This window comes from Chelonia mydas, chromosome 4 (assembly GCF_015237465.2).
Source record: "Chelonia mydas isolate rCheMyd1 chromosome 4, rCheMyd1.pri.v2, whole genome shotgun sequence".
In the NCBI taxonomy this organism is placed as follows: domain Eukaryota; kingdom Metazoa; phylum Chordata; order Testudines; family Cheloniidae; genus Chelonia; species Chelonia mydas.
Window position 1 is genome coordinate 89,778,996 of NC_057852.1, and position 144,179 is coordinate 89,923,174.

Below are 144,179 nucleotides of genomic sequence, written 5' to 3' on the forward strand. Positions count from 1 at the left end.
ACTTCCCCATGGCCTCCTCCCAACACCTTCTTTATTCTCACCACAGGACCTTCCTCCTGATGTCTGATAATGCTTGTAAACTTCTCAGTCTTCCAGTAGTACGCCTTCTCATGCTCAGCTTCTTGCACCTCTTGCTCCCAGCCCCTCGCACACACCACAAACTGAAGTGAGCTCCTTTTTAAACCCAGGTGCCCAGATTAGCCTGCTGATTCTAGCAGCTTCTTGATTGGCTGCAGGTGTTCTAATCAGCCTGTCTGCCCTAATTGTTTCCAGAAAGTTCCTGATTGTTCTGGAGCCTTCCCTGTTACCGTACCCAGGGAAAAGGGACTTACTCAACCTTGGGCTAATATATCTGCCTTCTATCACTCTCCTGTAGCCATCTGGCCCGACCCTGTCACAAGTGTTAATACTGTACAAGGATATTCGTTGCTAGGCTGTACAGCCTGTGTCCAAACAAAGGGAGAAGGAAATTTCACAGCTATTTACCTGTCTCCTATGTAAATTAAGCATGGTGGAATCACAACAATGGAAGCCCCATTGACATACAATGGGATGGGAAGACCTTAGGAATGAAAAAACAACATGAGGACATCCTGCCTCTTGAAACAGGGTCATTGAACTTTGGAAGGTACAAGCAAAGACAGAAGCCATATTTGGCATCCATCACTAGACACACACAAGGGAACAGAGCTCTTGCAAGCTGAAAAAGATGGGTCCTTCAACCAAGAGGCAGATATTGAAGTTGCATATAGATGCTTGTGAGTCACAGCAGCAGGGCATTTCAGAAACCCATGGTTGCAAGGCAAGTGGTGACACAACCCCTTACTGGTCTGGATTGCACCCCAGAGTGTGACACATTCAGATAGTTTTTCTTTCCATACCACAAGTAAGCGGAAGGGTGGTCTTGTGATGAAGGCAGTGGACTGGGAGATCTGTGCTCAATTCTGCTTTGGCACAGACTTCCTGCGTGATCTTTGACAAATCCCCTAAATTCTCTGTACCTCAGTTCAACCACCCGTTGTCTATTTAGATTGTAAGCTCTTTGGGGCAGGAACCGTCTCATCTGATAGGCAGTGTTGCCAACTCGCAATTTTATCACGTCTCATGCAATTTGATGTTGGCTTAAAACCCCAGCTCCTGGAATTGTGCAATTACCTGAGAATCTCAGCACTCATTAAGAAACAAGTAAGTTTCCAGCCCTCATGGTTGCGGATAGAAGTTTGAAAGCATCACATGAGCGTATCCTAAAGATCAGAGGCCAGAAGGAAAATTACAAGGACCCAACATTTTTTAAAACCTCAGGGTTCTTTTGCACCCAATTCATGATTTTTGAACACTTGGAGTTGGCACTACTGTATATGTATGTGCAGCACCTAGCACAATAGGGCCCTGATCTCAGCGGGGGCCTAAGCACAACTGTAATATTCCTAGTAAGCCCTATTCTGTGGGATATGTCTTATGCTCCAATTCTGCATTTGGCTCTGCTAATACAGTGCCTTCCTCCTGTGTGGTGCCCTATAGAAGTCACTGAAGCGCCACAGGGCTCCACACCAGTAGATCCATTAGCAGGCCTGGGGCCTCAAAGAATAATTATCCTCAGACCACCTGAAAAGGGAGGGTGTTTATCCTTCAAGCATTCTTTAATTCACATGTATTACAGGTCATATTTCATTGCTTGTCTGGTCCAGGAGAGACAGCACTAGACTCTTGTCCACTTTTTTCCCACCTCAGTGAAGTTTCTCTCTCTCTCTCTCTCTCTGTGGGTGTGGATTTTTTGAGATAAAATTTGGCACTATCCATGGCAGCTCACCACAAGCACCTACTCCTGCTGCTGGCCCAACCCTACCAACTGAGTGGTGTCTCAGCTGATAGGAGAGTCCTTTTGCTCTTCCATTTTACCACCAAGGCTGCACAGAAGAGTTGCTGTGCTGTGGGGCACTTGTAAAATTTCAGTCATGCTCTTGGTGGGAAAGTAGCTCCTTGCAATGACTCTTTCTGTTCTGTGGCACCATTCTCATCTGGTACCAGCCTGCTTGCAATAAGCTACCTCTCCCTTTTTCCAGGTTAGATTTTCAAGACGAACTACTCCACTGTCATTTCTCTAGAGTTAGTTGAAACATTTTCACTGACATTTCATTTAAGTGAAAAACCGGGAGAGGAGGGATAGTGAACACTTTCCTGGCAAGTGTTGTCCATTTTCTGACCAGCTGGTCACAACATTTTCATCTAAACAAAATGTTGATCCAAGGGTGCAAAATCCCTCACTCCCACCCCCAAAACTCCTCACATTTCTTTTGGTTTCTGAGCAGTTCCGCATTGTTCCCAGTAGCCTCCTTCTCCCTCTCTATATCACAAGAACAGGTCTGTCATTTGGACCCTTTTGGAGCAGTATCTAATATTTTTCAGTACATGTTTCCCCTGAGTCATGCTCAATTTACTAGAATGCATCATTGGCATGTTTTTCTTAAATGTAGCTCTTCATTCCTATTCACTGCTACCTATCCTGCAACACAAGTATCAAAGCAAGGTAGCTGCTGCATCCTGAAGATCTCCTTTTTTAGACTATGGTGCAATGATTGGCTGTAATCTTTTCAGGGGAGTGGTTTCTTTTTGTGTGATTTATGCTGGGCTAAGCATAACCTTATCTTTTCAGATAAGTGTTGTGGCAGGTGTGCACCATCACAAATCACCAGACGGTTTAAGTGAGAGATATGCTCCTACTTCTGTCACCTGCTTCAGCCCTTCTTATTCAGCTTTTACCCATGCAACACAGAATTTGGCCACCTAGTTTGAAAATACTGGCCTCAAACCTTTTTGTGCCTCAGTTTCTGCATCTGTAAAAATAGAATAACACCACATACCTCACTGAGGGGTTCTGAGGCTTAATTCAGTAATGTTTGTAAAGTACTTTGAGATCCTTCAATGGAAAGGGCTATGTAAGTGCTAAGTACAATATAAGTAAAATATGGTTGATCCTATTTGATTTGAGTCAGTCCCAGTTAGGGTGACCAGACATCCCAATATTATCGGGACCATCCCGATATTAGGGGCTTTGTCTTATATATGCACCTATTAACCCCCCGCCCTGTGCCCCCTGAAAGAAAGTGTCCCGATTTTTCTCTCTTGCTATCTGGTCACCCTAGTATCAATTCTCTTTTACTTCCATATCCTGGCCCTGGGGTCTATTTTGTTGCTCCAAAATAATGTTTAGTCCATTAACGGGTATGGGTGGAGGGCATGTGGGAGGTAGCAGTGTGCTTTTCAATTAGGTTATGATAGAAAACAGTTTGGAGGACATCGAGGTCCTAGCAGGGACCATGCTACAGAAACAGAGGGATCCTGTACTCTTTTTTTTTTTAATATGGTAAATGCCCATGAAAAATGCTGGACTGATAGCACAGGAGACTATTTGCAGAACAGGAATATTGCAGGCTCCTCAAACTGCTCTGCAAAAATGACTCCGCTCTCACTTGGAGGCTAGTCCAGCTCCCATGCTCTGCCCTTTCCATCCTTGGACTCTTTGCACAGACTCCAACAAATGTGCCAGTCACTGCAAATCCGGTTGTTGGTTTTGGAGTTCTACACTCCAGGCCTGTCTTTCTATTGACGGCAGTGGCTACTGGATTGGGCTTTCTGAGTCTCTCTGTGAAATAGCAGTCCCAGATGCAAGTTTGGATATCATCCAAAGTACGGTAACTGTCTTCTTAACAAATAAGAACCAGAACCTCTTGTCATATAGAAACACAGTAGCATGGGTATCAGCAACGAAAAGTGATAACAAGAAATCTTCTCAAACATGCTTTAACTACTTAATATCTAGCACTTGCACATCCAGCCGCAATGCTAAAGGATTTAAACAAGAGCAGCATGGAGCCCCTGCCTGTATAATAAAAACAAAGTCTGAAATTTTAAAGAATCAATTCTTAGTCTTTGGGGGCAATTGTATTAATTGGCCAGTTTGAGACCTTACCTGTCCCAGTAATCTCTCCTCTCCATCCCCATTCTTCCTTGAATGTAGTGAGCAGCTTTTTCTCTGAAGTCAAAGACTTTGGCCCTTCCTGGAGGCCCAATCCAATTCCTACTGGAGGAAATTGAAAGAATTGACACATTAGGGCCTGTCCCTGAAAGGTACTGACTCAATCCTATTTCCTTTATAGCTCCAAGTGTCAGTTGTTCCATGTATGTCACGAGAACAGAATAAAATACCACCTGGTGAAGGAGCTGCATTTTGAGCATGTGGGCTGCCAGTTTGTTCACCCTCCAGTCTGCTTTAAGTTTGTAATACTGTTCTGCTGGGGTTCGGGGGAAAGCTCATTGATGCTGGTGGGTGTAACAGCTGCCCTTCATTCAGGATAGATGTAAGATGCAATTGAGTGCCTTTTGGAGTAAGACAGCTGAAACATAAGAACATAAGAATGGCTATACTGGGTCAGACCAAAGGTCCATCCAGCCCAGTATCCTGTCTACCGACAGTGGCCAATACAAGGTGCCCCAGAGGGAGTGAACCTAACAGGTAATGGTCCAGTGATCTGTCTTCTGCCATCCATCTCCACCCTCTAACAAACAGAGGCTAAGGGCACCATTCCTTACCCATCCTGGCTAAATACCCATGAATTTATCCAGTTCTCTTTTAAACCCTGTTATAGTCCTAGCCTTCACAACCTCCTCAGGCAAGGAGTTCCACAGGTTGACCGTGCGCTGAGTGAAGAAGAACTTCCTTTTATTTGTTTTAAACCTGCTGCCTATTAATTTCATTTGGTGGCCCCTAGTTCTTATATTATGGGAACAAGTAAATAACTTTTCCTTATTCCCTTTCTCCACACCACTGCTGATTTTATATACCTCTACCATATTCCCCCTTAGTCTCCTCTTTTCCAAGCTGAAAAGTCCTAGCCTCTTTAATCTCTCCTCATTTGGGACCCCTTCCAAACCCCTAATAATTTTAGTTGCCCTTTTCCGAACCTTTTCAAATGCCAGTATATCTTTTTTGAGATGAGGGGACAACATCTGTACACAGTATTCAAGATGTGGGCATACCATGCATTTATATAAGGGCAATAAGATATTCTCCATCTTATTCTCTATCCCTTTTTTAATGATTCCTAACATCCTGTTTGCTTTTTTGACTGCTGCTGCACACTGCGTGGGCGTCTTCAGAGGACTATCCACGATGACTCCAAGATCTCTTTCCTGATTAGTTGTAGCTAAATTAGCCCCCATCATATTGTATGTATAATTGGGGTTCTTTTTTCAAATGTGCATTACTTTACATTTATCCACATTACATTTCATTTGCCACTTTTGTTGCCCAATCACTTAGTTGTGTGAGATCAAAACAGAAATTAAAAGGTACAGTGACTAGAGTGAAATCCCTGCAAGCTGCGTGGACACTTTTCAAAGACACCATAATAGAGGCTCAACTTAAATGTATACCCCAAATTAAAAAACACAGCAAAAGAACTAAAAAAGAGCCACCGTGGCTTAACAACCATGTAAAAGAAGCAGTGAGAGATAAAAAGGCATCTTTTAAAAAGTGGAAGTCAAATCATAGTGAAGTAAGTAGAAAGGAGCATAAACACTGCCAAATTAAATGTAAAAATGTAATAAGAAAAGCCAAAAAGGAGTTTGAAGAACAGCTAGCCAAAAACTCAAAAGGTAATAACAAAATGTTTTTTAAGTACATCAGAAGCAGGAAGCCTTCTAAACAACAAGTGGGGCCCCTGGATGATCGAGATACAAAAGGAGCAGTTAAAGACGATAAAGTCATCGCAGAGAAACTAAATAAATTCTTTGCTTCCGTCTTCAAGGCTGAGGATGTTAGGGAGATTCCCAAACCTGAGCCATCTTTTGTAGGTGACAAATCTGAGGAATTGTCGCAGATTGAAGCGTCACTAGAGGAGGTTTTGGAATTAATTGAGAAACTTAACAGTAACAAGTCACCAGGACCAGATGGCATTCACCCAAGAGTTCTGAAAGAACTCAAATGTGAAATTGTGGAACTATTAACTATGGTTTGTAACCTGTCCTTTAAATGAGCTACTGTACCCAATGACTGGAAGATAGCTAACGTAACGCCAATATTTAAGAAGGGCTCTAGAGATGATCCTGGCAATTACAGACCGGTAAGTCTAACGTCAGTACCGGGCAAATTAGTTGAACAATAGTAAAGAACAGAATTGTCAGACACACAGAAGAACATATATTGTTGCGTAAAAGTCAACATGGTTTCTGTAAAGGGAGATGTCTTACTAATCTATCAGAGTTCTTTGAAGGGGTCAAACAAACATGTGGACAAGGAGGATCCAGTGGACATAGTGTACTTAGATTTCCAGAAAGCCTTTGACAAGGTCCCTCACCAAAGGCTCTTACATAAATTAAGTTGTCATGGGATAACACGGAAGATCCTTTCATGGATTGAGAACTGGTTAAAAGACAGGGAACAAAGGGTAGGAATAAATGGTAAATTTTCAGAATGGAGAGGGGTAACTAGTGGTGTTCCCCAAGGGTCAGTCCTAGGACCAATGCTATTCAATTATTCATAAATGATTTGGAGAAAGGGGTAAACAGTGAGGTGGCAAAGTTTGCAGAAACAATAGGAGCCAGTGCCCAAAATGCAGGCCACATACAAGGCTGGTCAGGAGCCAAGCTATGTGGGCAGAGGGGTTCCACTGGGGCTGACAGGAAATGCATAGGGCTGGGTATTGTTCTGGTAGAGCTGTGTGTGCATGTGTGGACAGAAGCAGCCAGAAACACTACAGAAGCAAGCAGAGAAGGCAGTAAAACCACAACCAGAGAAGCACTTATTGTGTGACCCTAAGATAAAACTAAAAGCTAAATATTTTTTGGGCAGAGTGTTGGCTCGAATGAGGGTTGGCACATTAAGCAAGGAAACTACCTTGTGTCTGATTTCTACTGTGTTTGGGGAGATGGGTTGTGATAAATGAAGGGGGGAGGTAGCTCCGTTTTATGGATACCCAGCCAGCTAGTTAGCTATAAAATTCCTGTTAGTAGCTGTTCTCTACTTGCTTTACCTGAAAAGGGTTAAAAAGTCCATAGGTAAAAGGAAGGGAGTGGGCATCTGACCAAAAGAGCCAGTGGGAAGGCTAGAACTTTTAAAATTGGGGAAAAACGTCCCCTTTGTCTGTCTGTGTTGTTCTCCCAGAGAGCAGAGACAGGGCTGGAACTATGCTGCTAAAAGGCTTTGGGCCAGGTATGAAAATCATCAGATCATACCTAGAAACTATTCATTTGAAACCCCAGATATGTAAGTAGATCAGGAAATGTCTAGGAAGACGTGATTAGGTTTATCTTTTTTCTTTCTTATGGCTTGTGGACTCCTCTGTGCTAACCCCGGGTGCTTTTGTTTTGCTTGTAACCTTTAAGCTGGACCTCAAGAAGCTATCTTGATGCTTAATCCTTGTAATTGTTTTTTTTTTAAACCTAAATTCCAGATGTATTTTCTTTCTTTTTGTTTTTAATAAAATTTACCTTTTTTAAGAACAGGAATGGATTTGTGTGTCCCTAAGATGTTTCTGCATATGTTGTTTAGTTAGCTGGTAGCAACGGCTGATTTCCTTTTTTTTTCTTTCTCAGCTATTCCTCCAGAGGAGGGGTGGAAGGGCTTGAGGATACCCCACAGGAAGGAATTCCCAAATGCGCCTTCTTGGGTTCTCAAAGGGGGTTTTTTGCACTTGGGTGGTGGCAGCTTCTAGCCATCCAAGGTCAGAGAAAATCTGTAACCTTGGGAGTTTAATACAAGCCTAGAGTGGCCAGTATTAATTTTTAGAATCCTTGTGGGCCCCCACCTTCTGCACTCGAAGTGCCAGAGTGGGGAATCAGCCTTGACATGGGTCTTTATCATGGGCAGCGCATCAACCCACCTGTTCAGGGATGTTAGTTCCTGCCCCGCCCATTCTGCTCGAGACCCTGCCCCCACTCCATCTCCCACCTTGCCCATCGGGGCCAGAGGAGCCCTGGTTGGCAAACCCAAGCCATCCCGGCCCCAGCCTGCCCACCTGAGTAGCCCCAAGCCATGGCCGGCTGGAGAAGCCTTGAGCCCTGGCCCCCCAGGGAACTCTGAGCCACACCACGGCCCAGCCCCGGGGCTTTGGAGGGGAGCATTAGTGGAGATTCGGGGAGGCTTAGTCTCCCCCAGCCTCCATTATGTGCTGCCCCTGGTCTTTATTCTTTGTAAATAAATAGATTGCATCAAAGAAACACCTGACTACCATCAGTTTCTCCTCCTAACAGAAAAACCTGGAAGACCCTGAATATTGGCTAAACACTCAGGTCACAAGGAAGTGGGGAATCAGCTTAACAATATAGTATCTGAAAGCATACTGTAGGTTTTTCTCTCAAACCATCTATGGCAGTCTGGCCAACAGCATCAGTTACTGGCCACACCAAAATCTCTATGTTTAGGTTCCATGACAGGAGACAACTTGCAGTTCTAGCTTGAGTTTGCCCTTCAAAAAGGGAACAAAAAAGCAGGGGAAACCCCAACATTTTGGTCCCCATTGTCAATGAGTAAACAGAACAGCTGTTGCTAAGACCATAGTCACCTTCATTGATGTTGAAAACCCTTAAGAATAGACACCCCTCTTCATCTCCACCCCCAGAGCTTTATTATTATCCACGTGAGTATCATTTATGAACAGCCTGAGAGCACACACTTCATTTCTGCCTGCTCCATCCAGATAATCTTCCCCATTTGTAAAATGTGCAAGAAAAGAAACCATGCGACTCTATTAATGACAGGGGCAAGTCTAGTACATGAAGGGGTGCTCTTTGTTCATTCATCCTGTTCCAGGGTTGAACTATTTGGCCTCATTGAAGTCAGTGGGAGTTTTGTCATTGACTTAAATGGGGCCAGGCTTTCACCCAATGTGCGTATTGTGTCTCTGTGGATGCACACACACACAAAGTTCATATGTTCTCTTAGGATCCATATTTTGGAGAACGATACACAAGCCTGATGAGCAGCCCATATCATGGCTGGCTATGTATGCTGTAAAAATTAGCCAACCTTTGAAAACAAAAGAGATGGCAATAAATCGGGTTAGCAAATGACTCAGAGAACTTTTTATATTCAGGTGCATTTAGAAGAAACTACGTCTTCTCTTGACAGTGTTTCTTTAATTTCATTGCAAAATAATAAAATATTGAACAAACTGGAATTGTTCTCAGAGGATTTTTCCTTGTTGCTCTTCGTTATTGTTTCTTATTTCTCCTTCAAATGTTCTGCCTGTTCTTTGCAGTTATTTCTTTCCCCTCCATTCCCTTCACCTAGTTTCAATTAGATGTCCCTAGAAAGAGGAAAATATAAATGAAAACACCTGCCAGTTCAGATGAGTATAAATAGAGTAAAGCCTGTTTTCAACTAGAAATTCTTTGAGATTTGGCCTCTTTCTTTAAAGACATTTCTGATTCACTTATCTGTGGTTATGCAAATTACTTGCTGATGACTGTGAGCAAGGATTACTTCACTGAATAAAATTAGCAGGATCCTAACAACAACAAGAAGATATGTTTTACATTTGCACAGCACCTTTTATTCTGGTGGATCCCAACGCACTTTATACAATGCCATTGAAATGGAGTAGGACTTGCAAATAAAAAAAATCACTAAAGTAGGACTTGCAAATAAAAAAAATCAATTCTCCTCTCACACTGATTTTACACCAGAATACCTCCATTGACTTGATTGGAGTCACTCCTATTTTATGCCACTGGAAATGAGGGGAGAATAAACACCAAAACTTTTTAGTCATTTGCTCCAGCGAAAGTCAATTCATCCTGGTCTCTCCTCTCTCCTTCATGAAAGATCTGAGCATGTTACTCACTGCTCTGTGGTTGTCTTGTTCCACCCTTACCTGAGAAGACATGGGATCAAACAAGCATCCCATTTAGACTCTGAAACCACTGTTGCTCTGCATTAGTTGGCAGGATATACCTGCCCACTCTGGCCTTAGTTTGCAGTCTCCCTAAAATTTGTCCTTAGAAAACCCTAATATCTCTTGTGCCTCCCTGGGCTTTGAAGCTCTCTTCCTCATGCTTCTTTAGGTTTTGTAGGTATTTGCCATCTGTGTCTCAATTCCTGAGAAGCAACTTCCTTCTTTACTCAAGTGTAATCCCGGACGTATTTAATCCTGGACCTATTCCCTCAGCAGGTTTTCTGATTGATTGTTTTGTTTTTTTAAAACAGGAACTCCTTTTCATTACCCGGGCAAGAAAGAGTGTCTCTATAGGTTAAGGTACTTCCCTGGAAAGGTGGGGACACCCAGATTCCAGTCCCTGCTCCAATGACAATTTAATTATATATACAAAGTCGAACAGCTTCAACAGGAGAGATTGAGAGAGACCTACCCCTAGATCTCCTATAGCATGGTGGTTAGGGAGTCTGGAGCAGGCCTGTAGCTAGGATGTGGAAAACCTACGTTCATGCTTTAGCCACGGGACTATAGGGAATAAGGGTACTGCCGCCTCTATTTTGTGAATGGTGCCTACGTCTTTGTGAACCTAGCTTGAAAAAAAAAATCAAAACTTTTTTTCAAAGATGTTGAAATGATTCATTTTAGTCATTTAAAAAAAATTAACCAAAATAATTTGAATCTGCATTTTTTGGTGAAAAAGATGTTGGCTGAAACATTTCACCCAGCTGCAATTAGAATTTGCTGTGTTGCCTATTCTATTACAAGGGCTCTCCTTGGATTAAAAAAACAGAAGTATGTTAATAGTAACATTCTTTTCACAGGTTTCAGAGTAGCAGCCGTGTTAGTCTGTATTCGCAAAAAGAAAAGGAGGACTTGTGGCACCTTAGAGACTAACACATTTATTTGAGCATAAGCTTTCGTGAGCTATGTACCCAGGGCATTAGGCTAGTGACCCGGCAGACTGCTAAGCGCTCTGATAAGGTAGGACTTGATCAGAAATCAGTGGGAGTCTTTTGACTGACTTCAATGGGTATTGGATCACATCCTGAGGCATGAAAGGTAAAATATCATGCCACAAGTTTGGAATTTTTGTTTTGGGACCCTTGAAGAGAAAAATCAAACACTTTTTGTACTGTACATGCAATTATAGTTCCAGATTGGTGGCTCTAGGGAAGCAGTCAGTATTTATCTGACAGGCACTTAATTAGATTAGGATGGCTTTAAATAAGACAGCAGTAATCAGCTCAGACTCCTCCTACACAGACCTGTGGGTCTGTAAAGAAAAGTATCTTTGCTTGCTGTTAACAAGACTACAAAGAGCTTTAGCACTTAAAAAGGAAGAAATAGAAACCAAAGTACATAGTTTAAATTTAAAATGGGATTCCATGCCTTGGAGGACCACATAGGCAGAAAATATCACCCCTAAAACAGCTCTTTTCAAGTGGTTTCAGAATGGTTAATTTCTCCTTCAAGTCCTCATTCACTGCTAAAATATTTCTTGCTATTTCAAAGCCTGGACTTCAGAAAAGAAAGACAACACATTCCCCCCCCAGAGCAGGAAAGCGTTTTTTTTCCAGAAAGGAAGAAGAAAAACCACCCAAGATACACATTCTTGATACATTAGGCCAGATTTTCCCTTGCCCATCCCCTTATGTATTCATTTGCACCAGCGCAGAACAGCTATGACATGATACAATTAGGATGTGGTAGTGTTTTACCCACACTTGGCATCGACATAAATGACTACCCCAGGTGCAGGGCTCTGGAGAACAACAAGTCTTTAGAACAGGACAACTAGGAGTGAAGAAGACTGGGTTCTGTTCCCAGCTCTGCTACTAATGTGCTCTAAAACCTTGGACAAGTTATATAACCTCTCTGTACAATTGACCCAACTGGAAAAAGAGTATAATAATATCTACTTCATGGTGTTAGTAAAGCACTTTGTGATCCTCAGATGAAAGGTGCTATAAACAGACATTAATGGGAACAGCTTACAATAAGGATTTCACCAGCACCACTGCCATCCTTACATAGTTGCTCAGAGGGCTACCTGAAGCTTAGTGATGGCTGCTGTGGGGAGCATGGGGGTTGCATGTGAGCCAGATGCTCCATCGCTGGATGCAAATGGGAAGGGAGAGAGTAGGTGGAGCCAGGGCTAATTACCAGATCATTTACTATTAATACTCACAGAATTTATCACAATCTGTTTTAAATGAGAGAGGAAATACTGGGCATGAGGTAGGAAGGGATTTTCTTCTCTCTCTCTCTTCAGACTAATCTTAAAACAAAATTGTGTGCACCTTGACTAGCAGGAACTTAATGAGAAATCTATGTAGTAACTTGGATTAGATGTTAAAAGTAGTTGAGCAAAGGATATACTAAAGGAAGAATTAAGACATTGAAGATGTTAAGATAGGCTGAGTTCCACAATAGCCTCTGAAGAGTAGTTACCTAACAGATGCGAGTACATCACTACGTACAGGGTCAGTGAAACCTCACTTGAATTCAAAGAAGTCCTTGTATTAGGCCAAAAGAACATAGTAAAGCATCTAAGTACTGCATTATTGCAATATTTGTCACAGGAAATGTGCCTTTAGAGCAAACACTGAGTTACTTTCCCCAATGCCAGTAATGCAACATTTGAAAGAAAAAAACTAACATAGGCTCCTCTTGTTAACATATTGTATAAAACTGTTATTTTAACATATACACAAGCAGTATTGTAGAAACTGCCCCAGTAACAATGGCAGTAAGTGAAAACCACTTTCCACTGAATGCATCCGATGAAGTGAGCTGTAGCTCACGAAAGCTTTTGCTCAAATAAATTTGTTAGTCTCTAAGGTGCCACAAGTACTCCTTTTCTTTTTTCTATTAACTAAGGCTAAGATTTTGCCATGGAAGTCATGGAATCCGTGACTTCTAGAGACCTCCGTGACATTTTCCGCTTCAGCCCCGGGGCAGATGGCTGGAGGTGTCAGCTGGTGGGGGCCCAGCAGGTCTCTGCTGACATGCAGTGGGGTACCCTGCAACTCCTAGCCGCTGTGGGTGGCAGAGAGACCACCCAGCTCCGAGCCACGACAGGCGCCCGGGGGGGTGGGGGGAGAGAACCTGGCAGCTCCCAGCTGGCAATTGCAGCAGGAGGACACCATGCTGTCAGCCACCATGGGCAGCCGAGGGGAGGGGACCTTGGAGCCCTAGCAGCCATGGGTGCTGGACCCTTCCCATTTTGTCATAGTTATTTTTAGTAAAAGTCAGGGATAAATCATGGGCTTCCGTGAATTTTTGGTTATTGCCTGTGACCTGTCCGTGACTTTTACTAAAAATAACTGTGATGAAATCTTAGCCTTAATTATAACTAGGGCTCTCAAGCTATTAAAAAAACAATCATGATTAATTGCACTGTTAAACAAAAATAGAATACCATTTAAATATTTTTGGATGTTTTCTACATTTTAAAATATATTGATTTCAATTACAACACATAATATAAAGTGTACAGTGCTCACTTTATATTTATTTTTGATTACAAGTATTTGTACTGTAAAAAAAAGAAATTGTATTTTTCAATTCACCTAATACAAGTAGTGTACTGCAATCTCTTTATCATGAAAGTTGAATTTACAAATGTAGAATTATGTACAAAAAACCTGCACTGAAAAATAAAACAATGTAAAATTTTAGAGCCTGCAAGTCCACTCAGTCCTACTTCTTGTTCAGCCAATTGATCAGATAAACAAGTTTGTTTACATTTGCAGGAGATAATGCTTCCTGCTTCTTGTTTACAATGTTACCTGAAAGTGAGAACAGGCATTCTCATGGCACTGTTGTAGGCGTCATCGTAATATATTCACATGCCAGATGCGCTAAAGATTCATATGTCCCTTCATACTTCAACCACCATTCCAGAGGACATGCATCCATGCTAATGACGGGTTCTGCTCAATAACAATCCAAAGCAATGCAAACTGATGCATGTTCATTTTCATTATCTGGGTCAGATGCCACCAGCAGAAGTTTGATTTTCTTTTTTGGTGGTTCGGGTTCTGTAGTTTCCACATTGGAGTGTTGCTCTTTTAAGACTTCCGAAAGCATGCTCCACACCTCATCCCTCTCAGATTTTGGAAGGCACTTCAGATTCTTAAACCTTGGGTCAAGTGCTGTAGCTATCTTTAAAAATCTCACATTGGTATCTTGTTTGCATTTTGTCAGATCTGCAGTGAAACGGTTCTTAAAATGAACATGTGCTGGATCATCATCTGAGACTGCTATAACATGAAATATGTGGTAGAATGAGGGTAAAACAGAGCAGGAGACATACAATTCTCCCCCAGGGAGTTCAGTCACGAATTTAATTAACACATTATTTTTTTAATGAGCGTCATCAGCATGGAAGCATGTCCTCTGGAATGGTGGCCGAAGCATGAAGGGCCATACAAATGTTTAGCGTATCTGGCATGTAAATACCTACAAAAGTGCCATGCAAATGCCTGTTTTCACTTTCTGGTGACATTGTAAATAAGACGAGAACAGCATTATCTCCTGTAAATGTAAACAAACCTGTTTGTCTTAGCAATTGGCTGAACAAGAAGTAGGACTGAGTGGATTTGTAGACTCTGAAGTTTTACGTTGTTTTGTTTTTGAGTATAGTTATGTAACCAAAAAAAATCTACATTTGTAAGTTGCACTTTTACGACAAAGAGATTGCACTACATTACTTGTATGAGGTGAACTGAAAAAATATTATTTCTTTTATCATTTTTACAGTGCAAATATTTATAATAAAATACACTTTGATTTCAATTACAACACAGAATATATATGAAAATGTAGACAAACATCCAAAATATTTAATAAATTTCAATTGGTATTGTTTAACAGAGCGATTAAAACTGTGATTAATCGCGATTAATTTTTTGGAGTTAATTGCGTGAGTTAACTGCGATTAATCGACAGCCCTAATTATAACCCCTATTTTCACACGCCCAGAACATTCCAGAACAGTCACTTACAGTACTGGAATGTTCCTTGCTTGGTCTCTGCACAGTGACGAATATTGTGGAAAAGACTGGGCTGTAGGGGCTGAGCAGTACTTCCCCTGCACCTGCTTGTCCTGGCAACTGGGCTGTGGTTCCAAGCATCAGGTCTGAAAGCAAGGAAACTATTTCCACCATGCTGTCATGGCTCCTGCTAGTGCCCAGGTAACATGGAAAGGGAAATAGCCTGACTGAAATGCGGAGGGGTGAGGAGGCGCCAATGGGAGACTGAGGCTATGTCTACACTTAAAACACCACAGTGGCACAGCTGCAGCAGTGCTTCAGGGTAGACACCCACTTCAGTGATGGGAGAGGTTCTGCTGTTTCTGTAGTTAATTCACCTCCCCCAGAGGTGGTGGTTAGGTTGATGGAAGAATTCTTCCATTGACCTAGCTCTGTCTACACCAGGAGCCAGTTTAACTACAGCACTCAGGGGTGTGTTTTTTTCATGCTCCTGAGTGACGTAGTTTTGCCAATACAAGTTTTCAGTCAAGACCACCCCTCAGGCAGGATCCAGAAGATTGGGGGAGGGGAGAAGGAGATAGACAGGAACCCAGGAGGAGTAGGAAGAAGACTGAGACAAGAACCAGCAGGGTGTGGGGGAGAGGGAAGACTGGGACAGGAGCCAGCTGGGTGATGAGTGGAACAGGAACAGGCTGGAGAGGACAAGTGTAAGTGGGATCAGACTTGGGGGAGGGGTACAGGTGCAGAAGGGTCTGTAATCACTAGATTGTACTGCTCTTCAGAACCTGGAACTGAAACCAGAATTTCCAAATCCCAATATTTCTCTGCTGTCATCAGTAGATGTGAGACCCATTGGAAAAATCTGTGTTTCTTTGCCTTTACAATGAAGATAACAGCCTACTCAGTTAGTTTAAGTGACAGAGATCTGTGCTGTGGATCTGAAGGTCTCAACTCTGCTATTGAGCCCTGTGGGGGTCAGTATGGTTCTACATGATGGAATCTGCTGGGTTTTTTTGTTTGTTTGTTTTGATTTGTTGTTAGGAAATTACTTTAAAAATACTATGTTAAAAGAATGCCAAAGTTGCAAAGTCAAGCACTCAAAAGTTAGAAAATGCCAATATTAAGGCTGTCCATGCACGGCTATATAGAGTTTGCTTATTATAGAAGCTTCTATTACCTTTTGAAGCTTAAGATTGGAACTCATTTGTGTGTATATGTTTACCTGCTTTAACCTTGTATATAACTCGCTTATTTCCTTTTCCTACTCAATAAATCTTTAGATAGCCAATTTGGGGGTTGTGCCCTGCTTCTTTATAGTCTGCCCGGAGGTTGGTATTCATGCTCTTGAGCCACTGTAGGACAGCTTGACACTCCTGACTGCAAATGACATCAATGAGATCTGGGCTTTGAACATATAAACTGCTATAAAAATGCTACAAGCAATGAAAAAAATCAAGCTCTAGATCAGGGAACATGGGGGAAGGGGTGAAGTGGGAGCGGGGCCTGGGCCGGAGGGGTGGGGTGGGGGGTTGTCCCGGGGCCCCGTACCCCCCTAAGGACGGCCCCGATCACCACATTGGTAACTGAACAGCCATTGCTGATAAACAGGCATCTCCAACTTGCTTTCGGTCTCCCCAAGTCACACTCCACCTTCTCTAGACCAGGGGTTCTAGCAACAAATGTTTTGGTGGCCTCAGAGTGCAGCCACCAACTCTTGCTGGTGGCCGCTCTGACACTTTTCCCTAAAATACTTCATTACCTTTAGGAAAAACCATTAAATATGCACAGACACACAGCAAAATCATTGTAATTGACATATGGAGGGTTTTGGGGGGAATTTATCATTAAAAAAATCCTGTGAAAATTATATTTGTGAGACTAGGGGAGGCAGCGGGGGTCTGTGGTGATGGGGGGGATGGATGCAGGGCCAGGAAGGCGGTGTTTGCTGCCTTGCGGCCAGGGCCGGGGCCCAGAGCCCGGAGCCAGGGACAGGAACTGCGTGGCCGGAGCCAGGGATTGGAGCCTTTGGGTCAGCGCCCAAGGCCACTGCCTGCTGCCGTACAGCCAGAGCCCAGAGCTGGGTGCTGGAGCCCGGGACTGTATGGCTGGAGCCAGCGCTCACTGCTACACAGCCAGGACTAGGGGTTGGCACCTGGGGTCAGCTCCTGCCGCCACATGGCCGGAGCCTGGGACCAGAGCTGTGGGTTGGCGTCTGCCGCCACGTGGCTGGGGTAGGGGATCAGCATCAGGGGCCGCGCGGCGGAGGTGGGGGTCGGCACTCGAAGCCACGCAGTCAGAGCCCACTGCTGCATGGCTAGAACTGGGGGTCAGCGCCTGGGGCCAGCACCTGCCATTGGGCAGCCAGAATTTGGGGCCAGAGTCCAAAGCCCCACAGCTGGAGCCGGGGGTTGGCACCCGAAGCCCCATGGTTGGAACCCACTGCTGTGCATCTGGGGGTCGATGCCTGGGGCCAGAGCCCGCCACTGCGCAGCCGGAGCCCGGGACAGCTGGAACCAGGGGCTGGAGGCCAGGTGGCGTGGCTGGAGCTGGGGGAGTCTGTACCTTCTGCCCTGCGGTTGGAGCCCCAGGCCGCATGGCCAGGCTCCCAAAGTCCCATTGCTGGAGCCTACCGCCCAACCCCCCTGCCCCCAAGGTGGGTCAAGAACTCACCTTGCTCCTGCAGCATTGTGCCCCCCTTGTCCCCAGAGGCCGTGCAAGACGGCGTATCCTGGAGCAATGGGGAGGATGAGAGAGGGGCCAATGCTTCCCCCCCAACCCCATCACTGCCCAGGAGGCTGTCATGGCCGCACGTAAAGCCCCTGGTGGCTGCATGCGGCCTCAGTGGCCACATTTGAGAAATGCTGCTCTAGACACTGCTCCAAGTGGCAGCATGTGCCACTCCCCTAATATAACTGCTGCTATTACAGTAACAGATAGACCACCATTAGAGTATTCCACCTTTACCATCCATGTCAGAATGCTGCAATCTGTGTAAGAGTTTAACTCTACACACACTCTCAACAGATCACTCTAGAAAAATGGAGATCTCGGAAAACTTTTGTAAAACAGCAATTAATGTACCTTTGGGCTGATTGATGACAATAAAAGATATTTCCAGAAGTAAGTTCCCAACATAGAACCCAATTCAATGCACAATAAAGTCTATGGATAGACTTTGTTAATTTCAATGGGTACTAAATCAGGACCTAATCTTTTCAGACTATTTGGAATGGTTACTTGAAATTTAGCCATGCTGATCAGAAACTTTGAACATTAGAAATCAATCTGAAAATCTTGTGTGTGCAGACTTTATTTATTGATCTGCATTTCTGTACTTCCTGGTTTGTCTTAAGAAAAAATACCAGATGAACCACTTCTCTTACCTTTTAGTGTATCCATTCCAGTCCTAGCCCAAACCAGGAAGTACAAGCCTGAGAAAACTGCATTGGAGGGAAATGTTAAGTACATTTTTTAGAACCTCAAAATTTTCTTCTGATTGTGTTTTGATCAAAGGTTCAGGTGTATTCATATTTTACCCATACTAGTTTACATGTCCTTTTTGTAAATCATTCACCAGTTTATAGAATCCTCTCTTTGGTAAAACTTGTAAGTGGAAAACCAGTGTTAAGCTCTCTCTGTGAAACTGATCCTGAATCTAATGTCTGTTAAATAAGCATGTTAACATCAAACAAGTGTATTTGGGCCTTTCCCCATCTGTTACTAAACATTTTATACTCTGAAAACATAATTCTTTATAATTTCTGACTTCCGTAAGGTTTTGCTAGTGTTGATCACAAAATGTTTTATTATAGATAAATTTTGATTATGGGTTTGTGACTTAGCTAGTGACAATGAGTCTCATGATACCTCCAGTAGCTAGCTAGATAAAGGAATACACGCAAGCTTATATCTACAGAAAGATAAAATGTTTAGGAAATGTTTGTTGGTGCAGACTGGGCCATAGATGTGGAGATGAGTGGCAATAGCCTCTCAATAGATAAACTGGAAACTAGCCTAATTATAATCCCAGTGGTCAACCTCTGCAAGTTTTTCCCCAAAAGAAACAGCTCTTCCTAAACTTTGTATACTAACATCATTCCAGAGTAAAAACTTTCCGGGAAGTTTTGCAAAAATCAGAAAAGGAGTTTTAAAGTTTTGGGGATTTTAAGAATTTAACTGACATTCAATTTTGAACGGTTTTCTAATGGGGGTGTGTGTGCATAAAAGCGGGCTCATGAAATGTGCAAAATGGTCTGGTCTAGAAACTCCAAATGTTTTGTTTTGTACACCTTGCTGAAAAGTGCCTTTTAGCATTTGGGGTGGAGGAGTTTGATGGGGAAATTATGCAGATACATCAAAACAGCCTGCAATACTCTGCACGAGTTAAGCATGGAAGAGATTAATTAGGGGCTGATTAAAGCAAGGTTATAAAAAGGGGAAATCTGAGGAAAAAAGGAAGAGACAATGCTTACCTAGCTATGCTGCAGCGTAAGGAAGCAATGGAATTGGAAGGGCAATATACAGTTATTTGCAGTGGTATTGTAGTCATGCTGGTGCCAGCATATGAGAGAGACCAGGTGGGTGAGGCAATCTCTTTTACTGGACCAACTTCTGTTGGCGGATGAGAAAAACTTACAAAGTTGTGCAGCTTGTAAGCTTGTCTCTGCCACCAACAGAAGTTGGTCCAGTAAAATATCCTCACCCACCTGGTCTCTCTAATATATTGTTATGACAAAGGGTGTTAATTACTTGCCTATTAGGGGACATTAAGTTACAAGCAGTCAGGAAAAGAGCCAAAGACGCTGTGCAGTAACCCCTCACAAACAGTTATTAAGGATTTTGTGTGGGCTAAAGCACTCTCCTTTCTTTTGCAGTTGAAGTTCTGTGCTGAAGAGCAGCTATACAAAACGGGGACAGATACCCAGGCTCCATGTATGGACAAACCCTGAGCTTTGGAGAATAGCCTTGAGGTAGGTGTTTCCCAGGTGTCAAATGGAGGGACTGTGGCAGGAAGGAAAAATAGCGAGGACAGCTGTAGACTAAGTGGGCTATGAACTAGAGGACTGGATGGCATGTAGTTGTGCCACTTAACATTTAAAATAACACAGTCACACTGAAAGGATAGCCATAAAAATCTTAACTGTACAGTGATTATGCAAATCTCTTCTCTCTGATTGGCTAACAATGGCTGTCAGCCTTTAAGAGTATAGGGATTTGCATACTTCATGGTTGCTGCACAATAATAATGGACTTATTATGCAAATCAGAGACCCTGAGGCAGAGTGTGTGGCATTGCAGTTGCTGAGCAAAAAACTGTATTATAAGTCAATAAACATACAGCATCCCTGCACTCCAGCCCAGACGATGCTATTTCATCACAATGCTAGATTACAGTATTTCCTGAAGATAGGAACACGTACATTAAAAGAGCACCAAATGACTACTTGATCAACTATATAAACTTGAAGAGGCTGTCCCGGAGTTTGAAGTAGTTCTACTACAGCCTGTAGTAAAATCATCAGAGAATCATTAGAGAATTGAATTGTGTGCGCAGTGATACTCTTTTAAAATGTCTTTTCTTGGGGCTATATAGTTAAAGTATTAGAGTCAGAAAAGGACAGTTGGCAGATAAAGCATGTTACCTACTGCAACATCATCCCCTTTTCAGTAACTGTGGAAGAGAAGTCCCCCTATGAGCTAAAGGAATAGTAAGAGCAGCTGGGTCCACTTTTATAAGGGATATTGTTGTGGATGGGGGTGGATAATAAGAGGGCTTTGTTCCCCTATGGGCTCTTGGGGGGTTCTGCTTTCAATGATAAAGCCTTGCTTTGGACTCTCAGTGAGATACGTGGCTAGCAAGGTTTTTTTGGTTTGGTTTTTTATCTAGAGATGTACTCTCCAGAGGCGCTTTTCCTAGTAGAGGAACTGTTGGTATAACATTTGTGATGAGTTTTAAAGGCATATTCTATTTTTGTATGATTTCTCTCTCTCTCTCTCTCTGACACACACACACACACACACAGAAAAAACCCTTCAGTACAGAATGGTCCTAGCCTTTGGGGCTGCCAACTTACCCCAGGCCACAATCAGAGAATGTGATTTTGTTTGCCTTTGTTTGTATTCCAGTGCTGCCCACAGTGCACTAGGCACTGTCCACATACAACCAAAGTTGCAGGCCTGAATGCACAAAAGGAGTTAGGTGTTGTGATGCTGAGCGTTGCAATGCCTAACTTCTAGGCACCTAGAAAAATCACTGTGATTCTCAAAGCCTGAGTTAGGTGCCTGAGCTCCTGTACAATGCATGGGGAGAGATAGGCACCTTAGACTGTAATTCACAAAAGCCAGCATGCAAGGCAGGGAGCCGCCTAAGCTAGCCAATGGGAGATGCCAGCAAGAGTGGCAGGTGCCTGAGTCTGGAGGGGAGGGGCCTCTGCTTGGGATTATCAGCTGTGAACCTTTTCTTGGTGGTAGGTGTCTATGCTGTTAGCAAGAAGCAGGAAGGTGGCTACGGAGGAGGAGGAGGACCTCCATCATAACTTTGAGCCCAGCGGTTAGTGGTCTCTTTCTCTGGCCCAAATGTCAGGGGAGAGAGCGCAAGAATGACTCTGTAGTCTAGAGGTTAGAGCACTTACTTTGAAGAACCTGGATCCAGTTCCCCAGCTTCATTGACCAATTAGTTATCCAGTGTGTAACAGTTTCAACAGGAGGGATTGAGGAAGCCCCACACCAGAATATTCCATAGCCCAGTGGTTAGAGGACTCACTTGAGAGATGGCAGAGGTTGATTCAAATCCCTTTTCCCCTCTCAGGGGGAATTGAACTGGAGGTCTCCCACAGCCCAGGTGAGTACCCTAACGACTAGGCTAAAAGTCAGGAGGGAAGTTGTTCTTCTCCTCCTCCCCATGCAACACAGGTGGAGGAATGCGTATCTTCCCCTGGTTTGTGAATCACTCTGGGGCTTAGCCAAGACTTAGGCACCTGGATGCTTAGAGTGAGGCAGCAGGGTGCATGCTCGGAGGCAGAAACATAGGCCCCTGGGGAACTTTTATTGCAAAAACAGCCACCGAGGTAGTTCAGGCACCTACAGGGTGCAGCGGGTGCCTTGTGCATCTCAATGGTCCCAAAATTGGAACTTAGGTGCCTAACTCCTTTTGTGCATTCAGCCACTGTCCCTTGCCCTGAAATGCTCACAAGCTAGCTTGCAGAATTGTTTACCTATGTGAGGAAAGTCAAAAGTCAGATGAAATCAGTGAAAAAAATGTATACTCTGTATTTTTCTGACAGTAATTTGCTTCCCACCCACAAGATGGAGCCAACTAATTGAGGTTAATTTTGGTTCTTTCCCATGTTGTGTTTATATAAGGAATGCTGAAAGGCTTGGGGCATGGTATTCAACATACTATGACTTGGAAGTTGTTCAGAGGGACTCTTAATAAGATTTACTTTTTTTTGTTAGCAACAATAGCCTTATACAGCAAGACTGGCTTCATCCTAACTTAACATGAATCAGAATTAGGCTAGACAGCTTAATTGTGTAGTTTGTATTTGGGATTAACGGTTAAAATAAATAGTTCTTTTCTTCCTTTGGGAGCTGATGAGCAAGCCTTACTTCTAAATGACCGACGACTTCTTAATTGGAGTACTGTGTTTGTCGAAAAGTACAGAATAGTAAATAGGATTAGACACACTGAAAAGGCTCTTTATCATTAGAAAGTTTGTATATGGGAAGTGGGATCTGCATTAAGTATTCATTGTTATACAGATTTAGTGATTTTTCAAATCCAGAGGTGAGTGTTTTGAAAGGGAAAAGCTCCTTAAAAGCAGGCACCTATCTATATATAATTTTAAATGAAGTTTTTAAGACTCCAGACTTAGACTTACTTTGAGCCACATGAACAAATAAGTGCCATTTATTCCTCATTAATTAGTGGTTTCTATTAAGTATAGTTGATGTATAGATCTTTTCTCTCTTTTTTTTTAAAAAAAGACCCCTATGTTTTTTATTCCACTGAGAATTAAAAACCCAAAAGGTATGGTTTGTTTAAAAATGCTATGGCTGAAACACAAACAGATGAAAGCCAAAACATTCAAGGCTGAGTCGGACACATTATGTTTGTAACTGTAGCAGGGCTGGGGGCCAAAGAATCAGAAAGCAAGTTTGTTGGGGCTCAGTGAGTTCATCAAACTCTCTGTCTGAATACAACTCACCATCTCTGAGTAGAGGTCTATTGCAAGGGTTCAGAGTTAGCCCAAATTGACACGAATTTGGCCAAAGTTTCCAACTGCAGCTCCTTCCATCCAGTATCACAAGCGGTAAGCTCACAATTATAAGAACAGAGAAGTACAAAGTATGCTTCTGTGATTCTGTTATCCTATACTTAGCTGGTTCCCTCACAGTGCCCTGCCCTGGATTTTCATCAACATGGCCCTTTGGGCTTTCTGTCCTGTAGGAGAAACACCATTCATTAAAGCTGTTTAGGTGAAATAGGCTCTGCTACACCAAAATTAGTTCCCAGTTGGTAGTGTCTCAGTGAACAGCCTCTGCACCCTGCCTGGGAAGTAACCCCCAAAGCCCGGTATTGTCCAACTCATTTGGAACTATTCCTAACGATGCCATTGGACCAGGGTATAGCAGGGGCTTAGAGTCACCTCAGGGGTGCACCCCGTCACAGTTACAAAAATAAAGAAATAATTAAAGGAAAAGCATAGTGATCCATTTGTATTTTGACATCTTAATGCACGTAACCATCTGGAATGATTGTTTTCATAACAGCTCTCCCCTGTGTTTGGGAACCAGCGGGACAACAAAAGTTCCCTGAACTGCCCCTGAAATTTTCCAGCCTGCCCCGGCATGCTTTGTTAACCTGCCTGCCTACCCCATTTCTTGCCCAACATGGATCCAACTCCTAAGTCGTCAGCAGAATGGAAGAGATCCTGCTTTCCAAGGTCCAAGCAGGAGACCAATACGATACATGCTAATTTGAGATGGATGTTCAGAAAAATCAGGGGATTTTTTCAGTGGGAAAAGTGTTTCAGATGAACAGGTCTAACAAACTACCGGAAATTTAATATCTGAAGGATGTTAAAAAGGCAAAGAAAATTCTTGTATACTGTAGGATCTCTCAAGTTAACATTTCTTTCTCCACAGCAAAACAATTTAGATTCTTCTCTCACTGTTGAATGCATTTTTAGTTACAGAGATCAATGGTTTGTTTGAATGGAGAGGGAAAATGAGAGGACATATTAATGGCTCAAGTTGGCAGGGACTCATAGCTAAGTGCAAATGATACATAAATAACTGCCTTACCAGCTCAGCCCACTGGTCCACCAGATACTTCAGAGAAGGTTCAAGAATTCCAATGCAGGACAGTTACAAAAATAATCTGTTTCAGTCTAACCCCTCCATTAGTGAGTGGCTTATGCTCTAAGCATGAGCGCTTATATCCCATGTAATGTGACTTGGATGTTCACATTAGCTGTATAATTATCTAATCTTTTTTTGACCATGATTAAACTCTTGAAGGGTGTACCACTGATTTATATAATATTTCAGTACATTATAATCTATTCCTTATGAATATCAACATCCCTTGCTTGTTTGACTTCAGATGTACATTGAGCAGAGGTTTGCATCGAAGCACGCACATATTACAATGATGAATGCCATGTCTTTCTCACAAGTTGTTACAGTTAATACTTGCTGTGGTTTATGCTCCTTTCTATTGGTTTCATTAGGGATGGATTCCCATGTTTTTTTAAGAACACCTGTGTGGCTCAAATAATATCTTGAACTTTACCATTTAGCCACATTTTTTCCCCAGTTCTGGTTTTGTTTAGGGCCATGCATGCCTTTGTGATGCTGTTCTCATATGCCCTAGGTAGCCTCCATACTGAGTTTAAGGATTTTAATTTCCTTACTTTTGACTTAGAGGGTGATTTTTGATTAGCTGCCTCATTTTTAGAGTGCCTTTGGTCTTGTGGAAATTGAGGGAAAATGGCAGCTCCTCATCTGTACCTTAAAACTTGATGTTGAGAAGGCCTGTCTGCGTCCCTCCATTTCTCCTTTTAGATATTCTGAACCACTAGAGACCATCCCTAGAGATTATGGACCTACACAGAGATACAAAAATGACAAATGGGAAGTATCCAAACAAGAAGGAAAATCAAATCCATGGAGCTATCACCTTTCCTGTTTAATCTGGTGTCTATACCTTGCCCCCATCTCTTCTCTGGACCACTGAATACTACAGAGAGATAGCAGAGAAAGATGCTCTGTTATATGTACTCTAACCACTAACCTCATGCTTGGGAATGCATCAACATGGAACAAAGTATTTGCACATACTTTATAGGAGATTTTGTTACACTTTTACTTTACATTTCCCAAATTGTTTGTAGATTAAATGAGGCCTCTTTCTTAGATAAAAGAGAACAGAGGAAGGAAGTGGAGTGGAGTTGATCTTAGTGTGGAGCAAGGGATTTTGCAGCTGCATTTGTTGATAGTAAACTAAAAAAAATAATCCTGGCTTGATGCCCCTGTTTGGCTATTTTCGTGGTGTCCAGCATAGTTTCACCCATTTCCCAGCAATCCATCTGTGTAAGACAGAATTGCAGTAACAATGCTCAATACACAAGCATCAGTAAAGACAGACAGAGGAAGAGCTTTACTCTCAATGGCTGAGCACAGTAAGAGATTGAGAAATTCATTCAAATCAGTTGACACATGCTGCAAAGCAAAAAGACATTTAGGAGTAAAAGCTAAACACTCCATAAAACACACATCTGCAAGTTCCCGTCATTGAGAATGTGCAGCTTGATGAATAAAGATGCGTGGGTAATAAAGTATTTTGAAAGGGAGATAGAAAACTATTTTGATGGCTGACTGCAAAGGAAAAAGCTTTTGTTTACACATATCAAATGATTATGCTACGACGATAGCACTGGAAGATAGAGAAATTGTCTTGAAACATTGGAAGGACAATGCTGCCTTGATGGAAACTGAGCAGTTAACAAGCACGTCCTACACAGCTTTCGGTGGGAAGATTTCAAATTTTATCCCGGTATCTTGGATAAGATTACTATTCTCCATATGGAAAAAGATACAGATTCTGATTCATAAAATGTAGAATGCTGTTCTTAAATATCTACAATATAAGGGATGTTTGGTTAGGATAACATGCTCGCCTTGCTAGTAGATGAAATAAATCTTTAAAGTAACTGACCACTAATTAGTTCCCACAGTACTTTTTAATGAAGATGAACTTAAAATTTTCTGGGCCGTTACACAGTCCCACCACAAATCTTCCCCTAATCACACACTAATTTCCATCCATCTCTGTACATCCTGGTAACAGATGTGAGTGGAAATGGAAAGACAGCAAGAAAATTGTAACCATGGTATTTGCAAGCCATGTAGAAGCAGGAAGTACTGGAAATCTCACCGGAGACATGCTCAAAATGTGCAGCTCAGTGGTGAAGACCGAGGAGGTTTCAGTCGGTCAGGTAAAGTTCTGACAGGCCTGCAGATTTTTACTAGTTTTTATGATTATGACATGGTGCTAATGGAGACATGATATGTCATAAGAGTGATATTTCAGCACAAACATTTTCAAAAAGGAGTTGCCACAGAAATCTGCTTTGACCATTTTATTTCTTCTAAAACACTATCCACACTGAGATCAGAACGGTGTAGCCACATGTTTAAACTGAGCTGGAGTTCAGCTAACAGAGTTCTGATCCCTTTGTAGACAAAGCCTAATATTCCCTTCCTACAGAAAGTCCAGACTAAAAGCATGATAGGAGATCTCAATTATCATAAATAAAAAGTCATAGTGTAGTATGCATTTTACTGTTACCTGGAAGTGACAGGGTCTTGGCAAGATACTTGCAACCTGATAAGGGAGAATCATGAAAGAGTACTGCATATTAGTGTATTAGCTCCCGTGGCCATTAAAAACGTATAAAGTCTCTCTCTAAAAAAACGTATAAAGAAGAAAAGCAACAGAAAGGGTTTTCTTCACAGTAAAGTCTCTGCATGATATCAGAATGCTCAGACTGATATGGATATTGTCGATAAGAGCTAATCAGATAAAGAGGACTGGGGCTTGATCAGAAAATGCCTGTCACAATCTCTGAAGCTACCATATCCCTTGTAACCTTGATAGCACTTTTTCCCTCTGGGTTTTTTCTACCTTTTCAATTTCTTTCCTCCTTTAGGTCATTCCATCCTTCAAGCAATTAAAACTAATACTTCCTAAAGATATTTTTACCAATATAGCATTAATGATGTAATATGGGTTTTATGATCATACCATAAATTGTTACTCAGTTCATGTTGACCTCACCCCTTTTCCAGTGCAGTTTGCCTGTATAGGTGACATCCCTGCTCCCTGACTTATGTCTAAGGGCTTGTCTACATGGATCAGTAATACAACTATCGGGGTGTGATTTCTAAAGTGCACCAATGTGTTGTGAGGTAATTGGTCCCTGTAGTCCCTGCCGATTTATGTATGCTTTGTTGTCAATTTTTGTTGTTGTTAAAAAAGAAGCTATAAAATATTCACCTTTACAATTTTGATTTATTGAAATGTCCATTTGTCACTCTTTGCATGCCTGGAAATTCTCCAGAGACTTAGAGGAAAAGAGATCCTCCTTTTTGTTTTAAATTTTATTTACCTGTATTTAAAGTATTTAAACAAGACCATATGAATGTATTACAGTTTTCCCATTGCAGGACTTCAAGGCAGTTAGTGTTCCACAGGACTACTACTAATGCTTCAAAGGACAAAACTGGTTTAAATTAGAGCTGTTGACAGTTGACAGTACTTCCTTGTATGCATCAGACAGGCAGTGAGTGCAGGTACAAATCTCTCATCAAAACTGCCAAGAACATTAAAAGCACACTGCATTGAAAGTAATTTGACTGGAAATACTGAACAAAGTATTGTACAGTATCATATGGCCTCTGTCTATTTACCTTTTCTTAAGCCCCCCATACGATCACATCAAGCTATCATTAGAGACATGTTTGCCAATGAAGAGGTCACAGCAGAATGTCAATATAATGACAAATAGCATGTAGGCAACACTATCATTAGACTGAGCGTTTGCTGTGATTTCTTCACTGACAAACATGTCTGTAGGGATAAGCACTAGGCAGAGGTGAGGAGGTGGAGACAATGTACACTGCATGCTATTTATCACCTCAACCGACTGCTTCTGAAAACTAATACAACCCATTAAAATGACACCTGTGAGCAAATATATAGCATCCTCTTTTTGATTGAGTCAATTAGCTTACCACTTCCTTTTCACTTATTTCTTAATATAGAAATCTTCATATTCTAAGCATACCATTCTAGAATCTCTCTAAATAAAGCCTTGTTCTTCACAGTCTACAAGACTCTCTCTTCTGCTTTCTTTTCTCATGCACTGATTGAATCTGTAAGGCATAATCCTTATGATACCATAATTTAGCACAAAGCAAACTTTGGAGACAGAATAAAGAAAACTGACTGGGGCTGGCAGTAATTCAATAAATAGTGAGAAAGATATATTCTGAAAACAAAGATTGACAGATTTGAGACACAATGAAATAAAACCACAGGAAGAAAAGCAATGACTAGAAGGAGCATGTCCAAAATGTTTCACTCAGCTCATATTGCACATCAGAACAGCAATAACAACATCTTTGCCCAAAGCCTCACATAATCCAGTGGTATTTGGATAAGACCCTAAAGTCAATGGAATGACTCACCTCAACTACAGTGGCATTGGATCAGGCCTTTAAGCCTCAGTGAACCTATTCAGGATTAGTTGACTAGAGAATGGTTAACATCAGTAGACAAATATTAGGATGGTTAGAAGCTAAGCTAAACTCTGCATTAATAGTAGAATGGTAATGGATGTGACATTCTGCACCTCCATGTTCATCCTTATAATATGATTGTGTGGTAACCAATGGAAAGTTTGTCATGTCAGGTGTCTTCGGAAGGCTCATGATACACTGAGCATTATTGTTATAGTGATGTTATAGTAATTGTTGTTACAGTAATGTTATAGGTTGTAATTTCATGTATATAGTTACGAGGCTGAAAATGTGTCCTCATGGCTTAAAACAAGCCCAGACAAAAACTCTCCAAGAGCAGAGGGGCAGTTCATACCTCATCAGGGCATGTATGGGATAAACCCAGCCCAGCCTCACAGGAACAAAGGACACTGGGCTAGGCAGCAGCAAAGGATCAATTGGACTCTCGAGCGAGTCACCCCCCTTCCTTTGGTCAGTTTGGGACTCGATGAGGTAATGCTCACCTGACTCTGAAGGGAGTTGCAAAGGCAAGAGGGAAGAAAGAACATGATAAAAGGGAGAGACATTTGCCATGCTCTTCCTCTCTCTTCCACCTCCATCTACAGACATCACCACCAAGCGACTGAAGCACTGATCAAAGGGGAGAGCCTAGCTGAAGGGCAACCAGCCAGCCTGTGGTGAGAAGCATCTAAGTTTGTAAGGGCACTGAAAGTGTTAAGATCAGCTTAGAATGTGTTTTGCTTTTATTTCATTTGACCAAATCCGACTTGTTGTGCTTCAACTTATAATCACTTAAAATCTATCTGTTGTAGTTAATAAATTTATTTGTTTATTCTACCTGAAGCAGTGTGCTTGGTTTGAAGCATGTCAGAGACTCCCCTTGGGATAACAAGCCTGGTACATATCAATTTCTTTGTTAAATTGATGAACTCATATAAGCTTGCAGTGTCCAGTGGGCATAACTGGACACTGCAAGACGGAGGTTCTTAGGGTTGTGTCTGGGACTGGAGATATTGGCTAGTGTTGTTCAATAGCACAATTCAAGGAGCAGCTTACATGCTAGAGGCTGTGCGGGAACAACCCGGGAGTGGGGGTTCTCACAGCAGAGCAGGGTAAGGCTGGCTCCCAGAATCGAGGATTGGAGTGACCTAGCAGATCACTGGTCCAGATAACACCAGACGAACGTCACAGTAAGCCTCAGTGAACCTATTCAGGATTAGTTGACTAAAGAATAGTTAACACCAGTAGACAAATATTAGGATGGTTAGAAGCTACGCTAAACTTTGCATTAATAGTAGAATGTTGATGGATGATGGTTTTATACCGTAAAGCTACACTTGTTATAGAATGAAACAGTGTAATAAAAAAGACACTCAAAAACCTATTGTTTTCACAAGGAAAGTACTTTGATTTGCATTAACTCAACGGATGAGACTGCTGTGGAAGACAAGGATAGCAAATCAATAACTATGCTTCTCTACAAGTAGTTTTCAATGGTGTAGCATTTAATGCATAAATATTATGTAAACAGACATTAAATTATTGCAGAAAACAAAAATGAGCAAATGCAAGAAAAAATCCTATATTTTGCACTATAATTCTACTTTTATATTGTTGCAACTGAATTGCAAGAATAAAGTAACAAACATTTCCCTTTAAGAGAGAGAATATGAAGCAAGAGCTAGAATTACAAGAATTTGTGGACTCATCCAAAGAATATATTCCTTTGTGGGTAAACAGCAGGGCTTGTTGAAAGTTTTCTGTTGAAACTTATTTATGATGGAAAGTTGGATTTTTGACTGAACAAAATTTCCAATCAAGACCCCGTCCAGCTAAAGAAACATCCCTAGCTCCTTTATATTCTGTAGGTAATTGGACCCAACAGTCAGCATGACTCAACAATAAGTATTCTGAATCATAATGCAGCATTTCAATGCCTGAAATTAGCATAACTTAACAGAAGAGCCCTTTATTCCCATACAGTGTCTTACGGCATGTCTGTGCTATGGAGATTATACTGGCATAGATATGCGCACCACCAGAAGGAGCTTTTCTGCTGGTGTAGGAATATCACCTCCCCAAAAGTGGCAAAGAGTCCTGTGGCACTTTATAGACCAACAGACGTATTGGAGCATAAGCTTTCATGGATGGATGCCGACGAAGTGGGTATTCACCCACGAAAGCTTATGCTCCAATATGTCTGTTGGTCTATACGGTGCCACAAGACTCTTTGCCGCTTTTACAGATCCGAACTAACACGGCTACCCCTCTGATACTTGACACCTCCCCAAAGTTAGCTATGTCGACAGAAGCACGTTTCCACTGACATAGCTGTGGCTACACTAGGGGTTTTGTCAGGTTAGTTGCATCAGTGGGGTTTTGCATGAATGGTTCACACCCCTGACTGGTATAGCAATGCTGATGTAACTTCTCAGGGTAGACCAAGCATTGCACTGGCATATCTACACTGATATAGCCACCCCGGGGCAAACTCCCAATGCAGATGTGCTACACCAGTACAAAATGGACCTGTAGGACTTTCTCTGGAAATTTAGCCCCATTTTACACCCATGTGCTACATCTATAGTACAGTTACATCAGTACAAATTTCACTAGTGTGCACAGGCCTGTAGTCTGCCATCCCACAAAAAACTCTCTCTTTCTGCTTGTTCTTTTAGTTCAGAAATATTGGATCTGATTTTGATCTCCGTCACCTTCACCAGCTCTACAATGGTCTAACACAACTGATGTCACTGGAGTCATTCCTGATTAATACCACTGTGAGATCCAAACCAAGCCCATCATGCCCTTTCTTTCTGGAGAGGTGGCAGAATCCTAACCCTATAGTGCAGGGAGGGAGAATTACAGCTTAAGTTCCATTCTCATTTGATATCGCTATTCAGGTCCTCCAAAGGTTATGCTGAGGTCCTTCAGTAAGGAGGGAGAGAGAGGAAGAGCTTCCAAAGCTTCCCCTGACATTTCTAGTGTAAGAAAAACTTAAAAAGAAAAAGGAAAGTCAATGAGATCATCCATCATTTACATAAAACAGAGCAGTAAAAGGCAAAACCAAATTTTGGGGTTTTCCTTTGCACTTTCCCTTTAACAAAGGTCTGGTACTTAATGACCAAACGACATTGCAAATTTATGGAAAACACATTTTGATTATTTTGATGGCAACATACAACTTACTGCAAGATATCACTGTCATTGTGGTTGCCTTTGAAAAAGGCCTCTTCTTTTGCTTGCACATAAAATGTAAAATCTAAGTATTCAAACTGACATCCCACAGGAACCTTTATGAAAATGTGGCTCAGTCTGCAGATGGGCAAAAGCACATCAGATAATCATTTGCAAGATAAGGGCCTGATCCTGTCCTGCTGAGTGCAGTGCTTGTTACCAGGAGTGGTCCCACCGACTTCCGTGAATACTGGACTTGTCTATGCAGTGCCACTGTGCAGCAAGCTGGGGTGAAGATCTATAGCACGCTAGCATGCCATATGCTGCCTGGCTGTGTACATCCTTCTACTGCATGCTAATGTTCCAAATAGGAGTACGTCAAAGCTCACTAGAGAACCTTTAGTGCACACTGGCAGGGTCCACATGGCCAGTCAGTGCATGGCAGGCTTGCACTGTAGATTTCACCCCAGCTGGCTGCGTGCTAACTTTCCATCTAGACAAGCATTATTCACATCAGTTAGCACTATGCTTGATAGAGTTTTCGGGATCTGGTCCCTATACTGCTCCCATTGCTATTATTATTTGTTGTGAGCAGCCTACTATACTAAGGCTGGGATTAACCATGCATACTAAAAGAAAAACTTGCTGTTTTGCGTCATGGCTTTTAGGCCCAATCTCAGCCCCATTGATATCAGTGAGAGTTTCAATATTCATGTAAATGGGAACAGAAGCAGAGTTTTTATAAGGCAAGAGGCAGTGGATATGGCTTGCAAAGTTTTGGCTCATTTGGGTTTATTCCCTTAAAACCTCATTCTCCTCACCAGGGGCTTGATTCAAAGCTCATTGAAGTCACAGAAATACTTCAGTTGACCATGAAGTCTTTTGATCAAGTCCTTGGATATTTTTCCTGACTTTGAAACAATGAGGGCATGATCCTCAGGTGAATCTTCTCAGCCTCCCTGTTTCCTTTTGCCTTTGTAATTATTTGGGCACACTGATTATTTGCATCCACTATTATTTGTGGGTGTGGTTGTTGTAATGTAGCCATCTAATCACCTGATTGTATTCACATATCAAATGATGTAATAGATAAATTTATCCCCACAGGTAATTGTGGGCATAACACCTATGCCTGCTACCATGTTACCCAAAAAATGTGTGTGCAGAATAGGAGACCACCCTTTAAAAATGTGGCCTTGAAGCATTCCTGTTTGCTCATTGTTTCCTATTATACTTTCAACTTTCCGTTTTTTACTTTCTGACTCAGTTTTTGCTTACATGATGGCCTGATTGTAATCTTCCCCCAATCCTGCAGTCTGTATTCACGTGAGCAGGCACCATAAAGTGGAAGGGTTACTCATAGGTGTAAGGTTTTGCAAGTTTGGGCTCTTTAACAGCAAATGAGAACCAGTCAGCTAGCTGTAATGTTTCCCTGTGCCCAAAGAGCTTTCAAGATGAATTAATTTATTTTAGATGAAAGAGGACACATTTTGATTATTTTGATGGCAACATACAACAAGAACGAACAAAAGTAAAGTCTCCATGAGACTACAGTACATGAATTCTCTGTAACATGCTCTGTTGAACTGGCAGACTCTTGAAAAATGTAAAGCAGAGGTACAGAGAAAAACAAAATCAGACCTCAATGCTCCACATTGTCTTGTCAGCCATGTATAGTTTGCTCACAAGAAACTGTACTTCTCCAACACTTCAGTCAACACCAGACCTTATCTGCACCTTACTGAGTCACCAGTAATATTCTTTTCCTACAACAGTACTGTGTATTATAAATGTTTACTAGAAAAAGCAAAAAAAAAAAAAAAAATTGCTCTGAAGGGAAATTGTGACCATAGATAAAATAAATGTGTCCCTGCTCACACCATTTCAATTATTCGCTTTTTTTACTATGTAAATTTAAACATTGTTTAAATTTGTGGTTGGGAGTGAATGTAAATCATCATCCCTGCAAATCAGGATAGTTTGAGTTCTATCGTTAGTCGACATAGGTAACCCTGGAGTTCATGGGGCTCCCAAATTTGGGGTGTTGATTTTTTTTAAATCTTTCACCCACGTGGCACCACAAGAGTCAACATTTCCTCCTTTGCTACCCTGACAAGCACACCAGTGTCTTGGGGTTCTTAAAGCTAGCTACAGTCATAGACTGTTTTTCCCCTCCATGTGTACTGGCTCAAAGTCACTCTGATAATGTAACTTTGGCTATCTTATGTCAGAGCAGTGTCACTCCAATAATGTTGTAGAAAATAACTGAAATTGCCAGGGGGAAGATCAGCAACATGCAAACTTTTATTGAACAAACTTACCCCAATTACTATAAGTGGTCAAATATATATTATAGCTTCAATTATAGTCCTAGAAAGGCTCAGTCCAACCCTGCAGTCTTTATTCAGGCAAATCTATCCACTCTCTAGTGATGACTGAACTCTTTGGTGCAAGTAATACTTGTTACAAGCGCCCCATTCATTAAATGAATGAATAGTTTTCACTACTGGAGTGAGTCTTGGGCGCCACTGCTCGAGGGTGCCCCCAGGGGGCCGCTGCCCTGCGGGGAGGGCCGGCAGCACTAGCTGCCAGGGGCCTCTGAGCAGTGGCTGCTCTGGCCACCCCCAGGGCTGCTCCCTTGCTGCTGCTCTCGCCACCCCCGGGACCACTGCCGGGAGCCACCGCCCCCGGGACCACTACTCAGGCAATCCCCAGGGCCAGCTGCACCGGCTGCTGCTCAAGCCGTCTCTGGGGTCAGCCACACTAGTTGCTGCAGAAATCATGGATGTCACGGAAAATCATAGAATCTGTGACTTCTGTGACCTCCATGACAGACAAAGAACTCTAATCATAATGCAGAAAACTATGCCATGTCTATCCACGGCAAATATTCAGAAATCACGGTTTATAGTATTGACCAGCTCTGCTAATTCCTCCAGGCTTTTCCCGGGGGGGCAATAACTGGTTGGTTGAGCAAGTGAAACTACATGAGAGAACAGTCTCAGTTTGGCTGGGTTAGTGGTGGTGGAGAGACAGGAGCATTTGATCCACGCTGCAGTTGTTTGGCCTGGCCTACGCTAGGAATTTGCTTCAGTAGAGCTATGTCTGAACATCTCCCAAGGGTAAGAAAAATCCACACCCCTGAGACACGTAGCTATACGGACCTAACCCCCAGGATAGACCAGTGGTAGGTTGACAGAATAATTCCGGGGAGGTGGATTACCCTGTCCTGATGGGAGAAGCCCTCCCATTGGCATACACAGCATCTACACTGAAGCGATACATCGGCGCAGCTGCAGCATTTTAAGCATAGACAAGCCCGTTACCTTTTTACATGTGCCTCAAACAACGTATAGACAACAAGTGATAAAAAAAAATCCCGTTTAAATCAGCGTTGCTTGAGGTATCCATTGAACTTTAAATGATACACTGTAGAAAAAACAAAGCCCAATGAGATTCTTCTCTGAATATTATTTCCAAATTTAAAGGTCTTGCAGGTCCTCTGCCTTTTTACATGCACTGTAAATCATTTAGGTTTTGGTAGGCACTCTTATTTTTATTAAACTGATATTTTGCATTCCACAGCTTCCCCTTTCCTGTAAAGGGCAATGATCTTAAAATACATGCCTAAACCACTAAGCCACAAGCTGAAAAGTAAATAAGATAATACACAAAGTCGCCAACTATATTGGTGAGAAAAAACAATTAAAAAGATACAAAGCTTTAGTTAAAATAAGAAAGAGCCTGCTTGCTTAAATTTCTTATATTTTCTAATTCCAAGTGTCAAAAGGTGCAAGATTTGTACATTTCTGGGCTGCTCAGACTTGTTAGAAATACTCTTGTTCCTCACATAAGTTTCCCACTCAAGCACCAAAAGAATTGCTATGGAATAGCTGTGTTCTTTACTGAGTAGGTGCTTTCCCCTCTGCCCTCACACACTTGCTCTAATCGGAGAACATTTACCCGTAATGGTGGCTCAAATGGAGGAATGTGACTCTTCCCTATTCCAGGCCTGCTTACCATAATTTCTTCATTTGTAGACATATGGTGCAAGTGCTTCACTGCTTCATAATTCGTAATTCAGAGGGAAGTAAAATATTCAGATTGTTAAAAGTTTAACTATAAAAGACAAAGTAGGCAGGGAGATAGATGGACGTCCTGGAGCTTTTATGCAAAAAGGGTTCCCTGACAAAACAATGTGGCACACAGAGAAGATGCAAATGGCACACTACCAGCTTATAGCTCTTAGCAAGCTATGTGCAAAATCCTGTGAGAGTACACTGGGACTGGCAGGGAAAAGAAGAGCACAGAGAGGGATCCTCTTTGCCCTCAGCCCATCTGTGAGCCAGGAGTTCAGTGCAACCTTCTTTGGAATGCTAGACTAGATGTACACCCAGCCAGTGCACCGCAGCTGCAGGGGGCTTTGCTCCAATAGATTCTAGTTAGGCCCTTAGTGCTTATACTGCTTTTTGAAGCAGGCTTGTTACAGGGCTACATCTTGCTCCTTTTTACCAGGACGGGGGCAGTAAAGTCAACCTCAGAGCGTATTCCCCATCCCAGCGCCTCAAACCAAATGTCTTGTATCTTCACTCGCCAAAACAAGTATGTCTTTACCACAGAAGAACTAGCTACCCTGCTGTAAAAGCACAGTGGAGACAAGGCAAAGAGAAACTAAGTGAGGTCAACCACAGGTCGGGGAACAGGGCTAACCTTGCCTAGCTAGTTCTCAGTAAACCCTACAGTGCTTTCTCTCTGTTAAATTGTAAGTGGAGACAACTGTTGTGCATTAGCTTGCTGTAAAACTATCTTTGTGTCAGTGAGAACAAAGCCTGAGTCATCCTCCTGCTCTGTGTTGGCAAGACGGCTCAGAGCCCTCTGTGTGACAGACCTGGTTCTGCTGCCACCCCACCTGCATGGCTCAGTATTGTATATTGTTGTATCAGTTTTAAGACTTATACAAGCATCTGGATACAGTGATGCCTGTAATAAAGCCTCTACCTAATGGCATTCAGATGGGAACAACAGCAGTCTATGTTCTTTTTGTGGATACAGACTAACACGGCTGCTACTCTGAAACCTCTCATACAAGTTGTCAGTAATGGCATGGCCCTGAGTATTAGAAGAAAGTGTGTAGTGTAAGAAGACAGACAGACACTTTGCTCTTGGGAAAACTGGTGAAAAATCATGTTTTCAGCCATGTGTGGAAAAATAAAATGTTTGTGCCTTGCCTACAGTGAGGCACATGGCTTACATACCATAGAGTTACTTCAGAGTATGGAGCGTAAGCTTTATCTATCGCTGGGTTAGGCCATATACAATGTAATCCCTACCTGTGTCAATAATCTGGCTAAAATCATGACTTTACATCTCAGTTCAGTGTACCACTTCCAGATATCACTGGCCTGCTCTATGAACAGCTATTAGGGCTACACGACTAGTTACAGCAGTGAAAATCCCTGGTGTAAACATACGGCACTGATGTAAAACAGGGTTTGCCCGATACGATGTATGTATGTTGCACAGTGCAAGCCTTGTATTCTACCAGTGCAGCGGAGGATTTGCACCAGTGTAGCTACATCAATAAAAAAAAAAAAGAGAGAGAGAAAACAGACTAGATAAGACCATAATGTTACTGAAAAGGGATAGATTGAGCACATTGCAAACTGAAGACCTCGAAGACTGAAGAGGCACCGAACCTGAATAGCACAGACAATGGCAATGTAATCTCTTCATTCACCCTACCTACCCATAGAATCAAAGGGTTGCAAGGGACCGCAAGGGTCATCTAGTCTAACCCTCTGCCAGGATGCAGGATTTTTTGCAGAGCCAGCCCAAAACATTTTGGCACCTGAGGCGGGGAGCGCAAATGATGCCCCCATGCCCCCTCGCTTGCACGAAAACTTTGAAAGGTCTCAATTCTGCCTTCTTCCTCTTCTACTCTTCTCATGGTACTGCTCTGCTACCTACCCCAATAAAGGAGAGCTAACAACTTAAAATGCCTTGTTCAAAAATTTTAAGTAACATTTAACTTTCAAACGCCTGAACAGCAAATGTAACTTTTCTTGTCTGCATAGTAAACACTGGCATTTCTATCTGTTTGAATAATCAAAGTGGTGCTTTCCATGCCTTCTTGGTTGCAAAGATTTGAACTGCTTCCTGCTGAAGGTCCACAGTCTGGGCCAGCTATTGAGATGGTTGCAAGGCCGACCAGCCTCTCCTGTGTCATTGTGGAGCATAGATGTGTTTTTATTAACTTCAGCTTGGAGAATTCTCTATGGGCAACTGTTACAGGAAGTGTTAGAAGTATGCGCAGAACAATAAAAGCATTTGGAAAGAGGGTGGTCATCTTATTTGTGCACATATATTCCAGAACAGCCTTTGGAGTTTATCCTGCTGAAATGTATCTTGAAAGAGCTTTCAGTTCATCACCTAAATCACTGGCATCAATATCGCGCATGTCATTATGTGTCAACACTGTCTCTAGTGCCCTGCATTGCTGGTGTAGGTCTTCTTCAGGTATAGTGAGGAGCTTTGGAATATCATACAACATCCCAAATATACTGCTGTGTTCCTTGAGCTGCATGAAACGTTCTTCAACCGACTGTATTGCACAGTCTAGCACCTGGTTAAAGAATTCAACTTTGAATTGTTGTTTGGGGTCTCTTATGGGATTATCCCGTACCTCGTAATCAAAATGTCTTCTTCGATGACTCTTGCATTCTTGAATGGGTGGGAAAATAGCTTCAGTGTGAAGTTCCTCTGCCAACTTCTGTGCACTCTGCAGAACCAGTAAGACTGTAGATATGACTTTGCTTTGTCCAGTAGTTCCATCGCTCCAGATATATCAAGGTCAACATCTTGGAGTCTCTTGCTTCCAACATTTATTTCAAACAGTATGTCATGCCACAACACTAAGCCACACAGAAATATGAAGTTATGTATGTTTCTGGGGATTCCACTTCCCTCTGCCACTGTTCTCCCATGAACAGTTCCTGTCATAGCATTATCCTCCATAATGGCAACTATGGCATCATCTATCTTCCCAATTTGGTGTTTGATAGGCTTTATCACCTCCACTCAACTTTCCCATCATGTGGCGCTCAGTGGTTTCAGTGTCAGAGAGGATGTTCCCAAATGTTGCTTCAAAATTTGCCATTGATGAGTTGATACAGAGAAAAATATACAGATGCTTTGAATTAAATTAAAAAATTCAGCAGCCTCACTAGAAGCTGATGCTGCATCACTGACCACCAAGTTCAATGATGAGAACTGCATGGGACAAAAAAAGCTTGAGGGTTTAACTCTCGGATCCGTGTCTGCACTCCTCCATTCTTTCCTCTCATGTTGGCACCATTATCATAGCCCTGACCTCTCATGTCAGCTATCACAATTCCCATATCTTCCAGCGTTTTAAGAAGCACATTTGTCATACCAGCTCCTGTAGTATCATCAATGTCAATAAATTCTAGAAAATGCTCTCTGCCCGTCAACCATTGCAGGGACATTTTCACTAGGTTCTGTTATTGTTACAAAATGCACCATTAAAGTTATTTGTTCCGTATGGCTGATGTCAGGTGTGCAGTCCAGAATAATGGAGTAATATCTTGTGGACTTCAGTTCTGCCACAATCTTCTGTTTGACTTTTGTTGCCAGTAACTGTATGATCTCATTGTGAATTGTTTTTCCAATATGGTGGTGTGTGTACATTTCTTGGGTGGTGACTCTTAGATGCTCCTGGAGTACAGCATCAAACTCAGCCATCAGCTCCACAATTTTAAGGAAGTTTCCACTGTTTGGCACATACAGCTGATCTGAAGTACCATGCAGTGCTAGGTTTTGGGTAGCAAGCAGTCTCACAATGGCAATGAGCCTTTTCAGAACATTTTGCCAATAAACAGACTCTGATGCAATCTTCTCTTGATACTGATCATCTATGGTAGCCTTTAACCTTAGTCTCATCTCAAGCTCTTTCCACCTATGGAATGCTCTCTGGTGATTTGCTGCCTTCTCATGGCATGCCAGATTTCTAGCCAGATTTTTCCAGTCTTTTGTCCTTATAACCCAATGTGGCTGGAACATTAGACTGGCAGAGTTTGCAACAAATACAGTATGCAGCATTCTGGGTTTTTGAGTACATAAGCCATTGCCTCTCCACTTTGTCACCATTGGGGATTTCACGCCAGTAATGCATTGGATGAAAACTTCTATTTTCATTGTCTTTGGGGAACATGAAGTTTTTCACTTGCTGTGGCCCAGGCAGTACAAGGAAGTCCCTCAGGCTACTGCTCAAGTGGGTCCACAGTCCTGGATCATGTAGGCGTAAGGAACTAAACTCAGCAGCAGCTGTTTCTTGTGCCTCCACCACACTCTTCTCTGATCTACACTTTTCTTCAGGAATGTGCATGGTTACATCCATTTCAGATGGAGATATGGATGCTGCAGTAGCTGCTAGGTCACCTGTATTCTGACTAACTGGAAGATCAGGCATCTCCTTACCACTCACATCCTCATTGGAGCCGGAAGGCTCAACATGAACATTTGTGTCTATGTTTCTCAGGAGAGCTCCTTCCTGCTTAGATAGAAACGCTTCCTTTGCTTTCTTTTTCTGAATGCTGCCCCAGAGGGGAGTTTTCTTCTTTCACTCATGACTCCTGTTCTGTGCCAGCTAGAGTGGCTCTCAACACTCAGTTGAAGGAGACAAATAAGCAGGCTGGTAGCAGGGCCTGAGTGAGGGAAGATATCAGCGTCTTAAGGGCCTAACTGGCTCCTACTACTTCAGTTGACTGCCTGTTCTCCTCAAGTGGGTTCAGGGAAGCAGCAGGAAACAGGAAGCTCCCTGGGAAGCTGGGGTTAATCAGTCCAGGCTCCTGGGGGTGCTAGAGAGGTACATAAGAGGCTCCTCCTCTCTCTCCGTGCAGCTCCTGCTGTTTTCTGTTATTCCCTCTCACCTTTTCTCCTGCCTGTCTGTTATGTCTCTTGTGCCCTCCTTCCTCCAGCACAGCACTCCACTATCTCTGTGCATCTAGAGCCGAGAGAATACATATGCATCAGCAGCAGACACAATTTTCTACACTCTGGGTCCTAGTGGCGCCCCCCCACAGTCTGGCACTTGAGGCGGCCACCTCAGTTCGCCTCATGGTAAGGCCAGCCCTGATTTGTTGGGTCTAAACCATCCAAGACTGGTGGCTATCCAGCCCCCTTTTGAAAATCTCCAGTGAAGGAGCTTAACAACCTCCCTAGGCAGTCTGTTCCATTGACCTACTGTTCTTACAGTTAGGAAGTTTTTCCTGAGATTTAATCTAAACCTGCTATGCTATAGTTTGAACCACTGCTTCTGTGGCAAAAGAGAAGAACTTTTCTCCATCATATCTCTCTTTAACCTCCTCTTTCCAATCTAAACATACCCATTTCCTTCATCCTTTGCTCATAGATCTTGTATTCCATCTCTTTGTCTCTGGCCTCTGGATCCTTTCCAGTTTTGCTACATCCTTTTTATACATTGGTGTCCAAAATTGGACACAATACTCCAGCTGAAGCCTAACCAGCGCTGAGTAGAGCAGTACTATCGCCTCCCATGACTTGCATGCTATGCCTCTGCTAATGCAACCTAGAATTGCATTTTTTTTTTGCAACAGCATCACATTTGTGACTCATGTTGAGGTTGTGATTCACCACAACTCCCAGATCCTTCTCAGCAGTGCTGCTGCCAAGCCAGTTTCCCCCCATTCTGTATTTGTGCATTTGTTTTTTCTTCCATAAGTGTAGCACCTTGTTCCAAAGTGCCTGAAGCCTGACCAACAGGGAGTACTTGGGTGAGGGTGAGAGTATTCAGTGTCTTTGGGCTCTCTGTTGATACTACCATTTTTGATGGTAGATTTTGTCCACTAGGAACTAAATGCATTTAACAAAGCCACCAAATATTCATCATATGATAATGACTTGACTACCAATCCCGGTTGAAACCAAAGTTATATTCAAAGACTCATACTTTTCAGCCTTCTGCAGAACTCTAGTAACTGTTTGTGCATGATTGACCTTTGAAATATTTCTTCTGACTCTGCTTGTGTTCTGGGTTTAATAATCTTGGATTTAGAAAGTCCGTACAATGTTGGGTCTAGATACCTCCTCTCCCTTTGTGGCTGTCCATGATAACTGTGCTCATTTGCAACATGGTAACTAGCAGTACCCAGGTATATAGATGCTGTCAATAGCCATGATGACGTATGGTATTATGAGTGCTAGGTTCTAAACTATAGAACCCTATGACTGGAGATCAGAGACTATGTGGTAGGGGGTGGGAATCCAAGAACAAGCAAGTGAATCCTAGGAAAAAAAAGAGTAAAGTCTGGTTTTGTTTGTTGTGTTTTGTTTAGTGTTATGCCTCCTATCTATGTTATTTGGCTTTCTATAAACACTTGAGAGACATATTCATATCTATCTTCTGTATATTCATATTTGCCCTGTCCGTTGATTCGTCAGAAGAATACCAATGAAATGTTTTCCTTCCTTTTGGTTTTTTCCAGCAATTTTTTTGTCCAGGATTATCACTGTTCTTCCAGATCTCCCCTCTTGTCATCTTTGTTCTTTTCATGATGCATACATTTATTCATGTGGTCTCAGATTCTCCATAGCCCTTCACCCTACGTAATCATTTGTACCATTGCACGGTAGATAGAAAACATTACCATTCTGAGTAGCATTTTACACTCATTGTGCACTCACTTTTCTCTGGTGTAAGTGACTATACAAGGTGCAGGTAGCAAAAAATCCAGTCCTTGACATCAGTCAGAGCTTTGCTTTGACTTCACTGGTAGCAAGATTAATCCCTTCATGTTTCTGCATGTAGTTCTTGCTTTCTCTTCCTTCCCAGTCTTTTTCTCAATCACTCCTTAAACTTCTTGAGTTTTAACCTTGAATATGTCAGGTTGAGGTAACCTAGAAACTTTTTCTGCATGACTGATGATTCTTTCATTCTGGGTTTCTTTGCTTCTTAGCTTCTTATAGACCTTTGAGCTGGTTTTGGATCTGTGAAATATTCTTATTTCCTCAGCAAAATGTCCAGATCCATTCAAATTCAAAGTGAATTTATCCATTTCTTTCTTATAACTCAGTGCAGGATGGGCTCTCCCCACACTGTAACAATGTCTTCTCTGCTTCATAACAGCAGTGTGACAAAACCAGAGTGTCAGTATGTGATAAAGCAGTGGAATATAACAATAAAGCTTTCGCATCAACTGGACATACACCTAGGTGTTGTTGGTAGGGTCCCTTTGTACCTTGATATTGTGGCAGGCATCTGTTTTACACCCTTCACAGGATTACAGATTGTGTGAAGGAGCAGGAGAATGGCAAACTAGTTTATATGAAACTTGAAGCATTACTGCTCCGCTGAGAATTTTACACCTCAATTCATCCAATGCCCGCCAAAGTCAATGGAAAAACTAACTGACTTCAGCGGGCTTTGGCTCAGACTCTATATTGGCTGCCTGCTTGTTAAGTATTTGTGAGAAACAAGCAGTGCAAAGCGTCAATGCACAAGCCATAGTTCATTTTGTAGTCTGCATACAAAAAATGGTGTGATGCAATTTTTTTTATGTAAAAAATTCTGCCATGGGAACAGTTCACTTAAACTGTCTTTAACAGACATTTTTTCCAACTTCAAATATTTATATGAACAGGAATACTGTACTATATCAAACACTTTAGTAGCCCGAAGACATGTGTAAAGATCTATGTATCTGCTCTCTTAAAGGATTTGATGAGCTGTTGTGGAACTAGTTTATATGAAAAATAGCTAACCGGAATGACAGACCAGCATTTGTTAGTTTTGAGTTTACAGTGCATGACCTTAACTTACCAAAATGACAGAAGAGGATGTATATTTCGCATAACACAATCTGGTTTATATCTTTTAGATTTTTTTATTTTAATCCTATTACTCTCTTAGCCAAGCAAGTGAATGTCACCTTTAACCATTGCTGTGAAAGAGAAAAAAATATCCGGCTTATCTTTCAAAAGAGGTATAGATTTACTCTTTATAATTTCTTATATTTAATAATTCTACCTAGAAACTACAAGTCATATTTCAACTCATAGTGAAACACAATGAACAAAAACTAAGTTAACTTTTCTAAGTTTTGTACTCTATTGCATATTATCGGTTAATTCTAAAAGTCCCGTTCTGCTCTAAAAATGGAGTTCCTCATGCATTCTCTCTCTCAATGATTTTCATACCATTTCAGGTAAAACAAAGGGTTTTTTTTCTGCCTGCCATGTAAACTCAACCTGTGACCTGAGAGTCAAGTTGGATTCTTTCCTTCTCACACAGCACCAGTAATAAAAACTCTGTAGTCCCAATGCCAGTGACTCCTGAGCAGTCCAGTTGTGTTAAGGGAAAGGAAGAGTGTGTAAACGGAGCTCCAGAGGTACTGAAGGACCTTATGCAAAACAAGTTGTGCAGGATCCCATTCAATGTCTTCCTCACTTCTCATGATGACCTTTCAAACTATTGAGAAATACCCTTCTAATCTATTTGTGAAGTTTTGGGGGCTTGAAGGGGCCACCGTACCTGAACCGGGAGTTAGAGCTGAAACATACTTTCCAAGTAATGGAGAGCAGTTAGAGTTAATTCTTTGCTGCAACCCATTGGCACCAAAGCTGGACATGATTGATATGGAGGAAACAGTGATACCACTGACTAGAAAAGCTGCATAGGTTGCATCATCCTAAAGTTGCCACTGCATCACAGATGACCAAGCTGAGGTTCTAGGGAAATGGGTTCCTTCCCCCCACCCTCAAAAATTACTTCCAAAATCTTAAAGCAGGCCCTGGGTGTCCAGTTTGTATGAACCATTCCTCCCTGTTGTATCATTAGCTATTGTGGTGCAAACTGAGAAGGGGCCATACTCCTACTCTGGGAGAAGTAAGGATTTAAGGGGGTTGCTGCTCTATCATATATACAGGCCAGGATATTGTAGAAGTCCATTTCCACCAAGAGACACTCATCTCCTCCACTAACATATCCCCCTGTTTTCATTCTGTGCTCATGGAAGAAAAGCCAGGAAGCACAGAGGACAAGGACATGAAGAATGCATGGTGAACAGGTCTGTGCAAGATGTGAAGCATCTGCTGAGCTACCTTAAATTGTGTTTTGACTCTGAAATGGGGATCTGTAAAACTGGCAACCTGAGCTGCCATTATGATGGAATCCCACTGATATGATCTACTTGTGACAATGTACTCAGCTTCCTTTTACAAGTCACAGAGCATGGACAATGAAACTGAACTGAAATATAGTCAGTTTTACTTCCTGGTTCTCTGGCACCTGCACAAGGTTGGAATATTTGAGTTGAGATTTAAAGAAAAGAAAATAATGAAAAAATTAATATGGTTTGTAAAACTTTTTTTTTAAGAGCCTGACTTTTTATCCTAAACTACTTGATACTATCCCTTAGACCTTGTCTACACTGGTGGCGGCATGTAGAGTACATGTAGTTACATGCCGCAGTGAAAGGCAGAATCCCTGAAACCCATTCAGGCTCAGTCTCTGGATTTGAATTAAGAGAGAAAGAGAGAGTCTGTCCACCCACCCGACTCTGAGTGTCTGAATCAGCAGTCCTCACTCAGGCAAAGCTCTGGATGAAGTTGCTGGGAGCTGAGCATCAGTAAGGATTCACAGGTCAAACCTTTAACAGAAGCCAACTTAAGTAATATAAACTTGATTCAGAACCCAGCTAGAGATTTTAAAAATGTTGAACAATACTCCTGATGCTATTGACCTAAGAAAAATTTGATATTTAGAGTGCTGCCAGCAAAAACATTTAATTCCTGTCGCGGGCTTTGTTGAGTGAGTTTCCTAGGTTGTTTGTAGCAGCAAATAAGGCAACTCGGTTCAATAAGCTAATAAATATATTGAGAATTAGGTCTTATTTTGTATTAAAATATAGAGGCAAAATAAAATAGAGAAAATTCATAGAATTTGGTCACACTTTATATGAAGGGAGTATTTATAAATAGTTAGTAACTTACAAACAGATGGTGAATAAATGGTTAATCAGTGTCTGTAGACTCCAAGAGGTCAATAGGTTGTTTTATTAACTGTGGCATATACCATCTATAACACTTTCTGTTGATGTGCTTATAGCCTTTTGTACCACAGACTACTCATCTTTGTAAAATGCTCATAACATTTTTAATTGTCTAAACTCCTTTATAAACTAAGTGTGCCCTTTTTATAAAGTGTGACTTTTGGTTACCTCTCCAGCAAATATCTGAAAATACAGGCATGTCTCCCCAATTATTTCTTTTTATCCATTCTGGTTCATGACAGTTTATTTGTGAGTTCATTTTCATGTTACTTTACACACAACATAGTCAAGTGTTTATAAAGGAAGACTTTTGAATTTTTCCCTCTCTTTATTCTCACTCCTTGACTCTCTGATGCTCCCAGCTCTATTCGGTGCTTTGTGATCCCTGATACTTGTGGTATATGTACTAGCAGTACTTGAAGAACTGATAAGCAGTACAGGAAGCTTTGAAGGAGATTGAATTTATATTGATTATAAGACTTCTGGCCATTTAAGATAGAGTTTCATAATCTTACAGGAAGTCTGAACTGACTTTTTTCTCTGTTGTTAGAAATACTTTCCAGTCCACAATACTGTGCTGTTTTCAGTCTTATTTCATCTTTAGGATGATTTATGATCTTTGTTGTATTCAACATGATGAGCTCAACTGATATGAGTACCCACGGGAAGGGTCTTTTAAAGAGATAGATGATTACAGTTGGTGACTTGTGACAAAAATCTGAAGCCAATTATTCTCTTGAGAGCAACTTCTCTTTTAAATGACACATGTGGAACATTTTATGAAAAGTAATAGACTAGATGAAAATGCAGTCTGAGGAATTTATCATCCTAGTCACTCTAAGACATATTGGTGATGATATGAATAGATGGTAGTAATGAATTTTTCATAGTTCTATAAATGCTGTTTGTTAGAATATTATGCATACATATTGAAAGTAAAACTGGAAATCCAGTGTCATTTGTTTTTTATTCTCCTGCCACCACAGACGTGCTTTATAAATATTTAGAATGAGTGGATCAACTGCTACATTAATTCTACCATGACTCATATTTCTCTGGATATTATTGTGGATATTTTGGCAGAGCCTCAAAATCCCCTATATACATTATATGTCTCTGACATCTCAGTCTGATAAGTCAAGGGTAAGATGCAAGTCGGAGATGCTAAAGGTCCAATCATATATTCCTAGAGCACTCAACTTCCCTAGGCTGTGTGTACATGAGCGTTTATCTTTAAATCGCTCACTGGTGCACTAGCACCAGTGCTGCTTGACTGGTGGGAGCTACAGGTGTTTTTACCATGGTGTTATCTAACCCTTTTCAGAGTAGGTCAAGATGTGTAGACAAGGCCTTTGCAAAGTCAGTGGCAGGTTTGAAAGCCCAGAGATTGCAGCTGGAGACCAGGCTATTGAAGTCAATGGCTAAACTTCCATTACTGAACACCTGCAAATCTCATTGACTTCAGGGGGAATGGCAGTCCTAACAGATGGTCACCTCCAAGGATTTAGCCCAGTTGCCTTAAATAAAGAAGTATGGGCTGGATGAATGCACTATAAGGTGGGTAGAAAATTGGCTAGATTGTCGGGCTCAACGGGTAGTGATCAATGGCTCCATGTCTAGTTGGCAGCCGGTATCAAGTGGAGTGCCCCAAGGGTCGGTCCTGGGGCTGATTTTGTTCAATATCTTCATTAATGATCTGGAGGATGGTGTGGATTGCACCCTCAGCAAGTTTGCAGACGACACTAAACTGGGAGGAGTGGTAGATATGCTGGAGCATAGGGATAGGATACAGAGGGACCTAGACAAATTGGAGGATTGGGCCAAAAGAAATCTGATGAGGTTCAACAAGGACAAGTGCAGAGTCCTGCACTTATGACGGAAGAATCCAATGCACCGCTACAGACTAGGGACCGAATGGCTCAGCAGCAGTTCTGCAGAAAAGGACCTAGGGGTTACAGTGGACGAGAAGCTGGATATGAGTCAACAGTGTGCCCTTGTAGCCAAGAAGGCCAATGGCATTTTGGGATGTATAAGTAGGGGCATTGCCCTATCCAACCTATCCAACTATACTCTTAACCCAGCAGAAGCAGCTATCCTATCTCGGGGCCTCTCCTTCTGCCCCTCCACCCCCACGAACATGATACAGTTCTGTGGTGACCTAGAATCCTATTTTCAACATCTCCAACTCAAGGAATATTTCCCACACACCTCTGAACAACACACTAATCCACAGAGACCTCCCTACCAACACTACAAAAAGAAGGATTCTAGGTGGACTCCTCCTGAAGATCGAGACAGCAGACTGGACTTCTACATAGAGTGCTTCCGCCAACGTGCACGGGCTGAAATTGTGGAAAAGCAGCATCACTTGCCCCACAACCTCAGCCGTGCAGAACACAATGCCATCCACAGCCTCAGAAAAAACTCTGACATCATAATCAAAAAAGCTGACAAAGGAGGTGCTGTTGTCATCCTGAATAGGTCGGAATATGAACAAGAGGCTGCTCGGCAGCTCTCCAACACCACTTTCTACAAGCCATTACCCTCTGATCCCCACTGAGAGTTACCAAAAGAAACTACAGCATTTGCTCAAGAAATTCCCTGAAAAAGCACAAGATCAAATCCGCACAGACACACCCCTGGAACCCCGACCTGGGATATTCTATCTGCTACCCAAGATCCATAAACCTGGAAATCCTGGGCGCCCTATCATCTCAGGCATTGGCACCCTGACAGCAGGATTGTCTGGCTATGTAGACTCCCTCCTCAGGCCCTACGCTACCAGCACTCCCAGCTACCTTCGAGACACCACTGACTTCCTGAGGAAACTACAATCCATCGGTGATCTTCCTGATAACACCATCCTGGCCACTATGGATGTAGAAGCCCTCTACACCAACATTCCACACAAAGATGGACTACAAGCCATCAAGAACACTATCCCCGATAATGTCACGGCTAACCTGGTGGCTGAACTTTGTGACTTTGTCCTTACCCGTAACTATTTTATATTTGGGGACAATGTATACCTTCAAATCAGCGGCATTGCTATGGGTACCCGCATGGCCCCACAGTATGCCAACATTTTTATGGCTGACTTAGAACAACGCTTCCTCAGCTCTCGTCCCCTAATGCCCCTACTCTACTTGCGCTATATTGATGACATCTTCATCATCTGGACCCATGGAAAAGAAGCCCTTGAGGAATTCCACCATGATTTCAACAATTTCCATCCCACCATCAACCTCAGCCTGGTCCAGTCCACACAAGAGATCCACTTCCTGGACACTACAGTGCTAATGAACGATGGTCACATAAACACCACCCTATACCGGAAACCTACTGACTGCTATTCCTACCTACATGCCTCCAGCTTTCACCCTGACCACACCACACGATCCATTGTCTACAGCCAAGCTCTGCGATACAACCACATTTGCTCCAACCCCTCAGACAGAGACAAACACCTACAAGATCTCTATCAAGCATTCTTACAACTACAATACCCCCCTGCGGAAGTGAAGAAAAAGATTGATAGAGCCAGAAGAGTTCCCAGAAGTCACCTACTACAGGACAGGCCTAACAAAGAAAATAACAGAACACCACTAGCCGTCACCTTCAGCCCCCAACTAAAACCCCTCCAACGCATTATTAAGGATCTACAACCTATCCTGAAGGATGACCCAACACTCTCACAAATCTTGGGAGACAGGCCAGTCCTTGCCTACAGACAGCCCCCCAACCTGAAGCAAATACTCACCAGCAACCACATACCACACAACAGAACCACTCACCCAGGAACCTATCCTTGCAACAAAGCCCGTTGCCAACTGTGCCCACATATCTATTCAGGGGACACCATCACAGGGCCTAGTAACATCAGCCACACTATCAGAGGCTCATTCACCTGCACATCCACCAATGTGATATATGCCATCATGTGCCAGCAATGCCCCTCTGCCATGTACATTGGTCAAACTGGAGAGTCTCTACGTAAAAGAATAAATGGACACAAATCAGATGTCAAGAATTATAACATTCATAAACCAGTCGGAGAACACTTCAATCTCTCTGGTCACGTGATTACAGATATGAAAGTTGCGATATTACAACAAAAAAAACTTCAAATCCAGACTCCAGCGAGAAACTGTTGAATTGGAATTCATTTGCAAATTGGATACAATTAACTTAGGTTACCTTGCATAATAACTTAGCCACTCCCAGTCTCTATTCAAGCCTATTTCCCCTTGTTTTTTCCTACCCCCCCCCCCCCCAGACGTTCTTGTTAAACCCTGGATTTGTGCTGGAAATGGCCCACCTTGATTATCATACACATTGTAAGGAGAGTGATCACTTTAGATAAGCTATTACCAGCAGAAGAGTGGGGTGGGAAGAGGTATTTTTTCATGCTTTGTGTGTATATAAAAAGATCTTCTACACTTTCCAGAGTATGCATCCGATGAAGTGAGCTGTAGCTCACGAAAGCTTATGCTCAAATAAATTGGTTAGTTTCTAAGGTGCCACAAGTACTCCTTTTCTTTTTGTCCCATCTAGTGGCACTGAGACCACTTAGAGAGATAAAATGAGTCTGCTCTACAGCCTTAGCTAACAGCCAGTTGTCTTTTAGCTCATGCAGTAGGACAGGGGTGGCCAACCTGAGCCTGAGAAGGAGCCAGAATTTACCAATGTACACTACCAAAGAACCATAGTAATATGTCAGCAGCCCCGCATCAGCTCCACCACCCCACTCCCAGCACCTGCCACCCACCGGCCTTGCTGATCAGTGCCTCTCGCTCCCTCCCTGCACTTCCCAATCAGCTGTTTTGTGGCGTGCAGGAGGCTCTGGAGGGGAGGAGCGAGGGCATGGCAGGCTCAGGGGAAGGGGTGGAGTGGAGGCAGGGCCTGCGGCAGAGCCAGGGGTTGAGCAGTGAGCATCCTCCGGCACATTGGAAAATTGGTGCCTGTAACTCCAGCCCTGGAGTTGGTGCCAAAACAAAGAGCTGCATGTGGCTCCGGAGCCACAGGTTGGCCACCACTGCAGTATTAGGCTCATGCACTAAGCTCCAGAGGTCACCAGTTCAGTCCTGCCCGCCGATGGCCAGGGTCTGTCAGCATTACACCTCTACATAGAATATCAGGGTTGGAAGGGACCTCAGGAGGTCATCTAGTCCAACCCCCTGCTCAAAGCAGGACCAATCCCCAATTTTTGCCCCACATCCCTAAATGGCCCCCTCAAGGATTGAACTCACAACCCTGGGTTTAGCAGGCCAAAGCTCAAACCACTGCGCTATTCCTCCCCCCCAACGCAAGAAGCCTGGGAAACAAGCAGGAGGAATTGGAAGTTCTGGCATAGTAAAGGAACTAATGATGTGACTGGAATAACAGACTTGGTGGGAGCACTGTCATGGATGGGTATAAACTGTTCAGAAAGGAGAGGCGGGGGACAAAAGGTGAAGGAGTTGTACTGAATGTAAGAGAACAATATGATTGCTCAGAGCTCCAATATGAAACTGGAGAAAAGCCTGTTGAGAGTCTTTGGGTTAAGTTTAAAGGCGAGAGCAACAAGGGTGATGTCGTTGTGGGCGTCTGCTATAGACCACCTGACCAGGAGGATAAGGTAGACAAGGTTTTCTTTGGACAAGTAACAGAAGTTTCCAGATCACAGGTCCCGGTTCTCATGGGGGACTTCAATCACCCTGACACCTGCTGGGAGAGCAATACAGCAATGCACAGATAATCCAGGAAGTTTTTTGCAGAGTGTTGGGGACAACTTCCTGATGCAAGTGCTGGAGGAACCAACTAGAGGCCATGCTCCTCTTAATCTGCTGCTCACAAACAGGGAAGAATTGGTAGGGGAAGTAGAAGTGGGTGGCAACCTGGCCAGCAGTGATCATGTCATGGTTGAGTTCAGGATCCTGGCAAAAGGAAGAAAGGAAAGCACCAGAATACAGACCCTGGACTTCAGAAAACCAGACTTAGACTCCCTTAGGGAACTGACGGGCAGGATCCCCTGGGAGGCTAATATGAGGGGGAAAGGAAAGCTGGCTGTATTTTAAAGAAGCCTTATGGAGGGCACAGGAACAGACCATCCCAATGTACAGAAAGAATAGCAAATATAGCCGGCGACCAGTTTGGCTTAACAGAGAAATCTTCGGTGAGCTTAAATACAAAAAGGAAGCTTACAAGAAGTGGAAACTTAGACAGATGACTAGGAAGGAGTATAAAAATATTGCTCGAGCATGCAGTGGTGTAATCAGGAAGGCCGAAGCACAATTGGAGTTGTATCTAGCAAGGGATGTGAAGGGTAACAAGAAGGATTTCTACAGGTATGTTAGCAACAAGAAGGTGGTCAGGGAAAGTGTGGGACCCTTACTGAATGGAGGAGGCACCGTAGAGACAGATGTGGAAAAAGCTGAAGTACTCAATGCTTTTTTTTGCCTAGGTCTTCACGGACAATGTCAGCTCCCTGGGCAGCACAGTATGGGGAGGAGGTGAGCAGCCCTCAGTGGTGAAAGAACAGGTTAAGGACTATTTAGAAAAGTTGGACATGCACAAGTCCATGGGTCCAGATCTAATGCACCTGAGGGAGTTGGCTGATGTGATTGCAGAGCCTTTGGCCATTATCTTTGAAAACTTGTGGCGATTGGGGGAGGTCCCGGATGACTGGAAAAAGGCAAATATAGGGTCCATTTTTTAAAAAGGGAAGAAGGAGAATCTGGGGAACTACAGACTGTTCCGCCTCACCTCAGTCCCTCGAAAAATCATGGAGCAGGTCCTCAAGGAATCCATTTTGAAGCACTTGTAGGACAGGAAGGTGATCTGGATCAGTCAACATAGATTCACCAAGGGCAAGTCATGCCTGACCAACCTGATTGCCTTCTATGATGAGATAACTGGCTCTGTGGTTACGGGAAAAGTGGTGGACATGCTATATCTTGACTTTAGCAAAGCTTTTGATATGGTCTCCCACAGTATTCTTGCCAGCAAGTTAAAGTATGTATTGGATGAATGGACTATAAGGTGGCTAGAAAGCTGGCTAGATTGTCAGGCTCAATGGGTAGTGATCAACAGCTTACTGTTTAGTTGGCAGCCGGTATCAAGCGGAGTGCCCCAGGGGTCTGTCCTGGGGCCAGTTTTGTTCCACATCTTCATTAATGATCTGGATGATGGGATGGATTGCACCTTTAGCAAGTTTGCGGATGACACTAAGCTGTGGGGAGAGGTAGATATGGTAGATGGTAGGGATAGGGTCCAGAGTGACTTAAACAAATTGGAAGATTGGACTAAAATAAATCTGAGGTTCAACAAGGACAAGTGCAGAGTCCTGTACTTAGGACAGAAGAATCCCATGCACTGCTACAGGCTGGGGACTGACTGGCTAAGCGGCGGTTCTTGCAGAAAAGGACCTGGGGATTACAGTGGACGAGAAGCTGGATATGAGTCAACAGTATTGCCTTCTTGGCAAGAAGGGAACAGCATATTGGGCTGCAGTAGTAGGAGCACTGCCAGCAGGTTGAGGGAACTGACTATTCCCCTCTATTCGGCACTGGTGAGGACACATCTAGAGTACTGCATCCAGTTTTGGGCCCCCCACTGCATGAAGGATGTGGACAAATTGAAGAGAGTCCAGCGGAGGGCAACAAAAATGATTAGGGGACTGGGGCACATGACTTATGAGGAGAGGCAGAGGGAACTGGGCTTATTTAGTTTGCAGAAGAGTAAGAGGGAATTTGATAGCAGCCTTCAACAACCTGAAGGGCGGGGTTCCAAAGTGGATAGAGCTAGGCTGTTGTCAGTAGTAACAGATGACCGAACAAGGAGCAATGGTCTCAAGTGGCAGTGGGGGAGATCTAGGTTGGATATTAAGGAAAAACTATTTCACTAGGAGGATGGGTGAAGCACTGGAATGGGTTACCTAGGGAGGTGGTGGAATCTCCATCCTTAGAGGTTTTTAAGGCCCAGCTTGACAAAGCCCTGGCTGGGATGATTTAGTTGGGGTTGGTCCTGCTTTGAGCAGGGTGTTGGACTAGATGACCTCCTGAGGCCTCTTGCAACCCAAATCTTCTATGATTCTATTTGGTTGCACCATAGCTTGACTGTGCAGAACTGCTGGGCTGTTAGGAACAGCATGCTGTACCCTGCTCAGATACTTGAGCACTGTAAAGGTACGTTTATACTGCAATTAAACTCCCAGGGCTAGCCCATGGCAGCTGACTTGGGTTGTGGGGCTGTTCAATTGTGGAAGGTGTGTGGTTTTGTTAGTGTGTAAACTCCCCCTCGCCCCCCACCCTCATGGGGTCCCAGAGCCCAGACTAAGCCTGAGTTCCAATGTCTACTCGGCAATTTTTACAGCCTCGCAAGCCTGAGTCAGCTGACACGGGCCAGCCCTAGGAGTTTAATTGCAGTGTGGACATACTTGAGGGTCACTTAGGGTATTATTCCTAGGTTCAGTTTATTTTCCACAAGATGAATGAAATCTCCAAGTCTATATATCTTTCAATAAAGGCATACTGGTAACAGCTCTGCAGAAAAACTGTCATCACTAGCAAATATATAGGGGCGGGTGTTTGTGTATGTGGTGTGTATATATAACTACTTTCTTGTTACTTTGCAAAAAAGCATGACTATTTTTTATTCTCATTATTTTACACACACAATGAATTTCCATTTTAGGTTAAAGTCTGTTTTCACTGTAAAAATGGTGACACTTCAGATTCCAAGACCAGAAGGGACCATTGTGATCGTCTAGTTTGACATCCTGTATAACACAGGCCATAGGCCTTCTCTGAATTAATTCCTATTAAAAGATGTGCTCTTCAAAACAAAACCTACCCCACCCACATTCTTGGCTTAGATCTGTAAATATCAGCTTTTGCAACTACTTACATGTGGAGAAAATATTGTTTGTTCTACACACTAGTCATGCCCATTTCTCTCAATGTATGCTTAAAAGGACTTGGAGAGCCATGGGCCATTATTTCTAGGCTGATCAGCTGGGTGAGTGGGACAGCAGTTGGATTTCATCACCATATTTCAACCAGTTTCGGTTAAACCAAAACAGATATGAGAATTTACCAGCATACAATATTCTGATGCTCTGCTGTGCACATTTCTCACTCGGAGCTAGTATGCATGATGAGATGACAGACACTTTAAGTGACCATCAGTGCAAGTACTAGGGTTATAGCCTGGAAGAAAAGAAGTGAATTAAATTTAAATATTCACTCTTCTCTCAATCTCCTGAGAGAATTCCTTAAGTGCTTCTCAGCCATAGCTCTGCTTCTCCAATTGTCTTTCTATTCCCCATTTCAGATGATGTTTACTCTCCAAGAACCTATTTCTGCCTGAAAGCATAGCCTTGTGTGTGGGCTAGTATATAGTCTGAGCGCCAGGGGACTTTTTTTTTTTTTTTAAGGCCCCAAGGAACCATCATCTTTTAGTCTGACATCCTGCATAACAAAGGCCATAGACTTTCACCCAGTGGTTCCTATTGTAAGTCCATAACTTTTGCTTGAGCTAGAGCATATAAGCACAGAGCATTTTGTATCAGGTAGCTAGAATGCCTCCTAGAGCTTCCTGTCATGTAAAAGGAGCATACCCAATCCTGCATCCTTTTATGGAGAGTAGACTACTTTTGCTCTATGATTCCTCCACTCCTGCTTCATGTGCCAGTGCAGAGGGAGGGTGGAGCTATGTCTTCTCTGCCTCTATTCCTGGGGGGAAGTGTTTCTCTCTCTTTTTCCCCCCCTAGAGTATGGAGAGAGCAGCTGTTCCTGTGCTCTCCTGACTACAGAGAATGCAATTGTGCCTGGCTATTATTTGGGCCGCGCAAAGGGAGGAGAAGACCAGTCCAGACCACTGTGCAGCCATGTCTGGGCCAGGCACAACTGGGTCCCAGAGTGGCCTTATAGCCATTGCCTCTGGCTGCAATCAGCAGTGAGGCGCACAATACAAAGAGCTCGTTTTTATTGTATTTCCACAACTTTCCACACCACAGCAAGGTTACTGTGCTAAGTTATTATGCATTGCATTGTTATGTTTCCTACTCACTCTAGCCAAGGGCTGGAGAATGTCTGAGGAGAAAACTTCATAACATGAACTATGTTTAGAATAAAAAATACAGTACATAGCACACATTTGTATTGTGAGAAAGCTAGTTCAGGTTGTCTCTCTAACGGCAGTGGGGTATTTATTAATGTTGTAACAATTTGTGTTGGACGTAGGGGCAGGTTCCAAGAAATTGTGACGGAGTCTGAAGATGCCTTTCTTCCTGTGCTACAGCTACTAAGACCACCTGCACAAAAACAAACAGAGGAGAGAGGGGGAAATGTTCAGCAGGTGGGATCATGAAAGATCCCACACTATTCCTCCTATACCCTTGAGCATTCGATGGCAGGGGGATTGTATGAGTGACAGCTGCAGGCAGACATCTGTAACACAATAAATCACAAGCATTGAACACAGCATCCTCTCTGCACATAGACGCTACCATATGCTCATGAGGCTCTTTGAGTCAGACCCCAGGAATAACAAATGAATAACTTGCTGCCTTGCTACTAAGATGTAGGTCCTAAAGGCTGATACTGATTTACAGGAGAAAGCAAAAGAGGAGCCTAATGGGGAAGATGGGAGTTCAGAGCACATGCTAATTCATAATTTTATGGAGCTATAAGGGCTCAACATTTTCCTCAAATATATTTGAGTGCATGCAGGGCTGTGAAAGGTTTTGAAATAGCAGCCCTGAAGAATGTTCTAGAAGTACCTGTGGGACTAGTACAACATGGTTCGTCACCCTGCCTTCCACTCCCAAGGTGTCCCAACCCTGGGCTTGCAGGGACTCGCTCTAGGAGCGAGGGCAGTTCAGTCACCATATTAAACTTATTTTTTCCATGATGCCAGCAGAGATTGTTGGGTGCCATTAGTGAGTTCCATGACATGGACACCTGTCCATGAGAAATTAGGCTGGGATACAGATACTACTGTCTAGAAACTATAGTGGGTGCTCTAAAAATATGAGTAGTCACTGACTCACTTCACACAAAGCCAAACAGCTGTCAGATGGTAAAGACTTTCCATTGCTATTGTTTTCGTTAGCAACCTGGGCTGGATTTGAGCAGCTGACAAGTTATATGTCCTCTTATCAACCCCTAAAGCCATCCACTTCTCAGTTTAGTTACTCTTTTATTTCAACATGCCACACAAATGCTAAAATACTGACAAATTATGAATTCACAATATTTTAATACATTATTCAAACTGATGTGATGCGAGATGAAAGTTGCCTAAAATACATGGATTTGGATGATTTGCCCTTCTTCAGAACAATTGGACTCAAGTGAGAAGCAGAGAATCTGTTTAAGTAGGCTTAACAATAACAACATGGGATTTTAGAGAATGCGATCCAGTGAAATGCTTGGTTGGCCCAAGTCTGCATCTTCTGTTCTCTTTGAATTTCCATCTACCTTAAGTAGAGCTGGATGAAAGATGCTACCGTATATACTCGTTTATAAGCCAAATATTTTTGGTAAAAAAGTGATGCATCAAAGAGTGGGGGTCAGCTTATAAATGGGTCTACACCAAAATTTGATGATTTTAAACTCTATGGAATCATTGAATTGAATATCTAGTACCTTTTTGTTTTGTTTACCTGGAGCGTTCACGGGCATGGAGCCCCTCAGCTCCCTGTGGCTGCGGTTTGCCGTTCCCAGCCAATGGGAGCTGCGGGAAGTGGCACCACTTCCCGCAGCTCCCATTGGCTGGGAACGGCAAACCGAGGCCGCTGGTAGCTGAGGGGCTCCGTGCCTGTGAACACTCCAGATAAACAAAACATCCCACCCTGCCAGTGGCTTATCCTGACGGGCCGGGAGCCAAAGTTTGCCAACTCCTGAAATATAGGGTCGGCTTATGAAAGGGTCATGCAGTTTTTACTATTTCTACCTATCCATCTTGGGGGGGGTCAGCTTATAAATGAATGGGCTAATGAACAAGTATATACTTTTTGTGGAAAACTTTTAAATGACATGAAGAAAAACAGATAGCGTTAACTTGTGGTGAGTTTTTTGTTTTTAATGGTTGGGTCTCTTCCCCCTTACAGCTATTCCTCGCTCCCCAGGAAAAGTTAGGGTGAGGAGATGGGGGTGGGGAAACACGACGGGTAACCTGAAGCTTCTTTGGTATTAGAAAACTGAAGACTGGAAAATTCTGACCAAAATGAAAGTGTTAATTTTCAGTTCAAAAGCCATGGGGTGTGAAAATGTTTCAGCAACAAAATTTCAGCATTTAAGTCAAGATGAAGTAAAAAATATGTACAACCAGATATCTGTATGTGAATCTGCAATCTAACTGCAGAATTTACACTGATTTCAGTAGTAGTTCTGTACATGGAAAGACTATAGGATTGGACAAGGTAGGTAATGTATCAACTCATAAGAAAGATATTAGTTTACTGCAAATGTATACTTATCCCAAACTCTTTAGGCTTTCACATGACTACATCAGAACACTTTACGTGCAGTCTAAAAACCTAAGTCTCTGATCTTGCGAACACTTAAGCATTTACATAACTTCACACATGTAAATGCCATTTAAGTAAATAGAAATGCTTGTGTGTGTAACTGTGCACGTTTAAGTCCTTGCAGAACTGGGGCCTAAGTTAAATAACTGTAGACTTAAAGAATCTTGCAAAAACATTAATGTCTAAGGCAGTGGTTCTCAAACTTTTGTAGTGGTGACCCCTTTCACATAGCAAGCACTTTTAAATATATTTAATACTATTATAAATGCTGGAGGCAAAGCTGAGTTTGGGGTGGAGGCTGACAGCTCATGACTCCCCATGTAATAACCTCACAACCCCCAGTTTAAACCCCTGGTTTAAGTAAATTTTTTTGAAAACCTTGATATGAATATTTCAGAAAGTACTGCCTTATACCACATGCAGTGATGAACAGTAAGAGAGCTTACCTAACTCTTTACCTGAGGAGACCTTGATTCAAGATGGGATAGATCACAAGTGCAGTGGTCTTGCCCTAGTGGATATCTGTCTATTATTCCACTATGCAATCTGGCACAGATATTCTCCACTTCATGCGCTCAGGGCTGGCATAGTGAAGATATTGCAGGTCGGAAGTCAGGTACATTGGCAGACCTCCTGCAGGAGGCAAGGGCTGTATCTACATGCAGGCTCTATGACTTGCACTGCCTCCAGGGTCTCTGGCCCCATAGGAACTAAAACCCTTTAGTTTAACATCCAGTAAGCTATAATCTTTTTAAGTGACTGGCAGAAGATTGGTCCCTTTAAACTGAAGTAGCCAGAAAGTGGCAGCTGACGACTGTATGCTCTTCCTAATTTTGTAAATGCCTGTCATTAGGGGAGGCACAAAAAAGGAATGCAGTCCTCCTTCCTTGTCTTTGCCCCTGCCCAAGGGCCATCTCTTCCCCTTTTTCTTCTGTCTGTGGTCAGGACTATGGAAAATTGGTTTGACTCACCCTTCCCTCCCTGCAGGTGCAATGACTCACTCTCCTAAATGCTGCTCTGAAGGACACAGCTGCTCTGAGTCCCAGTTTGCCCTCACGTTTAACTCCCATTGATTTCAATGGCAGTTTGTTTTATGTGAATATCCAGGGGCATAATGTTGCTTTTAAAACAAAAACAAACCCCCAAAACTGTCTTGGTTTAAGGGACTGTCCATTAGAATTGGGATATGCCTCAGGCAAAAACTGCATATTACCTCTAAATCCTCCTAATCAATATACACCTGATGCAAGGCCAAAACTTTTTCAAACCCAAAGCTGTGAGGCCCAAGGAAAGTTAAAAGAACAAGAAAATAACTTAAATCTGGTGTCTTGTGCCATCTCCAGATTGAACATGTTCTCCAGGTAGCTACCCTATCCCTGGCTGATTAGCAGGGTCCATTCAGTGATGTGATTTTTAGCAAGTGAGTCTAACAGCCCCCCCACCTGCACTTGTGATTAAATCCCCTGTTGCAGGGCCTGGTCCAAAATTCACCAAAGCCACTGGAAAGATTCCCATTGACTTAAATGGGCTATGGAGCAGGTGGCTGGGGTTTACGCGCTTGCATGACATGCTTGCCGTGTGTGTGTGTGTGTGTCTGTGTGTCCCTCAAAGTGGATAGTTCATTTGGGTAATTATCATTGGGGATGATGGCCTTGTAGAGGGCAAAGGGGTTTCCCCCCCTCAGAAAATATGTGACAGAACCTGCTATTTGCAGGACTGACAAAAATACATTGTGGGTTTTATTTGCCTGCTGGTTTCTGAGACTGTTGCGAGCACTCGCTTCACGTTATCAAGTTTTCTGCTGCAACCAGGAGCACTTGAAACTTTTTTTTAAATCAGAAAGCTGAGATGCTCATGCAATCTCTTGATTCCACAAGCTGGAGCTTTAAGAAGAACACTGAATATTGCAAAAAGTCATGATCAAATCACAAGAGTTGAAAACACTGCATTTGGTGGAATCCAGCCAATTCCAAATACAAAAAACCTAGTTCTTCAGAAGCATGCTTCCTGCCCAGGGATAAGTCGTCTCTGGCAGAGACGACTTAGCAATAGCCAGAGAAGGCTGTATTCCATCAGTGGCAAGAAAACTATCCCTTCACGTGGTGGCAAGGCTTTTTAACATGGGACCCCCAGGAGCATTTGCCGAACACAAAAAGTATTACACTGTATGTCACCCAGGCAGTGGCGAGTAATTAAAGGTTCAGCAGTCTTATTTTTTTCTGTATCCTAACTTTGTTTATTTCAGTTTTGTCTCCCCCCCTCCTACAACCCCAAACACACACGTTTGAGGGATTTCTTCATACCACATGACGACTATTGGAATACTGTGTCCAATCCTGGTGCCCACAGCCCAAGAAGGATGTTGATAAATTGGAGAGCGTTCAGCGAAGAGCCATGAGAATGCATAAAGGATTAGAAAACATGCCTTATAGTGACAGACTCAAAAACTCAATCGAGGTAGTTTAACAAAGGGAAGGTTAGGGACTTGATTACAGGCTATGAGAACCTACATGGGGAATATTCAATAATGGGCTCTCAATCTAGCAGAGATATTTATAACACATTCCAGTGTCTGGAAGCTGAAGCTAGACAAAAATTCAAACTGGATATAAGGCATACATTTTTAACAATGAGTAATCAAGCACTGGAACAATTGACCCAGGGTCATGGTGGATTCTCCATCACTGATCATTTTTAAAATCAAGATTGGATGTTGTCTTAAAAATATGCTCTAGGACTTATTTTGGGGAAGTTGTATGGCCTGTGTTATATAGGTGGTCAGACTAGATGATCATAATGGTTCTTTCTTGGACTCTATGAATCTATGTTGCACATCATGCTGAATAAGACTCTATACAATTTACTTTGAGCTTCTCGTTGTATTCTATCTCACTGACTTGAATACAGGTTTAGAGTAGATGGGCATGAAAACAGAGGGAATGTTCAGATTGCTAACATAGGGCCTGTTGCAGGTCTGATTTCATAGAATATCAGGGCTGGAAGGAACCCCAGGAGGCCATCCAGTCCAACCCCCTGCCCAAAGCAGGACCGATCCCCAATTAAATCATCCCAGCCAGGGCTTTGTCAAGCCTGACCTTAAAAACTTCTAAGGAAGAATTCAAAGTAACAGCCGTGTTAGTCTGTATTCGCAAAAAGAAAAGGAGTACTTGTGGCACCTTAGAGACTAACCAATTTATTTGAGCATAAGCTTTCATGAGCTACAGCACACTTCATCGGATGCATACTGTGGAAAGTGTAGAAGATCTTTTTATACACACAAAGCATGAAAAAATGGGTGTTTACCACTACAAAAGGTTCTCTCTCTCCCCACCCCACTCTCCTGCTGGTAATAGCTTATGTAAAAGTGATCACTCTCCTTACAATGTGTATGATGATCAAGATGGGCCATTTCCAGCACAAATTCAGGGTTTAACAAGAACGTCTGAGGAGGGGGCAGGGGGTAGGAAAAAACAAGGGGAAAATAGGTTACCTTGCATAATGACTTAGGCTTGAATAGAAACTGGGAGTGGCTAAGTTAATTGTATCCAATTCGCAAATGAATTCCAATTCAGTCTCTCGCTGGAGTCCGGTTTTGAAGTTTTTTTTGTTGTAATATCGCAACTTTCATGTCTGTAATCGCGTGACCAGAGAGATTGAAGTGTTCTCTGACTGGTTTATGAATGTTATAATTCTTGACATCTGATTTGTGTCCATTTATTCTTTTACGTAGAGACTGTCCAGTTTGACCAATGTACATGGCAGAGGGGCATTGCTGGCACATGATGGCATATATCACATTGGTAGATGTGCAGGTGAACGAGCCTCTGATAGTGTGGCTGATGTTATTAGGCCCTGTGATGGTGTCCCCTGAATAGATATGTTGCAAGGATAGGTTCCTGGGTGAGTGGTTCTGTTGTGTGGTATGTGGTTGCTGGTGAGTATTTGCTTCAGGTTGGGGGGCTGTCTGTAGGCAAGGACTGGCCTGTCTCCCAAGATTTGAGAGAGTGTTGGGTCATCCTTCAGGATAGGTTGTAGATCCTTAATAATGCGTTGGAGGGGTTTTAGTTGGGGGCTGAAGGTGATGGCTAGTGGCGTTCTGTTGTTTTCTTTGTTAGGCCTGTCCTGTAGTAGGTGACTTCTGGGAACTCTTCTGGCTCTATCAATCTGTTTCTTCACTTCCGCAGGGGGGTATTGTAGTTGTAAGAATGCTCGATAGAGATCTTGTAGGTGTTTGTCTCTGTCTGAGGGGTTGGAGCAAATGCGGTTGTATCGCAGAGCTTGGCTGTAGACAATGGATCGTGTGGTGTGGTCAGGGTGAAAGCTGGAGGCATGTAGGTAGGAATAGCGGTCAGTAGGTTTCCGGTATAGGGTGGTGTTTATGTGACCATCGTTCATTAGCACTGTAGTGTCCAGGAAGTGGATCTCTTGTGTGGACTGGACTGGCTGAGGTTGATGGTGGGATGGAAATTGTTGAAATCATGGTGGAATTCCTCAAGGGCTTCTTTTCCATGGGTCCAGACGATGAAGATGTCATCAATATAGCGTGAGTAGGGGCGTTAGGGGACGAGAGCTGAGGAAGCATTGTTCTAAGTCAGCCATAAAAATGTTGGCATACTGTGGGGCCATGCGGGTACCCATAGCAATGCCGCTGATTTGAAGGTATACATTGTCCCCAAATGTAAAATAGTTATGGGTAAGGACAAAGTCACAAAGTTCAGCCACCAGGTTAGCCGTGACATTATCAGGGATAGTGTTCTTGATGGCTTGTAGTCCATCTTTGTGTGGAATGTTGGTGTAGAGGGCTTCTACATCCATAGTGGCCAGGATGGCGTTATCAGGAAGATCACCGATGGATTGTAGTTTCTTCAGGAAGTCAGTGGTGTCTCGAAGGTAGCTGGGAGTGCTGGTAGTGTAGGGCCTGAGGAGGGAGTCTACATAGCCAGACAATCCTGCTGTCAGGGTGCCAATGCCTGAGATGATAGGGCGCCCAGGATTTCCAGGTTTATGGATCTTGGGTAGCAGATAGAATATTCCAGGTCGGGGTTCCAGGGGTGTGTCTGTGCAGATTTGACCTTGTGCTTTTTCAGGGAGTTTCTTGAGCAAATGCTGTAGTTTCTTTTGGTAACTCTCAGTGGGATCAGAGGGTAATAGCTTGTAGAAAGTGGTGTTGGAGAGCTGCCGAGCAGCCTCTTGTTCATATTCCGACCTATTCATGATGACAGATGGGACAGAGCACTACACCCAGAAGGTGTGTAGGTTATACAGGCACCTCAGATAACTAGCCAATTGCTAACATGATAGGAGAATAATGTTGGTAACTATTACAAATTTTCTTAGATGCAATGGAAACTAATCTCAGCTGAGTTTGAGATTAGGCCCCAAGCCCCAGAGAGACTTAAGTGCTTAATTCTAAATTCCATTCACTTCAGAGGGACTACTCAGATGCTTACTACACAGACTTTAGGTTATCAGAGCTTTATATTTCAACATGAATTGCAATAACTAAAAATATTGCACCAGACTCTGGTGTAACTATTAAGTGACTCCATTGACTTTGGTGGAGTTACTCCAGTTTCCTCTCAGTTAAGAGCAGAATTTGGTCATTTGTTTTACCTCTTTCAGAAGAGTACCCACCATAGTTTGAGTTGTATGGAAAATCATGGGAAGTATTTTGAATCTGTACATGGTATCCAACAAAGCATTTGGACATGAAGGACAATCTCTTGTCACCTACCTCCAAAATTTGTGAAGGCTCTCAGCGGCTTCAGAAGAATTCACTGTCTGAGGTGGTGCTGTGAACAAAACAAAGGAAAATAGTGTTATCGTATTGATTTTTGTGTGATGCTTCCATCTTGTGGCCAGATGGGAGAAGCTTCTCTTTTAGCATGGATTAAGAAATGCCTTAAAGATGAGGGATTTTTGTAAAGTTACACTACTGAACCAAATACAATATACTTGTGCTAGTGACTAAAATTACTAATAAATTTAAGAAATCATTAGAACATTGAGAGTTTGTAAGTAGAGTAGTGTAGAAGAGTGGACTCACCACTGGAGTGCCCCACTGAGGCTGGGTATGGTGTAGCAGCTCTTTTCCCTGCTAGTACCCCCTGCCAACTGTCACTCCAGTCCTGTGGTGGTCTCTCTTCCAATGACTCAGTCCTCCAACCAGGTCACACTCTGTTACCCCAATAGGGGTGGAACTAGAGTCCAACAAATACACACTCCAATGTCTTTACAACATGTCTTCAGGCTTGACTGAGCCCTAAGGTCCTCACACCCTTTTGGCTCCGGGCTGTGAGTGTCCTTATCCCTTTATATCTGGGGAGAGGGCCAGAAGGGGCTTTGCACACTACCTTTTTCCAGCAGTGGATGGAGGAACCCATTGCTGCTCTCAACTCTGGGTTCCAGTCCAGGGATCCTGTAGCAAGCAGGCAAGGTCTGTCTAGTCAAACCAAGCCCTGCTGCCTCTCTAGGCTTCTTTCCACCATAGCCTTTTACTAGGCAGTCTCCCCACTACCTCTCTAGGTTCACCCTGCTGTCAGAGCTCCCAAGGTTCTCCCAAATCCCCCAGTAAATCTCAAACCCCAAAGGTACAACTTAACCCAAATTCAGCCTTCCTCAAGCAAGACCTGTCAGTATCCCTTTGGCTCTCTCCCTGAAATGCCTCATCCTACACTCAGGGCTCACCACCTGTGGCTCTATATCACTCCTGACAGACTTGGCCACTCCTGAGAGGATTTCAGAGCCAACTCTCTCACTAGCCTTCCTCCTTTACCCTGCTTGCTGTTCTACCCTCAAGTACCAAGACAGGTATTGCAGCATTCATTCTTTGCAGCACACTTCTGGTCCACACTTACTGTATTTAAACTAATCACACAGTTTCTCTCCCACCTGGGACTCATCTTTAATTAAGCCTAGCTGGCCGGCTCACTCTCCAGGTGCAGTCAGGTAGCATAATTGGCCTCACAGAGCCACATTAACCCTTTTAGAGTCTGTGTGGAGTACACATACCATCACAAAAATTTTCATTTAAAACTTGTTTTTGTGGGGGGAGTGGAAAGTTATATTTTTAACTAAATGAAAATTTTCACTTTCCTTGAAATTTTTAAATTTTTTGTCAGAAAAAAGTGTTTGTTTCAGTTTTTAGCAATATTTAGGGGTTTCAAATTTGTGGGTGTTTTCTCCCCAGTAAAAAGCCACATCTCTGTTGCGGAAACCCTCCATTTTCCAATTCCACATGGGGAAGAAGGATTTCTGGTGGATCCCATTCAGGGGTTGGACCTATGTAAGTTGTAACAGCCAGCTGTATGGGCATATGGAAGGAGCTGGGAACAGAGATAAGGTAATGTGGTGGGAGTGGGAGGTGAGATAGGGCCAATGAATCTGCAGCCAATGACTCCCACAGAGGCAAGGGGTACATAAGCATCAAGGATAACTGCAGCTTCCAGGCTCTATTTCCAGTTGCCAATTCCAGGAGCCATCCAGTTCCCCAAAGGACCTTTATTGTTCAAAAAGTATACACAAGCCAAGCAGCTTTTTTCATTTTTTCCCTGATCAGTGGGTTGATGTTGCTTCTGGCTAGGTCAGCCCAGCACATAGCTTCCATAGGCAAACAATTTCACCAGCATAAGGCCATTAGAAGAGTCATCTCACCCATCCTGTCACCAGGGTGCCAGGTCTCAGTTTCCCTCAGTCTCTCTGGCAGGTTGGACGAGTTAAGTGCTTTGGCCCTCTGGCTAATGCTGGTGGGATAAACTTTGATGGTACCATGTTCCATTGAAATACGTGGTTCTGTCAAAAATCAAAATGCTTTGAAAAATCAGATTGATTGTGCCAGAATTTTGTTCAAAAAAAAGTTCCAACAATGTAAAAGCCTCCTGTTTGACATTATCAGAACAAATTGTTTCAATTCTGCATTTTTGAAGTTATATTTTTGTATCAATGTTTTTCTTGTGTATTATATTTTATATAGCATAATATCCTAAACAATTTTAAAAGTTGAAATCAAAATGAAACATTGGATTTTAATGGAACAAAATGTTTTGAATGAACAAAATGAAATTTGGGACTTTTCAGAATTTTTAAGTGTCTGGTTTTCACTTCAATTGTGAATGAAGCCAAATTTTAAAATCTCAAAATCATTCACGAAACAGAACTTCCTTCCTCCACATACAGTTCTACCTCTGGCTCACCCTTCCAGGGCAAATAAAAGTCCAGCTACATAGCCACAAACCTTTTCGCCTTCCTGTGCCATCACCCACTGCATATGGTACATATGATCATCAAGTCCTTCACCCCAGATTGTAGGGGGTTCCTTCTCTCCATGTTCAGGGGCTGACCACAGTCCCTGTTGTTGAACTCAGAGCCAGTAGACCTTTGTCCTCCTCAAGATGTACAATTCCTTTGATGATCCCTAGGCTATGTCTTTGTCCCTGGATCACAAGGGCATTTCATTAACACCTCCAGGCTGCACGATAGAGGAACCCCGGCCCTGAGATCCTATACTAAAAAACAGCAGACTGACTTCAGGTCTAAACTGTCCCAGTTCCCATAAGCACCTCATACTTCTGCTCAGTTCCTGCCTCAGTTGGTTGCGTTCATTCCCTGGCTCCATCTCCACAGAGTACCACAGCTGGTCACTCAGAAGCCTCTTCAGCAAGCTTCTGTCCTTCCATAGGTTTCGCTCCCAGCAGGGACCCACCATGTAGCCTTCCCCAGTCACTGGAGAGTCTCCCAGCGCACTGCTGTGCCTGCCATCTCTCTTCCTTACTGAAAATAGGTTGCCTCCTATGTCTCAGCAGACCTAGTTCTCAGTCACCTAGAGCCAGACTTGTTTTGAATTATTTAGGTCCTAAAGATGCATAACGGCCCCTAGTAGGATTTTCAAAAGTCCCTAGGTTCCTTACTGCCTCTGGAATCATTAAGCACCTAAATAGCTTTTAAAGTCTGGCCAAAATCCCTGTCCCATGATTTAGGAGGAAAACCAGACACAGGTAGAAGTGGGCTTGTCCTCCCCTTAAAGACCCAATTCACCCTGTGTCAGCTGATAAAATATGACCAGCAGAAATGAATGTCAAAATTCCCACTCAGATGATGTAGATTCTGACCCTATATTTCAAAGTGAGCATAGAGGGCCTTGCACAGTGTTAGAAGTAGCATGAGTCAAAGACCAAAGAACTTTATCCCCCTCAGAAGCACAATGAACCCTTAATAATATACTGCTCTGTTTGGATTTTTGTCATGAATCAAATGTATAATTCTATAGAAATCCGACTCGTGAATGTATAGCAGACAATATTCATGTAGGTATGAGTTTTCTCTTGTCTTTTGTTGGGTACAGTTTGAACGTTCAATTATTTAAAGAAGATGTTGAACATACTCCTTTTGCAGGGCCTCATAGGTAGATTGCATGCACCTGGAACACCACTATGCACAAGTTCCTGCTTATCTTGCTATGAAGAGTTGCGGTCACATCATGTTGTGACCAGAACATGAGGTTGCTGTAGCTGGGCAGTCCTTGCATGTCAGCATCTTTGTTATGCAAGTGTTCCGAGCACATTTTCAGGCTGGCTTGAGAAGGAATGAAGGAGCTTGAACTGGCCTACAGCAGACTGAACACGAAGATGATCTCGCCACACCCAGTGGCGAGGATGAGAAAAGACTGACAGCTGGAAAAGCTACGTTTAAAGGTATCTCTTTGGGTGCTTACTGGACAGAGGGGAGAGCGATGAGGCGAGTTCTGGCTAGCCCTAGTGAGGGCAGTCTCTGGGTGGCCAGAGCAGGATAGTTCAAGTTTGTCTAGGTGAAAAGAAAGTCAAAGAGACTGTGGCGAAAGAAAAATCAAGGAATCTGTGTGTGCTAGGAGCAAGAGTCTCAAAAAGGAGAAAGTGGTGCTGAGCTAAAGAAGGAAGGAATGTCTGTTGAAAGGGAATCACTGGGAGATGGTATATTTGGGGCTCCTAATTTTGGTGGATATGGGTTATAGTTATAGTTAGCTGTAGCCCACCCCCACATGCTGCAGAGGGGAATTATTAAGTCAATGATATAGTAAAGTAGCACTTCTCATAACAGGTTAAAGCGTTAGTAAATAAATATCAATGACCACATGCTAACCAGAGCAGGGAACAAGCTTGTATCCCACAACATGGAATATAATCACATATCTTTGATACATTTATCATTATGTATTTAAACACCAAACTGAAGAGAGTACCACACATTACATACCTGGTATGAATACACTTTTCAGAAGTGATATAATTTATTAATTACTAGGGCTGTCGATTAATCACAGTAAACTCGTGATTAATTTTTTAAATCACGATTAATCAGTTTGAGTCACACTATTAAACAATAGAATCCCAATTGAAATTTATTAAATATTTGTGCATGTTTTTCTACATTTTCAAATATATTTATTTCAATTACAACACAGAATACAAAGTGTACAGTGCTCACTTTTATTATTTTTTATTACAAATATTTGCACTGCAAAAATGATAAACAAAAGAAATAATATTTTTCAATTCACCTCATACAAGTACTGAAGTGCAATCTCTTTATTGTGACAGGGCAACTTACAAATGTTTTTTTTTGTTACATAACTGTACTCAAAAACAAAATAGCGTAAAACTTCAGCGCCTACAAGTCCACTCAGTCTTACTTCTTGTTCAGCCAATCACTAAGAGAAACAAGTTTGTTTACATTTACAGGAGATAATGCTGCCTGCCTCTTATTTACAATGTCACCTGAAAGTGAGAACAGGCATTTGCATGGCACTTTTGTAACCAGCACTGTAAGGTATTTACGTGCCAGATATGCTAAACATTCGTATGCCCCTTCATTCTTCGGCCACCATTCCAGAGGACATGCTTCCATGCTGATGACGCTCGTTGAGGGGAGAATTGTATGCCTTCTGCTCTGTTTTACCTGCATTCTGCAGTATATTTCATGTTACAGCAGTCTCGGATGATGACCCAGCACATGTTATTCATTTTAAGAACACTTTCACTACAGATTTGACAAAATGCAAAGAAGGTACCAATGTGAGATTTCTAAGGATAGATACAGCATGCGACCCAAGGTTTAAGAATCTGAAGTGCCTTCTAAAATCTGAGAGGGATGAGGCATGGAGCATGCTTTCAGATGTCTTAAAAGACCAATACTCCAATACATAAACTGCAGAACCCGAACCACCAAAAAAGAAAATCAATCTTCTCCTGGTGGTATCTGACTCAGATGATGAAAATGAACATAGGTCGGTCCGCACTATTTTGAATCATTATCGAGCAGAACCTGTCATCAGCATGGACGCATGTACTCTGGAATGGTGGTTGAAGCATGAAGGGACATATGAATCTGGCACGTAAATATCTTGCGACGCTGGCTATGACAGTATCATGAGAACACCTGTTCTCACTTTCAGGTGACATTGTAAACAAGAAGTGAGCAGCATTATCTCCTGCAAATGTAAATAAATTTGTTTGGCTGAACAAGAAGTAGGACTGAGTGGACTGTTGGCTCTAAAGTTTTACATTGTTTTATTTTTGAATGCAGGGTTTTTTTGTACATAATTCTACATTTGTAAGTTCAACTTTCATGATAAAGAGATTGCACTATGGTACTTGTAATTGGGGAATTGAAAAATACTATTTCTTTTGTTTTTTTACAGTGCAAATATTTGTAATCAAAAATAAATTGAGCACTGTACATTTTGTATTCTGTGTTGTAATTAAAATCAATATATTTGAAAATGTAGAAAACATCCAAAAATATTTAAATAAATGGTATTCTCTTATTGTTTAACAGCACAATTAATCTCACGATTAATCATGATTAATGCTTTTAATCACTTGACAACCTTAATAATTACTGAAGGAAAAGTCTATGGTACATATATATCAATCATCAAATCATAATGCTTATGAGTGTATGAAGTTGATTAATGCTGCAAGGTGTGGTCTGATTTTAAGCTTTAAATTTATGGGCTAGTGGCAACAGATGTGTGTACCGCACTTATTAAATCCAGAGCAAATAGTCTCTTACACTTATTTCTTTTTGGCAGTTGAGATGATTTTACTCTGATTAAGCATCAGTTTATACTCTTTAAAGCATAATTCCCTGCTACAAACAGAGGGCCTGACCTTGCAAAGCTTAACTCAAGTGAGTCAGGAAACGCCTCACATAAGTAAGGATTCAAGCTATGGTGCAGATCACTTTCTGCCAACCGACTTACTGTTCAGTTCTAGCCAACTTTTACCGAATATCAGGAGGGAAGAAAATTCTGATTTTGAATGTGTATTTGCTGACTTTCCAGAAAGGTGAAAATAGAACTGGGAGGGGTAGCAGCAAAGGCATAAATTGCAGGATGAATACATAGTGAACCCGTCTTCCTTACAGTTGGGCCTAAGCAGCATTCTGTTTAAGACAAGCTCCCTTGTGACAAGAGCAAAGTAAGTGAGGCCCATTGCTGTGGCTTGTACCATGAATTTAGGACCTAGGGGGTGCCTGAAACATTTTCGGGGATGTCTATGTGCTGTTCTGTTTGTAGCGAAATAAAGTGTTCTCTTGCTCTATGAGAATCTGATTCAATAGATAGTTGATATGGTACTCAGAGTTCATCTAATATGGGCAGAAGCAACAAACAGGAGGTTGCAAGTCTGAATTCCTGTAACTGATATTTTTCCACACCTGGGCCCTAGCTAGCTTCCATTGAAATGTATGGCAAACTGCAACAGACTTCACTGAGCGAAGGAGCGAATCTGACAGCTGTAATGCTGGAGTCTGGGGATTCCTCTAAAGAAACAGACACAATTATATCAGTTGTACTAAGTTACGTCGTGTGGGACTATAGGCCCATGTGAGGCATTTGTTTGGTTCTAAATGAAACCGAACTCGGGACAAGCTCAAAAAGTTAGCCATCATCAGAGAAAGTGCCACTGCAGACTTCTAAACGTAGTATCATCTCAACCCCCATATTCATCAAGAATGCTAGTGGGAAACCTCCGCCCTACAGTTTTCAGTATTTTATTTTTGTTGGTTTTTAAACTTGAGGTAAAATCTTTTCCTGTGTTGTGCAGCTGCCCTTGTGGAGAGGAAGAGGAGAGCACAGGAAGCATCTTACCTTTTTCAGCAGCACACTCACAGATGAGCAGGCCAGGATCCCAATCAAGCATTCGCTTGGGAGCTAAACTGGATGAGCGGCTGCCATACTGGCCAGTGCTCCACACCCCCCCCTCCCCCCACCCCGGTGGAGATGTTTTGCTGTCTTGGAAGAACAGCTGGGCCTCCACGTTTTTGTCTGTATTCTGCAGTTGGCAGCAGGTGCTGGAATAGCGCTCTTGCTACATTTTAAAGGGGGAGCACAGCGTACTTCAAATGTCATGTGACATTCAAGCCCCTTGCCCTACGCTCACCTGTGGGGCTCAAAATACTTTTTATCCCTGGTGTTTCATGGCATGCAGAAAACTCAATTAAGGAAATGTCATTGACAAATGGAGCAAGCCTGATTCATTATCAAGTGATCATCTTTAAATGAGTATAGACCCCTACATAGCCTTAAATTATATATCATTTATTGAAATATAGAGATCTTAATTTACAGGATTTAAGACAAAATATGAACAGGGGCACATGTAATACGTGTTGTACCTTCAGTCACTCATATCAGTTAGCCCTTCTTCAAACACTTCACACCACTACCACTTTGGAAACACATACTTTTTTTTTTATTATTCTAAAATATAATTTTTGGACATTCAAAAGTGCAACAGTTAACGTGCCTGTGGATTATATCACAGTTAAAAAAAATATAAAGAAAGGCAGTGATACAGCTTGTCATAAATGTTTTGGCAGTATCCTAGAAGTCTATATAAAAATACATATATACATATTGATGTATAACATCACCATATCTTACGTCCTTCATCATATAATAGGACCATTTTGTACAAGTTGCAGCCCAAATTTTAAGGATTTGATTGGCCATTCAAAATAAGAAGTTATGTTTCATAGGAAAGTTTTGATTGTCATTATACAGAAGGAATTGGGAATTTCTCTTCTGGTGGCTTCTCAAAATTAAGCCATAAAAGAAAAAAAATCTGCAATGCTGAAAACATAAAACAAAACAACTCCCCATTATACTACAATCCAAATAATTTTTTCTAGGCGAGTATCTCTGACCCCAATCCTGCAATGAGCTGTGGTCGGACAGACCCCTTCACCTGCACTGAGCCCCGCTTTCTTCAATGGGGTTCTGCACAACAGGTTTCCATCTGCATGTAACTCTTCGCAAGACTGAGGGGCTTACGTTTGCAATGGGACTGGATAGCCAGTAAATATTTTGGTGCCAATCTAAAGCATATGTCCAGTCCCAAGATGTGTTGTGAGATTCAGAATGAAACCAACAAGAGGAAGGGAGACAATATAAGAATGTTACATGACCTATCTTTTGGTATCACTGAACCTACAAGGCCTGATTTCAAACACGATGAAATGTGGGTCATATGCAGAAATGCTTGCCTAATTTGAACATGAAGTTATGTGACTGTACACACAAATTTGTAGTCTCAATTGGCCAGTCCTTAATTTGTAATGAAAGAGGTGCTGGGGCTCCGGCAATTAGGTACTAGGGCTCAAGCATTTTTTTTTTTTAACTTTCATAACTGACATAGCAAGCCCAGAGGTGCCAGGGCTCAGCTTTGTCACAAAATAAGAAGTGCAAATGACCCTTCAACTATCTAACAGGCCATTTGTGTTTCATAGATTCATAGAGTTTAAGGCCAGATGGGAAAATTAGGTCATCTAGTTTGACTTCTGGTATGTCCCAGGCTCTTAAATTTCATCCAGTTACCCCTGTGTTGAGCCCACTCACTTGTGTTTGACTAAAGCATAGTTTGAGTTTACCTCAAGCCTATTGTCCACAAAGGCATCCAGTCTTGATCTGAAGCCATCAAGTGCTTGAGAATCCATCACTTCCCTTGGAAGTTTTTTCCAGTGGTTAATTACCCTCCTTGGTAAAAATCTGTGCCTTACTTCCAATTTGAATTTGTCCGGCTTTTGTTTGCAAATGCCTCATTTGCATCCATAACTGCATGTGGCCTTAGCCATGTGACATTCTGAAATTCAAACCCATGCTGATTTGTCTGTAATAATGGCAGTACTACATTTGGGACCAAATTTTGCTCTCCTCTGCTCACCCACAACTGTCCGTAATAAGTGAAGTCAAGAGGAAGTGCACAGCGTTTCTGAGGGCCTAACTGGTCCTTCAAGTTTAGTTTTAGTTTGTTATTCAGAATCCAGTCACTTTGTTCTGTTTAGTCACTCACTGATGGTCCAATTTCCACATGTAATAGGAAAAAAAATTCCCTCACAAGCTTGAGTCTGGATCTCATTTGTGTTGACTGTGACATTTCAGGTACTGAGAACTTCCTGTTAGGTGCTCAGTGCACTCAACTCCTACTGAGTTTAAAAGCTGGGCACCAAACAGGATTTGGCTCATCACTGGCATGTATCTTATTTTCATCTGTAAGACTTCCAAAGCATCCTGTATCAATAACACATCGTATAGTGACAGCAGCAGTCATAGCACATTCTACATACGTATGATGTCAACAAACAAACGTTGCAGAACCAAGAGTGGATTAAATTTTGTACTCCCTCTTTTCTAAGCGAAGGAGTCAGACCAAAATAACCAACACACTTGAAAGCAATTACCTGTCTTATAGTTAGGGCTGGTAAAAATAACAGAGCCAGCTTCCTCTGCTTCTATTGAAACCTGAAAACTAAGATAAGAACATGTGTTGCAAAATGATGACTGCACATTTAATCTGGAGTCTCAGGCTAAGAAACAAGGCTTCCTTATTTGCTTCCAGAACAGTTCAAATATCAAATCAGTTTTTCACATATGACCCCAAAGTAAGCTCTCTTTTGAATAGATGTGCAAAATATTATTTAAATACTAACAATGATGTCGCTATTGATTAGTCATACTTTCCTTTTACAGTAACTTGGGAAACATGGTGTAAATTAATGAAAGGTTTAAAAATAGCTTTAAATTTAAAAAACCTCAGTAAATCAAAGGGTGATTAATTGCTTTTAGAACATCTGATTAGGAAAGCCACTCATCTGATGCTGGAAATCTAACTCTTCACGTCTTAGAAGACACAAAGTTCTTTTCTACAGTGAAACTAGTTTTAGCTCACCAGAGCCATTATTATATCGTATACAGTCAAATACAATAATTGTTTCATATAAACATTTTGAATCCTAAATCTCTTTACCTACTTAAAGTTTTAAAAACTGTGCTTTTGCTGAAGGACAATGAGTTATAAACTATACAGTTAGTGTTACTGACAGTAGTATTATGAAAACAGCTATCTTCTATAGTTAAAGATTCACTAGGCTTCTAACACATGTTATAGAAGGCTTTTAAATTAATTAATTATTATTATTATTCCCTTTTATTTGCATTAACTGTAAAAAGTAAAATGTTATGTAGTTCCAGTACCTTTAAGTTTCAAAAGTGGTTTTTGCATGTACTTCATTCACATGATAGCTCAGCAGCAGCTGAGATTGAGGGGCAAAGTACACAGAAATCTTGAGTGATCTCTTCTAAATCCAGAGAATATATTCAATGCACACCTCAAAAGATCCTTGAGCAGACAGTTATTTACATAATTACAATGGTGATGTTTTGCTGCAGTGGAAATTCTATCCATCGGAGTCAGGAATGCCCTTGAAACACAAAACTGGTCTGTTTACGGCCTTTGTCCTTCTACCTATTCAAACTGCAAATACCACTGAGATGCTACTGAAGTACTACAAAAAGCAACACTGAAAAGCTGACTTCAGCATGTCCCACTCTTTCATATTCAGGATGATCTCTGTGCGCTGGGAACAAATTTCTACTTTCCTTACATCCTTTGTATTGCAATAAAGTGGTTTTCTCTACAGAGTAAAAAGTCCTTAGAGCACATGGCGAGCTTTCTCTTGTGACATAGCTCAAAGATATCCATTAATTCCATGTGAATTACAGGAAGCTGTCTTCAACCAGGTCTGAGGAATCTATTCCAATGTCATCCATCATGTCAATGTCCTCAATGGTCTCATCCTCTCGCTTGATAAAGGTAGAGCTGCTAGAACCAGTCTCAATGGCACTTTCTTCAGATGTCTGGGAACTGTAAGAGGCAAAGAAACTAGGAGCTATAATAGTGAAATAATAATAATGAAATAAACATGATATTTGAATTTCTAACAGTTGACTCATTGACCTGGAAGTGGATCTATGCACCAACCTTCTGCACCTTGGGTTATCTTAGGTGATCTCTAACTACCTTTTTCTTAGGGTGATTGATATCTGGTATGAGGAAGTCACCAGAGGATAATGAATCATTTTGGAATTCAAGGGAGCAAGTTGACCACACTTTCCTGAAAATGCCTCCTGCCAACTCATCCATACAGTATTCATGAGTGAAATATTAGACTTGAAAGAAGTCCCCACCAACCAATATCAGACACTGCTGTGGCAAATGGATAATTAGAAAAACTTGGGAAAGAAAGGGAATGAGATGCTTAAGGAAAAGATGGTACAACAGAGACCAAAGGTGCTTAGATCAGGCCTGGAAACTCTTGCCCCATGGTCAAAAATGACCTCATTCCAGTTTCTCTTGATAATAGTCTAAAGGTACAAAAACTTGGCTCCTAGGATCTTAACTTTATAATTAACAGAGTATAAAATGAATGTAGCTGAAAATACTGCTAGCCACATTGTGCTACATTCAGCTACCCTCATTCACATTAGGTATTTTATTTATGTATCTATTTATATTGATAAGAATCCACTGATAAGAATCCCATCCAAAAGCTCTGTCACCAATTAAAAATCACAGAAAACCCCTCTGAAATAGCCTAACCCTATTACAAGAACCAGCCGTTCTGAAATAAAATCAATCAATCCCTCACATACCTCAAACCCTGTTCCAACTCACTCATTCCCAGATGAACAAATGGGGCTTACTATGTGCCCCAAAGGCCAGTCAATTTTGTTATGTTGAACCAAGCTGGAAAATTAATCCCAAAGGCGAGGGGCCTCCTGGGTAACATCCTGCCAGATTCCTTCTCTATGGCAGTACAGTACAAGAGAGCAGGTCTCTTGCGTAGGCAGGTCCCAGGCTATAACGAGTACCTGGCTTCATGGGCTGCCCATTGAAATCACTGGGGCTAGTTACAGAGAGCTGCACTCTATACCAGAGGTGGGCAAACTACGGCCCTTGAGCCTGCCCGGCCCTTGAGCTCCTGGCCTGGGAGCCTTGCCCCTGGCCCCTCCCCTGCAGCCTCAGCGTGCCGCCCCACCAGCGCAGGACAGGGCTGCACTGCAGGGGCAGGGGAGAGCAGGAAGGGAGGTTCACCTGCAGCCTCAGGGGAGCAGGTGGGCGGTGCGGGTGGCGGGAGCGCGGCGAACGCAGGCGGACGGCTCAGGGGGGCGGCTGCGTAGCCGCCTTTGGAGAGAAGCGGCGCTTTGAAGGGGAAACTGCTGCTTCTCTCCAGCTGTGCGTCTGCCCTTGCTCCTCCTGAGTCCTCCACCCATGTTCGCAGGGCCACATTCTGAAAGGGGGTTTAGAGGGGGGGTTGGATGGGGGTGGGGTTCCAGGGGACCTGTCAGGGGGTGGGGGTGTGGACAGGGCTGGCTCCAGGCACCAGCGTTCCAAGTGTTTCCGCGGCGGCAGCCCCTCTGTCCCGCCAGCCACAGTGGCAGCTTCTCTGTCCCGCCAGCCGGCGCGGCAAATCGGTGGCAGCTTCTCCCCTTTGCCATCCACGGCGGCAGTTTTTTTCACTGCTTGGGGTGGCAAAAACTGTAGAGCTGGACCTGGGTGTGGATAGGGGTCGGGGCAATCAGGGAGCGGGTGGGGGGTTGGATAGGGGGTGGAGTCCTGGGGGGCCTGTCAGGGGGCGGGGGTGTAGATAGGGGTTGGGGCAGTCAGGGAGCAGGGGGGGTTGGATAGGGGGGTGGGATCCCGGGGGGGGGCAGTTAGGGGCAAGGGTTCCCAGGAGAGGGTGGTCACGGGACAAGGAGTAGGGGGGGTTGGATGGTTTGGGGGTTCTGAGGGGGGCAGTCAGGGGGTGGGAAGTGGGAGGGCACATAGGGTTAGGGTTTGGGGAGGCACAGTCTTCCCTACCCGGCCCTCCATACAGTTTTGGAACCTTGATGTGGCCCTCAGGCCAAAAAGTTTGCCCACCCCTGCTCTATACCCTGACTCATAATGAATAGTACCTAATTCTACAAGTAGCCCCACTGAAGTCAGTGGGCTATCTTTCTAGTAAGGTGCTACTCAAGAAGAGTAAGAATATCAGAATCTGGACCAGTCTAGTAGAAGGGTGAGTGAGGATGACAGAATCTGGCCCATAATGTACTGTAAGCAGCAACTACCTGTGCCTGTTCCTTTTGCCGAGTTCATCCTCGGAGACGGGATCAATGTCAGGCAGGGGGATGATGTAGCCACTGTCAGCACTCAACCTCTGCTCATCAAATCCACTCTCCCTGTCCTTTAGCTTGTCTTCATTCTTGTAAGTGACACCGATGTAGGTGTTGTCACAGTCCACTCTCATGCGTGTGACCGCTGGGTGGTCGCTTTTCAGGAAGTCCAGATGAATCCTTTCATAGCTCTGAAAAGATTCATTTTAAAATGGTCTTTGAGGCTGTACAAGAAGGCGTCCGCTCCTCAGCAACCTGCTGCGACTAGCTGTGCTGCGTAACTAAACCAGAACGGGAGGCACTCTGCTTTGGTGTGAGCAGGGGCAGCTCTGTTGCTGAGCTGTGCAGGCTTATTTGAGGTGTTTTACAAGGCTTCTTTGGACCAGTGCCTCTGGCCTGATAATACACATAGGCTACTAATATTTAAAAGATGGCTGGGTGGGTTTCATTTTAAAATAGTGTTTGTACACCTCTACATGCACACCTTGGTGCACTAACATCTCTGCAGGCAAGTGATAGCATCTTTCAGAGGCAACTCTGGATCCAAACAGGGAGTTGTTAGTTTAATTATTCAGAGGTGCATGTATGCCATGAGACTGGTTACCATGTGACTGTTACTCAGTATTAGTGCTGGGGATCAGTGGGGATCAGGGAGTACTGGCACTGCATGATCTCTCTCCCTTCTATTTTCTGTGTGCAGAGCTCTTCCACCTGCTCTCCTTCCTCTAAGCTAATGAGGAGTGACAATGAAGATCCCCATTGGTTCTCTCCCCTTCCCTAAGTAGGGAGCAGGAGTAAATTCCTCTGGCTCCTGGCAGCTACCCTTCCCTTGAGTCTACTGACCAGATCTGGCACCTTCTCCAAAGAAGAAATGAGAAGATATTCCTGCTGGCGAGATGATGAATTCCTTTCCTCTCTCACTCCATTGGGTGAGGCCCAGGAAGTATGCAAATGGCTGTATGCAAATGGCGCCAAAGATGGTGGGCAAGTGAGGAGTGTGTGTGTGTTGAGGAGGGGCAGAAATAATTAATAGGTCTGTGAAGAGGAAGAAGAGGGATTCAGACATCTGTGAGTTTGCAGGGGCTCAGGAATGAGGGGCTGGGAAGTATACAGAGAAGCATGGATGATGTATGGGGTGGTAGAGGCCCAGCAATAAGGGATGAATATTGTGGGGTAAGAGGCCCATCAGTGAAAAATGAATGGGTAGTTGTGGGGTGAAGAAGTGAGGAGCAGGTTTATGGAGGCACAGGAGTGAGGGTGAACAGCAGAAGCGAATGGAGTAGGGTGACTAGATGTCCTGATATTATAGGGACAGTCCCAATATTCAGGGCTTTGTCTTATATAAACTCCAATTACCCGCACCACTATCCCGTCCTGATTTTTCACACTGGCTATCTGGTCACCCTAGAATGGAGGGGCAAGAGTGAGTGAGGGCTGGAGGAAAGCAGAAGTATGTACATGTGGGGGAACCCACTAATAAATGCTCGGTGCATGGGAAGCAGGAGTGAGTGATAGGAGTGTGTGTGTGTGTGAACTAGAGTCATTAGTGCCTAGGCATCAGGGTTCAAGCTGGGGAGAAGGGGTTGATGGAGGCTGGGGGAGATTATACACACAGGGGAATTGGTGCCTTTCTTAGGATTTTTACATTTTCTGAAAAAATCCTATGCAAATGTGTAGGGCCAGCTCTGTGGTTAACAGAAGGATTAAGATGATAATGGGCCTACAGGAAATGGAGAGTGCTGACCCTTATGTAATAGCGTAAATTGGTTACCACCAGCAACCTTAGTTTTATAGCCTTATAGTCTCTTATATACTGCAACAGCGTATCTGAAGCATTTCATTCACATGGTTTAATGACATGCTTACTGCACAGATGACCTGAGCAGCTAAATTACAACTCCTCTGGGAACAGATACAAAATGCAATGGAAATTCCAGAGAACAAACCTTCTTGTACTCGCCAGGCAACAGATTCTCCACAATTTCACTCAAATGGTAAAAAGAAGGTCTTTTCTCCGGCTCGCTGTTCCAACATTTCACCATAATCTCATACCTGCAAATAAGACGGAAACCAGTTTCATCAGCTGGAAGTTGAAAATCAACAGCCAGAGAAACAAAAACAAAATCAACTGGAGGTAGGTTTTGGTATCGGAGAAACAAAAAAGAGCATACGTACACTTCACTGGTAGCATGGTCAGGTTTTGCCATTCGGTAGCCACTTTTTATCTTGTTGTAGAAAGAAGAATCAACCATCATGCCAGGGTATGGTGTGCCACCTTAATGGTAAAAGGCAACAAAAGTGGCTCTTTTACATTATTTGAATACTTCCAATGTTATAATAAGCCACGACTAAATATATGAAAAACCAAACAGCCAGCAGACCTTCATTAAACCACAAATTTCTTCCGCTGGGTATTTGATGAGCTGGACATGGAGATTGGAGTGGGGGTTTATGATGATGCTCAATTCATGTGTCTGATTAATATTTTCTGCATTAGTTGCTATCTGAAATTTTGGAAAGTGCTGAGTGTGAGCTAGATTTGGGGAGGTGGGAGTTGAGGTGGCTTTTCTAAGGCTCTTTAATCAATGTACTGGATTTCTGAACTGCATGCTGTTCTTTTTAAATCTTCTGATATGTCAGGAGTTAGGGATTGATGCTCTAAATCTGAAAATTAAATAAAAAATAATTCATAATCTCTGTTGTCTCTCCATCTCTCAACAGAGATGTAATAGCAGGACACTGTAGTGAGATTTCATTATTCCTATTATAATTGGTTGCTTGTAATGCCCCAAGGCCCCAATTGAGATTAGAGTCCAATTTTGCCAGGTGCTGTAAAAACGTGTATTAACGTACTGGGAAGGTTTTGTTATTTATACAGCATATGCTACAGTATATTTACTAGTACAATATCTGTTCTTTTTATTGGCTTTTACTTGTCAGCAGATGTTTTATATGTTTTTTATTCTAAATGTATCTGCCTGGATGAAAGCTCTGCCTGTGAAAAAAATTGGATTAGTGTTGTTATGCTAGAAGTTGTCAATATCAAGTGGGTGTTGGCCCTGAATATTGGCTAAGAGCTCAGGCCCAAAAGGGGTAACACTATATTATGAAGTGTTATCAGAATTAATTAAAGCCAAACTACAGTTGACAAAATTAATGAACAAAGTACATTTCATGATGCATTATCCTTGATTATTTTTATTGCATTTTTTCACTTTGGGCAATGTTCTGCCACTTTTACGGACATTGAACAGCACATTACTCCACGTGGCATCCCATTGGAATTGATGGGCGAGTCAACAGCTCAGCACTCAATAGAAAGCACTCAACATGCGTTACTCCGGCAGAATCTAGCCCTTTACAAAATTCAGTTATTCATAATGGCTCTCCCCAGGACTAGCGTGAGTTGTTGAGGTTCTGATGTACATCTTTGGAAACTGTTCTTCTATAGAACCAGAGCATGACTTTAATGCCCTGTGTTTGTACAGCTCCTAACACAAAGGGGCCCATGACTGAGGTTCCAAGGTGCTTCAGTAATACAAATAAATAAATAAATAAATAAATACACATGCCAGAGCTCACATTAATGTCCTGCAGAAAGAGAGCTTAATATGGTCAACAGTTTTATGTGAAATGTCTTTTAGGAACAATTGTAACAGGCCCTACTTACAGAAAAATCAATCTGCAATATTTGTGAAGTTTATTATGCTAGGAGAGAGAAAGGAAAGACAGTGCAGTGGTCCAGGTACTAGCCTGGGGTTGGGTGGCCCAGGTTCACTTCCCTGTTCTGCCACAGACTTTCTGGGTGACTTTCAGCAAGTCTCTTAGGGCTTCTCTACAATGTCCTGCAGTTCAGACTTTGGGGGTGTGAATAGCCGTGCACCCCAAAGTGCTGTGCTGTAACTCCCATGTGTGGATGCTGCAGGTGCAAACTAAAAAGTTCCTAGTTCGTATTAATGATTAATGTAAGCACATATAGTGATGGTGCTTGGACACTATAGGCATGGATGAGTTAGGACTACCTGAGAGAGAGATATTATATTGCAATGATCTGATTGTGTTTGAACATCACTACCCTCAGAACTGCCCCACTGTGTGTCATAGGCCCTCCGCTGCAGGATTACATTAACGCAGCCTAGGAACCTTTTAGTTTGCACCTGCAGCATTCATGTAGGGGGTTACAGTGCAGCACTTTGGTACATTGCAGGGCAGTGTAGACATAGCATTAGTCTCTCTGGCCCAGCTCAAAGTATTTAGGGGCCTAACTCCCACTGATTTAAAAAGAATTTAGGCACCTAAATACATTTGAGGATCAGGGCCTCAGTTGCCCATCTGAAAAATGGGGGTTATAATACAGCCCTACCTCACAGCAGTGCTGGGAAATCTTAAAAGATTGTGAGAAACTCAGGTACTAAGGTGCTGGGGACCGTATAAACACAGTTGATAGACGTGCATCTGTTGCTGTTTTAAGAAGTATTTATGTGACAAGCCATTCTAGAGCTTAACAGTCTCTGCTCATTTTAAGGGATATTGTCATGTGGTGAGCCTGGGGCTGTTTAATAGGGATTACACAGTTGTAGTCTGCTCTCATCATTGTAATTTCAGGCAGACTCATGTAATCCGGTCTCTTCCTACCAGACCTGAAGTGAGTCACTGGAATGCCTGGTGCAGCTGTGCTTTGGAGACTGCTGCTGCTTGGAACTGCCAGTGCAAACAGCCAGCTCCAGTAGCCCTGCTGCCCAGAGCATGTTTGCTTTAAGCCTCCTTCAGCCTAAGAAAGTTTCCCAGAGCCCAGCATGCAGTCTGCCCCTCTCCTTTGGTCCAGTAAATGGAAGTAAATGAGACGAGGATGGCTTTCAGCTCACTAGCAGCCAACTCAAAGTCAGCAGCAATCAACAGCACCAGCCTTCAACCTGCCCACCTTGTCATAAACCAATATGGTCAGTTCTTTGGGACAGGGATTGTCTTTTTACTTCATGTCTGCATAGCACCTTACACAATGGGACTCTGATCCCAGTAATATCCAATAGAAATAATAACGACAATTCACCCCTGTAGTTTGTTGTCACAATAGTATTTACAGTTCTTATTTTAATGTAGCATGAACTCAACCAACTTAATTACTGCATGTAAAGAAGTGCTCATAGTACATACCAAGAGAAAATATCTCCCACAGCAGAATGCCATAAGACCAGACATCACTTAATGTTGTGTACAGATTGTCAAAAATGCTTTCAGGTGCCATCCATTTCACTGGGAGAAAAGTCTGCAACAAAATAAACATATTAATTATTACAGAAATCCTGCTCAGTACAGCAGATGTATCATTTGACAGTAGGAAGAAGGTTTGCCTTAATAAATGCACATTTGCTAAAGTAGTTAGTAATATTTTTTATTCAAGGAAATATGAAGAGGTTACAGGACTATGAGCAAAGCTTCTACTTACTCCTCAGACTAACTAATCCAGGAATATCTGAATTGCTAAATTATTAGCAAGCGACTCAGTTGATTTGTGGACATGATATGGGAGGTACACTGGTGATTTGCTTATGCAAATATGTCACTGACTGCTATGTTATGCTACATCACAATGACATTCCCTTAGTAATTCATCCAGTCACAAAACTTGCCAGTTAAAATCTCACCCTGCAAAATACTAGTTCTGGCCAAGGACTCTTCATCTTTCAAACAGACTTTGTGAAGTCATGTGAATTAACTGAAAAAAAAAATTGTTTCTCTTGTTTTCATCCAACTGTCCATTAGTGTAACCAAACACTGACCAGAAGAACCTTAACAAGAGTATTATACTGACACTTATCTCAATTAAATACTGAAATAAAAAGATTAAACAAGTACATACGCTGCCTTTGGAGACATAGTTGGAATCATGCATGATGTCCCTAGCCAGACCAAAGTCACAGATCTTCACAATTTTTCCTTGAGCCAGAAGGACATTACGAGCTGCCAAGTCACGGTGCACACACTACATGGAGAGATAATAAGTCATTTACAGAGATACCAATTCCCATGAAGGCCCATTTCTTTTGGAATGCACTGTCCCCTCCCTGAAGGAAAAAAACAAACAAAATTTGTTGACTTTGCACAGTTTAAATTGGACGACCTATTGAGCCAGCATTCACGAAGGGCAGTTGTGGGAGGGGATGGGCCTTGTCAGCTGGGAAAGTGTGAGGTGAGAAAGCTCTGCTTTACAGTGGCTATTCTGAATGGTGGCTGACATGGGGTAGGGGAAGAAAAATGCTGCTGTTTTGGTTTTGTAATCACTTTTGTCTTGTGTTTCTAGTGAATGGAGAGGGTGCCTAGAACCCTAAAAGGGCACTCTTCCATGTTGTGGTTTTTAAATCCAAAAAAGACTAGGCCATTTCTATTTGGTTCCTCATGGCACTTACATTTTTAGAAGCCAAGAACTCCATCCCCCGTGCAACTTGGTACATGAAGCTTAGTAAATCCAGCAAACTGAGGCTGTCAGAATTGTCATCAGAAAGCAGGTTTTTGACTTCTGGTTCTGTTGAAAAAGGCGGAGGGAAAATATGCTCATGTTATAAAAGTGTATTCAGGCCATGAAACCAGTGCCCAGTTCTTTCTACCTTCTATGCTTCTGAGGTGATGACTTTAGCAGAGTATCATGGCCCAAAACCATCTTTTCGGAATAAATAATCCCATTGCATGTTTGCATCAGTCACTAATACAGACTGCATTCCTTAAAAAAAGAAAAAACATCTAATACTAAATATAGTTTTTGTTTGTCTTCTGTATATAGACTTTTTTTTACAGGGGATTGTAGAAAACGGCTAAGTTAGAAAGGGCCACCTACATTACGTGAGTTGTTCTTACTATTTGACATGTGGTTAGAAACAAGACATTGATTTAGAGACGGTAATGCCATTAAAACTTTTGTACATTTTTGACCATTTCAGTTTTGCTGAGCGCTGTTATGTTTCTCAGCAAGTATGCATTGGGACATGTCCAGTACTGTCACTGGAGGATCAGGAATTCTATGGCAATCATTCTTTTTTTAACAAAAAAAAATGACAGCAAAGAGCAGACTAGGCTATTCATTTACCCCTCCTGGCCCTGAGCAAAGCAGCAGTGCACTGGTCTGCCAACTAACTCTGGATCTGCAAATGATTCAGGACCTCAGGCCTAGAGCCAGCAGTGAGCAAGCCTCTTTTGGAAGCAATGCTTTGAGTTTCTGAGAAAAGGGGAAAGGAAAGGGATGTGTTGCCCTTCATCACCCTGTTACATAATCCAGAAAAGCATCTGGAATTTTTTTCCTTTTCATAAGTGTCAGTTAATGAAAGTGGAAACAGAGAAAGAAAAATTATTCATTATTATTATTAATTATTACTGTCACATTGATCAGAATCTTGCAAAACATACAAAAGTAACAATACCTTTGCCACTTAAGACTCTGAGGCTATGTCTACACTACTGCGGTAAGTCGACTTATGCTATGCAACTCCAGCTACGTCAGTAAGGCCCGGCTTGATAAAGCCCTGGCTGGGATGATTTCATTGGTGTTGGTCCTACCTTGAATAGAGGGTTGGACTAGATGACTTCCTGAGGTCCCTTCCAACCCTAATATTCTATGATTCTATGAATAACGTAGCTGGAGTCAATGTACCTTAGGTTGCGTTACCGCAGGGTCGACGGGAGAAATTCTCCCGTCGACTTACCTTACTCTTCTTGTCAGGGGTAGAGTACAGGAGTAGATTGGAAAGCGATCTGCTGTCGATTTGGCGGGCTTCACTAGAACCGCTAAATCAACCGCCGGTGGATGGATCTCAGAGCGGTCAATCCTGGCTGTAGGTAGACCTGCCCTAAGTGTCACCATGCTACACACCAGGGCTGCTGAGAACTTCACAGCAGAAGCAGCAAAGATAAAACTCCATTATTCTTGCTCCACAAGCATAGGCGCTTATCACTTGAGCTAAAGGAGAATCTTTCTCCCTGGTAAGCCATAGGAAGCTTGCCACAGATATTGGAATAGTTCTAATTCCTTCCACTGGAGGGCAGAGGTAACACGCATTTCTGAAGGAATGGTTTTTAACAACAATGAATGCAGTTACCTGACACAGATTTTTTCTTATATGAAGCAGGCCGATCATACATTGATCTCTGGATATCCGAATACTTAGAACCCTCCTTCCGTTCCAACATTGGCACATACTGAGTCGTATCAGCTTGTTTCATGTCCATGTATTCTCCATTGTTTTCAAAGGATAAAATGACATAACTGAAATAATAAACAAAGGCAATATTGCCCAGTGATTTGGTTCATATTTCACATGGCATCTTCATGGTTCTGCTTCTGGGTCATAGTTCATTGTGGCGTTGTTCATGTCACTCTGATGTATAGAAGTATAAAAAATTACTTCTCATGGTAATAAATAAAAAACATGCCCAATATTTTCAAAGCGGAGTGCCGAAATTACATGTCTAAATATGGATAGAGGAGTCTAAATATAAGTTACCTGATTTCCACAAATGCTGAGCACTCACACATCCCACTGAACTCAATGGGAGTTGCAGGAACTCAGCTAATATTATTGCCTGTGGCATTTATTTTAAATATTAAAAAATATTATTTTAAATATTAAGTTGATCAAAGTACACCATTCATTCAGACAATTTTCATAGGGCCCAGTCCTGCCAAGAAAACCCATATAGCCAAGTCAATGGGGCTATTTGCCTAAATGAAGATTTGCATTGTAACATCATGCCCTTAATGGACAAACTATAATCCTTTTTGTCCTTTCCCACCTTCTTGTGCTTTCATCAGCTGGGTTCATCCCAAAAATGTCCAAGTCCTTCTTTGGCTTTTCTGGATGTCGGCTCAGGAAATTATCCCTGTTTTTATGCAGGTAGTTTACCAAATCCCCATAAAAGCAGTATTCAGTAATGATGTAAATTGGACCTAATGAAAGAAGGCAAAATAATACCTTGATGATAAAAAATATATGTCAATGAAAAGATAATGGAAAACTAAATATACAGGGGACAGAGTGTTAAGGATTCTGCATGTCAGTTTGTTGAGCAGTGAATATAATTACTAGTATGTATAGGCAGTTTTAATAGGCATCCATTTACTCACATTTATTTTTAAAAGTACATGCTCAACATATAGGCTACGTTAAATGCTAAATTTTAGTTGCCTGGCACATTCTAATTTGGGGTGGTTACAGGCTCAATTTTAGTTGCTTGGCAAACATTGATATTGTGTTAGACAAACCTACCTGATTTAGTGCAAGCTCCTAAGAGATTCACAATGTTCAAATGGGGCCCAAGATGTGTCATTATCTTCAGTTCAGACATTAGTGCCTGTTTTTCACTGGATCTAGCTGTGGCTGTCAGAAAAATAAATAGTTCAGTTAATGGTCAATGATCCTTGTTCTTGAAAAATGTTAATATCATTCAGTTAATACAACTATTGAATATGATACATTGCTTGCTTGGTTTAAACATTTATACGGAGGCCACTTAAGGAGGGCTTTGCACTTTATCTGGTGATGGCATTTCTGAAGGTCTAATAAGAAGTACTAGTCACTAATAAAGACTCGATTGATCCAATTCACTAGTGGCCCCAATCTGTTTGCCCTTCTTTGTGGTACGAAGCAGTCATAATCCCAGGTTAGCTGACCCTATGGGGATTCATCCATGGGTGGGCGAACCTCCAAGTGGCACAGAGAACAGTGCTTAATTTGTAATGAAGGAGGTGTCAGGCTCAAGCAGTTAGGTGCTGGGGCTCAAGAGATGTTTTATTTTCATAACTGGCATGGCAAACCCAGGGGCTATGGACTGCCAAGCCCAGAGGTGCTGGGGCTCAGCCCTGGCAAGCCCTGGCACAAATTAAGCCCTGACAGAGCCTCTTTAGAAGCTCCCTACTGAGCATCCCTACTCCCTGACAGCACCTGCTGGCTGAAATGGCCCTTGGGGGCCACTGGAAGCTGGAATAAAGTAGGGCAGCCCTGCGGCAAGTCTCTTTTATGCAGGTTCAGACTGGCAGCCAGACAGCCCTAGGATCAGGGGCCCACAATCCTTCTGACCAATCCCTCCAATCTTGCACCAACCAATCGGTCTTGTAAGATTTATATACGCAAGTGCTAACCACCAGACCTCTATGCTCATGTCAGAGCACCACTATGAGAAATACTTACAAAAACAGAGATATTAGATTCCAAATGTTTATTACTCTTTTTACCGCTAATGTAGCTCTTTCCTGTGTGAAGGATGAACATTATCACATTTATGCTGTAGACATTAATTTTAAATTTCTTTTAAAGTCATTGGGTCAGCTCCTCAGATAGCATAAGCTGATTTAGTTTTAGTGGAACTCAAGTGATCTACTCTCGCTGAGAACCTGACTGATTCTACTTAGTTGCACCATGGTATCATTTTAATCTGTTCAGAAAGGTTATGATTATTTATCCTTTTCCAAACTTTCTGAGTTATCATGATGTTAAGCCAATGCAATTAAGATAGAATCTTCTAATATGTAGGGATAAATTATAAATACAAATTAAGACAATGCTAATAACCCTGCATCAGCTTGAAGCACCTGGCTTGGATACTGACACCATAAGGATCACTTACGTTTCAGCATTTTCACAGCTACCTTCATCACTGGCTGAGAGCGACTTAATCCATATGCAGTTCCTTCAACAACTTTCCCAAACGCGCCTGAACCAAGGATTCGACCTACAGACAATAGAGTTTGTTGTTCAATGAACAGTTGCACAATAGCTTATCTCAGTTTCTGCTGCCATTGCACTTTATGTAATGCTGCTGGTATGTTTTGTTATTTATGCAGACTGAGCATACTTATTCATCCAAAACTATTATTATTATTACTGTCTGCTCCTATCACCAATAAAAATCAATTAAGCAGAAAAGGACAAGAAATTAAAAAGAATTGCTTGGATTTAATAATATTCCTAAAGAAAGCCAAGTAAACAAGAGGACAAGAGCACATTATTAATCAGCTTGTAGGGCAGGAGGTGACATCACTGAAACTCCCTGTTTCAGTCAGGCTTGTCCACTACCCTAATCCTTTGGCTGAACACTTTTAACTATAGAACATTGATTTCCTAATGTCTAATCTAAATTCTCTGATCCAAACTCTGCTGTGGTGTAACTGACTTCAGCTGAGTTGTGCCTGCTTACCCCAGAGCTGAATTTGACTCTCCATCATCAGTTTGATGCCATTACTGTCATTAGATACCATGTCATACAGAGCTATCAACCTAAAGGATACCCAGCAGAGTGCCTTAGATCATTATGTCCACACTCTAACAATAGGATAGATTTGATGGTGGTACCAGCTCAGTTTAAGCATACAAAAGCAGGGACTATCAACAATCTGAGAGAAGTTAAAATATATGTGGATTACACATGAGGGAAAAGTCCTCTGAAGTTTAATATACAAATGTGTTTCATATGCAGGAATAGATTTTATGGCAGTTTCCAAGTGCTGTATTAACATAGCCCATGTTTAACCCACTTTATTCTTGCCACAAATCAGTTCAGAAAAAAATTGTGGATTAGCGTATTCTGTCTTCTGTTGTGGATTCAGTACGGGGAAGAATTGTGTATGGAACGGATATGAAGGCTTGAGGCAGACTTTTAATAAAATATGCAACATGTAAAAACACACCCAAATTAGTAAATTCCATGGATTTCATAAATTCCAGATGTCAGTATGTGATCACATTCCTGATCACATTTTTTTTTTTTTACTAACAGTACAAATAAAAGGTCAGATGGTTTCCATTCTTATCAGGAAATACAACATTGCAACATTTAATGTTCATGTGATTTATACATATCTGCCATATATTGCACCTGCCCTCTCCTGCGCTTCTGGAGATGATGCTTCCGGAGAAGCTACTGTTTATCTTAACCACAGTACATGGCCTATCTGTAATTAATAGACCAACTCCTATATGAAAATTCCAGCCAAAAAATGCATGTATCACCAAAATAGACAGGAAAGATGGGATTTTCAAAACTGGTCAGTGCTGGCCTAACTATAATCCTTCCTAAGGTCTCTCACAACTTGGTTACAAAACAATATGAGAATTTTTTCTCTCAGCTTCCTATGCACCAATAAGTTCCCTTACCAGTCAGGATGTGAGAAGCTTCCTACAAAGTTTCCGCCATCCTGAGTGTGTAATTTAGCAATGGCACATTTTCAGATTGCAGATCTGTGAACCACATGGCAGGATGCAGCCCCTTAAAACATGTTGCTGGTGCGGTTTCATCTTGTCATCTGCACTCTCCAATTCCGCCCACAATCATATAGTAAAGTGAGCATGCATAGGGCTTCCCCTCATTGGCATCTCCGCTAAATCTGGGGGCTTGTGGAGAACGGTGGGAGCACTTCCTGAATGTCAGGGAATTATTATTTCTCCTTTTCATCCCCTCTTCACGTATTTTGTTAAGTCCTGCTCCCCATTCTTTTACACTTGCATTTTGATATCAGGTGGGAGTTAACTGCTTAGAGTTGGATGTTGCATCTGCCACAGAGCAAAGCTCCTTATGCTATTGGTACAGAGACCTTGACTGGCAGCCCCCAATTAGACTATACATTTTCTTTTATTTTTACTATAAAGGTGCCAGAGTAACAGCCCTGGAGAATGAATTCTTCTATTTCTCTACATCAGGGGCGGGAAAACTTTTTGGCCTGAGGGGCGGGAAAACTTTTTGGCGGGAAAACTTTTCGGGTTTCGGAAATTGTATGGAGGGCCTGTGAGGGGAGGCTGTGCCTCCCCAAACAGCCAGACGTGGCCCAGCCACAAAGTCTTGTGACACCAGCTACAACAATGCCACATGAACGGCTATTCTCTCTTTCAGGGGACATTGTAAACAAGAAGCAGGCAGCAGTATCAGTCAGACTTGTCTGTCTGAGCGATTGGCTGAACAAGAAGTAGGACTCAGTGGACATGTAGTCTCTAAAGTTTTACATTTTTTATTTTTGAGTGTAGTTATTTTTTGTACATAATTCTACATTTGCAAGTTCAACTTTCATGATAAAGAGATTGCACTACAGTACTTGTATGAGGTGAATTGAAAAATACTATTTCTTTTGTTTTTTAGAGTGCAAATATTTGTAATAAAAATAAATATAAATGAGCACTATACACTCGTATTCTGTGTTGTAACTGAATTAATATATTTTAAAATGTAGGAAAATATCCAAAAATATTTAAATAAATGGCATTCTATTATTGTTTAACAGCACGATTACTTTTTTTTAATCTCTTGACAGCCATATTTTTAAATCTTGTTGGTAGTCTGGGAATGAGAGCAAAGCCATTAATAATGTGTCTGTCTGGCTTCAGCAGTCAAAGTGGCACTGGATTTTTAATAAGACTATTGTGGCAAATCAGTGGCCATCTAGGAGATCATGGGTGTCACTATGTCACACACCATGGCCCTTCAGAAATCCACAGGACCAGCAGGGATAGAATTCAAATCTTGGTACTCAAAAACACTATTCCCTACCACTTCAGGGAAAGAAGAATGTCAGTTAGCTATTAGCAGTGGAAGGCCTATGACACATAGCAGGGCAGTTCCGATTATGTCCAGCAGAGGGTAGTGGTGTTCAAACACATTAATCAGATCATTGCAATATAATTTAATCTCTCTCAGGTAGTCCTAGCTCATCATGTCTATAGTATCTAAGCACCATCATTATACGTTATTTTCACAGAACAGGGTTCCCTCCCCTGGGATTTTTATTGCAAACAGTCCTCACACACACGAGTGGCAAATTCATCACCCAGTGCTTTATTTACAATGTGCTCTATAAATGTTTGTTCCCCATAGCATAACTTCTCCCCAAGTCTTCATCTACTACCAAGGCACAGGGCAAAGAAGAGCTCTCACTTCTCTGAAATCTTGGGCTTCTTTGGCCTGAAGGCACAGCCTTCTACCCTGGGCTCTTCTTGCCTTTCCTTTTTAAGGGTAAATTTCAGCTGAAGAGCTGAATCACCCAGCTAATTAGTTAATCACTGAGAACTTAAATTATTACCTCCTCAATTTACCCCAGGTGGGGATGCTTCCAAAGAGCAAGGAGTGGTGAGTCAGCCTTGGGCGACTCACACTCTGGCACTGTAATACATTGCGGGAACAAGAACAAAGCAAAATTATCAATGCAACCTCAGTTTATTGAATTCTAGTCAACTGATAGTCCTGTAACCCAAAAGCTGATTATGGTTACCTAGCATGGTATTGCACTCCAGATACCACAGGCCTGTAAAGCAAGTAGAAGGATGCTGGCTGGCTCACACAGCTAGAAGAGGAAGTATACACATTAAAGGAACACCACCAGCTAAGCCACATCCCCAAATTTTCCTAAAGGCTTTGGATAACCTTTTCAGTAAGTTACTGCATTGCTATCTAACTGATAGAATAGCGGAAATTCCATTTGAAAAAAAAAAAAAGATCCCATCATACCAGTAAAGTAAATGGGGTTCACTGGCATAAATGAGGGCAGAATATGGCCTATATGATGAAACTGCCTCATAAGAAAGACATATATGATGAATGTATATTCAGCATGTCAAGAAAAATACTTGTGCTATCCAGATTGCTATAAGAACATGCAGTGCCATTTTCTAAAGTTAACCTTCCTAAATTTACTCATAAACAAGAATGCACTGAAGTAAACTGATGCTGATGAGTCAAAGAGAGACAGAAATTACTGTGGTGGACTGTTCACAATCCAGTTCCAATATTTGTTTTATACACATAATTAAAGCCAGGAATGTAGTCAAATAATTCCCATAAGTATCCACCATGGTTTGGTCTGCAGTTAGCAGAGCAAATTTAATTAACTGAATTTATTTCTGAATCAGATACATTCACTTGAGAATCAACAGAAATCCTCTCTCCGGCAAGAACTGCTTTTGATTATATTGACTCACACAACAGGAAATAGAAATAGAACATATTTTGTAAAGTGTATCAAACAAAAATGCCTTTCATGATTTTCTTCACTTGTGTTTGTGTATTATTTGGTGCATAGATACCTGCATAATGGGGATGTTAGAAATGCTTAAGATGCTATAGATAAACAGGAGAGAGAGAGAGAAAGAGGCAGGCAGGCAGACAATTATTTATCATACCATGCTACCCAGAATTGTGCTGGGTATTTACAGGTCACCTATAATGGTACAAGAGCCCTGCCCTGAAGAGCTTATAATTGAATTCCACATGAGACGTGACAAACAGACAACAAAACAGCAAAGCAGGGTGGAAAGAAGAAAGGCAGGGTTCACAGAAATAAGTTTATGTGGCAATGGCATTTGACATCATGGATTTATCATTTTAAAATATTTTAATAAAACTGCATAACTACTTCCATATTACATTGGTCCTCTACACATAGAACTAATAAATGTCTTATAAAATAAAAATGCCATTGCTGACTCACTTCTTGTGGGCATCTCAGCAGAATTGAATCGTAAGGCAGGAATTTAGGGAGGGAAGGAGAGGCTAATGGACTGACAAACCTTTTGGGGAAGGCACTATGTGTGAAGCAGGGTGGAAGAGGGATATAGGAGACACTAAAGTATGGGGCTCAAGGCAGACATCTCTGGTAGAGAAGAGTGGTCAGTGGGTAGCATGAGGAGAGATACAGGCAGATAAGTAGGCAGGGACAGTTCCACAGACCCTTGAAAGCAAGGACAATGAGCTTGAACTTGAGGCAGTAAAGCAGGGATAGCCAAAGGAAAGACTGAAAGAGACAGTGACAGTTTTGTAGGGTCTTGAGGGGAGCCCTGTGGAGAGAAGGAAGGCCAGAGACAAAGAGGTTACAGCAATCAAGACAGGAGAGAGCTTTGCTGTCTGGAAAGAGAAAAATGTGGATCTCAGAAATATTATGGAATAAGCTTGGATGTGAGAGGTGAAGGAGAGGTAGAAGTCAAACATGGCCCCAAGTTTCAAGCCTGGGTGTCAGGGAGGATGGTGATGTGACAAAAATAGGAGAGAGAAGAGGATTTCGGAGGAAAGTCAAGGAGCTAAAATAGGTAGGTAGATAGATGTATTTTTGTTGTATTCAGAATAATTTTCCATGAAAAATGAGTTTGTTTGTTTGTTTGTTAATAATTTTGTGAAGATTCTGCGTCAGCACAGAACATAATGGTTATCAGCTGTATTGCCAGCCATGGCCACAGAGATTCACAGTTGTCCTGTCACTTTCTGTTCCCAAATCCAAAGCTCCTACCAATGCCACTAAAGGAGAATTTCCATGAACTTTAATAGTATTAGGGTTTATATGGTCTATGGTCCAGACACTAGAGGGTGACATGATCAAGCACACTTGGGCATGGCTGAGCTTCTGTCCAGTACAGGGCAGTGGTACTTATATAGTTGCCAGGACATTCTGATTTCTAGATGTTTTGCAAGACTTTTCTGGTTTTGTTTATATACCAGGTAAAGAATTCTATTAATACTGGATGGCATAGAATTGCCATGGTCTGATCATTCCATTTAGCAACATAGAAAGTTCTTTCTATATAAACAGACTTTATCTGCAACAGTTTGGCTCTTCACAGAGCTCACCCAATGAGTGCAGATCAAGAGCTCTGATTCCCCACATGCATTAAATCAACGTCTTATCTCTACAAAAGAAGAGGATCTCAAAGTTCTTACCAAGTACTAATCCATCTCTAGGAAACTCCCATCTTGAGTCATAGGGCAGTTGCATTGGGTCCACATAAATGTACTCATGGCCATCAGGGCTGATGGACTCAATGACTCTCCATCTTATCTCATACCTTGGTTTCTGCCGTGCACAATAAATGAAACATAAATTGTCAGGCTCATGCCTGATTTAAGAATGGGTCAGATCACTAATTCAATTCAGTATAGAAATTACATATTTTAAGTTACCTGTTTCCATATGATGACCAGGACAATCAGTGAAATAATCACAATCACTATTAACACTAGGACTGCTGCAGCCACAGTTAATTCTGATCGCAATGCTGAAGTAAAAGAAAAGGCCTCAGTTTAGATTTGCCTCCATGCAGAGGGTTATGACAGAGGCCCGAGTTTGTAGGTGACAGTAAGACTCCCACCTCCTTTGCCATCAAAGTTCTTGTGCACTGCAGATGTGAAAAGTGCAGTCTCCAGAGGCAGGGGGCATTAAGTCATTCACTGCCTATAATAACCCTGCCTTCCTATTTCAGGAACAACAACAGTGATTGCCTGGAAGAGACTTCCATGGCCATTAGTAACTAAAATGAAGAGATGGATCATGGAACCACATAATATGGGAAAGATGGATTCAGAATTAAGACCTGGAGAATGGCTCTTGTTCAAACTTCTGGGGAAGAGCTGCCAAATCTGTTTTCATCATTATTTACTTTCAAAGAGCTGGTGTTTTACCTATTAGACATTCACACTGCATAATTATTTCCAGATTTGATTGGGTTTATTTGAGGGGGATTTTGAAATGGCTATTTAAATCTCTCAGGAGTGACAAAGTTAACTCACTAGGCGCCACAAGCTTCAGTTCCCGAGTAACGGCACCAAGAGTGTTCCTCGCCATGCACCGTACTACCAGGGTTTCTTCTACCTTTTGGAAGGTCACCTGGCTTTCCACCTGGTCCTTATCAACCCGATGAGCCTCCATGTGTATATCTGAGATGTTGTTAGTCAGAAGCATCCATGAGGTATCATTACTGCATCTGCAGAAATCGAATAACCATGAACATAGACATCAGATTTATGTATGGATGAGCAAGCGTAAACAAAGTGAGGATCACCCTAAGCACCCTTTCCCTACTCCCTTTCCCTGGCAAGAATTATTTTAAGGACCAAAAAGAAAAGGACCAAAGATGTTTAAGTCTGTACCCACTTCCTGACAATCCTCTGGCTCCCCTCCTCCTAGATCCAATGAGTTTCTGATCCCTACCAGCACTACCACCTTTGAAGCACCAGTAATGGAGCCCAGCAGCCCACTGTTGCTTAGTCCAAACTTTGCATTGCTCTGGGGCTTTCTCACTAGACCCCAGAATTCATGGCTGGCCTCTGAAGCCCCAGTGCTCCACAAATTTCTTTGGGAGAGAAGAGAGGGGGAAATCCCAGACAGTAGCGTGAAATGTGGGTATAATGACAACAGAAAGCATCTCTGAGGTTACCAGGGCTGCTGGGCCCCACCAAGCTTGTTGTCTCTCTGTGTGATTGTCTCCAGAGGAGGGGGAGAAGGGGTGACCCCGGAACTAGATCAACAAATGTGAGGGGATGAATTAGTTAACATTTCTAACGCACTTTGAATGTAAAAAATATTATCTGTGGTGGGCTCAGTTGCAGGAAGAAGGGCGGATGGGGGAGTGTGTGAAAGAGTAATGGGATAGATGAGTCTGTTCAGGAGATGGCAGGAAAGCCTCAAAAGATATGTGGATAAGCATCTGACTTGCTCATCTGAACTTCCCTGAGGCTCACTCATCACTAATTAGGTACCAGATCTTAGAGAAACCTGTTAAATAGATACAGTGTATGTGTTCTACAGGACAAAATCAGTAGGAATGATATTAACCCCCACCCCATCCATATGCTGATGAAGCATAAACAACTTGTCACTTTGGCAAGACAAACCAGAATCATAGTTTCCAGAGGGCTGATAAGGAATGTGTGTCACGAGCTTAAATTATGTTGGTCAAGGAAAAACGTTCACATTTGGAGATAAAGGCACATCTGTTTTTCTTACTTTTTAATGTCCTTGCATATCAGCCATTCCACGTCAGGGAAAGGCGTCCCTTTTGCCAAGCATTGGACCGTCTGTCCCCCTCCAGAGCCGTGGTGATCATCCACCAGGTCTAGAATTGAAGCTGACACTAGAAATGAATTGAAAAGAGCATGTTAGAATTTCCCCCCCTTTATTTGGGTTAGAATTACAAATGGAACAGGACAGATGTTTAAAATTGCTGTCATTTGTCTGGCCAACAGCCTTGCAACAGCACATTGCTCTGCTCCTCAGGGAATCCAAGTCTGGGCCCTAAGCTCTTTGCTTGCTCTCCAGAGCCTGATTTTCCCCTGAAGGATATGACTAACTCAGATTGACTTTGATGAAAGTTACTTATATCCTGCAGGGGAGAACAGGTCCCAGGCTACAGCACAGTCACAGAAGGGGGCGCTGTGGAAGGGGTATGCTTGGTCCTGGGGCATAGAGAGAGCTTGAGAGCCTCACATTGCTCCTGAGAGACACCAGCTCAGTGGCAATTTGGATGTCTCTGTCTGGATGCAGAGGGAGCCTTATCCTTCCCTACTCGGCCTCATTTGAGAGCACAGGGAGAGTGAAGATGAAAAATACAGAGAAAACCAGAGGAGCCCCCTCCCACCTACCTCCCAGAACTCAGCCATTTAGCAATATCCCTATTACTATTACTTATTTGTAACATGGGCGTGCCTGCAGGAAGCAGCCAGAGCTCTCCAGCCTCCCCTCAGGAGCCAAGAGGACTTTTCAGGTAGGGGAGGGAAGAGAGGGAGAATCTGATACCATTTTCGCAGGAGGAGAGAGCAGAAAGCACCCAGCACCTCAGGGTGTCTCTGCTCCTTTCTCCCTTCCCTCCTTGTGCAAATTGGGTCAGGCTACTCTCTGCTCCTTCCCCCTTCTCCTTGCCATCCATGCAACACTCAGCCTGGACATGGGAAGAGGGTGGGGGTGGGGTAAAAAACCTCTGGAGCTGTAAAAGGAGCAGAGGTGAGGCTGGGGGAACAGCAGGTGTTGGATTGAGGGAGACAGAATTGATGTGGGAGCTGGGTAAGGGGCAGAACTGATGCAGTGGCTGGGAGGTAATTAATTGCCTGACTGACGGATGGGCAGATGTGGGGCTGATGTAATTAGTTAGAATTTTGGGTCTGGGGAGAAGCTGGAAGCTCCACACCATCAGGCAGCCAGTGAGAACTCCTGCAGAGGGGACCAAAGTCACTTCACTTTATAAATTTGGGAGAGTTGGCGACACTGTAACTGCCACACACACACTGGCATGGAAGGGCGAGTTCAAGAATCAAAAGTTAGACCAAAAAAGTTGCAAATAAACTCATGATTTTGGTGGATCTGACTCATTATTTTGAACTTTGGGGACCGGCAGTACTGGAAATATTGTTTCCACAATTTGCTTCTTCTGCAGAGGATGATAAACTGTATAAGTGTGGAGTGGCAAAAGGTGAACTGTTGTTCCTAAGGGTCTTACCTGAGTGACCAGTCAGTATAATTGACATACCCGGTAGGAACTACTCTTGGAAAACACCAATCCAGCTCCAGCCAATCAGCTAGTCTTGTGTTAGTAAGCAACGTGGCAGGGAAGCAGCCAAACTAATTTGCTGCTGAAATCATAACACTTAGCACTCTTTGTCTTCAAAGCAATCCCTTGTGAGGTAGCTTAATAAATGTTATCCCCATTTTGTAGATGGAGTAACTCAAGCTAGGCAGGGAGATGAAACTACTCGCACAAGGCCACTGAAGAAGTCAAAGTCAGGATTAGAACACAGCCATTCCTGGCTTCCAGGCCTTTCATTCTAGTATACCTGTAGGTTAGCAGGACACCCGTTGTTTAAATGGAGTTAAGTCTTTGCTGTCTATGGCTACCTCTGCCCAGTCCAATAGGGTTCTTGATATGCTTACCTTGTATTAGCAATGAGAAAGTGTAGCTTTTAGTCTCTTCTCCATTTTCAGCAACCAAAGTATAATCTCCACTGTCTTCTTCCTTGGCCCGAATCAGTTTTAATATACTTTGGACCCTACAGAAACAAGAGATTTTGTACACATTATTTTACAGAACATAAGAATAAATTAATCCAAAAAATCAAACAATTTTTAGTAGAAAATCTATTTATTTAATGTAGGTATATGGTGGCTATAATGTAGTGATACTTTGCATTTCTATAGTGTCTTCCTGTCAAAGTTCTGTTCACATGTTAATTAATTCTGTCGTATGAGAAGCAAGCAAGCATTATTATACCCGGCAGGGATTTAGAAAGGGCATTGGTGTGAACAAAATGATGACCAAGAGATTATTTTGGGAGCAGCATTTTGGAAAGACTGGTGAGGGGCCAGGTTAGTATCCAGAAGACAGGACTGTAGTAAGATTGGAGGAGGTTGCAGTAGTCAAGGTGGCAGATGATTACAAGTTGGACAAGTGAATTAGCTGATAGGATGGAAAATGAGGGAGTTTTTTATATATATTTGGCTGCTGCTGGAATAAAGTGTCTAGTTCTGGTACAAACAATTCAAGCAGGATGTTGATAAGTTGCAGAGAGTTCATAGAAAAGCTTCAAGAATGATTAAAAGATTAGAAACACACCTTATAGTGATAGACTCAAAGAGTTCAATCTATTGAGCTTAACAAAGAGAAAGTAAAGGAGTGACTTTATTATACTCTATAAATATCTACATGTGGAACAAATATTTAATAATGGGCTCTTTAATCTAGCAGAGAAACGTATAACATGATCCAATGGTTGGAAGTTAAAGCTAGACAAATTCAGACCAGAAATAAGGTGTAAATGTTCAACTATGAGAGTAATTAACCACTGGGACAATTTACCAAGGGTCACGGTCGATTCTCCATCACTGACAATTTTTAAATTAAGATTGGATGTTTTTCTAAAAGATCTGCTCTAGGAATTATTTTGGGGGAGTTCTATGGCTTGTGTTATACAGGAGGTCAGACAAGATGAACTCAATGGTCCTTTCTGGCTTTTGAATCTATGAACGCTGTGTAGAAAGCAGCAGTAGAATACGGAGGGAAAGAGGAAGAAGGAATCAAAGATGCTTCCCAGGTTACATTTCTAGGTGACAGAAAAATGATAACATTGTCAACAGCAGTGGAAAATGAAATAAGGGCACAATGTGTGAAGGAAAAATTATGAGCTTGGTTTGGTTTGATAAGCTTGAGTTGATTGCAAGCCATCCAAGGTGAGCTATCAGAGACACAGTGAGAGATATGAGAATGAACCATAATAGGAGAAGTATATCTGAGAATTGCCACCAGAGAAATTATAGTTAAAATTATGTAAGAGAGTGAGGCTACCCAAGTATAGGGCATAAAGGAGAAGAGGATGGGTGGAAAGAAAGAGCCTTGACAGACTCCAATGAAGAGGAGGAGTGGGAATGCAATGCCCCCAAAGGAGACATTTAAAGAACAGTAGGAAAGGCAGGAAGAGAATCAAGAGGGGACAGTGACACGGAAGTCCATGGAGGACAGGATGTCAAAGAGAAGGGGATGATGAAAGGCTATAGCAAGGCAAGGAAGATGAGGTTGTATATATTATGTCTTGATTTTTCTCACCAAATTCTAGTCATAGATTTGATAAAATGAAATCACAAGGTTTCTGGAAGAGAAATTCAGATTGTCATCTTGGCAAGACCTTTCTTTACCTTGTCTCATTGATCTTGTTTGAGCTGGTAACAATCTCTGTAAGATTCTCAGTCAGAGTCACATTGTCCTTCAGCCAGAACATTTTTGGAGCTGGGTACGCCTGCACATCCACTACAAAATTTTTGACCTCATGTAAATTGACAGCTTCCAAAGGGCTAAATTGGGGATCCAGATGAATGAATCCTTTATCTGTAAATGATACAGATTCACATAAATAATGCTACTCACTTTATTTCAAACATGGTATTTGCCAGCATGCTAACAATTTTTGGATACTAGAATTGGACTGTACCATGAACTGTAATGACTACTCTCTTATTTTCTTTAACCTCCTTGGTTGCATGTCGGGCCGTACATTCATAATCCCCAGTATCTTTCACTGAAGCCTCAGGAATAGTCAAAGTGTAAACCAGCTTCTGGGATGGAACTTTAATGTCATCAACTTTTATCACACCTTTTTCTTTCTGTGTTTTGGAGAGAGGAAAAAAAATCTTATTTAAACAACCCAGCTGCAGGAAATAAATACAGTATAAAAGAATTACGATACCATTTAAAGGAGAGCAATGAAAGAGTTACTGTTATATGGTCCAAATTCCATATTCAAAAAGAATGGCTTAATCCGTTAGGGACAAATTTTCAGACATGGATGCAGCAGGTGTGCCCATAAGAATACACAATTTTGGAGCCAACTACCAAAGGGTGGGTAGGTTAAAAACTGCATATGTTGTGCACTTGGAGTAAAGTGCCATCTAAAAATTAGGTGGAGAGCTTGAAAGAGCATTTTAGTGCTAAAGCAAGCTAAGGGAGTGTATCCTTTGGCTTTGGTGGTGATGCTGTTGATTTTGGTTCTGAATATTCTTTGATCAGTTCCCACAAGGTGAGGTGAATTCTTTATACCTTTTTCCTGACAGATTATGCCCATTTCCTAGTTCCTACATTCGGTGTGCGGTAATTCGAAGAATAATTCATTGGCAAGGGTGGGTAGTGAGGGGGGTGTTCAGCTGAGAATAAAAATGTTCAAAAGGGAATACAGCACCTGCATGTTGAGGGATGGGAACCAAAAATATGTTGGGGATTGTGTGAAACTAGAATGATTGGTAGGAGACTGAGGTTATGAATATGTAAAACTGAAAATAAAATGAAACCTTCCTATAGGAAGTAGGGTTTTTTTTTCAGGCTCTTAAATTTTTTAAATGAAAGCTGCATTTCTGAGTCACAATTATTCTGCAACTTTACAATAACCCACAATTATCAGACCTTTTACACAGCAGCACAATCACACTATATGTGGAGCACTGACTATAAATGGGATTTCACTGAAGAGAAACCTTCACTTCAGAACACATGTTATGAGAATTTAGGACTGATTCTCCTCTCACAACAGGTTTTCATTAGTGTAATTCCACTGACTTTAACTGAGTTACTCCTCATTTACACCAGTGTAACTGAGAAAAATCAGCCCGTCTGAGACTACGTCTTGAAGAGAGTCATTTTTAGAGTCAGATTCACTTCACCACCAGTGTTATATGCAGACATTTGGACACATTTCCAGAACATTCCATTTTTTTTCCACCAGGCTTTCTAGAGCATAAATTCACAGAGCTTTATACCTTCAATGCTACAGTCCCACTCCCTGATAACTTCTTATGTTCTAAGTCACCCCTCATCTCCCTCAAATGCTTTGCATACTTACTAACATGAATTCTAACACCTGATACTAATTTTCTATAGCGATAACCTGAAAATAAAAGAAACGGTTCTGTTTTCTCTCTTCCTCTGTCCTCGTTCTAACAGTGAAGAGCTGACCCCTTCACATCCCCATATTCCTCACCAACTGATAATTATAATTATGCAGAAACAAAACAAGATATTTACCGCTTTCCCTGGATAATTCCACTGTAAATTAACCACCTCGTTGTCAAAGACCACACAAGTTACAACAATCGTTTCGCCTGTTTTATATACCGTTTGAAGAGCCTCAATCTCAACTGGCAGCTCTGAAGTAGCTGAGGGAAAAAGAAAGAGAGTGCACCAAGTTTGAAAACCATGTGCAGTATACGAATGGTGGACTTATAGGGCTAGATTCCAATTTCGTTTACGCAATTATGGTGTAAGCAAGAAGAGAATCGGGCTCAATATTTTTACCTTCCTTTAAAAAATTAGAAAGAGTACCTTTCCAAATGTAGATGAAAAACTGATCTGATTTGAACTCCATTCCTTTAACAGTTGTTTGGCACGTGTATGAGCCTGCAGGAAAATTTCCTAGGAAGCCTTGTTTGCTGTCATAATAGGCATATACAACCTTTGCTTCACTGTCAATTAAAGCTACTTGAGCATTAGGGTCACTTGTACGACAAGGGATAATGGTGGAATCACCATCTTCTACTAGGATGAATTGATCCTCTGGTAGCAGAGGAACGAAGGGCATATCTGGATCTGTAAAAAAGATAAGTATTTTTACATTATATCATTTTTAATGTGTCCATAGTACAAGAATGGAGACACCAGCAGATAATTATGCACCTTGATAGAAATGAATATATTTTGTTTCTTTACTTTTCCAGCAATTTCCTTTATCATATGTAAAACCACAACTATGTTAAAGTCACACACAGAGTTGACACACTCTCACCATAATGACATTTGCCATCTGATAAGACATGTAAGAAGACATCCCAGTAGTCCAACTGGTAGTCAGGATCCTATGTAACAGAAATGTACCAGACTGGGAAGTTTAAGACCTCCAGGAAAAAGGGAAGTGTTATTATTTCCTTTAGACACTGATCTAGTGGAGTTTTCCTACAATGCTATTCACAGGCAAAAGGCAAAAAGCCAGAAAATCACTAATGTTTAGGTGTGAAAATTGTTGCCCATACCCCACTGACAACAATTTCCAGCAAAACCTTCAGGATAGAATTTGGACCTAAAAGTCCCATTTTCCAGCTCATGGGTCTTGATTTGTATTTTAAATCTACATTAACTGGTGCACAGAAAAAGGAGATGTACAAATCACTGTACTAGAGCATGAATAGCCTAAGGACATGACTACACTACCTCTTTTGTTGCTATAACTTAATTTGTTCAGGGGTGTGAAAAAACACCTCCATGAACAACATAAGTTACCCCGATGGAAGCACCAGCATGGACAAGCTCTCCCATCCGCATAGAGTGGCTACACAAGCTCACGAAAGCTTATGCTCAAATAAATTTGTTAGTCTCTAAGGTGCCACAAGTCCTCCTTTTCTTTTTGCGGATACAGACTAACACGGCTGCTACTCTGAAACTTGATTGTAGAGAGGAATCCAAGGTGAGGGAACCCCAGTCTCCCCATTACAGTCACCCATCACTTCCTTCTTTTATTCTAATTCTTTTTCAACTTTAATCTTTGAGCCCCTGTAATCAATGGCAAGAGTTCCTGAAACATTCATTTTATAAAATGTTCCTCTCCCTCCTCTCTTCTGCCCCACCATAAAATAAAAAGTATTAGAAACCAAAGACATTGATTGGATTGGTTTTCAGCTAAATTAGATTATTTAAAAATATTTCTAGCTACATATCTATGTATCCATCACCATGTTACTTAGGTGTCATTAACTACGGTTGCACATGGTTTAGAATCATAGAACATCAGGGTTGAAAGGGACCTCAGGAGGTCATCTAGTCCAACCCCCTGCTCAAAGCAGGACCAATCCCCAATTTTTGCCCTATATCCCTAAATGGCCCCCTCAAGGATTGAACTCACAACCCTGGGTTTAGCAGGCCAAAGCTCAAACCACTGATCTATTCCCCCCCGCCCCAATATACCTTGAATTATGAGGCACAACCATAAAAAAGCAAACAAATCCCCAATATTTTTTAAAACCAACACAATGTACCCCAGTTCCAATAGTCATCCAATCCACATTCAGTTTAAAATCTAAATTGCAAAACATACCCAACTTTAAAACAGTGGCTCTGAAAATGATCATAATCTGGCATTTCTAAACACACATATAACTGCTGCAAACCTAAGAGCTTGTGAGCCAAGTTTCATCATCAATTTTAATAATGGAAATATAAACCCCTCCAACAATGGGATTTATAACACACTGGCAGCCTCCTTGTAACAACAATCCAAACACAGCACTATAGAACTCATCCACTCAACTCGGTACATTTGCTTTCCAAATGTAATTAAAAACAGAAAGAGGCTTCACCTAGGTTTTTTTCCGGCTTGTATGGCTATTACATCTTTATGTAAAAGTCATAAAGCATCCTGATTTTAATAAATAAATTTCCTTTCCCCCACAGCCTTCATAATTTATTGTAGGGAGAGGAATTGCTTTGCCCAAAACAAAAACAAACAAAAAAAAAAAAGTTCATGGTGGAAACAGAAATTTTCCTGAAAATTCTAAAATTAGGTGAAAAAAGATTAACTTTTGCAACAGTGTCAGCTGGCCCTTTAGTGAGGGGAAAGAACTACAAGATGCCTATATCTTGCAGATCTGGTAGGCTCAGGTCTGGGGGACTGTGACAGAATGTATGCTTGTGTCCACACCCTACTCACTGTTGTAATAATCTTTATACAAAGAATGCCTTGTGAGGTATCATCTGTAAACTCATTTGCTAGTCAATATTGTCCTGATAAAATATGTGTGACAACATTGTAGGTGAAGTTATAAGATTCCACTATATGGTGATCTTAACACATGTTCCAAACTGAGGTTGGCAAACATGTCTGTCTCAAACAAAGGAATGTGCACTCTGCTTACTTTGCATTTAATCAATAAACAAAGTCATCAAGTGGGAAGAGTAGACAAAGAAACCTCAAACAGGTAAGGAAAAGCAGCAGGGAACATCCTTCTCCATAGATTTTTTGTCTCCAGAATCTCAGCTGGAAATGTTTTCCGCGAGGGGAACTGACACCATAAAAAGAAGAGACAAACACCCCAAAGAACCCCTCCTCTCTTCCTCTCTTTCTCTGTTCATTGCTTACCTGCACAAGAAGGGACACAGGTAGCACCCATTGAACTGGAGAAGGAGTCCTGGCCTAAGAAGTTTGGTCAGTAAGACTTCTGAGAGCATGTGGTGAGAAAAACTTTGCTTTGAATTTAACATAGTTTAAGTTAGGCACCAGTTGCATCTTATCTTTTCCTTGTAACCGTTTCTGATTTGCATTCACTTAAAATTTATCTCTTTGTAGTTAATAAACTTGTTTTATCTAACCCAGTGTGTTTAAATTGAAGTGTCTGTGAAATTCCATTTGAGGGGAGGGATAGCTCAGTGGTTTGAGCATTGGCCTGCTAAACCCAGTGTTGTGAGTTCAATCCTTGAGGGGGCCATTTGGGATCTGGAGCAAAAATTGGGGATTGGTCCTGCTTTGAGCAGGGGTTTGGACTAGATGACCTCCTGAGGTCCCTTCCAACCCTGATATTCTATGAGGTCACAAAGCGTGTGCATATTATTTCTATTAAAGGAATACAGACTTTGTATGAATTTGTAGGAGTCTTCTGATATCTGTCTTCATCTTCCTTGTCCTTGAGCTAATAGTGAGCAACAGCATCAGTTTTGTAGTGGACTGCTTAGAGCTGACTTGATATTGAGGTATAAGGCCCACAGGCTCTGCCCAAGCTTCAATAACTGTCTTAAGAACACATGTTGGTGCTACAAGTTTTTCATGGTAAATGTAGAGGGAAATCGTGGAAGAGTGATGCTAATACGGCACGTTATAGTCTATAGAAAACCCAAATAACAGACGTCAAAGTTTTAGGGCACTTCACAAAATCTCTGGTGCTGCCTCTTTCCCTTACATAATCTTTTTGTAGTCCAGGCGTCTTGTTTTCCTTCACAAACATGTTAAAGTTTTACAGGGTGACTTGCAACCTCTTTCCTTTTCCCTTGTTTTCCTGTCCTGCACTTGTAGGCTAACGCTCAGAATGCTCACTGCCAGTCTACCAGTCTGGTACCTTGTGTCCCTGCAGTGCTGTCTCTAATCCCCTGTTTCCCAACAGAGCCCCAGGCAGTCCTATATAATGCTTTACAAAGGCTCTCAATAAAGTTTGTAAAGCCATTTATCTTTACATCCACCCACTTGCTCCCCCATCCACCCACTCACCCTCCCCTGCCCCACACCAAAATCCCCAGATGTCAAATGTTATAGTCTCTTCCTTTTTAAAGACTTTGATGCTCATAGATTCATGTGACAGTCAGTCATGACTCAACCAGTGACTCCTATTACAGCCATGACAAATAGGTTTAATAGACTTCTGACTCCAACCTCAGAGGATTGGCAGACAGATGGACATTCTGCGACATCCCTACCCCGCAGAGTGTGTGGAGGAGGAGAGGGTGGAAGTGGGCACTTCTAAAGGGAATGGGAAGATTACCAAGTGGGGTGATGTTCCCTGAGATCTCTGTTGGGTGGTGTTCTTATTAATAATAATATAATACCTAGCTTGATAGATTCAGAGTGCTTTATGAAGGAAGTCAGTATCATTATCCCATTTTACAGGTGGGGGAAACTGAGACACAGAAGGGACATGGCTTGCCCAGGGTCACCCAGAGGACAAAATGCAGAGCTGGGAACAAAACCAAGATCTCCTGGGTCACAGTCATGTGCTTTATCCACAAGACTACACAGCCTCACTGTTTTTGCCATTGTCGTTTCTTTGGGTCCAATAGATTTTTCCACTGTTCATGAGAGGCAGTTTGGGGGCAGGAAAAGCAAGTCTTGCTGTGAAAATTGTGACAAACGATTTACGAAAACACCACATTATTTGCTTTTTTCCAGACTGGCCCTCACTGCCCTTTCTTGTTTCCACCTCTCTCGTGACAGGTGTTCCAATACAGCTACATCTTACTAATCACCTTTGATTCCTACGCCCTGTAAATATGTGAGCATCTTCCTGCACTGCAGTTCAAGTTTTCTATCAATTAATACATTTCCACACTTCGGATATTTGAAAGTAGCAATATATGACCTCTGAGCTATCAGTTCAAACCCAATTTAGGTCAATGGAGACCAAGAACCATTACTATCCACTGAAGTGAGCTGTAGCTCACGAAAGCTTATGCTCAAATAAATTTGTTAGTCTCTAAGGTGCCACAAGTACTCCTTTTCTTTTTGCGAATACAGACTAACACGGCTGCTACTCTGAAACCTATTTAGTGGTATGCATGAAGTTAGCTGGTCTCAGTACAAGTCCCAAAGGACACATTACACAAGCCACCACCAAATAGTTGGCATTTGTGTTCCCCTAGTTGGAAGCCTTAGCAGAGAAGTCAATGGGCATGGAGACTGAACCACGTGCAATGTGCACCCACAGAGCTTGTCCCCATGTCTGAGTCAAGGTATCCACTGGGGGAGCACTGCCCTTTTCCTGCGCTTTGTGGAGAGAAAGCTTCAGCCTCCAAGGCTGTCAATTTGTTACCTTTCATGAGAACTAATTCATACCAAACAAAATCAATGTGAAGAGGAGCATGCCCAGCTCAGATCAAGAGGTTGCTCTCCATTTAAATGCTTAATAGGGTCCTTGATATTCCTACACCGCAACCCAGGCAAACCTTTCAGGTGTAACACAGCATAACCCACTCACCAGGCACATAGATGTAGATATCCTTCCCCTCCACCTCCCCGTCCTCCTCTTGAGTATGATTGTAGTAACAAGTGTATAATCCGGTATGAGCAGCTGAGGCATTCCCCACTTCCAGCAAAGTCACAAAGAGACCACTGTTGTTCTCTTCATTTTTAATGTCTATCCTGTGGCTTCCTTCAGCCAGTGGGTATTGCCAGGTCACTTCGCTGTCTCCAGAGCATTTCAGGGTAAACGAGGCATTCAGCTGCACGACCATTTCATCTCTATTCGGAAGAACAGTCGGCAATGGAAGCTGGCAAAAAGTTAGCCATGGTCCTATCAAAGGAAATGAATAAGTAACCAGTTACTAAGCAGCACATGCTCACCACATAGATGTGAGAAAGGATGAGCAATTTATCTATAAAACAGCCAAACCAGACACACTGATCTCCCTGTAAATGAGCCCTTTTGAAAGCAGTCACAGCATTTCCCTATGGAGGGCAAAATAATTTCTCTTTGAACCTCTCAGACAAAATGCTGTTCATTTCAGTTCAGTCCACCTTGCATGGAGAAATGAAAGACAAAGAGTTGAAATTAGCGATGGCTCTCAACCAAAACCCCAGATCCAAACAGCCCCAGACTTTGGGAGCATTTCATGCTAGATCAACACCTGGATCTGAACATTACAGCTGACCTCTATTTCTGCAACGGGCTACAGCAGTAGCCTGGATCCAAACTTTGGTTATGTCTCCACTGCAAAATAAATAAATAAAACAACCCTGATGCAGCGAGTCTCAGAGCGTGGCTCTACAAATTTGGACTAACTAGCCATGCAGACATTCCAGCTTAGGTTTTGAAGCGCACCTCGGAGCCCAAGCTCCAGCTCAAGCCAGAATGTCTATGTGGCTACATTTAGTGCCATACTGTCAGCCTCGCAAGCCCAAGTCCGTGGACCCAAGCTCTGAGACTCACTGCTGTGAGTTTGGGGCTTGAGGGGGGAGCGGCTGCAGTGTAGACATACCCTAGGTGGCTCAGGCCCCTCTCTAGTTGAAATGTAAGGAAGACCAGTGATCCAATATAACTGTAACTCATTCAACAGGATATTGTAACTACAGTGCTTTTAATGTACAATCTGGATTTACAAGGCCAGGTTCTCTGGTTTGTGCAAGCTGTACTTGGGCTGGCCAAGAGCTGGCCCAGTCCCCACCCTAAGTGAGAACAGCCACACTCAGCACCACAGCTCTCGAGACCCCGGAGAAATCATCAGGGAGGTAGATAAATGGTTTGTATGCCAGGGGACCAGCACAAAGGAGGTTTAGTGGCGCCAAGGACTGGGCCCATTGTGATCTCTGTTCTGCTTCTCAAGCCATTGCAAGTATGTTACCTATATTAGCTAGTAATACTGGCCTTTTTTATATTTGGCACTTTGAGGCAAAACCTGCTGTGCCCCCCCACCCCATTTCCTTCTGCTGATATGGAAGGCCTGCTCGCCAGTGCATGATGTGGCACAGAGTAGGAGGATGCAGGGAGGGATCCCACCCAGGCAGCCTGCACTCTGCTGCACACCATGGAGCTCTGCTCCCACGTGCTGCTAAAGAAAGTCGGGCAGGAGAGACGTGGCATGGCTGGTGCATCAGCAGTGACACAGATCCACTAGCCAAACCTCTTCCCTCCGGAGAGGAAGAAGCAGCTGCAGAGGTTACAATAGCCCTGAGGCTGCAATAGTAGCTGCTCAATGGATTCCATTCCCCTCCACCAGGGAACTCCCTTGTATCACATCTATTTCGTTGGGCTGCGCAGTAACAAAAGATGGGCTGTCCATAAAAATATGACTATTTTCAGTAGATTTAATCACAGGCTTGGGACTATGTTCCCGGCTGCTTTTATTACAATTAATGTCAGAAAAAAAGAATTTACAACCGCTTGACTGATCATCTGTGCTGTAATTCATGATCACTGATCACACTGAAAACAAATCTATCTGAAACATCAACTGTAGAGCATTGATTTAAGCCCAGACTTACAAAGGAGAATGAATGAAGAGACACAGGGAATTTAGGACTGTTACCTGTCAGGAGACATCCCAGGAGCAGGAATGTCCTTGGGGAAGTACCCATCACTGTGCACAGCTGAAACAGAAAAATAGAAAAGCAGGAAAAAGTAAAGTTAGTGAACAGATTTATAAAGGCAATGGGCTATTTGCAGTGCTTCTGACTCTATCGCCAGTTTAGGAGTACACACAGCATATGGTATACAGAGCTCTCTCCGGGAAAGGATGTGGACACTTTGGACCAAATTCTGCACTCATGGCCCAATCATGCTGAGCACCTTCTGCCCACAGTCCCTACAGCACCTTGCAGAACTGGGCCCATAATTACATTGCTCTATGCATGGAGTAACTCCACAGAAGTGAATGAGGTTGCAATGGAATTACATCAGTGTAACTGATGGCAAAATCTGGCCTTTCGACTTCTTACAAAACGTGATGGTAGCAATTCTGAGAGAAAGAGTATATTTAAAACCACTTTCTATAATACAAAGTACCATCATCTACTAAAGTTCTATTTTACCACTCGATCTATTTTTTAGTTTGTTCAATAAATGCATTTGTTTCATTGAATAAGAATTCCCTTGATCAAGAGACCTTCTGTTTAAAACACACACTGAAGCTCTCTAGTAAAACACAAGAGGGAGCACAAGACTGCAGTTGTGTTTCTACAGTACCTCTTTTCCCAAGCAGCATGAAGAATAATGGATTATTTGGAGTTTTCTGGCCTTCTAAGCTATACAGAGCAAATTGCCATAAGACAGCAGGCAGCGTCCAAGAGATAATTGCAACAAATAACTGTCTACATGCCATATAATATAATTTCAACTTATGGTAATCAAACTATCCAAATTTCCCAAGACAAATCCTGCAGTCCCTACTCAGTTTTGCTGTTGATTTCAATAGGGACAGGAATATCAGTATATATTGAACAAGGACAATACAAATGGACTACTAAAGTGGAACACAGGCCTCTCAGATATGAACTAAATGTTGATAGCGAGCCATGCTAGCAACCAGTTCTTCAAGGTGCTGGACACCCGCTACTCCCACCACAAGGGCATAACAGCAGTTGTTGAGAAGGGAAAACATGCAGATTCTTCCAGCTATATGTCTTTGTAGTACTTTGTAGTAGCATGATCAGAGAATGGCAAGAAATATTTGTTTATGAAAGATGAGTCGGTCCTCCCTGCCTCTTGCCACATGTGGAACAAACATATAAAGCAGTGTTGCAAACCAAAATGTGTTTCATACATTGTGAAGGACTTGTGCAGTGTGCTGACAACATGAAGATTTACAAACTACCAGCTAAAGGAACATATGCAACAGCTTCAGAAATTCAACAGACAGCATTCCAGCAAAGGCAAGCCATTCAGCCTGATTTTGCAATTAGCAACAATGGTCATGTGTTTATGTATCTGCCTCCCACAGATAACAGACTCTGGGACATCAAAGAAGTCCTCTGGTTTCAGCCTCTTTTCTCACTTTTATCACATTTATATCCTGTATTTCTTTAGATAAAGCAATCCACTGTACATCTTTAAAGAATTCCCATAGTCTGCCTTATTGATTTCACTGCTAACAGCTCATGTTCCCCAAGACAGTGTTACCCATACTGTCTGCCAGGTTTCCTTCTGCCTTTACAGATAGAAGGATCTCTTACCACAATATATTGCTTCTATGGACTATTCACTGAAAACAATGCAGTCTATGAAGAAGTAATCTGGATCTGATTCTCCTTTTACCCTGATGCAAACTGGAGTAATTACACGTGAAGTCAATTAACTGACGCTGGTGTAAAATCAATACAAGTACATGTAGAATCAGGGCCTATAATACCCAGTGGAACTATGGGTGATGACACTATGCTGTGACATAGTCAAACAGCTTAGCTACCATGCAAGCCAATGGGAGCTAAGTACCTGAATCCAGTGCAGCAATGTAGGGATTTCATTGACAGACTGGTTGCTCTTTGAGATCTTATTGCTTTGATACCTTCCATCAATGACATATTAACCTATGGGACAAGGTCCAGAGGAACCTCCAGCAACTGAGAAAGAGAGAATAGGGGTATACACATATGATTCTTCATCATGATTCCAGTTTGAATGGAATTGCACATTGTCATGCATCTAAAGAACAATGATCACTGGCATGCCATGTCCAATGGGTTCTTGCGTATGCTTGTTTTGCCTGTTTGCCTAACTCAGTGCCAATACTTTAGGCAAACTATTGGTGGGAGTAAGTATATTTAGCTCCAGCCAATAAGTGGGCAAAAAAATTGTCTCCTCCCAGGCAAGAGAAAGAGTTATTCCATCCCAGCCCTCCATGCTCTTTATTTTAACTATTTTCATTTAGTCAGCATCAGTAAACACCCCAGGTTCAGTTCAGAACACCCACGGACCTAATCCTTATCTGACATAAATTAAGTCAATGGAGCTACACTAGCTGAAGATCTGGGCCAAGGTCATAAGCACATGTGCAGCGTATGCATACTTATGGTGTGATCCTTCATTCCTTGTACACCCTAGGATACCCACTGACTGTAATAGGAATAGAGAGGCATGAAAAGAATGTTAGATCTGGCTCAGATTTCCAAATTAGTCTGCCAATATATATAAAGCAGAGTGTATAGAGTAAAGCAGTAATTGTGTTTATTTAGATTTTTTTAAGTGGTCTAGATTAAATGTTAGTATTTCAAAAAAAGAAAAGGAGGACTTGTGGCACCTTAGAGACTAACCAATTTATTTGAGCATAAGCTTTTGTGAGCTACAGTATCCGATGAAGTGAGCTGTAGCTCACGAAAGCTTATGCTCAAATAAATTGGTTAGTCTCTAAGGTGCCACAATTACTCCTTTTCTTTTTGCAAATACAGACTAACATGGCTGCTACTCTGAAACCTGTTAGTATTTCAGTTACTTATTTTGATTATACTAAATCATGAAAGGGATATAATCAAAATCTTTGTTTATAAGGACCTGGTCTGCCAAACGGTTGCTATCAAGTACAGTGCTTACCACCATGAATAGTTCCATTGACTGTGGTGTGTAAGTCAAAACAAAATTTGGTAAAATTTGTATCCAGAATGTTGTGAACCTTGATGTAAAAATCCATATAGAAAATAATGAGAGACCCAGTCAGTCATTCTGCACATGCTAGAGGGAAAGCACCAGCACTCTGGGGAGGAAAGAGTGGTATCAATCTTTCATGCTGTCATAAATTAGGCAAAGACCTTCACCAGGAAAGTAGAATTGTATATCCATCGTTAAATAACAGAAAATAGCCTCATTTCCCACTGGGTACCAGTCACCTGCATTTAATCCAATTGGCCACATGATGGCAGTGTTGGTCCACACTAGTGCAGCCAAACTGCATTTCTTTGGCAGAAAGGAGCGTCAGTCTCAAAGGTGAGAGATGGAATTTAAGCCGACTCCAAGTCTCCATGGATCAACTTGAAACTGTCATTTTATATGGAAATTATTTTAACTTCGTGTGAGCACTGGTAAAAAGACTTGATCCTGCTACGCTTACTCACACCTGCAGTACTAGTGGAGACTGTTGCAGAAGCAGGTCCAAATACCATTATCTCTTCAGGTTTTGGAAACATAATGATGAGATCATCTTAATTTGGGAATGAGTTTGATGTTTTTAGTGCAGGTTCTCCCTAAAACTGGCTTCTCTGGGGAAGCTCTGAGCTTTTCCAGGAAAGGTTGGAGCCAGGTAAGAAAAAGGAAATCACTGGATGAAAATGGTGTGATTTACTAGGTTGATTTAAATATGTGGACACGGCCACCTGTAACTTTTCTTGGTCATTGGCTCCTTTCCTTATAAGACTCCCCAAAAGCAAGACCCTCTGTACAGTGAACAATAGCAAGTTCTGAAGATTTCCATGAGTAGTAAGAGGAAAGGACCACGCAAACCAAAACCGAAAACACTTCTGTGATTGTCCGCTTAAAATACACTAGCAAAATGCAGTTTACAATTAAATATTTTTTCTTAAAGAGAGGGTTGCTCCACTGCCCCTTTCAAAATATTTACATTCAGGGTGGCCTGAATATCTCTCCTGTACCATAGCAAAGCAACAGTTATTAAATATCAATTCTAACTCTGTATTAGGTTCTTACAGTGTGCCCAGCACTATACAGGACACACAGGCAGCAATCTCTGTCCCAAAGAGCTTACAGTCTAAGGCCCTGATCCTGAAGTCTGCTCCATGGGGCAAACCCCATGCTTAGCCCCTTTGACTTCATAGAGAGAATACAGGAATAAAACTTTCTCCTTGCAGATCAAATTGCAGGATCAGGGTCTAAAATTTAAAAAAGAGAAGACAGTCTAAAGTGGGAAACCCAAAGGAAAGGTTAACTTGAAAGCCTGGGGGTGGGGGGGGGGGCAGGAGGTTCTGTCTGTTTGCATTTTAAGCTATGAGCACTTTTTGGGGGGCCCAGTGAAGCAGTCTTTGGAAAACCCTGCTCTTTGAAACAGCTGAAACAAACCTCTTTGGCTCAAGGCCTTCAGAGTATGATATGCATCCAACCTCTAGTTTTGACCCAGAGTACAATACAAAGAAAATGCACCTTACTACATCCTGCTTTCCTTGGTACCAAAATCTGTATAAACCACCCTGCTGTATGAAGATCTCTTTGTAGTCTACACATCTGGTGACAAATAATAGCAAATATGGCCCCAATCCTATAGTCAGAGCCATGCTAGCAGACTCTTGTGTGTCCCCTCCCTGCACACACTGATGTAATTGCAGAAACAGGGCCATCATTTAAAAGTAAGATGAGCTCTGACTAGGGATAGGGGAACCTGGTGTTTGGGGATTCTGAAATTCTCTTGAACTTTTGAAATATACTTTCATGCTTCTTGAAGCTTTATCAAGTTTTTGGACATATTTCTCTTCATTCAAATCATTGCTTAGCCAGGGACATTTCTTTTTAAAAAAATCTGAATAGAAGCTAAGAATGAAGACGCTTGTTTGAAGATCATTCTTCCCTGATTCTAGGGCATTTTTTTAAAGCCAGATCTCCATAGTTCAAATTTTGCTTGAGCCAAATGGAAGATGAACCTCAAAATCTTCGATTTCTGTCCTGTTGTTTTTGTCTGATCCTGTCTCTGAATCCACTGACACAGCCTCTGAGTTCTGCGTTGGTGCAGGGAACTGCACTAGCGGATCCTATGCCAGGATCGGCCCCTGAGATTGGAAATTCTTGGGCTCAAGAACCACAGGCCTGATTCCTCAGTGTGTTGCTCCCGCTTTACAGCAGCGTAACCCCACTGAAATCAAGCAGTGAGACTAACCTAAGGGGACGGACAGTGGAAACTGGCCAATATGCCGTAAAACGTTGTAGGGCTCGGGCGGTAACCGTAAGGATGACTGCTAGGGGGCAGCACAACACTGCAAACGGGACCTTTTGCAGAGCCCAGCCTGCCCCAGATTGGACAATCTACTCCTGCCTCTTGCCATGGGAAAACATTGTCTGGCACCTTCCAGCCTATCCACCACGTCACACCCCACAGGCACCAGCCCTGCTCTCCAGCGCGAGCCGTTTAGCTAACGCCTCGTCCCCCACTCCCTCCCCAGAGCGCCGCGTTGGGGCTGCCGAAAGCGACCTCAGCAGTTTCCTTAAACCAGGCAGGCTTTGTTGGCGGGGGAAAGTTCTCCCTGGCTGCCTTTTTCCACTGTCGGTGCTAACAAATGGTGAACGGTTAGGTGTGTTCTCGCCCCCCACATCCCGCCCCCAGCTTTATGGAAGGAGGCTGAGATGTTTCCCTTATGCACACACGGAAACCTAAAGCACTAATTGCTGGCAGGAAAAAACTGCAGAATCAACATTCCTATAGAACACACACACACAGCTGAAGGACGGAGCTCTGCAATTCTTCCCTCCCTCCCAGACCGGACTCAGATGAAGAGGCCACTAATTTCCTTCTCTCCCTATGGGGCGCAACCAGTGCTCCTCTGCGAGAAACCAAGGTTTGAGATTTCAGCCTGGAGGAAACTGTGTCAGATCCATCAAACCATTCTTCTCCCCAGCTCTGCTCTCCCCGGGTCAGGTTAAAATTCCACCGTGGGCTCAGAAACCCAAGAACACACACTCACACATATGGAAAATTCTTGGAGAACTTAACAGAGATGAAACCAGTAAGGTCCATGGAAACTGAATAGGGTGCTATGAAAATTACTCTAAAACTCCTAAACATTTCAATAAAGAATGATGTCCTTTATTTGAACCAAAATCCTATGGCAGGGAATATAATTCTCGATTACATTCAAAAAACCAACCAAAATCAACAAACAAAAAACCTTTCTGTTAAAGTCTACAGGACTTTTGCATTACGGCTTGCATGCACGCACACTACACATACAGGGCTCAACCGGGAAGCCCAGTCTCCATTGCCAGAGGACAACTGGATATTGTAAAGACTGCCTTGATGCTAGTTTGTTTAGTTTGGGGGGCGGGGAATGTTTACATTCACACTTTCAAACCCCCTGTTCTGTTTTTTAAACGTCTGGCCAACGCTTGCCACTTATTGACTGACTCCGAGATAGTGAAGGCCAAATGATCCTAGGGTACCCAGCAGCGAAGAAAGTCAACACATGCTAAGGAACACTTATCTATAACATTTACATATTGGGAAAGCCGAGGGAGCTGAGAGTTAGCGAGAAAGGATTAACCGAAAGAGCCCAAGAACAATGAGAGAACCCAGCAGTGACGTCAAATTTCAGCCCCTTCGCTATGTTCATAGGAAACAATAGCAAGACCTTTGCCAGACTGAAGCAACAACCCTTAGGCGAGCCAGCCAGACACGAAACAAGAGGTGGGGAGGAGCCGCACAAATTTGGTGTTTACTGGGGTGAGTCAAATGTTTTCCAAGCGCCACATTTCCTTGGTCTGACACTCTTGTTCGGGACTTCTTTTTCAATCCCCTCCCCAAGCCTTCGGGGCCCGCTTCAGCTCGAATCCCAGGCCACACTATTCCATGTGCCAGCAGGCCTCCACAGCGGCTGTGAGGAGTCTGCAGGGTCCCCCAAAGCCGCTGCTCCTGGGGGCTTGATGAGGCTAGGGATTCACCCTGTCTGTGCAGGATGCCCGGTCTTCCAGGGGAGCCGACGCTGAGGACTCCCCTGCGCAGATAAAGGCGTCCACTGGGGACAGGGGAAAGAGTTTCTCTCTCTGCCTGACCTCACACCTTCTCAACCCCGGAACGCTCCGTGGCTGACACACGACGCAGTTACAGCTGGACGCGCTCGGCGGGGCGAGCGCAATCCGCATTCCGGGGACCACCCGTCTGATGCATGGGGCAGGGAGAGAGAAGTCTCGTGTCACTCCCAAATCTGCTCCCGGAGGATGCAGTGGATTCCTGTGTTTGCAAGGCGCCCTTTGCGGGGATTATTAGACATTGGTGTGGGAGGTCGCCAAAGCAACTGGAGAATTTGCATGTGGTGGGGTTGAAAACTCCGGACAGAAAATAACTCTGTAATCCAGGCAGGAGCGGAGTTAAAACTCTGTTTGTCGTTGTAATTACCTCACAGGAACTAAAGGCAGCCCGCTCTCCTCTGGGATTTACCCCTGTCTCAGTTCCCAGACGTGTTGCTGAGTCTTGAGGGCTGGTGCTGCCTCCCTAGATCCATCTCGCTCCAAAACACGGTCCAGCCCTGTTCTTAGGAGTGTCTACTAGCTGCTGGGTCCCCGTCCAAAAATGTTGAGCAACGCAGCAAAGAGCCAATAAGCCATTTCCTAGTCCTCTCGGGACTTTTCCAGGGGACCCCAGCATGGCAGGGCCAGCAAGTTTCAACCGCAGCGCCAGACAAAATCCAACCAAACACATCACGCGCCGCAAAGGGCTGATGGTCCCTTACACTCCCCGGGCACAACCCAAAGGGCTCGCCCGCCTGGGCTGCAGACGGGGCAGACAGCTAGGGCATGCTGGCAGCTCTGTGGCTCTGGTATGTCCGTCGCACGAGGAGCGCAGCTGGGTGTGTGTGAACTGGGCCCGCCGCCAGGTAACAGCCCAGAGCTTAGAGCTTCCCCGCTTGCAGGGAGAACGGAGAGCGAGGTGTAAACCCGCCGGGCGCAGGGATCGGGTTGGGGGATGATTTGCCCCTGCAGACAGACAGCCCCCCGAGGATCTCTAAGCGCTTTAGCCCGCTGGGGGAGAGGGCTCGGGAGGCGCAGGAAAAGACGAGGGAGGGGTGTTAACCACGACGGGAACAATGGAAGAGAGGGATGGCAGGTCGGACCTGATGGAGGGAAGGGGGGCTAGGTAAAGCCAAGGGGGGATTGGGACCACAGCGGCCAAGGGAGGGTCCGAGAAAGACCCTCCTCTTACCTTCGCCAAGCCCTCTCAACTCCCCGAGTACGCTGCCCCGAGAGCTGATCCGGACTCCTAGGCAAAGTCTGCGCTTTCCTTCCCGTTACGAGATTCCTCCGCCGATCCCGGTCTTCACACAAAGGGCTTCACTCCAGATTGGAGATAGGGGGGCATGGAGCCCGCTCGCAGCTTCGTCCCCGGAATCGCTCCCAGCCAGGCTGCAGGAATGCGGCGCTGTGGCCCCTCCGCCCCAGCCCAAATGTGTTTGTCATTAGCGCAGCCTTTCCGCCAGCGGGGCAGCCTCCTCCAGACAGGGGCCCCGCGTCCCCCGGCTGCCGCCCCCCAGTCCCGACTGTCGGGGGCCCCTCGCCCCGCCACTCCCGGGCGATCGCTGCTCTCTCCCCTGCCCGCAGGCCACTGGAGCTCCTGCTCCATCCCTCTCCGGAGCCGAAGGGGATCGGTGATACTTGTCCATCCTTCTCTCCTCGGCCAGTGCCCTCGCTGTCCTTTTTTGGGGTCCAGCGAGTGCCCGAGTCTCGCCCGTCCCCTGTCTCCATCCAACCCCCCCCCCCCCATCGCCCCTCTCCCCAGCCCTCTCCAACAAAGCGCGCTGCTTCCATTCAGGGGGGTCTCACTGGAGGGGGAAAGCGTCACCTTCCTGGTACAAACCACCTTCCCAGCCCTAGGAACCCCCCGTGCGAGCCCCCCAAAGAGGTAGGTGCCCCCCGACGAGCGAAAGCCTCCAGAGCCCTTTGAGGCTCAGGCGCAAACTTCCAGAGTTAGAGTTCCCAGCGAGAATCCCCTGAGGAGGTGAGCCGCCCCCGTGCCCCGGCTCTTCAGTCCACACAGGGGCTGATCCCCAGCAACCTTCCATTCCTTGGATCCGGATCAGCAACGTCCCCTGCAGCGAGCATAAAAAGTGGAACCCCCCCCCCTTACCTTCCCGTTCACACGTTAATCCGCAATGAAAAGTCTAGAGAAAGAGTCAAAAATATGTCCACGTCCTCTCTGACTTTTCCTCCTCCTCCTCCTCCTCCTCCTCCCTCGCTCCCTCCAGTTCAGACTGCAATGCTCTCAGAGACCGCGTCTTGTAATTGATTCGATGTTCGAGTCCATCCTTCCAAAACTAATCATTTGCGTTAAGTAAATAGCTGTCAGGAAATGAGGCCCCCCCGCCCCTTCAGAATAAGAGCCTCCCTGGTCCGGTCCGCACCTGAAGCCCAGCCTCCAGCGGCTCTTACGCAGGCAGGGGGGCCAGTCAACCTCCAGCCGCGGAGAGGAGGGGCCGCAAGTGGAGCCATATGGCTGGGGAATGGGGGGCGAATTTGAGAGTTTTGCACTGCAGGGGGGAAAGGCTTCCTGAAAACCCACCGTGTTCCCAATGGCACGAATGAGCTTCCCTCCACACACGCTCTGGGCAGGTGGGGCGGCTGCATAGGCTGGGGTCCCTTTCCCAGTGTCAGGGCACGGATGAAGAAGCTGAGATGGAAATGAACTGGTAGCTTAGTGATGTCTTTGATGCCTGACTGAGCTGGGGCTTGGTGTAGGAAGGTGGGTGGATGGATGGACGGATGGCTGTGAAGCGCCAGGCACCCACAGCCAGAGCGGAGCTCCTAGTATTTATGAATGAAAGGAACGACGAAAGAGAACGGTGCCCGAACCCTGCTGTTTCACGTGGGAGGACCATGTGTTCTATCCCGCTCTCCCCAGGCTCGCTCAACCTCCAAAGCCACCGCAGAGCATTAAGGAGCTTGGACAGACATTGCAGGCGAAGCCTTGCGGGTTTGAACGGCTTGGTTTAGAATAGTCTCCGGCCAGAGCTTTGATCCCCAGCCGGGAGATACACGTATCTCGTCGGGCTCGATTGTTGCTATTTGCTGGAGATAAGTGTGTGTGGAGAGAGAGAGAGAGACTGATGTAATCTTGGGAGTCAGATGGGGCTGCTCTTCGTTTTCTGGCTAGCTCCTATCAAACGAGGCACAGAGAGCACAGCTTCGTGCAACTGGAGTTATTCAGCTGTTGGGTGCGAGGGGGCACTGCAGCCCCAGGAATGGGAGCTGAGGTGCGTTTCACATCCCCTTCTCCAGGGCAGAACTTGGGGTGTCCAGGGGTGCGTGCGGCCGGGGAGGGTGTCCTAGAGGAATGCTTGTTAGCATTGCGTCCTCGTTTTTTTTTCTGCACGGCTTTCCCTTTCTCCCGCTTTGCCTTTATAGGCGCTTGTCCTTCTGTTCGTTACTAAACAAAAGCAGTTTGTTCTCAAAGTCAAGCAATAGACTCTGGTGGTTTTCTCCCTCCCAAACGAAGGAGAATTGGTCTCTGAAGCGCAAATCCCCCGAAGGGACTGGGCAGCGGGAGCTGTGAAAGGCAGGGAGTGTAATCCTGTTCAAGCTGAGAGCCCGCGGGCTGCGTTTGCAGGGTCCCCCCTCACTGGGTTGTTTGGTGCTCCCAGTGCCTGCAGCCTATTGCGTGTTCTCCACCAAGGCATCTTCGGCTTGGGTGAGTGCACAACCTCACTATTGCTTCCACATGTTCCTTCAGGAAATCATTGGAGGCAGATATATGAACAGCCCCTTGTTCGGAATGCTAACAGGATACCGTAATGCTTGTAAATAAATACCAGGCTCCAATCGATCAGCAAGCAAGGAACAATATATGCAGCTTGGAATTATTTGAGCAACAAGGTTACAAATGGCCTTGCTCTTTTAGCGGGTGATGGAGAGAGGAAAAACAAAGCCTCGAACGAAAATGATCAACCCTGCATGGTTACAAGGGTTTAAATAAAAGTGAGATTCGGAATTTTAAAGCAAGGTTCACACCAATCAAACGCGCTCCAGGATCGCAAAGAACTCGTTAGTAGCTTTGCAAAGTAGCTTTGTTTCGGTTGGGATTTATTTGTGTGACTATCGCCTGGGTATTAAATCCCTAAAACGATAAAGGGGACATCTGATGCTGTAGTGTCCGGACCAGATGTGAAGGGAGAGCCACTCTTGCAGACAGAAACAGAACAGAGAGAAAGAAAAGAAAGGAATGTTCCTTCTGGTTGTAATTACCTGTCTAATTTGAATAATGCCTTTGTTATGATCATTAACAAACATTCGCTAACTGCTTCCATGTGGGATCCCACAGCGCTTAGAGAAAAAGTAAATGTACCTTCGCATTTGGAGGATACTCTGGTATTTCGAGACCTAGAGTTTTATTTACTGGCTCCATCACAGCCATCTCTAACACGAAATATATGTCTAGCGCCTCTCCTCCCTCCGGGTAAAGACAACGTGGGTAGTTACAAGCCATAGGCCCCGTCCTACCCTCACGGAAATCAGTGGCCAAACTCCTTTTGCCTCCAGCTATGGATAGGATCGGACCCATTGTGTACACGCCTCCGAAGCAGGAAAGACCTCTAATAATTCAGCGTGTATTGACTCTGTTTCTGGACTGTTGCGGGGATCGGTGCCTGAAGTGTTGACATTTTCAGCCGTTTATCTCAGTCCCTGAGTCACCCCATTCATTAGCCAGGCGAGCTGACTCCAGCCCCCTCTGTGTCACTCGCCCTACGTGGCTTACACAGGGAAGAGCGAGACGCCTTTTACATTCTGTTGTTCTAAGATCCTACAAGATTGTTGTACAGAGCCAAGCAGGGGGCCATGTGCGGTCCCCAGCTTGGGAAGAGGGCGAGAAACCTTCCCATTTACAAGGCTGGGTGTTTATTTTTTTTCTTATCTCGGTATCTGGCTGATAGAAAGCAGTGGAGATGCACACCATATGTGTGCCCTTGGCTGGAGGGCTCCGCTCTGCCCCTGTTACTATCCCGGCTGCCTCCGGGCCATTTGCTGGGAGAGAGAGAGAGAGACCCCACTGTGCTCCTGTCCACCCCCCTCCGCTCCTCCACTTATTGTGCTGAGAAACAGGCTTGGGAAATGCAGGGCTTCTGCCCTGATCACTGAGCCGTGAGGGGCGTGCAAAAACATTGATGAGGTGGCACTCCACTGTCACATGTAGCCCACTTTTGTAAGCAACGCTGAGGAATGGACGTGAAGCACTGGCTTGGGGGGAGGGGTTGAGGTTGGTGGAGGGAGAGGAGGAACCTGGACGGTTAAGAAACCAGTTTCAAACATAATTCAACATCTGGATATTTTCAACCCTCCCCTCAAAGCACTGTGGTTCCCCATGGCTTTGCCAGAATCAGCCTGTTTAAGGGTGATGTATTTAAACAAACCTAAACAAGCCCTCTCCCCTCAAACACGGCTTAAGCCGTTCACATTCCTTCCCCATTCGGCTTCTGTGACAAATTTTCTTGTACTTCGAATTCCATCCAAGCGCAGCTGGATTCGGATGCATTTCTTGCTTTCGGCGGCTTTTCTTCGCTGCGCATCGAGCAAATAGGTGTTAACCCCTCCTGAAGGGGGTGGTATTGCGGGGGGGGGGTGGCTTTTTGGCCCTACCCCCAGGTGGTTCAAATGCCCCCTTTTCTGTTACAAACGCTTCCAACGGCTTAATGGCAAGGGCAGTTCAGCCTGAAACCGAGGGCATTGTGCTCTCGGGGGGACTTTCCTTCCCAGACTGTTTATGTGGCAGACAGATGGGAGCTTCGCGTCCTAAACAAAACATTGGGAGTCCAGCTGACAGGGCTGTTGCCTCAAAGTACATGTTTACACTTCAAACCTATACTTCAAGCGTGTGTATACACGGCAGCGCTGGCCCAGCCAGCAAGGCAATGGTAGCTCTTATGCACAGATCAGCTCGCCAGTGCTTCAAAGTCCAGATCTCGTGGTGGGTCCAAGAGCGGAGCGGAGGAATCCACATTGAGAAGGGGGTAGGTGGGGAGTGAGGTTGAAACCAGCAGCGGTTCCTTGTCCAGAGCTGCTCATGTGGTCTGTTTATTGGGCTGGGAGCCTTCAAGCTGCCTCTCTGGCCCCCGCAGCGCTATTGGTCCCTAGGAGAAGAAACAATTTGCTGTAAATAATGACCCTTTCCTGCGCGTCCCTCTGGCCCAGGGGCGAGATGGGTTGAGTTTAACTAGCTGAGGCTATTAGGCAGGCTAATGGTTTGTTAATTTGGACCCCTGGCCTCTACTGTAGCGGGGCAGAGCTCGCTGGGCTCCTTGGCTTGCGTGTGTGCCTTCATGCCGCCCTCCGAGCCCGGCAGCATCGGATCGGACACTGTTTTTAACGGGCTTCATTTGTACATGGGGTCGGGATCGGATGGAGCGGGGATGGAGTCCTTTGTCTCAGCTCGAGGAGGTCTGGTTTTAATTATCCTTACCCATGTTTAAGCATTTGCAGCATGGACTTTGAAGCACTGTGCTGCTGGCCGATTTCATCTAAACCCCTCCTCTTGCCCGCCCTACCTTTGTGGCTCTCTCCTTGAAGCTGCCACTCTTTAAGGTCAGGGACACGCATCTCTTGTACTTTTGCAGCTAACCTTGCTTATTTCCCGACACGCTCTAAAGTGGAGAGCTATAAGGAATGAAGTAGGCAATCCCTTGTTTTGACCTGGCTCCTAAATAAACGGCCGCTATATCTGGCTCCATTAAACTGAATCTCCCAAATCGGATCTGTGACTTTTCTGCAACACCCCCGTCTTTCAGAGCCTGGCCAAACTCTGCTAAGCACGGCACTCAGACTGGCACGTCTGGGGCACTCCCAGCTGCAACCACAGTTACCTGCGGCCGAGTAGCACTCAGAGAAGTGAGAACAACTTCTTCCCTACCCTAGAAAACTCCAAAAAAAATGACTTTCCAGCCCGAGCCTTAAATCCGAATGCACCCGAGCAGCATGTGCATCAGCGGCCACAGGAAATGGCTTTTGGGAAATCATTTCTGATCCCCGGGCAAATGAGCCCTACAAGCGAGAAACACTGAAACCAAATTTCCTCGCGTCTCGGCACCTTTTCATAAGCAGCCTGATTTCCACGCGCCCCCAGCTTTTGCTCTGGAATCGTTAAGCCACTTGGCATCAGAGGTTATTCGAGTCACTTCAGGACGATTTCTTAAAGGGCTGCTTGAAAGGCTAGGAGAAACAACCGCGGTTGGGTTGGGTTGGTGTATTGACACCCCCCGCGATGTCACCTTTAGTTTCAAAGCACAAATCTTGTTTCAAGCGCTGAACTCGAGAGACCCACCAAACCCCCAAGAAGGGGGCTTCTCAGCGCCTCCGTTTGTCGCCACATTGGGGGGAGGAGGGTAGCAAGAGGGCTGTTATCCCTGCCAGACTAAACAACTAGCCGAGCAAGCAAATCAAGCTTCCCAGAGACACTACACTGGCCGCTGTGAAGACAAAAGCAGAGAGGAGAAAAAGAAATCCAGTCGTCACCTCGATTGAGTCTGACAAGGCTAGCCAGGCCCTCTGCTGACGTGCACACATTTACAGTCTCCCTGTGATGTTTTTCTTCTTCCCCAACACCAGTTCCACTCAATCTGTTTGTTCAACATAATTTGGCTTTGAATAGCAGGGATCCAGTGACACTGCAGGGGAGCTGAGCCAGACAAAAGAAGTTAACGGTTAGTTCCCCCCGCCCCCCCTTTCCTCCTACCTTTATTTTTATTCATAATAATTGTTGGCTAAGGTAGACGTGCCCAAAGTTTTTTCTACTGAGGCTGCTGCAACAACGTGGAGATGTTTTACTTGTTGCATTTGGCTTTTAACGTTAAAGGATGTCCAAAAAAAAAAAAAAAAGGCTGCAAGTTGTATTCTCTGAAAACAAGCTTTGTTTTCCTTCGGCTCCTGCCCTGCGTGTTGACTGTGGCAGAATAAACAGGCTGCTCTGGGCCTGAAGCAGCCCTAACCCAGTGTAGGGGTGAGCTCATCCAGCCCAGAGAGGCAAGGAAAAACTGACTCCTGGATATGCTCGCTGGGGCAGTAGGGGGATTAGTCAGAATTTCCATAGGTCCCACGCCACTTTGCACCACTTTCTGCCATCAGTTCCTAAGTGAAATTGCTTTCCCCAGCCTTCTTAAGAGACAGACAAAGGCGTGTCCTCATGTTAGTATTTACATGACAAGACTTAGAAGCCCTACCCAGGATTGGTGCACCAACTGTGGTAGGCTCTGTGTAGCGGCACCCGCATAGTAAGAGACAGTCCCGGCCTGGGAAGAGTTCACCATCGAGCCCAGGCGGGCAAAGGCTGGGAGGCAAGAAGCATATTATTCCCCTTTTACACCTGGGGGACTGAGACACGGCGAGATTTGCCCAGGAAGGCTGTGGCAGAGCTAGAAATGGGTACAGAGCTAAATGTACCGTTGGTAGATCAGCTCGACGGACAGGGCAGGACACAGGTATGAAAAAGTCAACTAATGGCCTCAAAAGCGGAGGCGCGGGGAGGGGGTATCGGACACAAAAGCCTCCAGATGGCACGAGGATGAGCATTAAATCCTGAGGATCTGGGGTGTGTTGTTAGTCAGCGAAAGGATTATTAATCTGCGTGCTGTGCGACTTTCAGAGTACCACGGTATGAACATCTGTTGGAGGGCTGAAATAAAACGTCTGCAGACGGCGGCGGCAGCAGCATCGCACAGCGTGGGCTGGGGCTTGTTGTTGCAAGAGTTTAGCGGATGGTAAGGGACGCTTTCAAGCAATTTGGAGGCGGTGTCTGCACTATTCTTAAAATCATAGTAACACCCTCGCGCCTTCATAGGGCGGGAGCGTTAGAGAAGAGTAAACCTTGGGAGAAATGTATCCTCTCTCTGAAGCACTGAGACATTTCCTGGTGGCTACAGTTAACACCACTAGAGGGCGCTCCAGTCCACCAGAGAACTCACCCTCTTTCAAGGACGCCAGGCAACAGACCAGAGTGACACTGGTCAGATTCTGCATCGACAATTCAAATTTTACCTCTGTACAGAGCATTGCCCCTGTCTCGCTGAAACCACCTGCTGCCTCTATTCACGACAGCAAAGACAAATACGGCTCCTGCTTAGGAATCGCCATTATGAATTCTTCTCATTTGCAGCCGGTTTCATTTTATGAAGATTTTCTGTTTACTGTTGCAAAGGACGCTGGTGGTTTCAAACAGCCTATATAATGTAGGTGTGAACGTGAGAGCTTTGCAGGGAGACGACCCAATGCAAAGCCCTCGTCTGAAGGTATTCGTATTTCCTGACACACTTTAGAACTGTGGGTTTTTTGCCTCTGAAAATGTCCTGTCAAATATTCATAATGCCCCAAGACAGTTCATTCCGAAATGATTGATGAACTGAGTCAGATCCGTTCGGTCTATCAGCCCTTTCTGCATCTGATCATGAAACGAATCTACCTTCCTTCTTAGTATTGTATACATAACAAGGAAGTGCCAGTCTGAGGCCAGGCAGATTCACTGCATGTATGACACTCCGCTGATAGCTCCCCCAGGGAAGTGGCAGCAGGGATGAAGGTGGCCCAATGAAGAAGAGGTTAAGAACCAGATCCTCCACTGCGGTAGATCAGCACTGATCCACCCCAGCTGACAATTGCCCCTTAATTGTCATATTTAATTATGGACAGAATTCTCTTAGGCTTTGTTCTTTTAAAGTCTCCGGTCTGTTCTGTTTGAAATGTTTTCAGTCTACAACAGTTATTGGATTACAACAGCAAATCAATGTTGCCAAATTCAGACAACGTTGTTTATGCCATTTTTGACTATCAGTACCATTCCCCTTTACAGCCTTTGATACTGTGAGATCTGACAGCGCCTTGCCAGCTCAATTAGTAGATAGGAAACATGAAAGAAACATCCAGCTGCTGCAGGAAGTGTTTTAAACCCAAATTATATTTTGAAAACTAAGCACTATATGAATCGGGCCAGATTCTGTTCCCTTGTTTAAATCTGGTGTAACTTCATTTAGCTTGGTGGAAATATTCCAGATTTAAACTGGTATAACAGATAAGAATGTGGCTGCCCTACATGTCTTTTCTTTGGCAATAAAACCAGAGAATTTGCAAAGACAAATAATTCAACCTAGAACATCATTTGGGAGCCCTTTTATTTAACATATGATATAAGGGCTTTAAAGACATCTATTCTCCATGATAGCTGCATTTTAAAATGCTCAGTTTGGTTCCAGTAACCAAGTTAACCCTTGAGAGCAGAGTATGTTTCAAGTAATTGTGTGCACATAAATATATCATTCTGCAGGAAGATCAAATAATATAGAAGCAATTATTTAACTAAATTAATTAAAAAGAATATCAAGGATGCAATTGTTATTTTAGCACAAGAACACTGTCACATTATGATTGGCTGGGGGTTGTCATGTGATAAAGCAGCATATTTCCTTCTTCTAGCTATGCGTTACATGCAGGTCACAATAGTCCAGAATATTTGGCCTACGTTATCAGAGGTGGCTAGTAATTTTGGGTGCCCAGCTTGACACATTTGGAAAGAGCCTGATTTTCAGAGGGCATTTGCTCAATAACTCTGAAAAGCAAGCACCTCTATGGTGTCTCAAGTTGGAGGCTCAAAAACTGAAGCACCCTAAATTACTAGTAGCTTTTGAAAATGTAGGCCTGCCTATATAACTCCCCATGCATCAGGATGGCACTATATCCTTTAATGGCCACCCTGTCTGATATCAATGTATTTGTTTAGCTTATATCACTGATATAAAATCAGCTTATCATAAATTTTTGCAACCCCAAGAAGTTTCTTGGCTTGACTTACGTAGCTGAGTGATGTGTTCCAGGCAGGGTTTAAATGCTCAGAGATTATTTCCCAGAGCTCCCCATGCCCCATCCCCATTTGGGGCTCCAGACTTCCGCTGGGGGTGTGTGTCTTGGGGCTTGAGGATCGCAGGGACTGGGGACTTTAGCCCCGCAGGGGGAGGGAGGAGAGCAGGGGCTCCCACAGGTTTGAAAATATTTACTGGAGCAACACTCCAGATGGCTCCATCTGAATTTAAGCCCTGGTTCCAGGGCTAAAGTGTTGGCCCTGCTGAAGTCAATAGGATATTTGCTGTTGACAAGAATGGGGCCAGGATTTCACCCCAGGTTAATAGGAGCATCTTAAAGGTGGGCTGCAGCAGGGAAGGGGAGGATTAGGTTTGTGGCCTTAGTTGTTCTTTATGATCTATAAAGGAGGCCTGAAAGATTTTTTTTAGGGGGGGGTTTTAAGTTGCAGGAGGAGAAGAGACATTCTGTTTGTTATTTTAGCAGAAATGGCAGGACTATTAAGTCTCTTCATTCCTCTTTTTGCTGGAGGCCTCCTTGTGGCACCAGAGAACTGAAATGGGTGTATTCTCAGTGATCAGTTACAGTTGAAGCTATCACAAAGTAATAATTTATCCCAGCTGTTTGCTGTACCTTTGAGTTATAACACTTAACGAAACAAACTGCCAAAGAATTTCTTATAGTCAGAGAGGAAGGGATTTCTCATCAATTGCTCAGGCTTCCCTCTTGTTATTGTGCTATCAAAATCCCACTAGCTAACAACTCATCCACAGTCTTCTACAAAACCAGGGTAGACAAGACCTGGATGTCTAATGTAAAAACAAACCTAAAGAAAGGTAGTGTCTTGGTTCCCGTTGAGGGGAGATTACCAGTCTGAGTGAGAAGCTGCAACAGAATACAGCACCTGTCAACTTTTCAGAATTAAAATGGGGACGATGTCCTATACAGCACCCAACTGGAACGAGGGCAGACAAATGGAGGCAGAATGGCTCAAAGGACGAGAGAAAAAAGTGTTCTGCAGTGCTCTAGTGCCAAAGAGGAAAAGCGGTGGCAACATTCACCCAGCAGGTTCTAGGGGGGCACCCCATATTATATGATCACAGCCTCTGGCAGCTGTGTGGCACAGGCCCCATATCTACTCCTGTAGTTAGCAGGCTAAGTCTATCTATTGGTCCATCCTCCTGTTTTCCTGTGTGGGTGTCTTGGGAGTGGAGAAAAAGACTCCAGGCCCCCTCTTATTCTGCTAGCATATTCATGCAAGAAAAGTAATACATTTAGCCCTATATGTAGCAATGAAAATGGAAGACACTGGAAATTGGGCCCGTTATGTATTCAAAAGGCATTTCCAGTGTCTTTCAGTAAAGACAAATATAGGGCTTTCTTGCTGCTATTAATTTTTATTGAAAGAAACTGGAAATAGGTATAAAAACTCATGTGATACTGGGCATCATAAACTCATTTGGGGCACCAGCCCCATGAAGGCAAATTATGATTTTAATATAACATCCGCTATCAAATATGTCTATGCGCAGCTTCTAACAATTTTTCACATCTACATTATGAGCTTTAGTAACATCCTTTTTCGGGTATTTGAGGTACTACAAACTTGGAACGGAACACTTAGCACCATGCACAGTCTTATACCCCCGTGCAAGTGTGTAAAACACTGTGAAACCAGAATGGCTTTGCTGAAAGAAATTGGGCTCATTGTGTTTTTATATCTATATACAAATATAGGGCTTTCTTGCTGCTATTCATTTTTACTGAAAGAAACTGAAAATAGGTATAAAAACACAATGAGCCCAATTTCTTTCAGCAAAGCTGAATATAGAGCCATTCTGGTTTCACAGTGTTTTACACACTTGCACGGGGGTATAAGACTGTGCATGGTGCTAAGTGTTCCGTTCCAAGTTTGTAGTACCTCAAATACCCGAAAAAGGATGTTACTAAAGCTCATAATGTAGATGTGAAAAATTGTTAGAAGCTGAGCATAGACATATTCGATAGCGGATGTTATATTAAAATCATAATTCGCCTTCATGGGGCTGGTGCCCCAAATGAGTTTATGATGCCCAGTATCAGTCAGCCTAACAAACTGATTTAGGGAACTGCTTTACTCCAAAGAAAGTATGTCAGTAGCTGCTCATAGAGGGTTGGCTGACAGGCTGATCCTAGAGTTCCAGCTTCAGGCTCAGACCTGCATTTGTTATTAATGTCACCAATGTAAACACTGGACGTCAGAGCCATGGAATTTTGCTTGTGTGTGGTTAAACTATATAGGTAGTTACACAGTTTCAATGGACAGATGCCATTGTAAATATATAAGAAACAGAGTGTCTTCTCTTTCTGGGAGACAAATGGTCCCACAGCACACTTGCACCTGTCAGTGCCCCTTAATTGCCCTTTGCCCTGTGCAGTTGCTTGTTCAGAGTGCTTCTAAAGCACGCCCCTGGTTCTAACTTCTTTTCCGTATGTTGGTGTTTTTTTTCATTGTAGCCTATCCCAATATTGACTTAGGAAAGAGGAAAGTTAAAAGTAACTTGCTCTGTTATGGTCTACAGCCCATTGCATAGCATTGCTTTAGGATCTTGAATGGCAAACATTAGCTTAAACCATTATTAGCATCTGAATAGAGATAAAGGTCACAGGAGGAAAACGGGGTGAGTCAGTCACCTTGTTTACATACCACACCATCTATTATTTTGAAACATAGAGTACAAGCTGGATGATGCCGGATGTCTTTTAAGTCTCTCTCAGAAACATAGGTTATTCTGCATGAGGGATGTGGAAAACTCACTTTTCGCAAATGTGTCAGGTCTTAGGGGTACTGTAGCTGTAATCACTGGATACCAAATAGGGATGCTGATGCTAGGGCTAGTTCAGTACTTTTCAGAGCTCTCTTCCCTTCCTCTGACACCCATTCTCACCACCCACAGCTGCCCACCAGGGTCCACAAGTCCCTGAGCCAGAGGTAGCAGATGGGGAATCTCAGGGCATTGGAGACGGTAGTGGGAAGGAGCCAGTATGTAAACGGGAGGGAAGGGGGCTAGCTGCGGTGGGTGGCACAGTTCTGAAGGTCAGTAAACTTGGGCTTTGTCAGACCACCAGAGAGAGAGAGAGTTTTACAGCTGGAAGCACTCAAACAAGGAGCCCTCCATTAAGAACATCCTATCTCTAACCTCCAAGAGTGCACATCTGGAACTGTCAGCAGCGGCATCTCAGACGAGCTCATTATTACAACGTTGCATAAGTCCAGAGCCAGATGGGAAGAGCTGTTCCAAGCCATGCTGGCATACAGAATTAAACCAACTGCTTGACTTGGACTCAGAAGCAGATGGGAAAACAGTCAAGCACATGGAGCACAGGTATAACGTGCTCATGGAAACCCACTCTACTGAGCAGGTGGTTCACCGGTTTGTACTCTCTGGAGCTCCTGAGTTGTCTTCAAGGGTAGCACCAAGATATACTGCAGTAGTCAGGCCCAGATGTGGCAGACATGAATGATTATGGAAAGGTCTCCTTTCAGCAAGGAAAAGAGCAAATCAAAACCCTGAGCTGCCCGTAGAGGTGAAAAGATGGCAAGAGCCAGTGATTCAACCTAGCATTCCAAGCCCTTAGTGGGTTCAAAAATAGCCTGAGACTCTGGGCTTTTTTGGCAGGGAGTCTATTATGTCAATGCAAAACAGGACCATAACAGGGCTCTTCAGCTGCGTTAGCCTGAACCCTGCATAGAGATACAGAGGTAGCTTTGTTAAGTTTCTGCGAGGCTAGATAAGCACCAGTCCTGGAGTTGGAGTGTCATTCTGGGGGCAGACAGAGAGGTATTATATGGAAGCACTAGAACCAGCCAAGGCAAAATCATGGGTTTATATTTATACTTTTTGCCTTTATTGTTAACTCAAATAATGACAGCCTAGGAAGGGGGTAAATCTGGACTAGTTCCCATGTGTCTATTCTCTTCACAGCGGAGTGGGAATGCCATTTGTTTACATGTGATGTCAGAAGCCGGCTCAGCTAGCCTCTGCACAACTGAGGAAAATGGGAGTGATCCAGCACAGGAGGACAGACCAGCAGAAACAACAGCTACCATCCTTGTTGGAATTTCTGAAGGGGTAGGAGCACCCAGCAAGCCCAGCCTGCAGCCCAAAAGCAACACCGGGAAGAGTTCCAGGAAAGGCAGCAAATCCAGGCTGGCGCACAATGGCAGCAGCCGCGTTCCTAGAAGCAGCTGCTTTCAAGACTATTTAATCCAAGTGCACCATCCCTATCCAAGAACAGACCAGAAGATGACCCAGCAACTTATCTGATGGCTTTCAAATGGTAGGTACTGCTGCTCAGCGAGAGAAAGTCTTGGCTTACATGGTTGGCTCTTATTCCGATGGAAGTGGCACAAGTGGCATATTAGGGCCTGGATGAGGATGCAGCTACAGATTATGAGCCATGAAAGCTGCTGTTCTGGAGCAGTTGAGAGTCTCTGTGGAGCAATACTGACTGTTTCCAGGTAAGCCCTATTCTTGTGTATGCTTGACATGTGATGGAGTGGCCAACTGGTTGACTCATGCCCAAGATCCAGGTAGTGGGGAAAAAGAAAAGGAGGACTTGTGGCACCTTAGAGGGTGCCACAAGTCCTCTTTTTCTTTTTGCGAATACAGACTAACACTGCTGTTACTCTGAAACCTGTCATTATGTAGTGGGGAAACTAATGGATATGATGGAGCAGTATGCCTGGGAAGGTGCAGACTTGATGAAGTACCAACAGCCGTCTACACTGGCAGCAGCTATGCAACAAACCAAAGCGAGGCTGACTCTCCAAAGAGACCACCATTAGCTACAATTTAGAATGGAAGAACAGTCAAATAGACAGATCGATGAACCACTCTTGAGAAGTATGAAGTGACTAGGGACCCTAAGATAGTTCACAGAGACTCTAGGGGAGAGCCACTAGCAGCCCCATATGTTTTGCTTGTGGTAAACAGGGCCACATGCAAAGATTCTGCCCCTTGATGGAACATGGACTACGGGGAGATGTGAAGTCTTGCTTAGGACATGGGATACAGGGAATCCAAGGGATGTTCTGTGCTTGTGATTCTGAGAAGGTGGAATGGATTGGCCTAAAAGACATGGCGTGTGTCCAGAGGTGGTCAAGAATAGAGATGGAAAAACAATTTCACAAACAATTTTGAAATTTCAAAGTTGTTTCTGGTTCACAGGGTTCAATTTTCTATCTCGTTTGTTTTAAATTTGCCGTTTGTTTAAAACAAACATTTTAATTTCTATTGCATTCAGTGGTGAAAAGGAATAATGGGGACAGAAAGAGAGGGGGACAAAGGGAGAGGGAAATAAAAAAACCTGAAGAGTGGAAATTGTTTTAAAAATTAATTTTTTGCTTTTGATGAAAAAGTAGAAAAATTTGAAAAAACAAAAGCTTTTCATGGAAGCTTGTTGTTTCAAAGAGAGTCCAATTTTCATCAAAAAATGTTTCATGTGAAAAATTTTGACCAGGTCTAGTGCCCAAGCATTGGTGTATGAGGGCTTGCTCAGAATGAAGCTACTGCAGAAAGCATAACCAGGGACTCCTGGACGTATTCCTTTGTTGTAATCCTATATGAGTCATGGTCTTATGGTCCCTCTCCACGTGGGACCATTCACTACCCTGGATAATTCTGTTGGGGAGGGAGTGGGAAAACTTTTGTACCCTTCTGAGCACCAGAAGTTACTTAGGGGGTCATGGAACCTATTCATGACCACAAAAGGAAATGCCACACAGAACAGCAATAGATTTTCTGGTAGCAACATGGAATTTTTGGCGCTGGATCCTCTGCAGAAGAGAAACAAGGATGGCATCTATGGGTGTTACTCTGGGAGGGAGGTATTTAATAGAGTGGCAGATTCTAGGACTTTGCATGGGGTTGAAAGGATCTTCTGTTGAGCTGCCATAATGTCAGGGTCTTTAACCCTGCATACAGATAGAGAGGTGTTTTTTCTGAGTCACTCCAAGGTTAGATCAGGTGAGTCCAGTTAGAGCCAATCCAAGATCATGAGATGGGTTTGAGAGTTTCTCAGGCAAAGGGAACTAGGTCCAGGTCCAATAGCCAAGCACAGGGAGAAAGCATAGGCAGATATTCAAGTTTTCTTTTTGTTATTTAAACTAATAAAGGCAAAGGTATACATTTAGACCATATTCAGTATATTTTCTATGCACAGCATGACTGGAACCCAGTGTCCCAACCATATCATATACAGACACAACTGAAAGATACAGTCATTAGAAACAGAGCAGGATTTAACTTAGAAAGTGAAATGCATCAATTAATGTTTGTAGCCAACTGTGTGTAGAAAAATACATCAAGGGCCTGAGTCTTCTCTCAGTTATATTGGTATAAATAAGGAGTAATTCTGTTGAAATCCAAGGAGTTACATCAGGACAGAGTTAGTTAAGTGAGAAGAGAATTAGATCTTAAATGGCAGAGCATTTTCTCCCAGGCTACAGTAATCATATACAGTATCTTTTTACATCTGATTATTATAAATTGCCAGGACATTTCAGCAATAAAACAGGGACTGAAAAATCTGCAAGGACAACATGAGGTATAACACACACTATGCACCAAGAGCTGTCAAATGTCTGAGCAAATAACATGTCCAAAAGGTGGGGTTTGGGCAATAGTTAGTAATGTTCTCATCCCACTTTTCCAGACTCATGTGTTAGGACTATACTTGGAAAGGAAACAGCTGTTTTTGGGAAAGAGGGAGAATTTTGTTTGGGAAAGGTACAAAAAAAAAAAAAAAAGAGAGAGAGAGCCAATTTTGTCTGATTCCATCTGAAGCATGACCTATTCAGCCAGAATGTGGAGGACGCTTTGATTTGAGAATGTATATGTTAAATATATTTGGTGAGGGGGAAAGGGAGACAGGGAAAGCATAAACTGTATAGCCCAAAATTCCAGGAAGTGAAACACAACAACTTCATCTCATAGTGAAAACCAGGGGATGCTCTTTGGGATATATCTTAAATCTCAGGCTGTTTCCTATCTCTCAGAACTAGGACCATTAGCTCCGGTTCTTCAGATCCCGTGAGGTGATATGTTTATCAGCATGTTATAAACAGAAATTTACAATGATCTTATGCATTCAGTCCACAATCAGGAGCTGCCTCCACAGGTTCAGAAGCTCCTCAGTAAGGAAAACCTGTGTGGTTCCACTGCATGGATTTGGTGGGACAATGGCTCCACATGGTCCCCCTATATGGGAATGCACAGGGAGCAGGGCTGGGGATCCTTTTCTGCTTGTATCTTCCCTTCTTACCCCACAAGGGCCTTGTGAGCCTACTCCAGACACTGCACACATGTAGGCTCCATGAAGTAGCTCCACACCCTGGAGTGAGGGTGGGGTGGGGGAGGTGCTTTATGTAACAGATTTGTTAATTCTTCTGAGTGTGCACAGCTATAGTATTTATAGGGCAGGACTGAAGGAAGTCCTGGCCTGTACCACTATCAAATATATTTTAAATGCTATAGAAATGCTTATCAATAAATATAAAACACTGTGGCCCGGAGTAGACACTCCATGCATGGACTGTCACTCTCCCATGTGTATGTGGGGGTTCAGCTACCTCTGTGACTGCCTGTCCCCTTTCTCTAGACCTTACAGAAGATGCTTCATGGCCCAGGGTCCACACAGGGGAGAAAACAGGGACTGGGGAGCAGAGGGGTTGGAGGAAGTAGTGGACTGACAACATCCTAGCTCCAGTCAGTAAAGATAACACAGCTTGAAGTTGTGTAATCCTTCTGGCAGAGCACTCCCACCAGCACGCCAGAAGCAGCCGTGGCCAGGAGAGTCTCCAATAGTACAGCTGCCATTGAACCGCACTGCTAAGGAACCAAGAAAGAAGGGCTGCTGAGAATCAGAGGTGGTGCAGATGGACATGGTCAACACACAGATGTCCCTGAGGCTCCGCTGAGACCTGCCAGTTTGGGGGTGAGACCTACAGCCTTCTTTTTTGAAGAGGGATACAAACCTCACCCATCATTCCCTCCTGCCCCCAACAGAATAGTGTTTGGAGCTTTCCATGAGGTGATCTGTACTGATATATCCTCCCACCGAGCCATCTACCTAGGCTTTCAAACTGGTCTGATATTATCTAGCTATTTCCTATCTTTTAGTAAAGTAACTGCAGCAAATATGCTGTATTCTATGGAATGCATTATGCTAACAACATCTGAAGCTCCTCACACAGCAGTCTCATAAAAGGATTATACACAAGATCTGGTGGAAAGGCTGGGTTTGCTGTTATCATGGAGAGGAAGAAGGTAGATAAAGAAAGTTACACAAGGTCCAGGCCACTGTTAAATCTAGAAGGTCTGATCCTGATGCCCATGGAAGATGATAAAAAGCCTCCAGAGGGTCTTCAGAGAGTTTTGGATCCTTAGCCCTTACACCATTTTTATGCTGATGTAACTGCATTGGGCCTGACTCTCCACTCCCTTACACCATTTTGACTTCAATGGAATCACACCAGCTTAAAACTGGTGTAGCTGAATGGAGAACCCGTTGGATTTCTTCGATGGAGTTACTCCTAATTTACATTGATTGAGAATCAGGCCCAATGTGATTGCGCCTGCAAAGGTTGCACAAGAAGCATAACAAAGGGGGAAAGATGGCATTACTCAGAGCTAACGGTATTTACAGTAGCCATTTCTTGAAAAAGAGTTAATATTGGGTAGCAGTAGCATGTGCAACTGCTCTTTCTAACAAAAACATTATTAAAATGGAACTAACCACGTAAGAACCAACCAGGGACCCTAAGAAGCATTTAGATAGAAACTTACCACTGTATATTAATTAAACAGACATTCTTTCCACTAAACAAGATGTAGAAATATGTCATGCTACCTGGAGCATGGATTAATAATGTATCAGTCATTCCAGTACACATGTTCACACACACACACTTAAAATGGGAACTTTTTCCACATTCTGCAGTGTGGAAGTTGGCCACAGTGAATGAAGGTTGGGGCAAAGGTGAGATAACTTATAATGGCACATTCATTAACTGCTGAGAAAGATGCAAAGCTCACAAAAACGTTCATTTTCTTCATTTCCTTGCCTCACAAATTCTGATCTATAAACATTGCATAGACAGTTTGTTACTCTTTAAGGGCTTGATTCTGCTCCCACCTCAAGTCAATGGACAAACTCCCATTGACCTGAACGGTGTAAGACCAAGCCCTGTCTTCACAACTGGAGTTAACATAAACATAAGAACTGGTCAGAAAGTGGTAATTGTTTTTCCATGGGAAATTCTGATAGATTTTCATTTGTTGTGGATTTGTTTCCAAAAATTTATTATTTTGACAAAAAAAACCCAACCCATAACAATGAAAGCCCATTTTTCCTCCAATTTTTGGTTTTACCTTTTCCCCCGCCCATCTCAGCCTGCTTAGTCCGAAGGAAAACGCACCATTAACAATCCTTTTAACCTTTTATTTAAAGATACAGAAAAGAAAAAACAAATTACAGCATTTGAAATGTAAAGTATTAAATAAGGCTTTCAGTTTAACAACAACATAAGAACGGCCATACCGCGTCAGACCAAAGGTCCATCTAGCCCAGTATCTGCTCTTGTTCCCTTTAGCTGGAGAGCGTCTTTAGAAGGAAAATGCCCTTCATTTGACAATCTCTGATGATAATAACTGTCCTTTGTGGGGAAAAGAGAAGACGTTAGTTGAGATGGGCTGGAGCTAACGTCTGTTGTTAAAGTCTGATCCCATTTCCTAGAAGACAAAACAAGACACACACACACAAGAGGGAAGAGAAAAGCACAGTGATGAGAAAAGCTGCAGCTTCTCTCTCTGGTGTTGACTTTCACTTGCAACCTCACTAGAGGTCTGCTCAGGTCTAAGTTTTAGGCCCAACCTAGACCTGACCTGATTCTGTCCCAACCCCACACCTGAGTCAGCAGTTTATCCAGACTCCTATCCGTGGGGTCGGCTCACCTCGCCGGGCCCATGGGGTTGGTGCAGCAATGGCTGTGTGTGTCCATGGCATGTGGCTTGCTCCTGCTGTCCACCCACCCCCACTGTGCTGTGTGTGCTGCGGAGAGAGAGGCACTGCCACTCCGACACAGTCACTCAGTGCAGCAAGGTAACAGAGCCTGGCAGAAGCGGGGCACCCAGCCACCAATCCCCCAGGCAGGAAGAGAACTGCCCCAAAGGCAAGAGGATCCAGCTGTTTTCCCACCTGACATCACCGCTGGTTTGATTTGGGAAGCTCTCTTGTTATTAGACTAGAAGACTAACAAATTCTGAAGCATGTGTACCATGGAATGCTGCCATATGGCCAGCGATCACATGGGCGCCAAAAGCTTTGATTGTGCAATAAGGTTGCCATTGATGGACATAAATTAAATATCCAGCCAGATCTTCTTAAGCATCTTGCCAGACATCAATCCAGCTGGTGCTCAATACTCAAGGAGTGCACATACCTTTGGGATTTGCCAGGATGATGATGATGGAAGTTGTGTTTCCAAAGAAAATTAGGAAGTTTGAGGAGTACTATATCAGGAAAGTTATATAGTATTTTCACTACATTATGTAATTTACATACAACAGCAACAAGGGAAGATGACTTTACCAGATATTTAGATGATTTTGTCCTTAATTGTACATAAGAACTTAAGAACAGCCATACTGGGTCAGACCAAAGGTCCATCTAGCCCAGTATCCTGTCTTCCAACAGTGGCCAATATCTGGTACCGCAGAGGGAATGAACAGAACAGGTAATCATCAAGTGAACCATCCCATCACCCATTCCCAGCTTCTGGCAAACAGAGGCTAGGGAAACCATCCCTGCCCATCCTGGATAATAGCCATTGATGGACCTATCCTCCATGAATTTATCTAGTTCTTTTTTGAACCCTGTTTTAGTGTTGGCCTTCACAAAATCCTCTGGCAAAGAGTTCCACAGGTTGACTGTTTGTTATGTGAAGAAATACTTCCTTTTGTTTGTTTTAAACCTGCTGCTTATTAATTTCATTTGGTGACCCCTAGTTCTTCTGTTATGAGAACGAGTAAATAACACTTCCTTATTTTTTCTCCATACCAGTCAAGATTTTATAGACCTCTATCATATCTGCTTCTTAGTCGTCTCTTTTCCAAGCTGAAAAATCCCAGTCTTATTAATCTTTCCTCACACAGAGGCTGTTCCAAACCCCTAATCATTTTTGTTGCCCTTTTCTGAATCTTTTCCACATCTGCACACAGTATTCAAGATGTGGGCATACCATGGATTTATATAGAGGCAATATGATATTTTCTGTCTTATTATCTATCCCTTTCTTAATGATTCCCAACCCTCTGTTTGCTTTTTTGACTGCCACTACACATTGAGTGGATGTTTTCAGAGAACTATCCACAATGACTCCAAGATCCTTTTCTTGAGTGGTAACAGCTAATTTAGACCCCATCATTTTATACATATAGTTGGGATTATGTTTCCCAATGTACATTACTTTGCATTTATCAACATTGAATTTCATCTGCCATTTTGTTGCCTAGTCACCCAGTTTTGAGAGATCCTTTTGTAGCTCTTTGCAGTCTGCTTGGGACTTAACTATGTTGAGTAGTTTTGTATGATCTGCAAATTTTGCCACCTCACTGTTTACCCCTTTTTCCAGATCATTTATGAATATGTTGAATAGTACTGATCCCAGTACAGACCCCTGGGGGACACCACTATTTACCGTTCTCCATTCTGAAAGCTGACCATTTATTCCTACCCTTTGTTTCCTATCTTTTAACCAGTTACCAATCCATGAGAGGACCTCGAGGTGCCATATTAGAGATGTATTTCCATGCTCAAACTCACATCAGGTGGACTTGTGTTCAAAGGCTACTAATATTTCTAAATGTACAATGTTTTACTATAGACTGCTTTCCAAAAAAGGTCACATAATGGCATTGAATTTGCTTCATTATAACTTTTAATCACCATCTAGTTATAATGATTCTGTTTACAGATCAGTTTTTAAAAATCTGATTTCTGATAGTGAACCTTTAAATAGTATCTCCTGCTTTTTGTTTTTAAAAATATTTGGAGAAGGGGTTTGCTCTTCTGTTGATTTTTATAAAGTCAACAAGGAAGAAACTGATTACTTACCTGTCTATACATAAATGAGGCAACTAAAAGTAGTAAGTGGATTTTTAAAAAACAGATAGAGAAAAATGTACTGACTTCTTTTGATATACAAGATATTGCTTGTCACTATAATAGGTACATATTTTTATGGACACAGGTAGGATTAACTTGGAAGCCTCTCTTTAAACTTTGATTTCAGGAATGCTGTTTCTCTAACTCAGTGTAAGAGATTCCCATAAACTAGCAAAAAAATGATGCACAACTCTGGTCCTGTGGTTTTCATCCTTTTTCTGCAGCCTTTCACTTCAGAACAAAGGGGCATTATGGAGCTCCAGGAGCTATCAAAAACAACTTGATTTACTATCTAAAAGAAAAGAATGGAATACATACAACAGCATTTGAAGCCAAATGAAAGGCCACATGCTATAGTATTTTAATAAAAGGAGTACTTGTCGCACCTTAGAGACTAACACATTTATTTGAGCATACGCTTTTGTAAATTGGTTAGTCTCTAAGGTGCCACAAGTACTCCTTTTCTTTTTGCAGATACAGACTAACATGGCTGCTACTCTGAAACCAGTATTTTAATACTGTACCTTTATATACATATATATTTTAAAACAGACCTTTTCCCACAGCTTTTTTAATTTCCTTAAAACCAGCTACTTTATTAAGAACAGCAGTGCCCAGAGCCAACCAACCAACCAAGATCCAAGAGCCACCAACCAAGATCAGGATCCCATTGTGATTGCCAGTGTACATACACGCAGAAAGAAAGAGAGTTCCTGCCCCAAAAAGCTTACAGTCTAAATACATAAGACAGAGGGTCAATGGAGCTAGGGCAACATATGCCTGCTGAAGAATGTAGGGCAATATATGCCTGCCCCAAGTTACTTGTCCAAGGTCACAAAGGAAGGCTGTAGCAGAGCTTGGAACCAGTTCTGAAGCACACAGGAAGAGAGGCATGTCTCTTGACAAGGCATGTCTACACAGTGGGGTGATGCACTCTAGGGGAGTGTGATTTCTAAAGCACACTAACCCATTGTGTTTTAATTGGTCTGTGTAGACCCTACTGATGTGCACTAAAGGTCCCCTTTCAAACTGCACTATGTTAAAGCACACCAGCAGGGTCTACGTGGACCAATTAATGTGCAATATGTAAGTGAGCTTTAGCGACCACACCCCTGTAGAGCACATTACCCCACCATTTAGATATGCCATAAGTCTTAAATAATAAACAGGAGTGAACTGAAACAGAGATTGTATCTGAGCCACTAAGTAATAGTGACCATAAGATAATTAGGTTCAACCCCCCAGGAGCACATAAGATACCATACATTGAGACTGAATGTGACAAAGGTTTCAGTTAAATGAGAAGGTTAATCAAAAAGGCCCTAAAGTTCAAGGAACTAAAATCCAGAACTAGATAAATTCAGCATTTTCGTCAAAACAGTAGAGCTTCAAGTTCTATCACTTTATTTGGCCCACATGTTTACTCAGTATAAAATGGCAATTCCAATCAACCTCCTTCCACATTAATGTAATTCCAAGTAGTAGGACCACTTTCCCGAACATTTTCAAACTCATCTCTCCTTTTGCAAAATAGCCATTTCCCCCTAAATTTACCAGGTCACTCAGGCCTGCAACATTGTTTGATTTAAATATTACCATGCTTTTCAGGCTCATACTAATCTTCAGTCAAATCACTCCAGATAATTCATTGTAACCCTTCTGCCGGTCAGAGTTGGCAGCAACAAGGGCCGGGTTCAGTATCTAGGGGTTCCATTCCAATAACACAATGCAAAACCGGCTCGAGCCCCCACCCAGTGACCTGGGACAAATATATACCACCCCCGCTGGGCGCCTCCAAGAGGCAATACTTCCCCTCTCGCAAGCACATAGTCTGAGTGTAGCAAAAAGCCTTTTAATAACAGAGAGAAACAATGTGGCATTATGTTGGGGAAACACCACCAACAGGATTCATAACACAACCCATGAGCAACAAACCCACCCCAAGCAAATTGGGGCACGTCCTTTCCCTTTGGTTCTTGAGTCCAGCAACCCAAAATCACCCAAAGTCCCAAAAGTCCAACAACCCAAAAGTCTCTGTCCCTGGTCAGGGCAGCCCCAGAGTTCAAAAATTTATCTGCAGAGTTTTACCTCCCAACCTGGGTGGAAATGGGGGGGGGGGTTAAGTGGCACCTTACATGGTCCAAAGCTGATGGCTCCACCTCTCCATGGGGCTCCGCTCTGCCAGCCGCCCCATGAGCTGCTCTAGGCATCCAACAAACTGCTCTGCTCCACCAGCCACTCCGCTCTGCTCGCCGTCCCGCAAACTGCTCTGCTCCACCAGCCGCTCCGCTCCGCTCACCATCCCACAAACTGCTCCACTATATATCTTCAGGCTCCCCCACTACTTAACACAACACTCAGTGATTTCAGCTCTTAGTAAGTTTAGCTCTTTTGTGATTTCAGCTTGTAGTAGGGGAGCCTCAGTGCTAGTGCACCATTAGCCCAAAGTGAATTCAGCTCAGCAGCCTGTAACCAGACTCTTAATGGAATCAAAATTAGCTCTGATTTTCCATAGTGGAGAGAGGAGGAAGTGCAAGTAGCATGTAAGGCCCTCACCAGGGGGCCCATACCACCAAGTATTAACACCTGTCCCCAGCCTCTCTCTCTCTCTCAATTCACAGAGTTTTGGAACCCATGTCCCTTGCCTAGCGAGTGCTACTTAGTTGATGGCGAGTCCCTCCATCATAACAAAAGGCCAAGTACAGTTCCACTGTCCTTGATTCCCATAATCAGGGTAATAACAATTTATTCTTCCTGCCCCAATAACAGAGACACTGGGGAACCCACAGCACCCAAAGTGACCATTTGGGCAGCTATGGCCTCATTCTAGGCGGGGTGGGTGTGCCTATGCAAATGAGATCGGCCCCTGAAGTTCTTTTCCACAACTTGCCACACCTCACCATCAGATGTCAGGGTGGAGCTCATCCTGACTCTGCTTACATCATTAAGAACTAGAAAAATAATTGAGATCACTTCAGGCCCAACCCTGTTACTCTCATTCATAGCAAATAGCAACTCACTCCAAAAGTGGTCCTACTAATTTCAAGGCATAAAATACCTTACTCTAAGAGCATGTAGGAAAGATATCAGGAGGGCCAAATCGCACCTGGAGCTGCAGCTAGCAAGAGATGTCAAGAGTAACAAGAAGGGTTTCTTCAGGTATGTTGGCAACAAGAAGAAAGCCAAGGAAAGTGTGGGCCCCTTACTGAATGAGGGAGGCAACCTAGTGACAGAGGATGTGGAAAAAGCTAATGTACTCAATGCTTTTTTTGCCTCTGTTTTCACTAACAAGGTCAGCTCCCAGACTGCTGCGCTGGGCATCACAAAATGGGGAAGAGATGGCCAGCCCTCTGTGGAGATAGAGGTGGTTAGGGACTATTTAGAAAAGCTGGACGTGCACAAGTCCATGGGGCCGGACGAGTTGCATCCGAGAGTGCTGAAGGAATTGGCGGCTGTGATTGCAGAGCCCTTGGCCATTATCTTTGAAAACTCGTGGCGAACGGGGGAAGTCCCGGATGACTGGAAAAAGGCTAATGTAGTGCCAATCTTTAAAAAAGGGAAGAAGGAGGATCCTGGGAACTACAGGCCAGTCAGCCTCACCTCAGTCCCTGGAAAAATCATGGAGCAGGTCCTCAAAGAATCAATCCTGAAGCACTTACATGAGAGGAAAGTGATCAGGAACAGTCAGCATGGATTCACCAAGGGAAGGTCATGCCTGACTAATCTAATCGCCTTTTATGATGAGATTACTGGTTCTGTGGATGAAGGGAAAGCAGTGGATGTATTGTTTCTTGAATTTAGCAAAGCTTTTGACACGGTCTCCCACAGTATTCTTGTCAGCAAGTTAAGGAAGTATGGGCTGGATGAATGCACTATAAGGTGGGTAGAAAGCTGGCTAGATTGTCGGGCTCAACGGGTAGTGATCAATGGCTCCATGTCTAGTTGGCAGCCGGTGTCAAGTGGAGTGCCCCAGGGGTCGGTCCTGGGGCCGGTTTTGTTCAATATCTTCATAAATGATCTGGAGGATG

At 43.2% G+C, this 144,179-nt stretch overlaps 1 protein-coding gene and 1 long non-coding RNA gene across 7 annotated transcripts; both read right to left on the reverse strand.

Annotated features, from left to right (window-relative positions):
• Positions 1–9,180: 9,180 nt before the first annotated feature.
• On the reverse strand, positions 9,181–65,352 carry LOC122465341. Of its 3 annotated transcripts, none has more exons than XR_006290093.1 (3): positions 64,560–65,352; positions 64,248–64,305; positions 9,181–9,305 (listed from the first exon to the last, which is right to left on the reverse strand). It is a non-coding gene; the product is annotated as an uncharacterized LOC122465341 (long non-coding RNA). The 3 variants fall into 3 exon arrangements; XR_006290095.1 differs by lacking the exon at positions 9,181–9,305 and adding an exon at positions 43,770–43,890; XR_006290094.1 differs by lacking the exon at positions 9,181–9,305 and adding an exon at positions 55,949–56,293.
• Positions 65,353–72,065: 6,713 nt separating this feature from the next.
• PDGFRA (platelet derived growth factor receptor alpha) lies at positions 72,066–119,412 on the reverse strand. Of its 4 annotated transcripts, none has more exons than XM_037897769.2 (23): positions 119,249–119,412; positions 110,015–110,075; positions 107,968–108,282; positions 102,566–102,829; positions 102,269–102,399; positions 100,686–100,857; positions 100,393–100,582; positions 98,638–98,753; positions 96,721–96,847; positions 95,505–95,698; positions 94,899–94,993; positions 94,659–94,791; positions 88,596–88,700; positions 87,239–87,349; positions 86,766–86,919; positions 86,072–86,238; positions 84,392–84,507; positions 83,845–83,967; positions 83,139–83,250; positions 80,160–80,259; positions 79,931–80,036; positions 77,940–78,175; positions 72,066–75,690 (listed from the first exon to the last, which is right to left on the reverse strand). In XM_037897769.2, the coding sequence occupies exons 2-23, from the start codon at positions 110,061–110,063 to the stop codon at positions 75,543–75,545; spliced, it is 3,264 nt and encodes a 1,087-aa protein (XP_037753697.1). In that variant the 5' UTR covers positions 110,064–110,075; positions 119,249–119,412; the 3' UTR covers positions 72,066–75,542. The 4 variants fall into 4 exon arrangements, with proteins under 4 accessions (XP_037753697.1, XP_037753698.1, XP_043400295.1 ...); XM_037897770.2 differs by lacking the exon at positions 119,249–119,412 and adding an exon at positions 117,524–117,949; XM_043544360.1 differs by lacking the exon at positions 119,249–119,412 and adding an exon at positions 116,760–117,505.
• Positions 119,413–144,179: the final 24,767 nt, after the last annotated feature.

Bases quoted from the DNA above. Each gene is read 5' to 3' on its own strand.
- PDGFRA (XM_037897769.2), bottom strand. From the start codon at position 110,063: ATGGGTACTTCCCCAAGGACATTCCTGCTCCTGGGATGTCTCCTGACA. The intron at 102,400-102,565 runs GTACTCTTTCTA...TTTTTCCCTCAG, and splicing joins TTTCATCTACATTTGGAAAG to CTACTTCAGAGCTGCCAGTT. The intron at 86,239-86,765 runs GTGGGAAAGGAC...TTATTATTTCAG, and splicing joins GCTGATGAAAGCACAAGAAG to TTATGTCATTTTATCCTTTG.